The sequence below is a fragment of the Mus caroli genome, unplaced genomic scaffold, assembly GCF_978045245.1.
Source record: "Mus caroli unplaced genomic scaffold, Mus_caroli_1 scaffold_4, whole genome shotgun sequence".
Classification (NCBI taxonomy): Eukaryota; Metazoa; Chordata; class Mammalia; order Rodentia; family Muridae; genus Mus; species Mus caroli.
The window spans coordinates 123,969,065-124,113,243 of NW_028227259.1; the positions used below are offsets into that span (position 1 = coordinate 123,969,065).

At 47.8% G+C, this 144,179-nt stretch overlaps 1 protein-coding gene and 1 long non-coding RNA gene across 5 annotated transcripts; one reads left to right on the forward strand and one right to left on the reverse strand.

Annotated features, from left to right (window-relative positions):
• Window positions 1-12,068: 12,068 nt before the first annotated feature.
• On the forward strand, window positions 12,069-98,967 carry Tbx5 (T-box transcription factor 5). 4 transcript variants are annotated; one of them, XM_029478102.2, is made up of 9 exons: window positions 12,069-12,150; window positions 52,155-52,339; window positions 53,977-54,071; window positions 56,076-56,195; window positions 57,022-57,169; window positions 60,236-60,388; window positions 69,129-69,220; window positions 86,625-86,851; window positions 98,356-98,967. In XM_029478102.2, the coding sequence occupies exons 2-9, from the start codon at window positions 52,193-52,195 to the stop codon at window positions 98,928-98,930; spliced, it is 1,557 nt and encodes a 518-aa protein (XP_029333962.1). In that variant the 5' UTR covers window positions 12,069-12,150; window positions 52,155-52,192; the 3' UTR covers window positions 98,931-98,967. The 4 variants fall into 4 exon arrangements, with proteins under 4 accessions (XP_029333962.1, XP_029333959.1, XP_029333960.1 ...); XM_029478099.2 differs by lacking the exon at window positions 12,069-12,150 and adding an exon at window positions 47,382-47,536; XM_029478100.2 differs by lacking the exon at window positions 12,069-12,150 and adding an exon at window positions 48,075-48,179.
• On the reverse strand, window positions 41,445-47,218 carry LOC110294928 (uncharacterized). Its single transcript, XR_015046857.1, has 4 exons — window positions 46,991-47,218; window positions 44,466-44,539; window positions 43,661-43,750; window positions 41,445-43,152 (listed from the first exon to the last, which is right to left on the reverse strand). It is a non-coding gene; the product is annotated as an uncharacterized LOC110294928 (long non-coding RNA).
• Window positions 98,968-144,179: the final 45,212 nt, after the last annotated feature.

The window sequence follows — 144,179 nt, forward strand, 5'->3', positions numbered from 1 at the left end:
CTACAGTGTACTCACATACATGAAATAAATAAGTCTTTTTTAGGGGCTGGAGAGATGGCTCAGCTATAGTGTATTTACATATAACAGTAAATAAATCTTTTTAAAAAATCTTTCCCAACAATTATCAGTTGTCTATTGCTCCTTGGCTAGGGCTGGGTCTTCAGGCCTACCTCATCTCTCTGTACTGGAATTTGGTCTAGATTTGGCTCAAACAGGCCTTGTGCCTGCTGTCACAATGGCTTTGAGTTCCTCTGTGCAGCTGCCCTGTATATACCACACTCTCTGTGTCCAGAAGACACGGTTTCCAGTAGCCACCTAGCACCTTGGGTGCCTACACTTTTTCTGCTTCCTCTTCTGCTGTGACCCTTGAGACTTAGGAGAATGGGATGAGATGGATGCCACACAGACATCCTGATTAGGACTGAATGTTCTGCAATCTCCTATTCTCTGCAGCTGAGAATCTCTGTGCCAATCGCTACCAAGTGGGATTGGAAACTTCTCTGATGAGGACTGAGCCTTGGTCTGCGGTTGTAATGATAAATCGCTAGAAGTTCGATGAACACTACGGAGAAACAGATTTCTTCATTCTTATTTTATGTGCAAGTGCTTGCATGTATGTCTGTGCAACATGTGAGTGCAGTGCCCCCCAGAGGCCAGAAGAGGGCATCGGATCCCCTAGAACTGGAGTTGCAGATGTTTGCAAGCCACCACATGGGTGCTGAGAAGGGAACCTGGGTTTTCTGGAAGAGCAGCCATTGCTCTTCCACGCTGAGGCATCTCTCCATCCCCAAGACAATTGGGATTTTTAAAGGACAACCCAAGAGACAGACACAGTGGATGTTGGGAACTGGGTCCCCTGAATCAGATCATGAGACCAAGCTCCAGAATGAACATTTTAACTGAGCGGTCATGCCAGGGATTTCAGGAAATGCAGGGGAAGAGAGGGAGGCTGGCAGAGAGAGTAGAGGGTTGTGGGGAGCAGAGTGGGTGCATCTGTGAGTTTTGGCAGCTGAGACCCATAGGGAATGGGGGACAACAGACCCACAAGAACGCACAGAGACCTGTCCCATTGATACAAAAGTTGTGGGATTTATCATAGTGTTCCACTGGCCATTAACCTAGGCCTGCCTTCTGGGTGGAGGGACCACATTCAATTCTTTATCTGGATAAGAACTTTACTGGTGCCTAGGTAATGCTCCCAGATAAGGAAACTCTAGAAATTTGGCCACGCTGCTGAGAAAGGAGACATGGACAGGTACAGACACACAGGGCCTCACTTCTAGAACAGACCACCTTGGACACACCAAGATCATCAATAGTGCTGACTTACCAGTGCAGAGCAAGCCATGCTTTTGGTGTGGTTTGCCCACTATGCCAGAGGATATCTCTGGTTCAATCCTCAGAAAAAACTTACAAGATCACAGACACAGGCTGCTTTGTCATCGAGTCAGGGACAAAGAGTCCAGGAGGGGTTTCACTCAATGTCTGGAGGTGTCCGTCCTGAGATGATGATCTCCAGTCTTGTGACCTTGACAGTGCTGGAACTTGGGGTCTGTCTGCAGGGAGAACTGGAGAGAGTGGCAGTAAACCTCAGAGATGCATCCCCCTGCATCCTGGGCCAGGAGCCTCTCTGTGCTCTGTCTGGGTCTTTATGCATCTGGAAACTTCCTTCCTGGTTTTCAGATGCCCATAAACCTCTATTTTATTATTGTCTTCCATGCTCTCCCCCCCACACCCCTGCGCGCCCTTGGTCCATCTCAAATGACTGCTTTGGAGATAGAGAACGCACACAAAGGAATCAGTGCCACTGAGGCTGAGGAAGAGAAAGCTGTCATCTTCCTTCCATGTGAAGCATCTATAAAAGAACCCTTTTATGTTCGTTTCTGAAACAGCAGAAAGTGCGGGCAGCCAGGAGGAAGTTGCATAAAGCACTCAGGACAACACCCACAGACAGCGAAGCCTATGCCAGTCTCTTTAAATATCCTTTTCCCAGGAGGAGCCTGGCTCTCCCATTGTACATTGATAATCTCAGGGCTTTGTAAGTCAGGTTTCCAAAGTATACACGAATGTGTACGTGGAGGGCACTCTATCCCCCACCTTTTGTCCCAACAGCTCAGCTTCCCAGCCCTAGGCAGCCACCATCATCTCATACTTGGGGCACTGAGTCCTTTTCCTGTGAACCTAGGCACACAAGACCGGGCACATGCCAGTCCCACAATGAAGGGTCTTAACTGTCCCTTAGCAATGGATGCCAGGGTCCTCTCTCTCTCCCTCCCTCCCTCTTCCCTCTCTTCCCCTCTTCTCCCTCCCCTCTTTCCCTCTCCCTCTCTCCACCTCTTTCCCCTCTGTTCTCTCTCCCCCTCTCCCTCTCTCCCCTCCCCTCCCTCTCTCTCCCCCTCTCCCTCTCTCTTCTCTCTCCCTCCCCTTCTCTCCCCCTCTCCTTCCCCTTCTCTCCCCCTCCTTCCCCTTCTCTCCTCCTCTCCCTCCCCCTCTTCCCCTCCTCCCCTTCACTTCACCCCTCCCCCTCTTCACCTCTTTCCCCTTAGCTCTCTCCCCTCCCCCTCTTCTTCTCCCCCTCCTCTTCTCCCTCTCTCCCCTCTCCCTCTCTCCCCTTCCCTCTCTCCCCCTCTCTCCCCCTCTCTCCCCCTCTCTCCCCATCTACCTCTATCTCCCCTCCCCCTCCCTCCCCCTCCCTCCCCCTCCCTCCCCCCTCTTCCTGTTAATGGCTGTGTAATATTCTGTGAACCAGATTCCAATGGCTAGGCTTTTAAAGGTTTTCAGTCTTTCCCTATTTCAAATGTTACAAAAATTACCCCGTGGACACCCCATATGCAAACCTTTGTCATTACACATTTGGCTGAGCCATTGGGTAAGGGCTCTGTGTCAGACATGGGTGTATGGGTGAGGGCTCTTGCTATTTGAATGTCCTACCTGGGTTTGATTTTTTTTTTTAATTTTTTATTACATGTATTTCTTGATTGTGCATCTATGTGTGTGTACATAATGCAGTGTGTGTATGGAGGTCACGGGACAAATTTTCAGGCATCTGTCCACTCTTTCCACCAGGTGGGGCCCAGGAATTGAACTCAGGTCATCAGATTTGGCAGCAAGCACCTTTACCCTCTGAGGCATCTTGAAGGCCCCAACTGGGTATTTTGAAGAAATGCAACTATGGTAGTTAATCTTGATAGCAGGCTTGATGATATTCAGTATTGCCATAGAAGCAAGCATGTGCATATGATTGAGAGATTCTAGCTTTGGGCTGATTAACGAAGGACAACCCATATGGGTGACATCTTCCCACAGGCTCTGACCTGGAATGAACTGCATAGAAAGAAGAGGCAAGCTAAGCACCCGGGTCCTCCCCTTTCTGCTTCCTGATGGCAGATCTGATGTGACCTCGTGCCCTGTGCTGTGCCCTCCCTGAGTGATGGACTGCACCCTCAAACTGTGAGCCAGGACAAACCTTTCCGCCCTTAAATGGCTTTGGCCACTTTGGCCACAACGTCAAGACTGTGACTGGCTCAGCACAACCAAGTTTAGCTTTTTATCACATTACTTAGTGATCACGGGGGAGGGGCGCTGCAAAGGAATTTTCAATCCCAGGATCAGATGTGAAATATAACAACGTTGGTTAAAAACAACACCTGCTTAAGTCCCGAAGAACAGAGAAAGATGGTGGAGAAACCCAGGTCTAGAGAGGTCGAGTTTTCTTTTCCAATCCCCCTCCCCCCCTGAGCTGTTTTTGCCCCCACAGACTCGGTGTCTGAACTCATCGTTGGCAAATAAATGGCTTAAAAATTGCATTCCTCTGTTTTAAACTAAACACCGCTCCTCCAGAAATTTAGATAAATAAAATGTCGTCTATTTATCAAACGGACCCTCAAAGCCTAAAACGCCCCCCCCAAGATAGAGTTGAAGAATTGTTATCTAACAGTTGGGTCAAAAGTCCAAGGGTCCAGACGTATTAGTCTGTGAGCCTGGCCAGGACATTGATTAGCCTGTGGAGGGGAGGCAGAGCAGAGGCGGGCAGCTCACTTCCAGAGGTTTCCTGCTCACTCAGATGGCTTTGTCCCTCTCCATACTCCCAGCCTCAGCTCCCACGTCTAAGAGAGTCTGTGCTGCACTCAGATGAACAGCTCAGGGTAAGACTGAAGTGCATACTAGACTTGTCAGCTCTGAAGTCATCAGAGTCTCGATCGAGAACCCACCCTACAGTCCCAGTAGAGTCTGTTTTCTCTGGAGGACCACTGTCCCCTTGCTCAACAATCTGTGGAGATGTCCCTGCTTACACTTAGCAGCAATGTGACACCTCCGCATCCTCATTTTTAAAAAAAAAAAGTATTTATTTTTATTCTTGTGTATGAGTGTTTTGCCTACAAGTTCTTATGTGCATGTTGTGTGTGCAGTGCCCACAGAGGCCAGAAGAGGGTGTCAGACTTCCTGGAACTGGAGTTACAGGCTGTGTGCAACAATGTTGGTATTAAGAGTTAAGAGAATCCTCTGCAATAACAATTGGTGCTTCTAACCTCTGAGTCATCTCTCCAGGTCCTCTTAAGATTTTTCTTTTTCTTTTTTTTTAACAATGAAGATTTGGGGGCTAGAGAGATGACTCATAGTTAAGAGCACTGGCTGCTCTTCCAGAGGATGCATGCTTGACTTCTGGCACTCACATGATGGCTCACAGTCATCTGTAGCTCCAGTTCCAGGGGACCCAATGCCCTTTTCTGGCTTCCTCAGGCACCAGGTATAAATGTGGTGCACGGATCCACAAGCAAGCCAACAGATACAATACCATACACGTACAATACAATCTTTAAAATAAAATAAATTAAAAGAGTAGGGTGGGTAGCATCTGTATAACCTGAAGCCCCCCCACACACATACATATGCATATGTACAAGTAATGTACACATACATGCACAATACATATGCACACACTCACACATATGCACACATGTGCACATATACATAAGCACACACTCACACATATGCACACTAGGGCACACACACATATGCATGCACATGCACACACATACATATGCATACATACACACACATACACATGAACACATATGCACACACAGGCACATGCACACATACATGAGTACACACATATGCAGATGCACAAGTAATGTACACACACATGAACACATACATTTGCACACATTCACACATATGCACACACATGTATACATACATATGCATACACATATGCATGCATAGGCACATACGCACATACATGTGAACACACCCACATACTCACTTGAGATCATTCATACACATCATATACCTGTGAGTGCACATATGAGGGTTTGAGTGACAAAAATATCTGGCTGGGTCAGGCTGGTGGTCAGGCTCTGACCGTAGCTGGAAAGTGGCCCCAGCCTGCGTCACTGTCTTGAGTGTTTAGGAGGAATGGCTCTTGATTCCCATTCCCATCTATAAAATGAGGGCGGTTCTGATGTTTAGAGGCTCCCAGTGTGCTGTAGACTGGGTACACTGATCATTAGCATCCAGGAAACCCAGGCTTCAAACTCCAGCACAGCAAGAACAGGGTGGTACTGCACAGGTGTCATCTGTGCTTCGGAGGTAGTCAGTCGGATCAGGAGTTCCCTACTTAGTGAGTCTGAGGCTAGCCCAGACTATTTGAGACCCTGTCAGGTCACTCAGCACTGACAAGAATAAAATCAAAATATTGATCAGTTCTGAAAAACATGAGAGATGTCCTATGGATTGCATTATCCAGTATTTAGCTTAATTCAATTCTCTATTTTAAGGTAAATGAGCTGGGCGTGGTAGTGCACACCTTTAATCCCAGCAGAGGCAGGCGGATTTCTGAGTTCGAGGCCAGCCTGGTCTACAAAGTGAGCTCCAGGACAGCCAGAGCTATACAGAGAAACCCTGTCTTGAAAATCCAAAAAAAAGAAAAAAAAAAAAAAGGTAAATGAATACATGTCATCAATATGCAATTTTTCTTCAATTGATAAGTGGTTATGTGTGTGTATATGAAAGAGTTACTTTAAAATAAACTCATTTACGACTTATTCTCAGCAAAATAAATGTGACAGTTATCTTGTCAAATTCTGAAGTATGAGTCTTTAAAAGTAGGAGGTGGTGTGTTTTGAATATGCAGGTCCCCTAAAGCCTCAAGGGAGAAAGAAGAAGGAGCTCTGAACTTTCAGGTGATGAGCTTTCAAGAAGTGACTGGATCCTGAGTGCTGCGATCTACCTGGGGCTTAGCCCCAAGGTGGGTTGCTAATCTGATGGGAGGAGGGAGATGGGAGGAGGGAGGATGAGGGATGAGGGATGAGGGAAGTGGGAGGTGAGAGGAGGGAGGAGGGAAGTGGGAGGGAGAAGGGAGGAGGGAAGTGGGAGGAGGGAGGAAGGAAGAGGAAGGAGGGAGGTGGAATCTAGCTGACACAGGTATGTCACTGGGTAACATCCTTGGGGCTACATCTCCTCTTGAGCCCTGTCCTCTCTCCCCTCATCTCTGTTTCTTGTCTGTCAGTAAGTAGAGGGCAGACCCAGTGCCATGACATTCTGCTCAAGCTGATAGAACCAAACAGTATTGGACAGAGCAGTTTGAAGCTGTGAGTTCAAATCCTTCCTCCTCTGAGCGTCTCTGCCAGGCATCTTATTGCAACCACAAGAAGTGTAACAAATGCACATGGATTAAATAAAATGTTTGAAGATTCTTGCTCAGCACACAGAATTCAGAGCCCGGGATACTCTCAGCAATTACATCTGCCCTGGCTGTGGTTTCTATCCAGCTCCTGTGGAGGGGACACGCTCACTGCAGCATGTCATTGCTCACGTGGTTAAATGAGATGCATTGCTCGCATGGTTAAATGAGATAGTACATACATAATTTGTTTCCTGCTGTGATGTGTAGTAGCCTGGAATGAATAAATACATTGGCTGGTGGTGCCTTCAGCCCCTCTACCTCAGGACTCAGCCTCCCTGTGGGAAGGCTTCCAGGCTTCTGTAATTACTTAGCCTAGGGCCCTTGGGCTTTTCTCCACTGAAACACCCAACTTGGCCATTTTCCCACTGCAGCTGGATTCGTTCGTTTGTAATAGCAACCAAATGTCCCCCGGGCCCAAAGACCCTTTCCAAAGGGCGATAAACTTTTCTTAACTCCTGGCCTCTTGCATAGCTTCTTGCTGCCAAAGCTCACCCCCAAATGTTGGTGCTGGGCAGACAGCACCCTGTTTCTCTGTCAGAGCTCCTGTCAGGTTAGTGGTACAGAACCAAGGGCCTTTGCCACACGGCTGCTTTGATGCCACACTACATAGCAAACAAATGGGGCTCTGTCTTTATCATGAGCCCACATTTATACTAAAAAATAAAAGAGCAAACAACAAAACCTAGAGAGCTGTGTCACTTGTTGCTATGGTTTGAATGTAAGAGGTCCTCAAGGGGCTCCTGTATGAACCTTGGAGCCTTTCACAGGTGGGGCCTGAGCTTTCTATCTGCCTCTGCTCTCTGTTTCTGTGTCTCTGACTCTGTCTCTCTGTGTCTGCCTCTGTTTCTCTGTCTGTCTCTCTCTGTGTGTCTCTGCTTCTCTCTTTCTCTCTTTCTCTCTCTCTCTTTCTCTCTCCCTGACACTCTATCTCTCTGCTTCTCTGTCTGTCTGTCTCTCTGTGTCTGTCTCTGTCTATCTCTGTTTCTCTGTCTGTCTGTCTCTCTCTCTCTGTGTCTCTGCTTCTCTCTCTCTCTCTCTCTCTCTCTCTCTCTCTCTCTCTCTCTCTCTCTCTCTCTCTCTCTCTCCCTCTCTCCCTGACTCTCTAATCTCTCTGCTTCTCTGTCTGACTGACTCTTGGTCTGTCTCTCTCTCTCTCTCTGTCTGTCTGTCTCTGTCTCTCTACCTCTGTTCTATCTCTCTGCATCTCTGTCTGTCTTTCTATCTCTGTCAGCCTGCTGTTTCTCCCTGTCTATCTCTGTTCTCTGTCTCTCTGCATCTGTCTCTGTCTTTCTGTTTGTTTCTCTGTCTCTGTCTATCTCTCTGTCTCTGTCAGTCTGTCTGTCTGTTTCTTCCTGTCTATCTATGCTCTCTGTCTCTCTGCATCTCTCTGTCTCTGTCTTTCTGTCTGTCTGTCTTTGTCTGTCTCTGTCTCTCTACCTCTGCTCTCTCTCTCTATCTCGGTCCATCTCTCTCTCTACATATATATACATAGTCTGTATGTATGTCTCTTTTCCTCTCTCTCCCTGTCTCAACTCTGGGCCCAAACCTCCCAAACTCTCTCCCATTCTATTTCTCAGCATTGGCATCCTGCATATTTTAGCATCTTGATTTATCCACTATCATGTTAATGTGTATGTGCCACAAACTCATGTACACACACACATACAAACACACACACACACACACTTTCAACAGAAGGAATCCCCAAACTACATACTCTCTCTCACTGATTTTTCTCATGGAAGATGGAAGACTGGACTTTTGGTGGCTGCATAGTATTCCATCTCTACACAGACTATAATTGTACCCGCCTCTTATTTTGAGGCCTCTAAGTACCTAGCTTTTTTTGTTATTAGATGCCTTGGTGGTGCGAACATTCTTGTAGATAAAATATTTGCCTGTGGTTCTGATTATTTCTTTAGAAAACTCTTCTAGACATGAAACAGGCATGCATGGACCTCTAATATAAACTGCAAAATGCCAGGGGTGGGATGGCTTCAATTTGCACTCTGCCCCCCTCCTGTTGTCAACGGAACTTGCTGTCTCTGTTGAGGGCCCTTTCCCAAAATCCTTTGAATTGGGAGGCCCCAGAGACTTGGCATGCATTTCTCATTATAATTTTCCCTCCCCAAAATAACAGAGATCTAAAGAGAGAGGGGGGAAAGGGAGGGATGGGGAAGGGGGAGGGGGCTATAGAGGGCAGAGGGATAAAGTGGGAAATGAGAGAGAGACAGACAGAAGAGAGACAGATGGACAGACAGAAGAGAGACAGATGGACAGACAGACAGAGGGAGGGAGGGAGGGAGGGAAGGGGGACAGAAGAAGGCAGAAAGAAATGCAGGTGATCTGCATGATGGGAAATGGGCAATCAAAGAGACACCAGAACACTGAGGGGAGTTGTTCTTCCTGCTGGAATCTGGGTTTCTCAAGGTCATAGTGGCTTCCTCCTCCTTGAACCCACAGGCTTTGCCATTCTGTTCCATCCACTCCAATTGCTCCACAGTGATTCTGAAGTTCCCCTGAAAAGCCCACAAGCCACCTGCACAGCCCGGGGTGGAGTGGGGGGAGCTTCTACCTGGTACCTGGAGCATCCCAGATTTAAGAAAACATCCTGTTTAGCATTTGAGAAAAAATAAATTCTCCACCATTGTTGGAAGTAAAACACCTCAGAGGGAACCACTCAGAACTGTGAAGTCACAAGGTGTGGGGGGCAAGGAGGGACGTGCACTGGGGTGAGGCACGCTCTCTCCCAACACCCTCCTGTATCCTGGCAAAGGAGCACACACAAGGACCAAAATAGGCAAGGCTGTCTGTGTCCTGTCCTGCTGTTCAGGGCCCAAAGGCTTTCCTGCCCCTCCATGCTAAACTCACAGTGAATTTGGCTCTGCCCCTCACCGAGGGAGACCATTTAAGGCTTTAAAAGTGTGCCCTGAAATACAAGCTGGTGTCACCCGTGCCAAGAGAAGATGAGCCACTCTGTCCCTGGAACATCCGCTATCTCCCATAGGAATGCGACAGATGTCTGGGTTCTCTGATATCTCTGCGCCTCTCTCCCTCTTTCTCTCCCTCTCTCTCTCCCCCTCTCTCTCCCACCCTCCTCCCCTCCTTCCTCCCCTCCCTCCCTCCTTGCTGTTCTCACCTTCTGTTGCTAAGCCCCTACTATGTGTAAAACTTGCCCCCCTCCCCGCACTGTCCCCAGCAAAACAGCTTTACCAAGCCCCTTGCTTCTCTGTACATTTGCAAAAAACACCTATCCTGCCGAGTGTCTGAAATAATAATGCAAAGAACAGGGTTCCTCCTGGGTTCCTTTGTAAATGAGAAGAACACAGACTCACAAACCCCATACATTGTTGGTTATGGGGACTTGTGAGGGCAGTAGAGATTGGGGGTCACTGCATCTTCCTTTGCCTGTTCCATCTCTCCTGTTTTGGGGGACAGGGCTTCTGCCTGTAGCCCAAGCTGGCCTTAGAGTAGTGACTCCCTGGGGTTCCAGGCCTATACCACCTTGCTTAGCTTTCTGGGTTTTGTTTGTTCAATTGTTTTTTTTTTTTTCAACCGATCATGTACATTAAAATTTTGTTTTCAATCCGATTATAGTATTGTTTTAAAAGCCTGGTGGATCTGGGCCAGAACTCACTTTACCATAACCAGCTCCAAAGGTATAGATATTTGACTTTAGCCGTGCTTAGTCTTAAAAGGAGGATGCCAAATGATTGCCCCTTCCCTGGACTTTGCAAAGAAGGGGTGAATTCTTGCCTATAAAGCTCCCTAGCTTAGAACCTGACAACTGGTGTTAAAAAAGAATAACACCATCATCATTACCATCAGCAGCATCACCATAACCACCACCACCACCATCATCACTACAATCACCATAGTCACCTCTAACCACCCCCTCACCAGCATCAGCATCATCATTATTATCATCATCACCACCATCACCAACACCATCATCATCATTAGTGCGATTGTCTGTGGTTGTTATCATCTAAATAACCGGGCTGATTGCTTGTTTGTTTCCTGCAAGCCAGGAAGCCCTGAATGGCACCAACCCTCTGTGCTTTGAAGTCCGTCTGCCTGGCGACCTGGGGAGGGGGGCAGCCATGTGTTAGGGCCCTGAAGCATATAGATCTTCCCCTACGGATCATTAGGCTCACGTCTGTCACATTTATTTAAGGAAACTGGTAAGGAGAGGGTGGGTGAGGTTAATTGCTCTGAAGATCCTGGGCCCTGCTCTCCAGATGAGGGGAGGACCCACACAGCCTCCATGACCCCAGAGCCCGGCTCCAGCCCAGGGCTCCTGAGAGGAAAATAGACTCAGAGAGAGAGAGAGAGAGAGAGAGAGAGAGAGAGAGAGAGAGAGAGAGAGAGAGAGAGAGAGGAGAGGAACAAGGTGACCCCTCTGAGTCTCCAGGCCAGCAGAGAAATACAGTCTGATAGCAGTTACTGCAGAATATTTGGGTATCATCATAGCTAGAGCCTCCCTCCAGGGCCAGACAAGAAAATGCCTTTCCAGGGTTGCATTTGCAGTTCTTGCCTGGCACAAAGCGTGCCCCAAACACGGAGGAAATGAGACCATTTGAAGAGGGTCCAGTGTGTTACCCTCTGGGTGACAGACTACTTTCCAGGACAAGCTAGTGGGGGCTCCCCACCCTCTCTGATCAGGGTCAGACTTCTGCTCACCTTTTACCACAGACCCACCTTGAACCTGGGTGAAAATATAGAGTCCCACTTAAGACAAGTGTCGCACCAACTATTGACCAAGAACAGGACACAAATCTGTGACTATTTGTGTGCAATATAAGGCATCACCTCCAAAGACTTTGAAAAAAATGATTAAAACTCCCAGTTCTGAAGCTTTTAATGCAATGGATAAAACATTTCCAAACAGATGAAATTAACCTTTTTTCTTCCTCTTAATTACATCTAAGAGAGAAAAGCCCGTGTGGAAAATAATGAAAAACACAACCGTCCCCATTAATTGAGTAGAAAAATTAATTCCTGGTCGATAAGGGAGGGGCGGCGGACCTACTCAAGATTGGTGGGTGTTACCCCCACCCCACCGCCATCAAAAATATTCCTTTGTAGGGACCTGCCTGCTCGCTGCGGATTAACAACCTCGCCTTCACTCATCGCCCCCAAGCCCGACGAAGCTCCGCGGCCTGAGAAGGTGTGACTTCAGACTCTGGGTAAGGATGGGGTGGGGGCGGAATGCGGCGGTGTGTGAGGTGATTGTAACCAGAACGGCCTGGCCAGGCATCTCGTCGCTGTCCTGAGCACCGCTGGCAGGCAGCCGGCCCCCGGGAGCTCGGACCAACTGGCCCCAGCTGCCCAGGCAGGCCGCTGCCCTCCCCTCCTGCTTATCGGCCGAAGTCGGTCTGATGGAGGGGTTCGAGCCCCGGTGCGTGCTCGTCAACGCTTAAGCTCTGAGCGCAGTCAAGTGTTCATCAGGTCACCACCAGGTAAGTCACCAGGTGGGTGGGGAGCCTTGGGCAGCCCGGGTCAGTTTGTTCCTTTCTTACCCACGCTGGTAGGCACAAATCTATTATTTCAGGGACACCCACCCTAGGGCAGGGAGGAGGGAGTGGGAGCAACGACAGGTATACCCAGAATGGGTACCATCCCACAGGGGCTTCATAGGGTGGGAGGATGCTCTCTCCGTTTCAGAGAAGAGGGCACCGGCTTGTGCACTCTAAGTTGCAAGAAAGTAGAAACCGTATGAGATGCACACACCTCACCTGTCAGGAGCTCATGTGTCTGAGCCATCTGCTGACGTGGTGTGCACTCCTGTCTCACCGTGAAACTACAGTGTTTATCGGGGTGTCTCCTGTCCAAAGGGGTGCTCTTGTAAAGACCTGCTCTGGTGGTGCAGCAGTCCTGTGATAAGAGTTTTGAATCTAATGCCAGTGGATTGGGGTTCGTCGTGTCTCCTCCTAACTACTGGGTAGATTGCCTTAAGTCTCTGGTCCTAGCCTCCTCCACAGGGAGACTAGAATTTTCAGAGAAAATAGATTGTCATTAGTTTAATGTGATGCGAAATTGAGTGATCATTATGAAATAGAGCCTTCTTTTGGGTGACTAATTTATCTTTAAAGAAAGCGTTGATACTGTCTGGAGAGATTGAACAGAGTGCGTGTTTCCCTGGGAGGAATCCCAGGTAGGTTCCAACTGGTGAGGGACGCGGCTGGCTCAGGCTCTGAGCAGGTGTCCTGACACCCGGGGGGGGGGGGGGGGGAGACATTCAGGAAGCCGGAGCTTGTGGGTTCGCAGAAGTCCCTAAACGCTCCCCTCCCGCGAGGCCTTTCATAGTTTCAGCCTACTTGAGGCTCAAACGTCCAAGACCTCTACCAGGTCCCGCCAGAGAGTGGCCCGCACTGCATTCCCGTGCTTGAGCCCTGGGGTCTGCTTTCTGCTTTGCGTTGGGCCCCCGCACAGAGTTCACTGGGGGCAGAGGGACCCGGGAGCAGATGCGCAGACAGACAGACGCCACGGAGCCGGACAGTCTGTGCCCACAATCAAAGGGAACTCTCCTCTCTCGCCCTCTCACCCCGCTCTGCTCGCGGGGGAAACACCAGGCGGCCCTGACCAGTGTGACTGCCAAGACAGCCTCCTGGCTCGCTGGGGTCCTTTTCTGGGACACTCAGAGCCCAGAGTTTAAGCTCCGTCTGTTTGCTTTAAACGGGATGCCTTCACCTGCCCAGGACCTCCAGGTTGCTGCAAAAATCACCTTAGAATTTAAATTGTTTTTCAAGGAAAATCATTTAAAAAAAAAAAAGGCATCCACCCGATACAAAGAGGAATCATTATGGACAGTGTACAGGTCCCTGGGCACTCCAAGGCAGTCATCTGTGACAAGGACTTCATCTATGTGACCTTAAAACACATCCTTCCAAGAGTTTGCTGATGTCATCTCCCATGTTCCAAACGCTCCCACTCTGGGAGGGGGGGGCGGCTAATGCAGAAAGTTGGAGGCCACCGTGAACTCCTAAGATGACACCCGGTCTCCAAACAAAGGTCTGAAGGAAAATGAGTCCCTAAGAGATCCATCCAAGGGTTCAAGATCAGAAGGCCAGTCCCAGACTCAAAGTCACATCACGGCCCTTTGCTTCTTGAGTGGGTATCCCTGATAACCCTCTCAGGAGTCTAAAATGTGTCCAGAACTGGTTACAGAGAGCTCTAGAGTGCAGCACTGTAGTGTCAGACCCAGCTAAAAGGTCAAAAGCTTAGGTGAGCGTACACCCCTCTCCAAAGGTTTGGGTCAGCCAAAGGAACCAATTTTACATTTTGCTCCATTAGTGGGCTCCATGGGAAACTGTGGATTTTGTCTACAGAAAAAATTTGTGCACATAGTGTGTCTACACCCACCCTCCATTTGGCCCAAAGATCATAGTCAGTTGTGGGGGAGGGGATATCAATCCCTGGCTTCCGGACATTGAAGAGGCTTGTCCACTGGTACACACACACACACACACACACACACACACACACACACACACCATCGACAGTCCCACACAGCACATTTTGGCTTAGTCCCTCCGACCTTTCCCTTGACTCTTGGCCCAGCCAAGCATAACCAAGAGAAAAGTTCAAACCCTCAGCAGGAATCTTGAACAGCACCCCAAAACCAAGCCCTCCGAGCCACTAAGTTCCTTCCCTTCCTTGACTCATTCCCACCCCCACATTTAGAAGGTCAGCTATAAAAATAAACCATTTTTCCTTGTTAATAAATCTCTGCACTGTGCCCTCTTTAAAGACCCCCCTCCAGAAAAAAAATCACTACCCCCAGAGCAATCGAGCAGGGAGATTAATCTGGAAGCAGGATTTATGTGGCTCAGACCCCCTCAAACAATTGCAGTTCTGATGCGAAATGAGTTGGAGAAGGGGTGGGGGAGGGGAAGGGTCCCCGGGAACCACAAACACTTTTGTGTAGCTAAACAATGTGGAAACTCTTAAAGACCCTTTTCCAATGACTCTTGCAGCCCTGATGCTTCCCTGTCAGCCTTAGGGAAAGGGAGAGAGATATATTAACTGAAGACAGGATCTAAAATTACTTAGGGGTTTTAAACAGGCATGCAGCGAGGGCTGGGGGTGCAGATAAACTGTCCTGTTTCCTCCTCTTGGTGTATTATTTCCAAGATATTTTACCCTCACCCCAAGTTCTTTCTTTACACCCCCTCTTCTTTTCTCTCTCTATTTGTTATACATTGACTGGTGGTGTAGTGGCCAAAGGCTGGCGGGGAACCAGATATCACCCTTCCAAGATCCAAGTTTGCAGCCTAACCAAGGGCAATTGTCTCTCTGTAATGACACCAAAGCTATGACTTGTCTGGCATGGTTTCTGCCTCTGGTGTGGCCTTTCTTTGGTGTTTTTACATCTCACCTAACTTCTTAGTGATGCTAAGGTCTTAAGTAGGATCACAAGCAAATCCCTTTCCCCCAGGTCCCAGAGTAAACTGACATGGGTGTGGGATGCCCCAGTGGGTGCCAATTACCTGCTTGGGTGCAAATATTCCTATTGGTCTAGCTTTAGATTCCTGACTAGGGAGGAGATGAGGGGACGAAGGTAACTTCTTCCGGCTGTTGGGAGAACTCAGATCTTGGTGAAATTGGGGCCTTGCATGCAGCAGGCATCCTGCCCCACAACAGCTCCAGCCAGGCAGTCACATTCAGCCCACCCCAGCATGCACTAGTGCAGTTCCCAAAGCCATATCTGTAAAACGGGTGGGTGGGGGCTGGTACAATGTCAAGCTCAGGAACCTAAGGCTTTCGGAGATGTTAGATGTCTCCTGGTTATCATTTAGGGCTGAGTTGAGACACCTGGCAGGTACTGAGAGATTGGCCTGGCTGGCCAGGAAAGCAAGCATCGCTAAAGACGAATTCTTTGGTTGTAAAGTTTCAGGTCCCTCCAGGGGCCCTGCAGACCCAGGAGTGACTGGGACAACTCTCTACTACCGGGAGTCCCCGTCCCCAGGATTGGTGGGAGAGACCCCTGGTGACTCTTCCTGCCAGATTCTTGATTCTCGCCTGCGCAGTTCTTTAACATGTCTGTGGTCACAGCTGCAGGCTGGCTCCTGTCCCCAGGAGTCACACAAACTGCTGTTGGGAAGAAAAGCAAAAACAAGGCCAAGCAGGGAGGGGTAGGGGTGGGGGGCTCTGGGGCCAGTCTCTCAGCTTCGCCAAGGCTGCTGTCGCCATCATGGGGAGGGCGCTCAGAAAAACATTTCTGAAGGTGTCTGGGCCTGACTCGGAGTGTGTGAGGCATTCCCTGCGGCCCACGTTGCCGGGCGGACCCCTTGATGGAGTGGGCAGCTTTCATCAGCGCCACTTACGTCACCTTGCAGGGTGCTTACCGCCCCATTTGCACTCCCCAGACCCTCTCCCTTCCACTGTGGGGACCCCGCTGAACACCCAGGGATTTGCTTCTGGGGACTTGGCTGAGACGAGGGACCACCAGCACCCACTGGAAATTCCATCTTAAACTCACCGCATTTTTTGAATTAAAACAAAAGGAAAAATCCAACTTCTTTAGAATCAACTCCTTTAGCATGGCATGAACTGGCCTCAAGGGCAGGATGGTTTCCCCCTCAGGTATCACTTGAACTCCCTGACTGAATTTGTCAATTTAGCCAATTATCTATAAGTAACGAGGAATTTTCTAAATATTCTGGATTTGCCCCATAGTCAAAATCTGATCTTATGGAAACCCGGGTCTAGATTCTGTTAAGTATCTCCTTTCTTCAAGACCTCAAAAGTTCCACTCTCTCTTGAAATTTCCAGTTACTTTTTGGTCCTCTGCTCTTCCATCCCAACCCTGGAGCTGGAATGAAGCAGAGATGGGAGGGGAGAAGAGGTAGAATGGTGGTAGTGGTGGTGGTGAGCATGAAGGTCCTCGGTCACCTTGGTCTCTTCTCAGAACTCTGCAGGATTCAGGGTCCTTTGGTGGCCTGGGGTAGAGACTCTAAGATCACCTAGCGAGAGTTCCCAAGTGGAATTGCCCACGATAGCCCCCAAGATCCAGAGGCTGATCTGTAAATTAAGCTTGGTCCACCCCAACTAAGCCAGGAGGCCTAGGATGATGGAGTGAAGAACCTTCTTGGGTGACACCCTTGCCATCCTCTGATGACAAGTCTAATGCATACTTTTTCCTCTGGAAAAGCCACACACACAAAAAAAAGTTCCTTAAAGAAAAAATAAAAGAAAGGTTTAAAAAGATTAAAGGAAGAAGAAATCTCTTCACCCATACTTAGCCATTGTAGGAACCCCAGGCCCAGCTTGACAAAGTTGCAAGAGCTGAACAAGGGACTGTGGGGATGGGGTTGTTCATTCCTCCCAGTTGAGGGTAGGATTGGATGTTTTTTTATCTCCAGAGATGCGATTTGTAACCTTTGGGGCGGGGTTATTATTTTTATATTTTTATATTATTTTTATTTTTTTCTCTTGGACTTTTGGGTCTATGGTACACTTGTGACTCAGACACAAAGTACATTTGTTTGGGGAGTTGCCCCACAAATTGGATACATGGACAGAAAATCTTCAAGCGTCCAGTATAAGGGCTGAAAATAACCTCCCAGGGCTGAGCACTGGTTCTGCTCCCTGTTTTCCTCTGTAAGCCTCTTTTTGGAAATGGGAGAGCTGGGGGGAAGGTTCCAAATCCCCCCCTGAAACCACTGGGAAAGTTTGAGGTTGGTGGGTTTCATAGGGCATCCTCTGAGGGCAACCGTGACCCCTGGCTTCTGCAGCTGAAGAGCTGATTAAACAAGAGTCCTGAGGTAGCATCTGAGGGTACCACCCTCTGCCTCCTTTAAGATATACAAAGATGGGATGAGGTCAGGAGAGAGGTGAAGGACCCAGTCCTGGGCTCTGTAGCTGTTACAGTTGGGAACCTGGAATACAGTCCAAGTGGCACAAGCTGCATTTGTTTGCATGAGCCCTTCTCCTTGGGAAAAGAGATACAGGGCTTTATTGCATCCCAAGGATGCTCCTAACTTTCCAAAGTTGAGTCCCTTATCTAGAACCTGTTGCTCAGACATGGATCAAACCTTAGAATTCCTAACTAATCAGATCGGGGCTCTGGAGTCTGAATGTTGGATCTGAACCCTTTGCTTGTTGAGTGACTTTGGGTAAATAATTTAACCCAGTGGTTCTCAGACTGTGGGTCTCAACCCTGTGGGGGGAGGTTTCGAACGACCCTTTCACAGGGTTCACCTAAGACTGTCGGAAAACGCAGATATTTACGATTCTAACAGTAGCAAAATTACAGTTATGAAGTACCAATGAAAATAATTTTATGGAGGGGGTGCTGGTCACCACAGCGTGAGAGACTGTATTCAGGGGGCGCAGCCTTAGGAAGGCTGAGAGCCACTGCTTTAACCTCTCTGTTCCTATCCAGTGAAGGTGACTTTTAGGAGAAGCTGTTGGGGAGGGCAGGAGGAGTGGAAGGCAGGAGACCAGTTGAATCTTTTCCCTGAGAGCTGGAGATCGGTCCAGGCTGATTTCCCAGCCAGACAGTTGTAGAATGCCGGCTGGCTCTCTCTCTCTTCAACCAGATGGTGAGAATGTAATAAAATAAATCTATATTGCAAGGCGATTCCAGAGACTGCGGTGTGTGGTACAGGGATATATTCCCCTCTGGGCTGCGTGGGTGGACACCTCCCTTTAATTCGTAGGCTAGTCTCTAGGCTATGAGTTCCAATCCAAGTTATGCCCCATGTTCCTTGCTGGGCGACTTTAGGAAAGAGCCTCCCCATCTCTGTGCAAGGCTTAAGAAATGGATACTGCCGCTTGCTTGTTCTTTCGTTGTTAGACTTGAGGTCGAGTAAGCGCATAGGTGCGGGGCACATGGGCCAGGGAATGCTACATCGTCCCAGCACGTCGTAACAAACACATAAGCACACCCTAACACAACATACAAATCCTAAAGGAAGGTAAACGCGGTGCGTATAATACCCGATATTACGACGTGTTATATTGTATTATAATTCTGGGCGCACGTGCGCGCTGAGAGACCTGCGGTAGCCAGGATTTGCTTTGCCTCTGTAAGGCCACTCTCTTCCCCAGAGCCTGCGGACTGGAGTGCCCCAGCTTGAGGTTCCCCGCGGCCGAACTTTCTCTTTCACCGGGGGCGGTGGCTCTGCCTGCCTCAAGTCTGTTAAAGCCATCGAGGGGAGGTATTTGAAGGCTCTAAACTTTGGAGACGCCCGCCGGGTCCGGACAAGGAAGAAGGCCGTGCATCGTGTGGGAATAAGCTATTTAGCGCGGCTGGCTGACGCGGTGGCAGCCACAGTGTGTTGATCTTAACCAAAAGGAAGCTAGAAGGGGCAGAAGATGGGGACCTTAAAGCAACGCTCTTCCACCCTTCCCTTTTGGTTCCGCCGCGGAGGAACTGGGATGCCTTCCGCCCCGAAACTTCACAGAGGCTTTGTTTGTTCAGTAAGCGACCGGCAGCGAATAAAAGACTCAGAGCACTTTTCAACGCATCTACCCGTTTAGTGGCAGCGTGGGAGACGCGCGCCGCACCGAAGCCAGCGTATGCTGCAAGCAATTCGCCCGGAAGGTCGTGCTCACTGAGGGACTCGCAAACCCCGGAGCCTAGGGCGCACGAGCACGGGATCTTTCGCACGCAGATCACCTCTGGCGCGTGCTGTTTGTACTTTCCAGGCTGTGGATAATTCACACGTGATTGTCTGCGGACAGATCCTTGTTTGCGCGCGCACAGCGATCCGCATGGGTCTCGTCGCTTTCCTATGGGAAGCGCGGTAAAGGCGCCCTTGCGGTTAATGAGTCGGCACACACCCACTCGCGAGGATCTAGGCTGTGAAAAGCGTTGAGTCTCTACTCGGGAACGCTCTATAGTTTAAAAGTTCGCTTTTACTTTTTGCTGTTATTAGGAATTGGGATCTCTCTCTCTCTCTCTCTCTCTCTCTCTCTCTCACACACACACACACACACACACACTTTTTCTTGCTAGAAAAGAGAGCAGGGCCCCAAGGCAAGCAGCCCACCGTGTTTTGAGCCCTGGGTGTGCGCAGAGCACAGCAAGCGGATTTTCCGCGGTGCGGCATCCCGTTGTCCCTTGGCTCGGGAGGGACCGGTGACTGGGAAGGCAAGAATGTTGTGTTTGGTTTTTTATTCTTGGCGACTTTCCACGCAGTTATTTGTAGCAGATAAAGAACTTCGGGAGACCCGGAGCCTCGGGGGCATGAAGTGGGGGGTCCCTCTGCCAGACCCCATGGGTTTTACGGCCTAGGACCTCGGAGGGCCAAATCACAGGCAGAATCAAAAATGTGTAAATTACAGATTTGCCTTATAAAACAAACCCTATGTCCGGCGGCTAGAGAACTAGCAGCGGGCGTGGAGGGTTGGGGTTTGGAGCTGACGACCACGAGTTGGTATGCGGCTGGTTCCCCGGGCTTGGTAAGCTTCCGAACTATAGTGCAGGGAAGCCCAGGCCTGGGGCTCCGTCCCTGACCCGGTGGGCTTGGCGGCTAGACAAAAAGAGGACCTAGCCAAGCGTGTCGGCCTAAGACACCCGGACCCTTGGCCTCCAGCCTGCAGCCAAGCCGGCCTTTTAGCTCCGGCTGGCTAATTAAATTTAATCGAAAAATATTGTTTATAAGGATAGCCGGGAGCAAAAATGGTGTTTAAGAGGTCGGGTGTGCGCGCCTCCGATGCCGGGGTTCCCTGAGAAGAATTTAACCAACTGTTCGGAATGCTTTTCTGATTACCTCTCTTTAGCCTTTTGGGAGCCTCTGGCTTTCTTCTGCTGGTTTTGCTCCTGGATATTTCTCTCTTTCTCTTTTCTTTACCCCCCACCCCAGCCTCCGTTTTCTTTCTCACCCCCTTCCTTTCGTTTTTTTTTTCTCTCCCCCTTCCCACCCTGCTCAGTTCTTTCCCAGTCTGTGCTCGCTTTTATTTCTTTCTTGTACATACATATTTTAATTTAAACTTCTCCAGTACTGGGAATTAAACCCGAGGTCTCACAAATGCCAGGCATTTCTGGACTGTTGAGGTGGTATTCTCATTTTTTTTCTTTCTTTCCTTGCTCGTTGTTCGAAGGCACTTCCTCTGCCTCATTTTTTCTTGTCTCCCTTAGGATAGTTCACACTCCTTTTCATTTTCCCATTCAACTGTCTGGTCTTCATTTTCTGGCTCAGAATGTGCTGAAGTTGAGCTTAAACTTTGTTGGTTGTGGCAAACCAGACTAGAAGACAGATCCCATTGGCCTAGTGAAATTCAAAAAGAGGAGAAGGCTTTGAAAACTATATCAAGGAATCTTGTTTTGGGATTACTTCCATTCTCCCCAGGACAGGAAGTACAAGAGAAAAGAGGGGTACGAAAGTTGACTAAGCACGCTTCTCCCAACCCCCTTTCCCGCTCCCTGCTTTCCACAGTCATCTTGGTTGCCCACTTGAAGCCAGGGAAGCTGCCCTTATCAGCTTCGGTCCACCCCCGGAGTGTGCGTACCAGCATCCTCGGATACCATCTATCTGCTCCGAGTCCCGGGTTTTGCAGGAGCAGAAGTTTCAAGGCCAACAAGCCACTCAGGATTGAGCTCCTTCCTAGTTCCCTTCCTGGATGACAGATTTCTATAATTTTTTTTTCCTTTGAGTCCAGGGTCTCCCCTTCTCAACAGCTGTCCATCTATTGTCATATTTATTAGGCAAATATAAACCCATAAATACCCGTGAATGAAAAGCCCCGTGATCCGTAATGCGCTGCCGACATTCGTCTAACAGCCTCACTCCTTTAAATTTTGACAAAGAACGTGGGAATGCCACACGGTTGGCCTTTCCCTGTAAGTGATGAGAATATTAACATTTGACCACCGTGCCCCCCAGGAGTAGCCTCCGCCCCATCACCTTTCCTAACCTTCTCTCTTTACTGGACTCCTTTTCTTCCCAGGGCTCTAATCGCAGCCAGCCATTCAAATGATACTGGGAGAAAAATCTAGGCATATCTGTGGCACGGTGACCCTCCAAAGCACACTCACTGAGGGTGAACCTTAATGTGCAGAAGCTTCCTGGAGATCCTTAGGGTACTATGCTTTCATTTAGGGGGGAGGGGGTTGTGTTTCACCAGGTGCTCCTGTATATGACCATCCAGGGGTAAATTAAGGAGAGAATTCTTGGTAGCAGCCCCAAGGCTCGGTTTCAAGCTTCCAGGAAAGGCTTACAGCCACAAGCTACTGAGCCCTGTTTCAACCCATGGTCACCCAGTGCTTTTGAAGTATGCATCTGGTAAGAAGATTGGTGTAGAGGGTATTTGAAGTTCACATTCAGTGCTGTTGAGGGTGTAGAGGGAAGGGGGTTCTGGGTAATGGTTACAGCCACTATTGGGGGCAAGTAGGATCCAGCCATCCAGACTTTATCCTGCTGGTGTTTATCCTGCTGTGGCCTCTCATTTGTAAGTGACTCATGGGGCACTTTTGTGATCCAGAAAGTTTGGATTAACAGGAAACTGACTAAGCTAATTATGCAAACTAGGCAGTGGCATATTATTATGCAGATAGAAGAATACTTAAGAACATCTTCAATGTAAGGATGTGGCCAGAAAGAGTAAAAAATAATATTGGACTGAAGGCAAGGGAGCAGAATTGTTTGGATATCGTGAAGCAGTCAGTGTGTGTGTGTGTGTGTGTGTGTGTGTGTGTGTGTGTGTGTGTGTTGTGATGGAGACCTCCAAGAAGGTGTTCAAGACACACAGCTACCACTATGATCCCCCCCTCTAAATGATCTGGGAGGGAAGCTCATATTTGGAGGATTGCTTGCTTTGTTTCATGCTTGTCTTACCTACACTGTAAATAATTGTGTGTGTATGTGGGTGTGTATATATGCATCCATACATACACATATATAATAGCAGCAAGTTGTTGCTGCTGCCCTCTTGGCCTTTCCTTGGCCTTCCGTATCTCTACCTTCCATCCCTTTTCCTCTCCCTTTCAAAATAATAGCCACAGACTCAGGGACACTCGTCATGAGCCCAGGCTGTATCAATCACTTTAAAGACAATTCATCCATCCTCATACGGGCACATGCAAGCAAGATGTCCTTAACCCCATCTTACAGGTGTGCACACGGAGGCCCTTTGGGCAAGTCTCCTGACCATGTTCACGTACTTAGTACAGATGTTTTAAAACTCAAATTATGTGTTCAAACCAAATAATTACAAGCGAAGTCTCCTCGTGTTCCCCATTGCTTCTTTTCCACCCACTGCTCCAACTCCTCCGCCAGCCGTTAATCTCCACCCCATCTCCCGCCACTCATAACTGAAGCAACGGAAGAAAATTCTGGAAACAGAAAAGCCAAGCCCAGATCGATGTGGGCTAACGGCCCCTCTAGAAAGCCAAAGGCAAAAAGTGCGGAGACACACGGTGGATTGAAAGGTGGGATTGATGGAGTCAAACACATCCGTCCCTCCATTGTTCACAGGAAGCCCTCCTGTGGACCCCACGAGTTCCCAGTCCTGTCTCTTTCTCCAGTTTCCCTAACAGTTCCCATAAATCCTGGCGGGTCTTCCTTCTCAGCTCAGCCAGCGCTAAATCTTGATTGGGGTGAGAGAGTTTGGCTTTGGAAAACTTCTTGCTTAAGACCCGGGTGTGGAGCCAAGATTCCTGCAGGGAGCCCTGAGGCACGGGCTCGCAGCTCTCACCAAATTTCCTCTTATCTCAGGATTTCGCTTCTGTAGGTGATACCTCCAAACTTCAAATGCATTCCTTTGCTGCCTCACCAACACCCCAGGAAAATGCTAGCAATCTTGTTTTTTTTATTTTGCAGAGGGAACCCTAGTAACCCATGGCGCTGAGCATCCGGGGTACCCAGTGTTAGTTTCCTATGCATTTCTTTATTGCCAAATTAAAATTATTTTCTAAAGCTCTGTTCCATGAACTCATCTCTAGCCCAGCTCCCCGCCCCCAACCCCCAGTTTACTTCTTCGCGACAGCTCCGTTGGGGTGTGTTTTCCGGATCTGATCAGGGGTAACCTCATCTTCTTTGAACCCCGAGCCTTCAGCTTCATTGTGCAGTCATGGCAGTGTGAGTACCAACAGCCAGTCCCCAACCCCGCACCCATCCCTCTAGTTTAGTTCTATGATCCTGGTGAGAACTTCAACCTTTCTGCCTTAGTTTTTTTTTTTGGGGGGGGGTTGGGTTTTTGTTGTTGTTGTTGTTGTTGTTGTTTCTGTAAAATGGGCTTTCTTTCTTAAAGAAAAAAAAAGGTGTTTCTTACGCACCTTAAAGTTTTACTTTGAAGATTGTCAAGCAAGCAGGGTTTTACCTAGCCCAGAAAAGGACACTCGATGACCCTTAGCTGCTTTAAGAGTCTAGTCTCTGTATGTTGCTTTTCAGCCTCCTTGATATAAAGTAGGTACCAGTACTACTGAAAATTAACCAAAGAAGCAGGCTTCCTTTATCAGCAGAGGTGTCTCAGAGTGTGCAGGGTTGGAAAACTGGTTAGGCTTCTGCTCTCTCACCCTACCTCCCCACAAACAGAAAAGTTGGGGGTGGCACTGTGCTGGACTATAGACCTCAAATCGCTGTGAGTGCTCCATTCTGTTTGTGTCACCTGAGCGGCTAGAAGAAGTATCCGAACCTGACTACCTTGTGTGCTGTGTGCGGGTAAACTTCAGTAAAGAAGGAGAGGCTGCAGAGACAACTCAGTGGCCCAGGGTACCCACTGCCTTCGCAGTATTCATTTTCCAGGACCCACATGACAGATCCCAACTGCCTGTAATTCCAGTTCTAGGGGGTTCCATACCTCCTTCTGGCCTCCCTGGTGCCAGGCACTCACACATTAAAAAAAATACATATTTTACATTTTTTTTAAAAAAAAGATATGAAGTTTATATTAAGCTCGAGAATGTGTGTGGTCACATTTAAAAAGTTGACGATATTCATCTGCAAATGTAATGCTGCCCGTGGACTATAATCAATTGACATCTTAAATGAGTATTTGGACATAGAAGTGTCTTCCCAGGGAGTCTGGAGAGATGGCTTAGCAGTTAAGAGCACTAGGTGCTTTTCCAAAGGACCAGAGTTCAATTCCCAGCACCCACATAGCAGCTTACAACTGTCTATAACTCCGGTTCCAGGGGATCTGACACCCTTGCACAGATACACATAGGGCAAAACATCAATTTATAAAAATAAATCATTAGAGATGGAAGTAGTGTGTTCACTTTTTTCTAGCACCATGTACTTAGCTAGATTTTGTTAACACTGCATACAACAAAGATAAGGCCATTGAGTGATAAGCCTTCCTGGAATTCTTCCCTGATCTGGTTGGTGTGTTCTCCTGGCTGACTCCCTTGGTCTGCAGGGTGGGGTGAGGCTCCTCTTTCCAGGTAGACCAGATGGACAGAGCAAATGACTAAGTAGTTCTTTGTAAGTCACCACACAGTTGGATGGTACATAACGCTCTTTTGTATGTGATAATTAGCAGCTAAAATTGCTCCTTCCTCTAAAATTAAGAAATGAAGAGACCACAAGTATGCCTCTCGTAGCAACATTAACACAAACTCTGTGGACTCTTTTTTTTTTATTGCCAAAAAAATGTTTAAATACAGAAAAGTGTGTGTGTGTGGAGAGAGGGGGGAGGGGAGGGGGAGGGAGAGGGAGAGACACACACACACACAGAGAGAGAGAGAGAGAGAGAGAGAGAGAGAGAGAGCGAGCATGTGTATGGAGGTCAAAGGAGAACTCAAAGAAATCTGGTCTCTCTCTACCACGTAGGTCCCAGGGATTGAACTCAGAATGTCAGGGTTGGTGACAAGCATGCTTACTGGCTGAACGTTCCCTGTATTTCCAATGCCAGTATTGGCATGTGTTCACTTGAGCAGCCCCCACCTTGCTGGGTCTCAGTGTTTTCCCCTACAGAATGGGAGCAGTCGGGGTTAAGCTGGTAATGACCAAAATAGAGGGAGGAGGCTTCCCTTCACCCTGAGAGATTCCATGGAGTACAGAGAGAGACCATTTCTGGCGCTTTATGCTGGGACACCATGAACTGGCCTTAGTCAATGGTAACACACCCCAGCCTTTTGTACTGAGAGGAGTGACTCTTGGCTATTGTCCCATTTCTCAGACTCAAATCCAGCAATGGGCCCTTTGGTTATTTCTCCTATCGAAGCCCCAGTCAGCTCAGAAGAGACAAAAAAGAACAGAGACTTGAATGGCATGACTGGCCTGTTCTGGAGTTGATATGGCAGCTGGCTACAGGTGCCTCAGAAGTTTTGGCTATCTCAGGAAATCCTAAAGGAAAAATATCAATAGTTCCTGCCTTGCAAAAGCAGTCTGTAAGGAAAAAATACACAGGGCATAGGTGGAGGCCAGAGTCTGGGTGAATCCCTCTCAAATTACTTAAAAGACAAGACCTTGGGGCCAATGGCTGGTGGTGTAGTTCAGTGGTCAAGCCCATACCCCACGTGCACGTAGCCCTGGATTCGATCCCTAGTGGGCGCGCACGCACGCACGCACGCACGCACGCACACACTACGCACGCACGTACGCACGCACGCACACACTAAAAAAATAATGATTTATAGTTTAAAAAAATAAAATAAAATTCCAGTTTCAAGGCATTGTTTTCGAATGTTTAATTTCCCCAGACATGCAGTCGCTATTTTCCTGTCACAGATGTACCCAAAGCAGCTTAGAGGGCTTTATCTTAACTTTCCAAACCAGTTTACTTAATTTGGGGGCGGGGGACATACTCTGCTCCTGTTAATGGGATTTTATTCCTTGCTGTGCCAACTTCTTGGGGGTGCGAAGCCCTGAAAATTTCAGGGCTTTGTTCCCGTCTATAAACGGATGTGGTTCGAAGAAAGAAAGAAACGAAGAAAAGAAACACTATGCAGACAGTTGTTTTCGCAAACAGCTGGCTCCAACCTCCGAAGCAATTAGCTGTTTTCTGAATAATTCGCTCCGACTGGCTTCTGTGTCTTTCTTTGTCTATTGGCCACTAAGGCTGAGATAGTAAAACCCCAACTAGCTGTGTTTAAAGTTTCTTTAATCAGTTATCAGCGTCTTTTTATGTCAAAAATAGCTTGCTTGGTAGCTCCAGTCAAGCCAACTGGCTTCTCTTCAAACTGGTTTGTCTGAGGCTGGGGTTCCACAGGAAATGCTTGGCTCTTACTCCTAGATGGGACCCCATTGATGTCAGCTGGAGTCCGGCCATTTCCTTGGGCTAATAAAGCCCCCAGAATCCATGCTGAAGACCTGATGAAAGATGCTGGCTGCTTTTCGGTGGCAATGGAACAATTCAACATGTCCTGGGTGTGTGTGTGTGTGTGGGTGGGATGGGGAGAGGGCTAGTGATTCAAACCTGCTTCCAGACAAGCCCTAAGGGTATAATGGGTGGTTTGCATTTCCAGAGCTGTAGGGATGGGGTGATGGGGGCAGGGGAGGGACAAATGAGAAAATCTGGGGAATGATAAAGGCAGGATGAATGGGTATATTTTTCACTATAAATGATAGAAGTATACTTTGGGTAGAAGTGTGACTTTTTTTTTTTTTTTTTTTTTGAGATGGAATTTCTCTATGTAACAGCCCTGGCTGTCTCAGAGCTGGCTCCATAGACCATGCTGACCTCGAACTCACAGAGATCGTGGGCATTTCTATGTCAGAGAAACCACTGTTATTCAGAACCCCATCAATGTTTTTTGGGGTTTTTTGTTTTTTTTGTTTGTTTGTTTGTTTTGTTTTGTTTTGTTTTGTTTTTGTTGTTGTTATTGATAGGACCTCTTTTAGCCCAGAGATCTGCCTCTGCCTCTGAGTGCTGGGCTGAAAGGCTTGCACCTAGCTGTTCATGTCTCTTTTACCTTTTTTAAATTCTTTCGGCGTGCAAGGGACAGTCTTCCTGCCTCGGCCTTCTGAGTGCTAGGATTGCAGAGGGATACCACCACCATACCTGGTTCTATTACTGACTTTATTGAGGTGAGGATTAAGTAAAGGGGGAAACTCAGGAGCTGGCTCAGTGGTGAAGAGCACTCTTGCTCCTTTTGCTGAGAATCTGTGTTTGGTTCCCAGCACCTACATGGGATGGCTCATGTCTTTCTATAACTCCAGCCCCAGGAGATCCACTCCCTCTTCTGGCCTCCAAGGGCACTGCAAGCACGTGGTGCACAGACATACAGTCAGGCACACAGCCATATACAGATAAAATACAGTGATGGGTACTCTGAAGCCAAGGTGTCCCAAGACAAACTGTGATGGTTTCCTTGAGCATTCGTGGGCATTTCTATGTCAGAGAAACCACTGTTCTTCAGAACCCCATCAACGGTTCTTTTTTTTTTTTTTTTTTTTGATAGGACCTCTTTTAGCCCAGGCTAACTTTGAGCTTTGTATGTAGCCTAGGTTAACCTTGAACTCTTGCTTCTACTTCCTAAGTGCTGAAGTGGCGATGTTACAGGTGTGTGTCAGGACACCTACACCTCACTCTGTCTTAGTTTTTATTCTTTCTTTTTTTCTGAAACTGAGCATCTACTTGGGACTCTTCTGAGGCCATGTTTCACTTGGCAACTCAATGCCCCTGCCACCGTGCTTGTGTGTATAATTTAATATATATATATTATACATTATATATGTATAATGTATAATATACATACACACATATATAATTTCTAATGAAATAGATACAAAGTAAATATTCTGTTAACATCTTCTCTGAACAGTTATCTGATTATTGCTGAAATCCTATATGACCACCTGAAGGCCATGATTTAAAAGCACAGGGCTGACTCTGATGAGACCTGACTGAAACCTTGGTCTCCATAACAACAGTGTGACTGTCTCCAGGTGATCTCATTAACCTGTGTGAGCTTTAGAAAGTGGGGTTGCTACCTCCGAGATGGAACTGTAAGATTTAAAAGAAGTCTGGCCATGTCAAGATCTGTAAGGTCCCTGGAAGGTAAGGAATGCTTCTGGGCTGGGTGTTGGGTGGCTCAGCTATAGAGAGTCTGCCTGGAATCCCCCCAGTGAGGGGCTGGGAGCACAGGCTCAGTGTGAGCAAAGCCCTGGTCTCTATCCCCAGTGCTTCTAATGATAAATAAACAGACCCTGAGGGTTGTAAGAAAACACGTAGGGTGAGCATCCCCGGGAGGGCCTGACCCGGCACATGTACATGGTGGTCAGCCCCATACACATAAGGGGTCAGTGTGAACTTAGATCTAAGTTTCAGACTGTGACAGAGACCATGGAGGTGACAGCAGGGCCTGAGCAGGAGCAGCGCCAGGGTCATACGGGTGAGCTTACAGAAATTCTGTCACCCAGGACTATGAACACACCTCCCACCGTCATTGCGCTAGCCCTCAGCCCACATGCAGTCAGATTTTCATAAAACGAAAAGTGTTCTAAGGAGTTTCTGGCCCGTGTTCATGGGGCAAGATGTGGTGGATGCTGTCAGACGGTTCTAATGAGAATCGAGTGCTCATCTATGAATCTGTTCTCAGCCACTCTCTCTTGGAAAATGTCATTATTCCCCCACATGGCCATCGAGTGCCCACCCACAACTTTCATTATGTCGCTAGGAGGCTATTTATAAGGTTGAATGAGACCCATGCACACGTCTCAATGATCATCATTTCACAGCAGCCTTTGCACACAGCTCCCCCCAGAGTGATGGAGGCTGCCGACAGGGTACGGGAGATGGAGCCACTCTGTGTTCTTTGTGTCAGAAGATGAATAACTGTCCTTTTACTGTGGAAACGTCACTTCCTAGTAGCCATGATGCTACCACTCCCCAAGGGAGGGGAGTTTGCAGAGGCTGGGAAGACAGGCAACTTTAGAGCCAGAGAGCCTGGTCTTATGTTAGTGGGATCATCAAGGGGACCAGGCTTTACTGATCTTTGCACACCGACTTCCTGAAGCAAGTAGTGGTCGTTTGGTATCACACTGGCGGCATTCAGCAAGACTCTGCTTCGTTCAGCTCTCAGAACTCCAACTGGTTTACATTTTAAAAGGGCAACATATTGGGGCAGGGCTTGTAGTTCAGTGGGTAGAGCACCTGCCTGGTATGAGCAAAACCCAGAGAGATATAAACTGGGTGTTGGGGAGCACGCCTGTGATTCCTGCACTGAGGAGTCAGAGGAAGGGGGATCAGGAGTTCAAGGTCACTCTTGGCTATGTAGTGAGTCCAAAGTCAGCCTAGAGTACATGGGAACTTGCCTGAATAAAAAGGAGAGAGAGAGAAAGAGAGACAGACAGAGATACACAGAGACACAGAGAGAGAGACAGACCAGACACACACACACACACACACACACACACACACGGGGGGGGAGGGAGGGAGAGAGAGAGACAGAGAGACAGAGAGAGAGAGAGACAGAGAGAGAGAGAGCGCCAGGTGCTGGTTCAGTTGGTAAAAGCAGGGGGCTCACACTTCTCACTGCCTGAGTTCAGTTTCTAGAACTAGCATGGAGAAGAAGATAATGGAGTCCTAAGGGTTGTCCAAATGCTAGCTAAGACACAAGGACACACACACACACACACTACACAATAATAATAAAATTAAAATTAAAAAAGAAAAAGAAAGACAATGAATTAAAGAGAAGCCCCCATCAGATCATGAAATTGAGGAATCTTACAAGGTGCTGGCTTCAGGCATATTTAGAGTCAAAGATACTTAACAATGCATCTATACAGCACACTATAAGATTTATGTAATAGATCAACACAGAAGCTGATGCTGTACCTCGGTGAGTGCTGTCTGAAGGCATAAGCCTAAAAACCTGAGTTCAATCCTTAGAACCCACTTAAACATGGATGGTGAGGACCAAAGCCGTCTTCTGGCCCACGAATGGCACCACGGAACTTTCCCCCTCCCTCCATATTATATGCACACACAGTAATAACAAGGAAAAAATTAAGTGATACCTATAGGGTGCTTATAATTTTTCAAGTTTGTTTTTATTTATGTGTACGTTTAGCTATGTGTGAGTGTAGTGCTGGCAGAGGCCAGAAGAGGGAGCTAGTTATCTGGAGCTGGAGTTAGCGATGGTTGCAAGCTGCCCATGTGGATGCTGGGAATTTAATTGGAAAGAGCAGCCAGGGCTCTTATCTGCTGAGCCAGCCCTTCAGGACCATATGTACTGTTCTTAAATGGAGCACATAAACTAAAGACATTGTCTCTCTCCTCTCTGATGAGAGGGCTGCTGTTTACGGAGAATTAGGATGGTATATTCCTAACTCTGAGCACAGTCACCTGGTCAGACATCTTCCTGTCTTCTGCCTTTTACAGAAACCAGTTTGCATTTCCTTACTGTGGATTGTCCCATGTACAGCTTGTCAGCTTTGTCTTTCTGTGCTGGTGGAAGGCAGTCTCCTTGGCTTTGGCAATTTGGAAGAATACAGTTTAACTGTTCTGTAAAATATCTACAGACTTGAGTTTGTACAATGTTACTATGTGAATTTGTATTTATTTATGTTTGTTTACATATTTAGTTATCTATGTATCTATCTATGTATCTATGTATCTATATATGTATCTATTTATCTGTGTATTAATCTATCTATCTATCTATCTATCTATCTATCTATCTATCTATCTACCAATCTACTGAGACAGAATCACCTTATATAGCCACCTCAGTCTGGTCTCCCATCCATGTGATCCTCCTGCCTCCGCAGGGTGAACTGGTAGGGTTCATGTGAGTTCTCTCCAGTCAGGTGTATTTCCACGTGTCTGCTTCCAGATTTGGGTCACTTGAAAGGTCGTGTTCAGGAAGGTAGCCTTCCTGCAGAAGCAGAGATGTGCTGGTCTCCCTTCATCGCTTTATGTGCAGCACATGTCTAGTATCCCAGAGTGGGACTGGTTTAAAGATATGTCATATACCGCCTGACTTTTCACTCACAAGTGCCTTTCCCCACACTGTGCGGTGGAGCTCTGAAGGAATTGTTTATTGAGCTGAGAGCACGCTGCTCTTCCAGAGGCCCCACGTCGGGTGGCTCACAAGCACCTGTACCTCCAGCTTTAGGGGATCTGACGTCTCTGGTCTCAAAGGGCTCCTGTAATCATATACACAAGCACATGGATGTTCACATAAATAAAAAATAATGATAGAACATCTAAAAAATATTATGAAGCCAGTTTTATCTGCTGAGCCTCCAGCATTTCCAGACAATAACAGGTTGCAGTGAATTTAAATTTGAGTTAAAGTGAGGTAGAATTTTGGAAAAGGGCCTGCCAGAACCCTGAAGGGTCTGTATCTCAAGTGTGCTTTTGTACATATATTTTGTACATGTATACACTCGAATGTACACACAAGTGTATATCCTTTTTTCCCTCTTTTCTCTTTCTTTTCTTCTCTTCTCCTCCTCTTCCTCCTCCTTCTTCCTCTTCCTTCTCCTTCTCCTCCTTCTCCTCCTCTTCCTCCTCCTCTTCCTTCTCCTTCTCCTCCTCTTCCTCCTCCTCCTCTTCCTCCTCCTCCTCCTCCTCTTCCTCCTCCTCCTCTTCCTCTTCCTCCTCTTCCTCCTCCTCCTTTTGAGATAGGGTTTCTCTGTGTAGCCCTGGCTGTCCTTAAATTCACTCTGTGGATCAGGCTGGTTTCAACCTCAGAGATCTGCTGCCTCCCAAGTGCTGAGATTAAATAATGCACCCCCACCACCTGGTTACACATATGTACTCTTGATCCCACACAGCCCGCTCCCACTTTATAATATAAGCTGCTTTTAATTTGCTTTTCTTTTGGTCCATGCTGAGGACTGAACACAGAGCCTCACACATGTTGAATGTGGACTCAGAGAGGAGCTGCTCCCAGAAAATGGAAGACGTGTGAGGCGAGGCAGAACCTTCATTTGCTTCTGTCTCTGCTCTAACTTCAGTATCACTAGGTCCAGCCACACTGTGGTCAATATTGAACTGAACCATGTATCCCTGCTTGGTAGCCTGGAGGCTGATTTTTAGACTAAGATGAGATCAGAGAATTAAATTAATTCCATGTATATAGTTCCGATCCACATCTGCTAAATTTCTTGTGCATGTGTGTGTGCATGAGTGCATGGGTGCACATGTATATGTGTGCATGTATGTGCATTCATGTGTATGCGTGAATGTGTGTGCATGTACATGTTTGCACTTGTGTGCATGTGTATATCAGTGTGCATATATATGTGTGTATGTATGTGTGTGCACATGTGTGCTTGTATATGTGTATGTGCATGTATGTGTATGTGCATGTATGTGTGTGTATACATGGTGCTGTTCATTTCCTCTTTTACTGAAATGGGATCTTTCTCACTGGTCTGGAGCTCACTGAGTCATCAAGGCTGGGCAGCTAGCGAGTCCCAGGGATCCACCTGTCTCCACCTTCTCAGCACTAGAACTACCAGCATGTCCTGTGCTGCTCTTAAGTTCAGGGGTGTTAAATTTAGGTTCTCCTGCTCATGCAGCAAGCACTTGGCTGACCAAGCCCAGCCGTCTCTGTAGTCTGCCGCTCCTGCTCAATTTCCTTCTTAAACACAGAGAGTGGGCATGAGCTAAGGACCCATTTGTGCTGAGGAGGGTGCTAGGGGATGGTATGAACTAAGCTGAGCACACCAGGCTTTTCCTCTTGTGACATAGTGAGCCGTCATGTCTACTGAGTGGGCTCCTCCAAGGTGCCAATCTGTCAGAAACCCTTCCTGTACGTGATGGGTCTTCACAGCTTCATGCTTTCTGATACAGTTGCAGACACTCACTAGACCAGCTGTGTCAGGTTGGTGTTTTTCCTCTCTGCCTGAAGATTCTTCTCCTATCAGATAATTTTCTTAGTTTGCTCATGGGTCACTTCTGCCAGGGGTGTATTGAGTGTTACACATGAGCTCGTATGAATGGACCCTCATCTACTCAACCCCACATTTTCAGGCCTTACATGTACCAAGGTGAAAGCTACTTCATAGATGCCCCAAGCCTTTGGCTTGGACCAAGCTTGAATTCCCTCCATTGCTCAGAAGAAGAGGATGAGGTCCTCTTTGAATAGCTCCAACCGCTGTCATTGTTTCATAGTCTGGATACATAGTATCCTTGCTTGGTTTGGTTCTCTTCTTAAAGGCTTGGGGAAGGAAGAAGGATTTTGACATAAATGAGCAGAGATGGGAGGGGCTGGATTTTGGGGTCCACTTGATGGGAATCTTCCTTGCATGTGAATGCTCAAGAGATGAGTATCTATTCACTGTGGCTTGGTCAACATCCAGGCATGGCTTCTCCATGACCTGTGGGATGGGGAGAAACCCAACTGGGAAGGTCAGCTAACTTGTTGTCAGATACTCCCTAAGCCACCTCCTTGTGTTTAGCCAGAAAGCCTCCCTTGGAAGTTTTGAACTGACAAAACCATATTCTAGTTGGAGCTTCATTCTCAGCCATGGCACTGGCCGGACTTGGAAACACAACACTGCTCAAGCTGGTGTCTAGGTGGGAAATTTCCTTTCTCCAGGAAATGTTTTCCCAGGGCTTGCAGATTTGGGTGAAAATTATCTATGGCGAATAAATGCAAGTGATTTATCATGACCCTGCTTTGAAGACCAACACTCAAGTGAAGCCATACCTTGTTAGGCTTTAAAACTGAGATGAGAGGCCGGGCAGTGGTGGCACATACCTTTAATCCCAGCACTTGGGAGGCAGAGACAGGGGAATTTTTGAGTTCAAGGCCAGCCTGGTCTACAGAGTGAGTTCCAGGACATCCAGGGTTACATAGAAAAACCCTGTCTTAAATAATAAAATAAAATAAAATAAAATTGAGATGAGAGGACTAGAGAGATGCCCCAGAGGTTAATAGAACTTACTGCTCTTCTGAATTAACTGAGTTTGATTCCTGCACCCACATCAGGCAGCTCACAACTACCTGTTACTCCAGCTTCAGGAGATCTGATGCCCCTGGTCTCCCAAGGCACCTGTACTCACATGCCCAGAAGCACGCTCACATGCGCGTGTATACACACACACACACACACACACACACACACACACAATTTAAACTAATATTTTTAAATTGGTGTTAAAGAGTTGAGCATGTGCCCATAGTTGTCAGCACTTGGGAGAAAGGGTATGGTGAGTTCAAGGTGAGCCTTAGCTCTATAACAAGACTCTGTCTCACAAAACAAGGCAATTAGAATAATAATAAAAACGATATCCAAAGGAAAACTAAAGAGGGGTCTTGAGTAATATTCATGGGATGCTTATCAAGCTCGAGGCACCCTGCTTGTCACCTGAATACATCCCCAACAGACAGAGAAGCCTGTAATTATTATGGCTTTAGAGAGAAAACCAAAGCCCAAGGTGCTTGTACACCAAGACCACAGGCTATGCAGTTATCAGTCTTAGAATTCGAACCCAGGACCCTGGGGATTGCCCACTCTATCTTACTCATGACCAGGTACTCATGTCTCCCTTGCCTGACTTCATTTAGTTGTATGTTTAAAAAAAAACATGGGTGCATGTGACAGAGTGTGTGTGTGCAAGCATGTGAGTTCATGTGGTGCAAGAGTGTGAGAAAGTGAGTGTATCTTGTGTGAGTGCGTATGGTATGTGCATATATAGGTGAATGTGTATGGTATGTGTGAGGGTGCATATGTGTGTATGAGTATGTATGGTATGCATGAGTGTGTGTGTGTGTGTGTGTGTATGTGTGTGTGTACATGTGGTATGTGTGGTGTGTGTGTGTGTACATGTGGTATGTGTGGTGTGTGTGTGAGTGAGTATATGTGATATGAGTGAATGTGTATATGTGCGTGAGAATATATGTGGTATGCATGAGTATGTGTGTGTGTGTGTGGTGTGTGTGTGTGTATAGGTCAGAAAGCTGCTCTAGGGGAGCTGGTTCCTTCTTACACCTTGTTGGATCAGGGCATAGAATTCAGGTCATCAGACCTACATGAGAGCACCTCTACCTACTTCACTCTGAACTCTTGAAACCCACCTCCGTCTCTCACTAAGCTGAGAGACAGCTGGCTCTCCAATAGTCGGGAAGAGAAAAGAATGGCCCAGGTTGGGAGCATCAGTTACCTGAAGAATTCTACCATGAGGGCTAATACAGTAGCTCTGTTGGTAGAGGACTTATCTGTTCTGCACAAAACCCTGGCTTGATCCCCAGCACCACAGGACACTAACCATGGTGTGGTGGTACACCCATACAATCCCGGCACCCACACAAGGAGGCAGGAAGATGGAAGGCTGGCTGCACATTGAGTTCAAGGCCAGCTTGGGCTATATGAGATCCTGTCTTTCCTATCAGCTTCACCATTGTGAGGTTCCTTTGGCCCATGGCTGTGGATGTCAACTATCCCGATCTTGGAAATGGGCCCGCATGTCTGGATACTTTCCGTAAGCCAGTGTGTAATGACAGGACCCTCTTGTTGGGGATTGAATACATCACCGCCCAAATTCATCTGCTGGAATGTGACCTCATGGGGGGAATACTGGCTTTATAGACGCAATTAAACTAAAATGAAGTCATTAGGGTGGTCCCGCCTCCTTGCCCTCCCCACCCCCATTAGACTGGCACCCTCGTAAAAGAGCAAATGTTCACCTAGGCACATGGGAGAATCCATAGCCTTGTGGAAGCAGAGATGAGAGTCATGCATCCGCTGGATACAGAATGCAATACGGGTTGCTGGGAGTGGTTGTCATTGCCTGGTAAAGAGGAAAGGTCAGCTCCTCGCTACACAGAAAGAACTGACCAGCTGAAGCTGCGAGGAAACATTTCTGTCACTTAAGTTACTCAGCCATACCAGCCCCAGGAAATCCAGACAATCCTGAAGGAGAGACGTGGGCTGGGGAGGGTGTTCTGTGTGGGTGACCACCAGCAGGGAGTTTGGGGTGGTCCTTCCAAATCTATTTAGCACACCACAGGGAATGTGCTCTTTGGGAGAGCAGCCCTTGCTAGTGCTAGTCACCACAGAGTCATGGATGGTGTCTAGTGTCTTTGATTTGGGGCTAGTCGGGGCTGGGTTCACCCCAGGCCTTACATTTGCTGTCTTGGGTGTGATGATACCCCTAACAAGTAACCATCTCAGGCTGAGTTTTGCTTATGAGTCTGTGGGTGGCTGCACGGATCTGACCATTGGACTCACCGGGTGTCTATGACAAGCTGCCAGTCAGGGGCAATGAACCTGATTGGATGGCTTTGTTGGTGTTAGCTGGGCATCTGTAGGATGGGGAGGGTCACCCAGTATACTCAATCTCTCACAGCCCGCGTGGTTTTCTTTGTGTTTCCCCGATGGGGAGTAACCAGGAAGGGAGAGGCAAGAAGAGACAGCAGGAACTGACCTCACTAGGCTCAGAGGTTGGTGTCTCAGTGACACTGGATCCCCAGGACAGTAGGTCTGAGGTCTTGCCCAAGGCCATCTTGTTTGTTTTGTTTGTGCTTTGTCTATTTGCTGTCGAGACAGCTCTCAGACCTTATTAGCCCAGGCTGGCTTAACATTCACTGTGTAGCCTGAACTAGCCTCAAACTCCTGGTAATCCTCCTGCCTCAGCCTCTTGAGTGCCAGGATTGCACGTGAGTCATTGGCTCTCGTTATGTCTTCTTCCGTCTTTTCTCCCTCTCTACCTCCCTTCTTCAGTGCTGGGGGCTGGAAGCCAAGGCCCCCAGCATGCTAAGCAACCACTTTACCATGCAGCACACACACCCCAGAGTCTGCCATAAACATCTGATAATTTAAGATCCAGGGAGCAGATTCAGAGTCCCTGCCTCCGAAGGTCTGTCCCCATAGGAAGAGGACCTGAGTCAGTGGTTAGTTGTGGCTGTTAAGTGCTGATTGGGATAGAGGCAAAGGCTGCAGCAGAGGGTAGCTGGGGCCCTGATAACAAAGTAGCAAAGATCAGTTATCCCCCCACCACCACCACTTTGGAGCTGGGGCCAGGGTGTCTGGGGCCTTAAGCAACTCTGGCCTTCTCCTTCTGCTCTCAATAGCATCTCCTTCTCTAGAAGCCTCCGTCAGAGGACTGGCAACTTCTTGCCAATTTTAGTTAGTGGCACTCGTTTCTTCCTCAGGGGACCAGGGGCACACTGGCCTGTGGAATTCTCCTTTCACCTCCATTTTGCCTCTGAGGTTCTGAGGTCTTTGACAACATGTTTTCAGAGCCCTGATTATGCACAAGTCTTACTCTTTTTTGGGGGGGGGTGGCTGTTTTTGTTTGTTTGTTTTCTCTCCTTTTACAACTGCCCATTGAGGAGTGAGAATCATTGCACAGAGCAAGAAACAAACGGAAAAGCTGGGCATACACAACGGGGGAACTGGCAGAGTAGAAGTTTGAACCTACAGCCACATCCAAGAGCTTCATTCTGCAACCTGGCTTCCCACCCCAGTAACCTCTCTCCATACCCAGGCCCACTGTGCCTTAGAGAGAGCGAGACAGGCTACAGTTGAGCTGAGCCCAGGAAAAAACCCTCTTTGCTCTCCAGCTTTTAAATCTCTGTGCTCAGCAAGATCCCGGCTCTCCTTCCCTACTCCCTCCACTGCTTCAAGCCCCCACCCAGTGAGACCAAAAGGTCAGAGCGTGGGTGATGTGAAGGGCCCGGCCAGCAAAAGCAGCTAGAAGCTCAATATTTTCTACCAGCTATGGGGCAACACCCTGGATGTATAAATGCTTGATTTTATTTTATTGTTATTATGGCTCAGGGTCCAGTATGGGCCATAAATGAATTTAAGAGACTTCGGAGTACAGAATTTAATATAGCTGGTGTCATTAAAGAAAAATGGTACAGAGAACCTGTGGGGACAGGCAGACCCCCACCCCCATCCCTGTCTCTCCCTCGCCATCTCCTGTCATCTGCCACCTTTCGGGAGTGAAGGAAGGTTGGGGGTAGGGTAAGTCCTCCATGGGGGGAGCAGGAGGGGACTGAGCCAAAGTGAGCTGGGGACTCCCAGGGAGGGGGCAGGGTGGGGGTGGGCGTCACCCTTCCCAGGATGCCTGCTGCTTCAGTGAGTAAATAGTCAAGTAGGGACACTTAGGGGGCGGGCATGAGACAGAACTTTCTAGATAAGGAGGGGGCTTATCAGTCTATAAAAATACCACTTTCACCTATCAGCTGCCTTCTTCTCCTGAGAAGAGACAGAGGGTGGAAGAAAGGAGCCAGGGATGAGGGATGGAAGGGAGAAAAATGAAGGACTGGTGAGGGCCACACAGAGAAACAAAGAGAGGGATCTTTGGGTGTTCCCTCCTCCATATATATATGTAAAGAACCTTTTTCTTTTGCTCCAAGCTTCCCATCATTCTGACTGCTGTTTTGTTTTGTTTATTGTAAGGAAGGAGAGAGTGTTACAACCCCGCACATTACTGATTCGTTCATTATATCTGATCTGAGAGCATCTCACATTCCCTGGTCTGAGTCTATCTGCCATATCGGCATGATATATTTGATTGCAAGTGTATTTTTACCTTATGTGAAAAGTACAGTAAATAAATAAACAAACTCAAATGGCAGGAACAGAAGCAATGAACAACAGAACAGTTGCCAGGCAGAGAGAAAGGACAGAGGCACCACCTGTGTAAAGTCTTGCGGGAAGGAACAGAAGGTGCAGGGATGGGGAACAGAAAGGGGGCTGGGTGGGAGGTGAGAGCAACAGACAGGAGCCAGCACAAACTTCAGGATGTGTGGAGGTGGAATTTCATGGAAGACCTTCAGATGCCTTTTGGAGGGCCATATGCAGGGACATGACAATCATATGGCATCTCTTGATTGTACCTAAACAGTCAGCTCAGAGATCCCTGGAGGAGCTGGCGGGGATGATGGGTGGAGGACCACAGTCAGGAGGTCCCTGAGGAGTCATTGTGGTGTGGCTTGCCCAGGGTTCAGAGGATGCTGGCCCCAGTCTCAGGTAGGCTCTTAAAACCAGGTCCTCTATATGCCTATTCCTCCTTGAGCAGAATCAAGGACTCCGTCTGACCTGTGTTTGCTGAGCCCACATGGTTCCTGGGGTCAAAATGGGTTGATTTGCTTTAAGGCCCTGTAGCTTCTGTGAGGCTGGCAGAAGGCAGGGAAAGGTGGGCTGAAAGTGGAGGTACCGATGGACTCATTCTGTCTGCTCCCGGTCCACATGTCCATCTTTCCTCCCCAATGGGTGGCTCTCAGGCTGGACAAGATCTATTGAGTCAACAGATTCTCTTAAGATGGATTTACCAAACCTGCCTGTGAGCCTCAAGGGAGAGTGTCTGGATAAGGGAAGGGATTAGGCCCATGTGTGGCAGATGTAGATGTATAAATCATGAATGAATGGGTATGAACGGGATTCAAGGTGTGCGTGCGCTTACGTGTGGGGTGTGCTAACTGTTGACTGTTGTGCCCCCTTGCACACTGCATTGTAGATATTTAATATGGCTGGTGGCTGATTGGTGTCCCTCCTGGTTGTGCAGTGTGCTGGACCCCAAGGCGGGGGGCGGGCAACCAGGTGTGAGGTCGGGCAAGGAGAAGTTCCTCCTGAGTGTGTACGTGTCCGAATCGCCTCTGTCCAAAAAGTCTCAGGTTTGCATCTGTGGCTGGCTAGGACTGATCATGGGCATTGCTACATTGCCCTGCATTATGATGTGTTCATGAGACATGCTAAGCTACATGTACCGCATGCGCTCTAAGTGACAGTGTCCTTGGCATTTTGTTGCTTGATTCCCTTGCTGAGGAAGTCCAAGCTGGTGGCAACCAGGGGTGGGGGTGGGGTCCTGGCTACTGGAAGCCAGTGAGACAGCTTTCTTCTAACACCACTGAGCAGAGGAGGATAAGACCAGAGACATCTTGAAACAGTGGTTTGCCACCAGCATCTACTGGCTCCTGAGAGGTCCCTGAGCATTGTCGCTGGGAACAAGGCTGCCTGGAGCTGAGCACTGGAGGTAGCCAGGAGGAAGCTTGGGAAGCTATGGAAGATCGGGATTCTGTGTGTCCGTCTAGAGAGGATGTCACTCTGTCCCCCAATTGCAGCCACTGTGTGCTTTAACTGTTGGCATCATACACCTGTGTGCACCTAACACCTGGTCCTGCTAGCCTGGGAGTTGAGGGCTTCCCACATGTTTGGGGGACAGGAAGAGGCACACTCAGCCATACATACTCGCTCCTTTTTTTTCTCAGGCACCTTTTGCCCAGTTCCCAGGAAGTGGCTGTGGACTTTGTTTCCAAATATAGACAGGGGTGGCCCCTGGCTGTCTGTAGACATCCCTTCTGGCCTCTAGAATGCTGTGCCTCAAGAGAACTGAGTTCCAGAGGCCAGCTTCTGCCCCACACCTGGAATGGCTGGTGGCACACTAATCATAAAGGTAGAAGATTAAAATGGAGAGATGGGAGGAGTCAAGGGGTAAAGGGGCTTGCTGCTAAGTCTGGTGATCTAAGTTCAATCCCCAAGACCCACATGGTGAAGGAAGAGACATGACTCCTTCAAGTTGACCTCTGATACTCACATGCATACGTCACACACCACACTCACATCCCACCCCACTTACACACACACACACACACACACACACACACACACACACACATGCATATACATACATGGCCCTTCCAAGATGAAAGACACATACATGATTATCCTATACCACCCGTGCCCCATGCCCCTGTACACAATAGCTCACACATGTTTTCATACAATGAGGTACATGGAAAATAATAAGTATATACTCAAATGTATGTGTACATATTATAGGCGGATGTATGGTTTAATACTCCAAGGAAGCTTACATGATGATATAGCTACACAACTCCAAATTGACACCTATTTAAATGTATATATTTAAATACCTCAAGAGCCCACACAATGGCGCAGACTCCCTTGCCAAATGACATGCAATCATAAATAATGTTCAACGATAGGCTGGGCAAGGTGGTGATTCACACATTTAATCCCAGCACTTGTGAGGCAGAGGCAGACAGATCTCTGAGTGTGAGGCCAGCCTGGTCTACAGAGTGAGGCCCTGTGTCATAAAAAACAACAACAAAAACAACAACAGCAAAAACAAAAAAATTAAAAAACGCCAAAAAACCAAGCACAACAGCAGAGGCTGGAAATGAGGCTTGGTCAGTAGAAAGCTTGCTTATCATGAATAAAACCCTAGGGTTCCACCCCCCAGCTCAGCATACAAGGGCTGTGTGGACAATGTTTATAGAAGGAGACTTGGAGGCCCCAATCCTGGAGATTTAGAAGTCTTCCCAGGGAGACATTCCCTGTAGGGTGGTAAGGCAGCCTAGGTGCAGGGAATAGAGGGACAGGACCTGACAGTGGGGACCCTAGAGTCTCCATTTCAGGCACTGAGCTGGACTAAACTCTCAATCCCCTTTCTAAGGAAGTAAATTTGCTTTTGGACTCAGGCAGCCTTGAGCACAGGGTACAGATCTGAGCATGGCCTGGGACCCTTCTATGACCCTCTACCTGGGCCCCAGGATATCAGCACAGAGGAGAGGCTAATGGCGACCTGCCTTTTCTCCTGGAAATAGAGTGATTTGGAGGGGAACTTAAGGACAGTCAAGCCTTGTGATCCTCATAGCCCTATCCCACAGGCTCACTCAGCAGGCTAGCCCACAACTGGGCAGCATGAGGGGGTAAGGGTAGGTGGGGGGAAATTCCCCTACACAGGGGGCTCCCATTCAACTCCTACCTGGGGTGCCAGGGACTAAGATGTGGATGTGAGGTTTAACTGCTGGGTCTGTCTTCCTGTTCCCTACACCTGAGTATAGCCCTTCCTCCTGCCTCCAGGGCAGTGTGTGCTGGCCTCAAGGCTTTGATAGAGGCTGGGATATGGGCACACAACCATTAGGTTTGTAAAGCAAGATTTCATTCATCATTCATCCTGGAACCCAGTTGCTAAGGGCCAGAAAACCAGGGTCCTCTACCCACTTCGCTGGCTGTCAATGGGAGAGGAAGAGAGAAATCGGGTACCCAAAGAAGTCTGAACTTTTCTCATGGAGGCCAACTCTTTGGCAAGTACCTAGCCCAACAGATCTGCTTGAAAGCCTTCCCCAGGTCCAACGATGAAGAGGCCAATGATGAAGGTGCTGGGGGTGGGATGGGGGTGGTGGGACTCTGTAGTCAGAGAGCCTGACCGGGACCCAGGTCAGTGACCCCCCCAGCACCCCCCTCCCGAGAAACTGCTTCCACAAGGCAAGGGACACATGTGACTGTTTCACTCTGGCAGAACTGTATGGAGCTGAATGAGCCAGGGGGACTCACATCAAGGCAACCCTGGCGTGCTGCAAAAGTTCATTAGTCTTGAACCTCAAGTGTTGGCAGATTCATGAGCCTAAAATATCTGCATGCGTGTGTGTGTGTGTGTGTGTGTGTGTGTGTGTGTGCGCATGTGTGTACAGACACAAGTCTTGAGAAGACAAGAATACAGAAATACCGAGAATGGGAGTTGGGAGTTGGGAACGTCGAGTGCTTAGTGTTCTGTTCTCAGCAACAACCGACCCCCTCATGCTTGTAATCTCAGCCCTGGAGAGGTAGACGCTGGAGGAACAGACATTCAAGGCCATCCTGGGCAAACACGGGGAATTGAGCCAGCCTGGTCTACATGAGACCCATCTTCAAAAAAAAAAAAAATAACAAACAAACAAACAACAGAACAGAACAGAACAGAAAAGAAAAGAAAAGAAACAGATGAGACTTGGAGACATAGAAGATGCTGCAGTCGCCCCCCCACCCCTACCTGCCTCACCAGGCTGAGACTAGAGAAGCTGGGTAGGCCCCACAGATGGCTAGGAGATTCACTGAGGTTAGACGTCCATTCAGAGTGATTATTTACCCTCCCTGGCCAGTTCTGAGAGAGTTGGGGTACATCCACAGCATGCAACAAAGCTACCATCCTGCAGCTCCAAGGCCTTGATTGGCAGCAGTGGGTCTGGACCTATCTCCCTACGGCCCTCCTGTCTCTCTGGGTTTCTTATTACCAAGCTGGGCTGTCAATGGTGGAAGAGCACTATCTCATTCTTTCCCAAAGCTTGTTCCTTCTCACAGGGACTCAACAAGACATTTAGCCTGGATTGTCCACTGGCCACCGCATCCCCCAGAGAAGAACACTCTCTCTCCTCACCCTGAAAATTTAAGGAAGAGCTCAACCAGAATATTCCTTTAATGTTTTCTCTGTCACATCCAACACCAAACTCTTCTTGGCCTGTTGTTCCTAAACGAGAGAGGCCGATGTCAGTTTCCATTAATGTCAAATGTTCTCCTTTCTGACTTCCTCCTCCGGAGAAGAGGTGGCTCCAGGCCATCGAAGGAAGGGTTAAGGTGGAACATCTAAAGTCCCAGACCTGGCTGGTTCCACCAAGGGTTACCACTCAAAAGGGTCCCCAGTCAGGCTGATACTAAATATCATTTTTTTTCCGGCTGATACTAAGTAGCAATTTTCTCAAAGCCAAGGGTACCAGTGGAAGCACTCTCAGGCTTCCATACTTCAGTGTCCACATCTAGACACAGAGGGATACAAGGCTGGACTGCCCCTCCGTCTCCACTGTTGACAGTATTATAGGTGGCTCTTGGTCACTACAGTGACCAGGAAACCCAGAGTCCTTCATGAAACACAGCTCTCCCACCCAAAGCAGTCCAGTCTACTTCCTAACAAGGGTTCTTCCTGTTGTGATTGGGACAGAGGGACAAGCTGTCTCTGCTTCCAGAGCCTTCTATCAGGGCTGGGTGAGGCAGGAAGGGATTGACTGGGGGGGGGTGGCGGGGGGCAGCTAGCAGCTGATGGGGAAGAAAAATTAGAGGTCTCGACCAAGCAATTGTCTTGGTGACTGATCCTTCCACTTTGGGGTTTGGCTACCCCCCTCCTCACCCTCGCCCGCACCCCCACCTCCCTTCACCCCTCTAAAGTCATTACCAGAGTTTTCACTTACAGCTCCAGGCAGGAGTGTCAGCTCTCTTTTCTTCCTACCTCCTCAGTGGGCCCCAGCTGAGAACCTTGTACTCCCTGAGGAGAGGAAAGAAAGCTAATCGAAGGCCACCCATATTATCCTCAAGGATCAGGGTGCCTGCATGCGTGTGGATAAACTGATGTTTCTTGAACACATGTGTAGGCCCAAGTTTAAAAGTCTGATGTGACCTTGGTAATTTCCTAAACCTGAAGCTACCACCTCGACCTGGTATACAGAAGTAACCATTCCCAACTTCTCCTTTGTTTCCCCGGCCCAGGTGAGGTTCCTCTCCCCTCCCTACCCCACCCCTGCATCTATGCACGGACCTTTATGAAACTCACTTCTTCAGGGCAGGCTGGCTGGAAAGGGCCCCCGGAGGCCTCCAGCATTGGACAGAGGTGCAGTGTCATCTCTGGTTTTGAATCTGGCCCTTTGAGCAAGCCCAACACACACGTGTGGATTTAATTTTCCTTTCTTTCTTGCTTTCTTTCTCCCCCCCTCAAAGGGAACAAGAAAAATCGTCTTTCGTGTCGACAGCGCGACACCATTCCTTCTGCCAAAGAAAATTTGTCTTTTCCAGAGCCCCAGAGAATAGTGCACTCCTAACTTTCCTTAGCACCCTTCTGTCAGGGTATGGGGGGATCCAGACAGGTTCCTTTTCATTCAAGGGGGACCCCAGCCCTAGAGTTATTAGCCTAGGTCTCTGGCAATAAGGTCACCACATACACACATTTTGAGGCCCCTGATGGTGTAGAAGCAGCGTCTACATCCGCAGAACTTTCATCGACTTTGGGATTGCAGGTAGGATTCAAATTCCCCCGGTTCAGTGCAGCCCCCGCAGCCCGAGGAGGCTCCATGCCATTTCACTTCAGACCCTCACCCTTTGGGACTGGTGACCACCCAAATTAAGGGGGGTGGGTGTTGGACAGCGTGTCCTTTACCACTGAGTTCTACAGTCACCTAACTGCTACTTTGAGGGAGTGAGGACTCTTCGAACAGCTTGTTGTCTTGAGAAACATTTCCATGTCTTATCTCCTTGATTTGAAATACAAAACAACCTGTCCACCCACTCGGTTAAGAGCAATAATCATAACCAGTGGGATATTAGAAGGGTATATTGAATATTGGATAGTTACGAACCTAGCCAACACTTTCCCTGAAGGCCCAAAGCTAAGAGGCTGGAAGCTGAGTAAAACATTGGAAAGAACCTTCCTGAAGTCCTGGGAAAAAAAAACCCCACATAATAAAGTCAGATTTCACTGGGCAAGAGGGAAAGTGACCTCCTGAGGGGGGAAAAAACCCCCAAAAACCAAAAAACCAAAAAACATTCCCACCCTCCAAGGAGTCTTCCTTCTTCAATCTAAGTTGGCCAAAGTTTAGTTTTCTCGTCATTTCTATTGTCGTTAGAATTCTTATTAGCTTTCCCAGGCCTGTGTGCTCTCCTCTCTACTTTCTGACCCCAGAGGAGACCCAAAGGAGGCAGGGACGGGGCCATTGGGGAGGGATACTGAACTGAGTCTGTGTTCCCGCGTGCTCTCTTTGCTTTACTCTAAAATTAAAGGGGGGAAATGTAAGGAATAGCAATAATACGAATACTAACAATAGTAGTAGTAATAATAATACAAATAACAGCAATGGCTCCTTACGTTTTGTTTTAATAGAATTCCGGGTCTTCCTATCTTTTGAGGTATTTAATATCGAGGCTGAAATTTTGCAAAAGGGGGCAAGGAAGTATGCCGAAGGGAGAAAAAACAGCGGGGAGCGGGGTTGGGAAAGCGCAACTCTTGGAAAGAAGGAAGGTGCGTGGTGTGTGTGTTGCTGCCCTCTCGAGAATTTCCGCACAGAGGATGAGGGTGAAGCGGACAAGGAGACGCTGAGATCCGTTCTGAGGCTGCAGTGTTTTCCCGTGGCGGTTGCTTTCTCCAGAGCACGGGGCCAGTCTCTGAAGCTGGGCTTGGCCCAGGTAGTTGCACCCGAAATTGCCGAGCAAAAGGGGAAAGTGAAAGGAACTCGGCCCACTCGCGGGGCACCCTCGGTCTGGGTTTCCTGCCCCCACCTCGCTTTTCCTGGTCACCCTACTCGAATAGGGGGACAAGGATTCTGGATTGCATTCTTGGGTGAAAACGTGAATTTGGGGGTCAGAGTCGTTCGCCTGGGAAACGAAAGCAAAGCTGGAGCACCAGGCCGGGCAGCCTGGACTCTTGGGGAAGAGAACAGGGATGCACGCTGGTGTCCTGCATCCATGCTGCAGGCTGCTGCCCCGCTGTCCCTTGGGGCCTGACCTTGGCTCTACCGCTGCAGGGCCGCCCGTGTCACTGCCGCTCCAATCCTCAGTGGACCGCGACCAGAACCGGGTCGTGCTTCTGGGAATCCTAAAGTTTCAGGGATCGCAAAACCCCAGGATAAACACGCGAAGCTGGGGACAAGTTCAGATGGAATGTCTGGCTCTCCTGGGGCCCCCGCAACGCGGGGGTTGTGGGGGCAGGGGGGGGGGAGGAGAAACTTACCCTCGGGAAGGCCTGACGCTCGCTTGCTCCGTGTAGGGCAGGCCTAGCTTATTGCCCGGAGCCGCTGGGGTGGGAGAAAGTCTGCGCGGTTTCGTAACTCAAAACCCAATGGGTTTCCAAATGCGCGTAGAAGCTTACGCAGACCCACCCGACCTCTCAGAAATTCTGTCCATTGATCCAACTAGAAATAATTGCCGATTTCCACAAAACAAAATAGAGCGCCTCGACCTTCTGCAGGATCCGGCACTGAAAAAAAAAAATCCCTCTGCACAGTGCACTCGTCTCTACCCCTTCTCCTACCCCGCCCCACCACACACTCGCACCCCGCCCCCGTCTGGCCACTCTGGGACCCATTGCATCCCCGGATCTCACTGAAGGAGCGGCAGACCGAATGGCCTTTCTCTCTACAAGGAACCTTGGCAGACATCTAAGATATCTAATATCCACTAAGATAGCAACCAGTACTTATTTCAGTACTGGGCATGAGATATGGCACCCCAAATGTAACCAGCTAAAAGGGCCTCCTCTACAGAAAAATAAAACTGTGTAAGTAAGAAACCTTTACCTTTTGCTACGAACCTTGGGAAACCTTGGTTTCCTTACAAATGGGGGCTAAAGTGGGCTCGGTCCTCACTTCTCTTGATCTTTCTAAGAGAATCGATTTTGCTTCTATTTGTGTCTCCTGTTCACACTCTCTACTCGGGGGGGGGGGGGCCACTGGGTTTATTTATTTCTTTATTTCCCCCAAGGTCCAGGCATGCTGGAGTTGTGTCTTCCAGTAGACCTTGATAAACGGAAGATGGGGAGAGAACCCAGCCTCCCGCCACTGCCCGCCACTGCCCCCCAGTCCAGCGTGACAAGGCGCGGGCTGGTTGCGTGACTTGTGACGTCTCCACGCCCAATAGGACCAGCGGCTGGTGAGATAGTCGCTATCGCCTGGTTGCCTCTTTATTTTATTGGGGTATGCCTGGCAATAAACAGTAATATTTAATTTGTCGGAGACCACAAACCAACGGCAAGCTGGGAGGTACTTGCTTTTCTTGACAGATCCTGGAAGAAGTCTTCGTTTTAAAAGGGGGGTGTCTTTGCGGGAGGGGGGATGTCTTTTCAAAACTCATTGTGAGCTACCTCGCCTCAGTGAGCAAACCCTTTTGGCTTCTTGGCTGAAGAAAGAGTGAGGTTATTGGAGGTGAGTCTTGTTGGGGGGAAAACTAAAGGGAGGGACAGATATCTATCTACAGGGCGGCCTTAATTTTCCCCAGAGCCTCTGCTTCCCACCCTACCTAAGCCTGGCTGAACCCCTTCCTGACTGGATTTTTATCTTCTATCACCTGGAAGACTGGATCTTATGTGCCAGGTTGTAAGCAAAATACAGAAAACAACATTGAGTGGTGGCTGGCTTCGTGCACCATCTAAGCCCAAGGAAGGAAGTGTTTCTGGCTGGGTTGTTGCTTGGGGAAGGCCAGCTTTTCCCTCTCGGGAAGGGCCTGCTGATTATTTATGGGGATTAATTTTATCCTCAAATCTCTGTGAATGTAAAAGGGATTGGCGAGGTCTGTCTGGATTTCCCCTATCCTTCAACCAGAGATGCAGGCTCTCAACCAGAGGTCAGATGGGCTTTCAGCTTTCAGTCCTGCACCCAAGGTTGAGGTTGCCTCTCTGTTCAACCCCAAAGGCTTCCTAGCTGATTTTTTGAAGCCCGAAGAAGGTGTTTGCACAAATAAATAGCTGGCCTTGGCCAGGGTCTGTGTGAAAACAGACCTGGAAACTAGAGAGTGGGGTTGCCCCTAGCTGCCCCCATGCTTACAACTGCAAAGTCCACTGGCTGAAGTTTTTGCAGGGGTGGCCTGCAAATTTTGCAGCCACAGAGGCTAAGATGTTGCCGGAGTCCTATGAGCTCTCTCTCTCTCTCTCTCTCTCTCTCTCTCTCTCTCTCTCCCTCCCTCCCTCCCTCCCTCCCTCCCTCCCTCCCTCCAGTCCTTGGCTCTAAGGATGTAATTTCTAATTAGAGTCCCAGAAAAGACTCCCCATACTTAGAGAATACAAGGAAGCTGAAGAGGGAAACAGAATGTGATTTGGGGCATTTGTTTCAAGCAACATTTTGTGCTTGTCCCAACCTGGTTCTGCTTACAGCAAGAGCTACTTCCAGTGCCTCTGCTGTGGGCTGCTTTTATTCACCCTCTGAACTGCAGACTTCAGAGAGGCTAAGGGCAGGCCAAGGAGCGCTGGCAGCTGAAACCCCCAGCCAGCCCTCAGTGACTGATTATTTTAATAAAACTGGGCACTGCTCTGTGTACACTCCAGTGTGTGTCTTGAGGAGGGGGCACACACAACAATTTCTTGGCATCTTTGATCTTGGTTCCCCCATCCTAAGGCACCTTCTCTCCCAAGTCCTAGAGATCTTGGAGTGGGGTAGGGTGGGGGACAATGAGTCTGAAGTGGAGGAGAGATGTCAAGGCAGCTAGTCCTGGCTCTGCAAGGGGCCAGGCAGGGTCACACCACTCTCTGTCTGAGGTCAGCATTGGAGACAGAAATCAAATCGGGGTGAGGCTGCAGAGGCCCATGGGTGTGTGCACACGCCTAATGCATCCAGACTTGGTTCTCTGCAGGGCTGGGCCATTGAAATTGCTGGGCTCCCAGAGTTCTGCCTTGATTACTGTAGCTTGCCTGCCTTCCTTCCTTCCTTCCTTCCTTCCTTCCTTCCTTCCTTCCTTCCTTCCTTCCTTCTTTCTCTCTTTTTCTTTCCTCCCTGCAACCACTGGCTCAGAGCAGTCAACGGAGATGGAAGGAGGGTAAAGAGGATGGGAAGTGGAAAGGGAGTGGGGGTGGGGAATCAGCAGGTCCTATAGTGGTTCAAGAGTTTGGGGTATATCTAGTGAAAAAGTGAGAAAGGTGGTGGGAGGAGGGAGGAAGGGGAGGAGAGGAAACACACACACACACACACACACACACACACAGAGAGAGAGAGAGAGAGAGAGAGAGAGAGAGAGAGAGAGAGAGGAGCCAGTTGGAGAAGCAATTTCTATACTTTGTGAGCACCCCAGCTGAGTTAGATTGTCAGAGAGAGAGAGAGAGAGAGAGAGAGAGAGAGAGAGAGAGAGAGAGAGAGAGAGAGAGAGAGAGAGAGAGTCATACTTCAAATTCTGGAACTTTAACCCCTGAAAGCATCTCTCTGAAAACAGCTGGCTGATTCCCAAGTCTCTCTCAAGTCTCCCAGTTTTTCTTCTCTAGGGGTGCAAGAGCAGAGCAGGACACTGAGATCGTAGGGTTTAGGGATGCTCTCAGATCTGCTATTTAGTCTCGTGTTCCTCTAAGCCGTTCTGGAGCCCGACAACTTAAAAGTATTTGGGGCTAGCGAACAGCCAGCGAGCAGTGGAGGAGGTGTGTGCTGGAGGTGGGCAGTCGCTGGGAGGCTCTAGTGGTGGGTACTTCTTTGTAGCAACAGTAGCAGCTAGCTTGGGCAAGCAATCCCCAGCACAAACTCCAGAGACACCATGCCTGCACCCCCACCTGGCCTCCGGCTTTCCTGCTAAGAGGAAGAGGGGCGGTGGCGAATGCCTCCCGCTGTACAGAGCGAGGTAACCGTACTACCAGATGGCCGGGGAGGCTTGGGCGGGAGCAGGCAGCCACATTCGGCCGGGGAAACAGAGAATGGCGGACTCCAGCCCTGTCTTGCATTCTGCAGAGTCTGGCTTGCAGAGATTTTACCCGAGCCTTTCAAGGCAAGAGGGAGCCGCCGGGAGGCTGCCGCGACTCGGGGAGCAGCGTTGAGGCTTGCAAGGCACACGGCCTGGTTCTGTCAAACCACATCTTGCTCGTCTCCTCCGGCCTCTGAGCTTCCCGGATCCTGGCAAGGGTTCCGGTGGGTTTCTCCCTATGGCTGGCCGCGAATGGAAGAGGGGGCTCCAGCCCTGTTTTTCTTTGTTATGAGAAGATCATGGGGGTTCCCATGGCAGTCTTCCCCAAGCTCCTAAGGCCAGAGGAAGAAAGAATTGGGCCTCAGAAACGATCTGTGGCGGTTTAGGTCTCAGGCCGCTTCAAACCAGGCTGGTATGCAGGCTTTTTTTTTTTTTTTTTTGCCTAAGAAGCTGCTAAAACTGTGGGAAGCCATCTCTTACGTGAGGTCTGCTGGTGTTTTGAGGTAGAGGCAGTGGTAGAAATCCTCCTTTGAGGAAGGGGGTTGAACGAAGAACTTCAACTGCTTGCTTCATCTTCTGTTGAACACTCGGGGCTGCCCTACCAATCTACCTCCTTCCCCTAGCAGTCCACTGAATGTCTGCAGCCCAGAATTTATCTGGGACTGATTTTAGGCTGTCCGACTGGGAGCCAGGCTGGCAGTTTGAGTTAGCCAGCCCTGTTGAAGCTCAAAGACATTCCCTTTAGCTTGCTTACTCTACGAAAACGCCTGCACCACCGCCCCCCCCCCCCCTCTCCCGCAGCCAGCCGATCTGAAAAAGATCCGTGAGGGTACAGCCGGCCACCGGCAGTGAAGAGCCAGCCACCGAGTCGTAGGCCCCTCTCTGATCTGGATCTACCTCCTGCTCTCCCTGGCTATTTTTATTTATTTATTTATTTATTTATTTATTTATTTTCAATTGGTATTGCTTAGGGTTGGGGAGAGGCTGTTTCATTTTAATGCCTGTAACGGATGATGAGAGCGTTATTACCCTCTATCCTCCGGGTATATCTCTTTCTCCCCTGTTTTTTATTTTTGCAAGACGCGGGTTACTCTGGGCCTTTTGTCTATTGTAGAAAAATAATGTCTCTTAGGAGGTTTCATTTAAAAAAATTGCTGGCATGGTCTCTTGGATTTGACAAAGACCATTTCTCAAAGGGGCACAAGGTTTTTGTTTTCTGTTTTGTTTTGGGTTTCTACCCGATGGCTTCCAAAAATACCGACGCCTTATCTTTATTGGCTCTTCCAGGAGTTCAGACAAATTTGACAGACAGCTCTCTTATCACCCAGAGCCTGTGCAGGGGAGATGTGGGGGGCCTTGCCGCCTCCTCCCTGTCTGAAGCGGGTCTTTCGCAAGCAGTGGTGCGTGGTCGGAAAGTATAACAATAAAAAAAGATTTTCCGAAGCCTCCTTCAGCTTGGAGTGAAGGGTCAAACAGCTTGTCCCCTATGTCGCTAGACACTCTCCAACTCCCTCTCTTGTCCTCAGAATAGAACCTCGCGCGGGCACAGGAACCCGGGCGCACCATGGCCGATACAGATGAGGGCTTTGGCCTGGCGCGCACGCCTCTGGAGCCTGATTCCAAAGACAGGTCTTGCGATTCGAAACCTGAGAGTGCTCTGGGGGCTCCCAGCAAGTCTCCATCATCCCCGCAGGCCGCCTTCACCCAGCAGGTAAGAAAAGCCGGCCCATCGGCAGGGGCGTAGACCGAGGCCTGAGCCCAGCTCTCTGTTAATAGTGCAGGGGGGGTGGGCAGGGCCAGTTATTCCCTCTATTTCCTGGCTAGTCTCACCAAATCTCCCCCAATTCCACTCTATCGCAATCCACTTTATCGAGGCGTTTATCTTTATGGCCTGCGTATTTTAGAAACCTATTTACATTATTGGAGATCTCTCAATTATCCGACTATTTGGGGTCAGCTAACAACGGGCCAGATAATACTCTCCCAGCTGCCCTGGGTATGCCTTATTAAGGGTCGGGTCAGCGGCCGCTTCAGGCCGGCATGAGCGATGACTTGACCCTCCTTAGATCTTTCTTAGCCTTCGCCTCGGCTCGCCTGCTCTGCGCAACCCGCCTCGCCCCTCATAAAGTACCATTTATCTTGCTCCGGGGCCTGGAGGAGCTCCCTGACCCGCCGAGGAGAGCACACAGGGGCTGGGACCAAGGCACCCGGAGCCCGGCTGACTGGAAGTTGGTCCGGAGTGGAGGGAGAGGTCTTGTGGTCTGTTATTTGAATGCCCATCGTTTTGGGGGGGGGCGCTAAGTAGGCTTAAAACTAGGTGTCACTGGGAAGGCTTGACCAGAGAGATGGGTTTGATCTCTAAATCTTTTCCAATAGATGTGTGTATAACTTTTAATAAAAGCAAAGAGGCTTAAGAATAGTTGGGGGAAATTTACATAATATTTTGAAAAGGGAAAACAAGTTCACTTTTTAGTCGGTTGATAATTGTTTCACAATTAAGATTTGTGTCTGATTGTTTTGGTATTGGTTTTTAGAAATAATTTCCAGTGGAAAGAGAAAATGTTAAAAGGCTTCATTGGTTGCCCCAAGTCAAAGAAAGGCTGGGCGGTGGTGCTAGATAAGGCGAGAGTCTGGAAAGATTGTTAATATAGACACTGAGGAAAAAAATTACTTTTTTTGGTCCTTGAGAAGAAAAACGATTTTAAAACTGAAAATTTCTACATAGTGGCTCACATGTGTTGGAATCTTAACACTTAGGAGGGTGAGGCAGGAGGATTGCCAAGAGTTTGATACCACTTTTATGCACGGCATAGCGAATTCCAGGCCTGTCTGGGCTGCAGAGCAAGACTTTGTCTCCAATATTAATAACAACAATAATACTGAAAATTCTTGTATGTTCATATTCAGACCCAGTGATGACGGACAGCGATGTATTTGCATAGCTGTGTGTTTTGCATCTGGGCGACAATAAAAAAATATCCTAGTGGGGTTTTCTAGATGGATCCCCTCCCAATCATGTTTCAGCTAAAAATGGATCCAAATTAGATGGCCTGGTCCTCTAGGGGGGAGCTCTGTGGAGGGGAATAATTCCCAGGCCTCAATCTGGTGGAAGAGACAGCAGGTACTGAGGACTGAGATGCTGCTGGACACAAGCTGCAGCTCACCTAGGGAGCTGTAGGCAAATGCCACCGGTTGCCCTAGACTTTCCATCACTCCCCAGAAGTCAGAGCCCTCTTTCTTTAACCGCACAGGCTTTGGCAGGTACTTGGCCTCTGTATATAGGGGGGAGTTTGAGAAAGGATTCCCCGCTAAGACCTATCACTGAAAATTTTCTCTTTGTCTATCAAGGGCATGGAAGGAATCAAAGTGTTTCTTCATGAACGTGAACTGTGGCTGAAGTTCCACGAAGTGGGCACAGAGATGATCATCACCAAGGCAGGGAGGTGAGCCAGCTCCTCGCACAGAAGGAGGGCAGTCATTGGAGGGAATTTAAAAAACAAACAAACAAAACCCAAACAAACAAACAAACAAACAAAAAAAAAAACGGAAGAAGAGTCTTGGGAGAAAAAAATTAGAATAGAGCCAATATTCAATCAGAGGTCATTCAAGCTAAAGAGCCCTCAGCAGGATGGAGACCTAACCCCTAATGCTTACCTCTGGATAGGATGTTCCTTCCCGATTTTATAGGAGGATTAAAGAGAAAAAGGTGGGGGCGGGGAGAAAAGGTGAAAAACTGGGAGACTGTAGAAGGACTTTGAGTCCTTAGACTTGGACTTGCTCCCTGGCCTCCACCCCTATTCCCACCTTCTCTGACCTTGGAATAGTTCCAGGGTCCCCACCCGATGATTGCCAAACCCGGGATTGTTGAATGTATTCGCTACCTCTTTCATTGTTTATAGAGAGAGGGTGAAGTCTTTGAAAGCGAGGGGCGGGGGGTGGGGGGAGCTCTTCGGAGCTCTGTACACAGACAGGAATAAACACAGCCGATCAGCTATTGCGCGGGGCCCAAAACTGCTCTTCAAGGCCGGCAGGAGTTTCAGCTAGAGAGGCTAGGCTAGGTCTGGGGTTGGAGGGTAACAGAAGAGTTCAAATTCTGGGTCTTCGGTGTGCATTTGTGTGTGCCGGCCTGGGGAACGGCCTCATTTCCCCAGCGGCCTGAGCTACGTGTGTCCCCACCATATAAGAGGCCACCAGTCTGCCCAGTGCAGGGGTGCGGAAGAGACAGAGGCCAGGGCAGTAGGCCCAAGCTGCCGGGTGCGTAAAGGGTGGAGTTGATTTTTTCAGATTCCGCGGGTTCTCCAGCCCAAGCCGCCCTCAATAAACTGACAACGGTGACGTTTATTATTTCTTGAAATTAAACAATGTCGGCTCCCTCGCTCAGCCCGAGGCCCTTAGTGAACCAGAAGGCGGTGGGTCTGTTTATATCAGACATCTGAGGTTCCCTTTCCCATCCTGCCCAGGAGGGAAAGTCCCAGCCGGCTGCCTTGTGGTCCTCGCTGGAGCCGAGAGGATTTAACTATAAAAGGCCTGCACTGTCTCTGGTGCCTCTTGCTGGGGCAGATAAACAGGAGGAGGTCCGGGCTCCGGCCAGCGATGGAGAGGCCTTCTCTCACCTCTTCCCACGCTGCACCAACCTAAGTCCAACGACTTATCCTGGTGCGCAAATCCAGCCGGATCCCTTGCTTCCTGGAGCGCAGTCCTCACCAGACGTTAAGGAAAAAATATTCTAGTGGGGCCGAGGTATGGGGGAGCCTTAGGAATCCGAGCTCTGTACCAGTTGTGTGCCTTCAGCTTTCTAGTTCCGGCTTCGGCTCGCTCTAAAAACCGATCCGTGGAAGGGTTTGGAATTTCTTTCCTGAGTGCCTTGGAGTTTAAGCTCCCCAGGGAAACCTGCCAAGCGCGTGGAGAAGTTGCAGACCATTTATGAGTGACCGCACGTTGGCCATACGGGGCTGGTCACTAACCCAGAGAACTTGGGAACCGCGTTCTGGTAGCCACGGTTAACCTGCGCCTCTGAGGGCAGAGGACTAAAGTTAGTTAGTATTCAAGGTGATGTGTCCCTAGGGTGCCACCTTGGATGGCAGCCTCTAGCTTGAATGAACAAGTGGCTATCTTCGTATTGAATGAACCTCCCTCTCACCCTGATACTAGATTATCCAGTTGAAATGTAGTCTCTTTAAACTTGAAAATCTAGAGGCAACAATCCCTGGGCCACACTTTCTTCCGAGGTTCCTGCAGTTGCTATGGCTGCCTCCCTTCTCTCTGCGCCTTCTTCTCCTCCCGGTAACTTCATGGGAAACCCGGCCTGGATCTCACGGAGGATGGAGTGGGGCCAGTGGAAAATAGCTGAAGATCAGGGACCCTCTCTTCTGAGTATCGGCACGAATCTCCCCCCTTCTTTCTCTCTGCCTGTTCCTCCCTTCATCTCCCTCTTTCTCTGTCCTCAGGCGAATGTTTCCTAGTTACAAAGTGAAGGTGACTGGCCTTAATCCCAAAACGAAGTATATTCTTCTCATGGATATTGTTCCCGCAGATGACCACAGATATAAATTTGCTGATAACAAATGGTAGGTTCCAGGGTTCCAAAGGGCAGGGAGGGCTGGGAGGAAACTATGTTGCCTAGCTCACACCCAGCAACCCAAACAGAAAATTTGTTATTATATTATTATTATTATTATTTTCCAACTAAAGCTCAAGGCTTTGTGCCTATCCTGTTGTATAATAAAAGGACCACAGCCATTAGCTCCCATTTCATAGACCTAAAAACTGAGGCTGTGGGAAGTAAGAGGACCCTGTGTACTTCAATACTCACATGGGCTGTACTTCTTTTTAAATTCTTTTTCTTTTAAGGGAATTTTTAAAACCAAGTACTGGATATATTTCTGGGGGGCATAGAATCATTTACAGTTTTTTTTTTTATGAGTTACCTGCTTTGAACATGACTTTTTATATGAAACTGCAAAACTGGCCAGTGGCTTTACTGGTAAGAAACGGCAGAGGAGACTCATGCCTGGGCTCCATTGCTCCTCAGGCAGTGGGCAGTCCACAGCTCAGAGGCTGCAAGAGGCTGCTGGCTCCTTTTAAAAAGCATTTGCGTTTTCAAGAGTTTTGCACGTGCATATTTTCAGATACCACCAATAATTTGCGGGCAGCCGAGACTTGGAGGCCCCACACACTCTGGCACTAGGCTGGGGGTGGGGGAGCAGGCAGGCATGAAAGGCGGGAAGAAGAAAGAGCCAGGCCAGGGGTTTTCTTGGACATAGCGTGGGCTGTAAATGTCTGAAGGAGACCGGAATGTACCCAGAACTTTGCCTTCAGAAGCAGCTCTCTTCTGACCAGCTACCTCCAGGCAGGCCGTGGAAAACCCCTGCAACTCTTGTCTCCTTCATGTAGGTCCGTAACTGGCAAAGCCGAGCCTGCCATGCCGGGGCGCCTTTACGTGCACCCGGACTCCCCAGCAACCGGAGCCCACTGGATGCGACAACTTGTCTCCTTCCAGAAGCTCAAGCTCACCAACAACCATCTGGACCCGTTTGGACACGTAAGTACTCTGTCTCCCATCAGTGTGTGACACACGCTCCCCGTTACTTCTCCCCAGGTCTCTATCTTCTGCCTCTTTTTCTGCTGCTCCACAGCCCTGGAGCTCTCTCCAGCAGCCAATTACTTAGCCCCAAGCTGTTCCCCAGCTAATTGGGACCCACCCTCAAGGCTGAAGTTGTCAGCTCTTTTATCACTCTAATCGGGACTTTATCCCATCTCATCTTTTTGCCTCCCCATCGTCCGCTCCTCTCTCTGTCGCTCAGCACCCGACCTTCTCGTCCCCCTCCTAACCATTTCTTTGCTCTCTACAGTTCTCAGACTGAGAGGACACTCTCTCCTCTGCCTGTCCTGTGTTCTATCCCAGCTTCTCCACCTGTTAAAGCTTCTCTTTGTCACTGATCTTTCCTGGTCTCATGCCTCCTCTTTTACTGGTGGCAAGTGACCTCTGGCTCCCTTGCCCCCTTGAAGCTCAGTGCTTTTAGACTTTACCCAACTCTGCAGTCTCTTTTCTCCTTTCCGTGCAGAGAGGGCAAACCTAGACCAGGATCCTGAAAGCTAGCACCACTTTGGATCTACAAGAGGGGTCCAGGGAGTCCCCCAAACTATGTGAGGGTATAGTGAATGTGTGCATCCCCTCTCCCAGGTGATGTGTGTAGCTGTTTCAGTCTGGCTTCATTCTCCTTTCCCCCAAAGTACAACAAAACACAGGCTTTTGGGAGAAATAGTCCCAGATCTCCTGGTTACTTTGGGCTTTTGAATTCTCCATTCAGAGCCCTTTGTTAGATGACCATGCTCATCCTTGGACATCTGATACTCAAGGATGCTCTTGCAAAGGGGAGTCCGGGGGTGGGAGAGAGGTTAGAAGATATGCCCAAGTTCATACCATTTGCTTGGGGGTAGGGATTTTACCAGGGGGGCTCATAGTCTCCAATTTAGGGAGATGAGGGTCTGGGTAGGTTGGACTTGGGAATAAGTTCAAATGAGAACTCTGCTCTTTCTAGGTGATAGTGACAGAGACCAGGCCAACTGGGACCTAGGGAGGGAAGAGGGTCTCAAGAATGGTCCACTGAGGGGTTCTACATGTGGGAAAGGGAGAAGGCTGGATTGTTGGTAGAACATTTTTATCTATCCTGATTACTTCTTATGGATCACTGAATTCATAGTGATCCCAGTGCAGAAACGTCCTGGGGTTCTTCTGCTCCAGGGTTAGAAGGCTTGGGGTATTCCTCTGGTTACTGATCAGAAAGTAGGTTCAAGGTCCTGAGGGTGGGGGACTCCCTGCCTGCTTCCTTCCTCGGGCTCCCTCCTCAGGGACCCTTAGTAGGAGTTTCCATGGACTCTCCAGCTGGCAACTGAGTCTGTCTCACAGTCTCCTTTCAGCTTCAAGTTGCACCTCTATTTTTTGGACAGTACTTTTTGGGGCCATTCTGGGGTAGACTTCCAGGAAAGGTCCTTGGCCCTATCAACAGATAGGAGCCACTTAGCTGTCCCCCACTCCCCGAGTTTCCTCTCAGCAACTCATGGACAAAGAGTGAGGTACTCTACACCGCTTTGAATCTAGAGTCACCCTGATGGAATTAGGGGCCATTAGATCACCCTCATTCTGAAGTCTCCACACTGTCCCCAGCTGTCAAAGCAATTTGGTTAAGCCGAGAGGACGGCTGTGCTGGCCCAGGGGCTGTGGCAGTCAAGCTGGGGGCCCCAGTGCGTCTCTCTGTCGCCAGCCATACCACTGGTCAGCCAGCGTCATTATAAGCCCGGGAGGTGGAGAGGGTGTGTGTGTGTGTGTGTGTGTGTGTGTGTGTGTGTGTGTGTGTATGTTTAGAGCTGGACACCACCAAGCAGGAGCTAAGAGGTCATATCTTACATCTTGAGGGCCTTGCTTCAGGATTGATTGAGCCAGGAATTCTGCAAGCCAGGGTCAGCAATGCAAACAATCGGAGACACGGGAGCTGAATCCAGCTGCAGTTAGGGCTCCAGATCCTGTAGGAAAAGCAGGGTTGGGGAATGGGTAAAGGTAGCCTGTTGCATTAAAGAGTTTTGGGTGACTTTTAACAGCCAGCTCAGCATCAAAATATGGGCATCATCTGGACAACAAACCCGGCTTTATTGCTGTGAATGCATATGCAGGAGTCCCGCCTCCTTGCTCCCCTCCTCCCTCTCCTCAGTCCAATAATAATAACGACAACAACAACAACAATAACAATAATAATAATAATAATAAATGTTGTAGCAACAACCAACAGCAGCTGGAGTAAGCCCTACTCGGAGTAGCTCAAATAGGGAGAAGAACAAAACCACTTTTCCAGTAGATATAGAGATCCATCCCTGAGTCCCAAATATTGATACTCAGAGAAAGAAAACCTGCAGGTCAGCCTGTCCCTGCCACAGAGGGGCTCTCCCCTCACTCCACGGTCTTAGGAAGACAGACCAGACTCTCCTATGACCTCCCTTCCCCCCTTACTACTCCATTTTCATGTTTCAAAACAAAGGACCCCGGTTTGAGTTCTATTAAGAGCCACCAATCCTCAAAAAACTAAAACTGCTATGCTCAGTTGGCAGGGTCAGCCCTTGACCCTCCTCAGAAGGTGTTTGAGGAAGGGATGTGCTGTGACTATTTGTACATATGCACATAGGTTCTTCCTGTCCCTCACCGCCACACACTGCTGGTCAGTTCTCCCAGCCCCCGCCGGTTCCTGCTTCTAGACTTGCCAGGCTCCCGTTGGGGGCGGGAAGTGCCCTTATACACAGAGTTAATTTATTAAGCAAACTTTATTAAGAATTCTGATTTACTGCCCTGTGTGCTTTGGGTAGGTTCCTGGAATATTACCTTGACTTTCTAATGTGGAAATTGTCATTTTTGAAATGTTTCTTTTAAATGAAATCACTGGCCCTTTTTCAAAACAGAAGAGGGGGAAAAAGACTATTTTTTTTTCTTTCCGAGAGCCCATATAATAAAGCTAATTGGCAGTGTAGATGGGGGAGGAGCAAGGATCTTGCTGGAAACAAAGGGAGTTTTGATTATTTTTTTTCCTTCTGACAATCTCATTTTCTCTGTTATTTTTAGATTATCCTGAACTCCATGCACAAATACCAGCCCCGATTACACATCGTGAAAGCAGACGAAAATAATGGGTTCGGTTCAAAGAACACTGCGTTTTGCACCCACGTCTTCCCGGAGACAGCTTTTATCGCTGTGACTTCGTACCAGAATCACAAGGTAAGCCCGAGAGAGTCTCCACCCGCCTGCACCGCCGCGGGGCCGCCTGCTGCTTTATGTGGACGCATGCGCTGTGTCCTCACAGGAACGCAGCCCTTTTCGACGGAGGGGTGGGTCCACAGTCCTACAGCCTCTGCTGCTATTGTCCTCCAGGGGGCTGGGCAGGGGCCAAGTTGGAGCTGTTTGCGTTGTATTCATGGTGAGAAAGGATCTCTCTCACCTATGCTTTCTAGTTAGAACCAAACTAGTTATCCACTTACGCACAATTGGAGTCTACAGAAAGGGGGAGAGGGAAGGTGACATTGTGCTGCTATGGGTGGCTAGTGCCACCTTTGGCGAGGATTGGCTTTTCTGTTGAGAACAGGATCGGTTGTGGTTTTTAGAGGCACCTCAAGTGGCAATGGGGAAGGTGGCACAGTCCAGGCTAATTGGGGACGGGAGAGCCCCCCCCACCCAACACGTAAGCTCAGTGGAGCTTGTCCCACCCACCCTGCCCCCTCCATCTGGGTGGAGTTAGCTGTAAAGGTTCAAAGGCTGACAGGGAAGGCAAGAGAAGGGTCACAGGCAGGTTTCCTTCTGGGTCATCCAGTGCAGGTTATCCTGGTTCTGGCTGGGTGGTAGACGACGATCCCTCCACCCATCCTCTGTTAGAGCCCACTGTGGGCAGTCTCTGAATTCGGATGGAAGGTGTCTGAAGTGTGATGGACGATCCCTTCCAGATGTACAGAGAGCTTCCTTCTTTGCCTCAGAAGAAATCCCTGCCCTCTCCTTAACACGATGCGGCCCCCCTCCCCGCCTTTTTTTTTTTTTTTAAAGGGAAGGAATAGAGCTGACCCCAGCAAGGGCAAAATGGCGAGGTCAGTTGCTGTGATTTAGTGAAACTGTATGTCATGCGCCAAGAAATTGGGCTTCCTCACAGGCTCTGTAAGCCCTGGTTTAGCTGTGGCCTTAAAGGCTTCCAGAGCTGACACAAGAGCCATGAATACCTCATCTCCCTCCCCCCTCAGGCAAGCCCAGGTTCATAGAGGATGTGTGGTGGTGGTGGTGTCATACAAAATGACCTTTAAAAATGTGGGTCTGTGGATGCTTGGCATGTTCTGAGTTCTATGTCATGGTAATGTATGACACATGCATAGTGGACATTCACTGTTCCTGTCCCTCCTGTCATTTTGTTTTTAGATTTATACAGTTTGTTCTTTGCCACTTATTTGGTTTTTTGAGCATGTTTGGGTTTGAACTCGAAGCTTCAAATATTGCTAAGAATACATCCTGCCACCGAGCTGCATTTCTGGCCCCTTAAAGACTGACTGCTATGTCAAGTGTGACATATGGCCATACCCCTGACACTGTCATATCTCTGTGTGTATGTGGGCTGTGTGTGTGTGGCGGGGGGACCATACGTTGTGCTAGAGTGTGCTTGTTGAGTTTAGATGACAACTCGTGGAAGTTGGTTCTTCCCTTCTACCTTTTTGTGAATTCTGGGAATTGAACTTGGGTCCCCAGGCTTGGTGGCAAGCACCCTTATCTTCTGAGCCCTTTTGCTGAGCCTTGTATGAGTTTTGAGCACAGTCTAAAGGTCTCACAGGTCTGTCAGTGTGGGTCTCCAGCCACACAATTGGGTGTGTGTTCAATGATTGCACTGAAGCGCCACAGGAATTGCTTTCTGTATTAGTGGGGACTGGGTCTCTAGTTGAAGTGCATATGAAGGCCTTTTTAGCCAAGTGGGCAGGCAGATTCTGTACATGCACATCAGGAGACAAGTTTCTGCCACTCCATCTTCCACAGGATCTTCCTTATTTCTTACCTGTCGAGCCCCGAAGTCATTAATTTTCTGTTCGAAGAGCCCAAAGAGATACATTTCCCAGTCACGCTCAAGACCCTTGAAAATATTCCTCAAGTGGATGTAGGACCTGTGACCTAATTATATGGGCTCATGGGTTCTTATGATCTGTGGACAGCATCTCTGCCTTCATTGTCCCAGCTGGAGTGGGTGGTGAGTCAGCTGAGGATGTAGGTAATCCCGCTGAGATGCTAACACCATGTGGATTAAGGGCTGTACCCCATCTGGGGATGAGTGCTCAGATTCAAAGGCAGGATCTAACTCAGTTTCCCATCTGTAAAATGGGAAGTATACATCACCACCACCACCACCATCATCATCACCATCATCATAATGATAATAATAGCATCCACTTCATAAATAAGAATTACCCCCAGATAATCCCTGGAGCCGTCATAGATCGATAGGGCAATGACCTGGATCTAGCCACTGGTCAGTTTGCTCACACAGGTCAGCTCTGTTCAGAATTGTGATGTTCTGGAGGAAACTCTTAGCTTGTTCAGTACCACTCCTTGTGCCTACTGAAATCCGCACGACCAACATTCTAAAAATAGGTCTTATTATTGCGGTTGAAAAAATTACAACAAATACTGGTCTTTGTGGTTCCCTTGGTTCCTTGTCAATCAAGAACGAACTTGTTTTGTCTTGGATGAATGAGTTTGGGGAAAATATTCCGGGTAAGTGCACAGCCAGTAATACCTGGGGGATGCAAGGCCCTGTTTGGGAAGGGGTTCACAGAGCTCAGTGCACCCAGGATGTTTTCCGCATGCTAGGCAGGTGCCAGGTAGGGTGGGTCTGGTGGCAACGGTCCTTTCTTAGACGATAAAGCATGTACCTTCCAACACAGGACCCTTAATGGCGAGCTGTATTTTCTCAGCCCAGCTGTGACCCTAAGCTGGATTTGGGAGTTATTTCCCCAGATGTTTGACAGCCTAGGGGGAAAAAGATATTTAAAAAACTGGAATCTTCCCCCAGCTCCGACGTTCACTCGGGAAACACGTCTTTGTTTGGGTTTTTACAGTTGTCAGCAGCTCCAAGCACACCGCCTAGAAATATGTAGGTGTTAAACGCAAGTCACTCGGGGCATTTCATTTCCCGGTTCTTACTACAATGGCTGTGTATGCAAGCATGCGTGTCCCTCAACGATAGCTGCCTTTTCCATCGCAAGGAGCTTTGCCCCAGCTTAAGTCCCTGTATATGGAGTCCATATTTATGAGGTACAAGCTTTCTGGTTGGGACCAGGAAATGAAGCCCCTAATACAGAGACATAATTAAGATTTTTGGCCCTCATGAGTTGTGTTTTTTTTCCCCCTCCGAAAGCAAGAATTTGCGACAATTATTTTCATTAAGTTTTACAACCGCTGTCTCACCAGTTGAAGCTGGCATTTATGTTTGCTTACCCCACTCCTCTACTCTCTCCCTTCCCCGGATATCCGGTTTTATGCTGATTTTGGAAGGGAATGCATTTGTATGGTAAATATAAGGAGGTTTCCCTGGAGATTTTAGGTAGCTATAGGCTTCCAGGTGTGCAGATTTGGGGGGCTTATAAATTGACACGCAGCCTACGGGGGAGGGAGGTTGTTACAGAGTGGCTTATAGTGTAAGGGATTGTGTGCAAAATAAAATGTGTTTCAGCAACAGAGGAGCCTGTCTAGAAGGATTTCTGAAGGATGATTTTGGGGGGTGTGTGTGTGTGCATGCCTGTGGTGTGTATATGTATGTGTATGTGTGTATATGTGTGGTGTGTATGTGTGTGGCATGTGTATGTGTGCATATCTATGTGTGAGTATGTGTGCACATGTGTGTGTGTGTGTGTGTTTGTGATATGTGTGTATACACACGTATATGCCTGTGTGTGCCTTGTGGGGTGTATATGTGTGTGTGTGATGTGTGTATGTGTACATATGTATGTGTGTGTATGTATGTACATATATGTATGTATGTCTTTATGGTATGTGTACACATGTATATGCCTCTGTGTGCCTGTGTGGGGTGTGTACGTGTGTGTGTGCATGTGTGGGATGTGTGTATGTGTACAGATGTGTGTGTGTTTGTGGTATATGTGTATACATATGTATATGCCTGTGTGTGCCTGTGTGGAGTGTGTATGTGTGTGCATGTGTGGGGTGTATGTGTGTACATATGTATGTGAGCATACACATATGTGTGTGTTTGTGGTATGTGTGTATACACACGTACATGCCTGTGTGTGCCTGTGTGGAGTGTGTATGTGTGTGCATGTGTGGGGTGTATGTGTGCACATATGTATGTGAGCATGCACATATGTGTGTGTTTGTGGTATGTGTGTATACACACGTACATGCCTCTGTGTGTGTGTGTGTGTGTGTACTTTCATACCATACCCACAAGTAGAAGTCAGATGACAACTCAAGGGAGCCAGTTATCACCTTCCCTCCTATTGGTCTTGGGGATGGAGCACAGGTGTTCAGGCTTCATGGCAAACACCATCACCAGCTGTACCATCTCACTGGCTCTGCCTCACTTTTGAGACAGCATCTCTCACTGAACCCAGAGCTCTCCAACTGGCTAGACTGGCTAGCCCGTGAGTTTCTGGGAATCCTCCTGTCTCTGAACCCCCAGAACCAGCATTCAGTGGGATCTGAGCTCAGGTCTTCATGCCTTTGTTAGGGGCACTTTACCCCCTGACCCATCACCTGACCCATCACCTCCGCCCTCCCCAACAACGCTTTATGTTTATATCCTGGAGGGGATCTATGCGGTCCCTGAAAGAAGTGAGGTGGGTGTGGCCTTGGAGCAGTGTGTGCAAAGTCCTGGTTTCTCTTTCCAGCACTGCCTAAAAGGAGACATATTTAAAAATCAATGTTTAAGTGTATCTATAACTAATTATTTTTTATTCTATGCAATGAGTTTTTGCTTTGTTTCATTTCCTGAGACAGAGGATCAGTAGGGGACTTCAGTCCCTTGGTTCTGCTGCCCCGGGAGTATGGTGGGATTACAGGATGAGCCACCACACCTGCCTGACATCACAGCTTTGTATGAATTAAGCAATGATGAGCTTATGAGTGACCTCAAAAGACATAGAAACAATCACTGTGAGAAAACAAAAACTTGTTTGAGTGTTTTGTCTGCATGTATGTCCGTGCATTTATGTATGTTCATGCATGTATGTCCGTGCATATGTGTTTGCCCGGTGCCCATTGAGGTTCAGAGCAAGGCAACTGATCCCCTGGAACAGGAGTTACAGACAACTGTGAGCCACCATGTGGATGCTGGAAACTAAACCTGGGTCCTCTGGGAGAGCAGCCACTGCTTGTAATTGCTGAGCCATTTTTTTTTCCAGTCTAGCAAAAAGGTCTCCCCCAGCCCCCGACAAAATAAAGCCCATGTTTTTCAATTTTTTTCCTTGGACCAATTTTGGGTCCTAAGTTCTTAAAGGGACAGTGATGTTCTGGGCTGGGCCCTGGATTCACAGCCTCATCTGTCCTCAGTATTTATTGCAAGGACTGGTAGGGATCCACTTTAGTGGCTGGGATGGGGGAGGGGATGAGGGACAAGGGACTGGTTCCATCCTGTTGAAATGATCTAGCAATTATTGTGTTTCTCTATAATAGGGTCTCATGCAGCCCTGGCTGGCTTTCAACTCAGTATATAGTCAATGACCTTGAACTTTTTAATCCTTCTGCCTCCGCTGCCTGAGTTCTAGGATCACAGGTGTCTGCCACCATGTCTCATTTATGCCTTGCTTCTGCAATTGAACCCAGGACATCTCTGTATGCCAGGCAGGCACTCTGTCAACTGAGCTGCATACCCAGTCCAAATTATTTACTACTACTACTACTACTACTACTACTACTACTACTACTACTACACTATGGGGTCTTGCAATATAGCCCAGACTGATCCCAAACTCTTGATTCTCCTGCTTCAGCTTTCAGAATGCTGAGATTACAGGCATACCTGATCTCCAGCATACATGATAGTATACACAATCTCCAGCATAATGATTTATAGCATACATGATCTCCAGTATACAGGATCTCCAGCACACATGATCTACAGCATGCATGATCTACAGCATACATGATCTCCAGCATACACAATCTCCAGCATACATGATCTTCAGCATACACAATCTCCAGCATAATGATCTGTAGCCTACATGATCTCCAGAATAATGACTATAGCATACATGATCTCCAGCATACATGATCTCCAGCACACATGATCTATAGCACACATGATCTACAGCATACATGATCTATAGCATACACACCAGCTTGATGTGATCTAGCGATACAGTCAATTTTTGAAAATTAATTTTTTACAAGATGATCTTCCATTGGATTGTGCCTTTTGACAGAATCTCAGGAGGACGTGGTGCACATTTCAAAGATAGCTTTCAGAAATGATTTACAGACTCCGATTTATACAAACAGTCCAGACACAATCAGAAAGCAACAGGCATGGCCAGGCAGGCCTTTGATGTCAGAACAGCATCCGGGATGCTGAGGCAGGTGGATCAAGAGTTAGAAGCTAGGGTCCAGGAAAATCCAGGCCTGTCAGAAACACCTGTTACTAAAAAAAAAAAAAAAAAAAAAAAAAAAAGAATGAAGGAAGACAAACTCTCTTTTGATATCCATAGGAAGTTCTGAAACCAAAGCCCACCTTCTCGTTGGAAAGAGGAGGTAGGTGCTGTTAGAGAAGGTTCTAGCACAAACTTGACCAGAACAAAAACTCCATCATAGAAAACTAGAAAGTTCGTCGATGGTATCGATCAGGTGGGACAGAAGAGTAAAGGAGCTTTCATAATGGACCTCATTAGTAAGGAAAAAGGTAGGGGGATGTGTGCACACATATTTAAAATATTTTAAAATAACCACTTAAAAAAAAAGGATCTACCCCACTTTAAATTAATGTGTATTTGCATGTGTCCATGTGTGGCTGTAGGTGCCCACAGAGGCCACTGGATCTCTGGGAATAAAGTTACAGGTAGCTGTAAGGGGCTGGGAACCAAACTGGGGTACCCTGCAAGAGCAATATGTTCTCTTAAGACCAGGACACCTGTTTATTATTGTCATTAATGTGTGTGTGTGTGTGTGTGTGTGTGTGTGTGTGTTGGGTGTCACATGTCCCAGGGCAGAGGACATCTTGTGGGAGTCAGTTCTCTCCTCCTACCCATATGGGGCCTGGGGGTTGAACTTGGCTTCTCAGGTTTGAGGCAAAGCTCATTTCCTGAAGTGGGCGGACTACTGCTGGATGGACACATGATGAATAAGATGCAACGACGGAGAGAAACTCAGCTGGATCCATGAACCCTCTGGTTTTCCATCAGAGAGTTTTAGCTCAGGAATAGCTTGTTCTAGAACCTTCTCTGGCAGCATCACACCAACTTTCTCCTTCCAACCAGAAGGCAGGCTCAGAACTTCCCATGGATACCAAAACAAAAGAGAGTTTGTCATCATTTCTTGAATACCAGGTGACTCTGGCACACTTGGATTCTACTTTGGTCATATAGAGTCGTGAACAATATTTAGGGTTAAAATAATTTTGAATAAAAAGGGGGAGTTGATTTAAATAAGACTTGAAGCTCATGTGTGTGTGGGGGGGAGGCTCACACCTGTAACTCTTGCAGTTAGAATGACCTCTGCTGGAGGCCAGCCTGGGCTACACAGTGAGATCCTGTCTCAGAAGACCGAAAGTGGGGGTGTGGCTGTCTCAGCAGAGGTTCAGAGTTTGGATCACTGACACCCACATAAATGCTGAGCAACCGTGGCTGGGGTCCCTGTAATCACATTCCTCTGGAGGTGGAGACCAGTGTATCAGGGAAGGTGGATAGCTAGGCTAGTTGAATCTGCAAGTTCACGAGAGAGATCCTGCCACAGCATGTAAGGTGGAGGGACCCAGGAAGATACCTAGTGTCAACTCTGGGCCTCCACAAGCATGCTCCTAAACATGTGAGCATGCATGCACACGGGATAGCATACATACACACATATACACATAAGGCAAAACAAAATAGACCGCAATGAAAGCCAAGCAGCATTCAAACCCTCTTAGAAGAGCCAGAGGCTCTGAAGGGAAGAAGTCATGTGGTGCTTGTCATGTGATTCTATACGTGACAGTTCAACTCACACACAACTTTTAGGACACATGTCTAGCAAATTCCACATGGGTGCAGCCCAACACCTGGATCTGCTATTACATTCAAGCTAATATAATACGTGTTGATGGCTTAAATTAGAGCGTTGGGCCTTGAACCAAAACAAGAAGAAACACACAGTTCTGCTGCAGGGTTGTGACACAGAGTTTAAAGACAGAATTCCCACCTCCTTGCCTAGAAAACCACAGAGGGTCGGTGCCACAGGGTGGCTACCATCTGTGGGAACCTCAGACGTTGCTGGCGTTTATTGTACTGGGCAATGTTTTACACCTGGGCCAGTCAATGCTGTCTGCAAAATGGTGAATTGGGGGCATGGCTGGACCTTTGAAAGCTTCGATCAAGATGTGTTCTCTGCTATCGGGAGATTACCACATTGTGTGGGATATGCAGTCGCTATGTCAACACTCACAGCTTCCTAAGGAAGAGGGGCCAAATGTTGAGGCTTCCATTTCCCTTTGAAATGCAAAATGCCTAACACACACACAATACACACAGAGAGATGATAATGTAGAATATGACTTCAATTAATAAGTAAACCAAATCCAGGTTTCCCCATCCTTTCAACATCGATCTGATCCAAGACATTTTCAAAGCCTCAGCTACGGTGGTGTGTGTCCTGTCACTCTGATGGCTGCGTTGTGTTCCCTGGGTTGTCCTGGGGTCTCTTTCTCCATGACATTTACTCTGCACGTTTGTCCCAAGGCCCTCTTTGGGCAATCAAGTGTGAACCAACTTGTTCTCCCTCCTTCTCCTCTCAGATCACACAGCTGAAAATTGAGAACAACCCCTTCGCCAAAGGCTTTCGGGGCAGTGATGACCTGGAGTTACACAGGATGTCTCGGATGCAAAGGTAAGAAATCGGGGCAGAATGCACCCCCACAAATTCCCCTACCAGCATCCCCGCCATCCAACAGAGAAAGATCTCTCATTCTCATCTCGGTCTCTTGTTTCTATATCTCTGTGTCTTTGTGCCAGTTTGTCTGTCTGTCTGTCTGTCTCTCTCTGTGTGTGTGTGTGTGTGTGTGTAGGTCAAAGGTCAACACAGGTACCTCCCTCAATCACTTCTCCACCTTATTCTTGAGACATAGAGTCTCTCACTGAACCTGGGTTCTCTGATTCAGCCAGGATGGCTGACCATTGATTGAGCAACAGGGATACTCCGGTGTCCACCTCCCTACAACTGGTATTGCAAGCAAGTCTCACCATGCCCGGATTTGCCACGGGTGCTTGGGATTTGAACTCATGTCTTCATGTACACGCAGCTGGCATTTTATGGAATGAGCTGTCTTCCTAGCCCCAAGCCCCTCTTCTCATAACTCTTAGGATCTGGAAAGATGATTTTTGAGCAGCCTGTAGTATGAACGTCTGGGTAGGAGTCTGTGGAGTCTAGCTTGCCGGGGACCCATAGCTTCATGCCTCCTCTTCCTTTATTGTATCCCATCACCCCTCCTCCTCCTCCTGAGACCTTTCTCCTCTTCTTCTTCCCATCCATCTCAGCTGATGAAGGCTGTTCTTTCGGCAACATCGCTCCATAAACGAAAGAGAAGTTAACAACTCCATTTCCTGGGGGTGAAACACAGACCAACTTGATACCAGGTGGTGTCCACGGCACCCTGGGGCTGGGGCTGGGGTTGCAAGTTGGGAGCCAGTGCTAAAAGTCATTTGCTAGTTTGACATATCCTGTGGTTGCAGCTGCTGATTTGACAAATAAAAGGGGGGTTGGAAGAGAGACTTGGGTCTGACTGAGAGGACTGAACAAGTTCAGTCGGGTTGTCAGTTGCTCTCTCAACTCCCAGTGTGACCCACTACATGGCAAGAGAATTGGAAATCACATCTCCATCCCCTTGGCCAAATGTGCACGTGCGCAGACACACACACACACACACACACACACACACACACACACACACACACACAGGTACATACACAGGTACACATCACACATACACAAAAGTACACACACACAGATACACACACATGCACACACACACAGAGGCACAGACACAGGTACACACAGATACACATAGATACACACACATGCACACAGACACACATATGCATGCACAGAGAATACACACACATGCACACAGGCACACACACAGAGGCATACACATGCACACACATGCACACAGGCCCACACACACACATAGAGACACACATAGGCACACATAGGTGCACACACAGGCACGCACAGGCACACAAGTACACACATGCACAAAGGTATGCACACAGATATATACAGATACACATGAGCACACAGAGGCTCTCTCTCTCTCTCTCTCTCTTTCTCTCTCTCTCTCTTTGTGTTTGTGTCTCTTTTTTCCCTCTTTCTGGGTTTAAAGATTCAAAATCAAACCAAATCATTGATGATGTTCTGGAAGACAGGAAAAGGGAGAGTCAGTCAGATACAGGACACAGTCATCAAAGAAAGGTAAAAGACCACACAAGAGAAAGGGATGGAGACCCATGGTCTCGGGGTCTAAACACTGCGCTGAGAACTGTGTGTTGTGAAATTAATTTAATTAAACATATTCTTCTATCGGGCAGTGGTGATGCACTCTTTTAATCCCAGCACTTGGGAGGAAGAGGCAGGCAGATTTCTGAATTCGAGGCCAACCTGGGTCTACAGAGTGAGTTCCAGGACAGCCATGGCTACACAGAGAAACCCTGTCTTAAAAAACTAATATATGCGATATATTGGAACTGGAGTTATAAATGATTGTGAGTCCCCATGTGGGTGCTGTCAATCTAGTCCAGGTCCTCTCGAAAGAGCAACGAGTGCTCTTCACTGCCGAGCTTCTCTCCAGTCCCAGGACTATTTAAACTCAGTATTTTCAAAATGCATCTGGAAATTGCCAGTTGCTATAGCTCTAGAGTCAGAGGAGTCAATGCCCGCAAAAATCCTGTCTAATTAGAGACAGATACAACTGTTTGAGGTCCCCCGAGAGCCAAGTTCAGGGTCACATTCCACAGTAATGGTGACTTTGCTGCAGAGGTAGCCCCAGCCATTGCTGAAGCTTTGTCTGAAAACTATAGGTGAAGGTCCAAACTGGGATAATTTATAGAAGCACAGGTCACCAAAGGGTTTAGCATCTCCCACTAGCTCCATCCTTCTTACAGAGGCATGGTGGGCTGAAGAGGTCAGGAGACACCTTCCTCTCCAGCTTCACCAGGTCTACTGAGTGTATCTTTTTTTGTGCTAAGGACAGGACTCAGGGTCTCAGACATGATAAAGGCCAGTTCTACTGGCGAGTTCCCCTTCCAGTCAGATTCTTCCTACTGCATCCTCCTTGACAGCAGGAGCTCCTTGACTTAATGCAGCCTCCTTCTCCTCTGGAGTCTTCTCCAGGCAACCTCACTGAGATGCTTGGAAAACACAAGCACACAAGATCGCTGTACACTTGGGAACTCTCCAGATTCATATCACTGTGGATGGAGGTTCAGACTACTCACCGTGACCGTCCACACCCTTCCTATCAGGCTCTGCTCCCCGCTGTCTCTGTCTGCTCTAAATCTGTTTGCTTTTTCTTGTTTGTAGCCCTGGGACCTGTGTTCAGTTTGTGTCTGATCTTTCCCCTCCCTCCCCTGGACAGCACTCAACATCAGTGGGTTTCTTGGGGCTCTTCCTCTCTTTAAGGAACTTCCCCTGCTGGCCCCTGCTCTTTGGAAGCTCACAGGAACAGGTGTCAGCCGGGAAGGGAGACTGGTGGTGGAAAGGGCAGGCATTTGAGAGCTAGGACACATCGATATACTAACCAGTCCTCATCACCACTCCTATTCCTGTTTGACTGGGTCTCAGTCTGTCCAGGTGTCATGTGGAAAAGGGGGAGAGAGAGGGGGTGAGAAGAGAAAGGGAGGGGGCAAGGAAAGAAAGGGAGGGGCTGGTCACCACTGCTTAGCCTGTTGGAACCAGTCTCTCAGCCTAAGAGACACAGGTCTTTGTGGCCACATGAGGAGTTGTGTTGGGAAACTGAGAGAAGGCTAGACCTTTCTGGGGGGATTAGATAGGGTGTTTTTTGCAGGTGGCCTTAGGGACTGTGAAGGAGAAAGCAAAATGGCTGAAGTGACAGTTTCAAGGTCAATCAAACCAAGGGGTTATCCCTGGCCCCGTGTCAGTCATTGTGCGACTCTGAGGAAGCAAGCTAACCTTCCAGAGACTCGATGTTCCCACCTGTGAAATGGGCACAAAGAACCTGCAAGTTTTAAGGGTCTTGCAAAAATTACTTGAGAAAATGCAGGCAAGGAATCTGGATCCTAGTCTATTCTCAGGACCCTTTCCCTGATCCAGGGGGAAATCTCCCTGGGACTATCAGTTCTAAGTTTGTTCAGAATTTATTTTGGGCTGTTGTTCCAGTCCCCGGGTTGCAGTAGGTAGTGACAAGCAAGGACTGTGGCTCTTGGAGTCAACTGTGATAAAGGGCGGCTCACTGTAATCTTGTAATTCTGTTTCCTGTCCTCCACACACCCGGTGACAGCTGACTCAGAGGAGGAGGAGGGATGAAATCTGGAAGAAGGGAGAGAGAGGCAAGGCTCTGGAGGGCTGCACAGCTCTTCCACAAAACTCTCTTCTGGACTGGCTCATCCAAGGCCTGGACAGTCTTCTCTCTCTCTCTCTCTCTTCTGATTCTGTGTTCGGAAAAACACGACAGTGATTTAGCTGTTCCTCAGTATTCATTTATGGTGTCCAGTGACAGGTGCCATCACCACTTAAGGACTTAAGGGAAGACTAGGAATATATATATATATATATATATATATATATATATATATATATATCATATCACTGTGGATATATATATATATATCCACTTATACTGCCTGTTTCCAGCTTTCTGTGACAATGCGCACGACACCCAGGTGGTCCAGAAAGGGGTGGCGCCTGCAGTAAAACAAAAACAAATACAAAATTAAAAACAAACAGCTTCTCGCAGTCAGTGTTCAAGTCCTAAGAAGTGAGCGACTGGGGAGCTGATCTTAGAGGGTGCACGGACTCACCCCGAGTGTTGGTGCTGTGATCTCAGAGATGTTGCTGGGGTGCTGGAGAATGAGATTAAGTTAATAGGAGGGGGGGAAGGAAAGGGAAGAGGAGGGAAGGAAAGGAAGGAAGGAAGGAAGGAAGGAAGGAAGGAAGGAAGGAAGGAAGGAAGGAAGGAAGGAAGGAAGGAAGCAGGAAGGCTGGTTAACTCCTAGGTGACTGAAGGGAAAAGATTGACACATAGCAGATGGGTGGGCCTCCGGAAGAAGTGACTCGGTGATAATAACACACAGACAGCAGATATTCTGCGCCTGCGCCTGCGCCTGCGCCTGCCAGCTCAGCCTCTAGAAGGGTTAGGACTCTGTTGCTGCCAGAGACAACCCTAAGCCCTGCTTTTTGCTGCAGTTCCAGCCTTGAACTTGGCCTCTGTGACCATGGTCTGTTCAGACAGTTTGAGAACTTCTGGGACTTGAAGGGTCCAGGGCTGCGATCACAGGAGTCGGGGAAGGTTTTATGGAGGGGGCCACAGTAGCTTCCGGAAGGACAGGGGTTGAATGTGTTGAGAAGAGAAGCGGTAGGCAGGGTCTTGAAGAGTAGGGTGTAGATTCTGAAGGTCTTGAGCGGAGGGAGCATAGGCAGTGACTTCGTGAGAACTGCTCCTGGAGCCTGGATAGTGACATGGAAGAGACAGCTGGAGACAGCTTCTAGTCCATGCCCACCCCCATTGCAAAAGAGGAAACTGAGGTCCAGGGACTCTTTCTGGAAAGGTTTTGATCTGTTCTTTAATTCATCTTCCGCCTTTATTAAATGCTTACTGTATGCACTGGACAATGCAAAGATGAGCCAACATAGAGGAATTGGGGCTCAAGTACAGACGACAGGCACTGAAACTGGAGGAGCCCTGGGTAGTTCTAGCTCACGGTATATCTGTCTTGACTTAGAAAAGGAGGATATTTTCAGATGACCAGGGCCCAGTGCAACAGTGAAATGTTGTAACTCAGCTTTGTGGTATTGCAACAAAACACCTTAGGAAGGAGAAAATTTATTTCGAGTCACAGTTTCAGACCTGTCAATCCACAGTCAGTTAAGGAACTCCCTTTGGGCCTGTGGCAAGGCAGAATCCCCCGCAGTGTCTCACCTTATAGCAAGTGGAAAAGGGTGGTGGTGATGTGTGTATGTGGCGGGGAGCAAAGGGGGGATTCCCAAGATCCCAGTGAAGGGTGGACCTTTGAAACCCAGGTTCCACTTGTTGTTTTTTTTTTTTTTTTTTTTTTAGAAACATTTATTATATCTTATTTTGTGTGTATGAGGATTTGCCTGCATGCATATCTACAGAGCTCGCAGAAGCCAGACAAGGGCACCAGAACTGAAGTTGCAGATAGTCGTGAGCTGCCACGTGGGTGCTAGGAATGGAACCCGGGTCCCCTGGAAGAGCAGCCAATGCTCTTAGCTGCAGAGCCACCTCTCCAGCTCCCGGTCTCTCCCAAGTCTCTGATCCATGGGTCTTTGGTTAGAGACTTTCCTAAATTAGTAATTCCTGCTGTCAAACAAATGAATCCCAAACTGCCCCAGACTGGCCAGGCAGTCCTGTTCTTGGTTTATCTTATTCGTTCTTTGTATGTTAACAACCCAAGCCAGCTAAAGGGGAACACAGGGTCACCCCCATTTCCTGAAATGCATTTGTAGGCTTGATAAAGGAGAAAAGGGTGCAGGGTTACCCCAGTTCTCTCACTGAGGACTCCACGGCTGTTGAAGAACCCCCAGTGCCAGTTCAGGGAAACCCATGGGATGTTCCATATGTGCAATGTATAGTGGCAAGAGCAAGCATTGCCTGGGAGTCTTAGGTCAGGACTGGGCGGGGCCTGACGTTGAAGCATGTGACTGAAGGAAGGAAGAGCAGGCTCCCAGCGTGTATGCACTCTTTTGAGGATCTGCCTGCCAGCTTTCTGCAGGTTCCGGACTGCCTATACCTGCATGCAGCTTCTCCAACACGGGTTCTGTCTATACTGGAAGATACTTAACATCCTTCACTGGCCTAGATGGAAAGACAGCATAGCATAGAACTACAGTGATGTCCCAGGTTTACTGTACTGGGTGATGAGACAGTGTTTACCTTAGTGTGGCCTCTTTGCAGGTGCAGCTGTTAGGGTGACAGAAATGACTGAGAGGCAGAGTCCTCACTGTGACCAAGGATTCCCCCAGGGGAGACCCCTTATACAGGGTGACAGAGGTGGAGAGGAATTCCCTTGCACACACACACACACACACACACACACCACCCCTGTGCTTCTTGCTTCTCTTCTATAGAATGGCCTTGAGCACTGGTGGCCTTTCTGCCACAGAGGTCTAGATTGAATATCCCTCACCCAAAATGTTTGAGCCCAGAAGCCTTTTGGGACTTGGAAGTTTTGTGCATTTTGGATTACTGCATACGTTTAAGAGATTTCAACTCCATTCCTAAGATTCATTTGTGTCTCAATGCCTTGTACACATAGCCTGAAGAGAATATTTACACAGTATTTTCATAGTGCCTATGGGTTCTTTGGATTACTTAATGCACATACTTAATTATGTAACTGGTCTTGTTTGTTTCCCAGGGACTGACCCCAGGGCCTTTGCACATGCTAAGCGAGTGTCTATCATTGAGACACATCCCGAGCAGTACCTACTTTAAAACATTATAATAATAATAATTAGTGTGTGTGTGCACATGCGTGTGAGCATGGGGACAACTTCGTGAAGCCAGTGGTTCTTTATGTGGGACCCAGGGATGGAACTCATGTTTCGAGGCTCAACAGGCACCTTTACCTGCTAAGCCATCTTGCTGGCCTCGTAGCTTGTACATTTGATTGCAACAAGTGTGTGACTTTCCACTCAGGTTGTCATCTTGTCAGCTCTCAGAAGGCTTCAGGCTGTGGAGCATTTTGGATTTGGGAGTTCAGGACCCCCAGCTCGTATTGACGGAGTCTTATCAGGAGCTAGCCAATTGCTCTTTTAATAGGAAGTAATTCCCAAGGTTGACATTTGAAGATTTTTGAGCTGTCCTTAGTCAGACAGAGTGGGGAAGTTTTGAGCTTAGGATTCGGTAGCCAGATGAGAACCTTCTCCATACCACCCCAGGGACAGTCTTGGGGTGCCTGGTCACATTATATGTCACCATTGTCTTCCACCTCTGCTTGGTCATGTGTCAGCCTTTCCATGGTGTCCCTCCCTCTTCTTAAAGTCCAATGAAAGTGGACCTTTAATCCCAGCACTTGGGAGGTAGAAGCAGGCAAATCTCTGAGTTTGAGGCCAGCCTGGTCTACATAGCAAGTTCCAGGATAGCAAAAGCTACATAGGGAAACCTTGTCTCAAACACACACACACACACACACACACACACACACACACACACACACACACACACTAAATCAAATGAAACCAAGAAAGATCTGAAAAACTAGCAGTATATACATAGAGGGAAAAATCCAACAATTTTAAAGGATGCACGGGGCTGGGCCCTTCCAAATTTCATTGCTTCTGTTGGAGAGTTCTTGCCTCTGTTGTAAGTCAATTTTCAGCCTCTGACCACACATGCCTGGCTTTTCACATGGAAGGCTCAATGCCCTTGCTTTCTCTGGCTTGTGGCTAGAGGCCAACCGAGTGCCCGGTTACAGAGAGGTGACCTGAGACTGTTTTTGTGTGTGTGTGTGTGTGTGTGTGTGTGTGTGGCAGTCCAGACTCCTCCACCCTCCTGTGATTCTGGCTGCCCCAGGGGAAACACGTTTATCTCAAACAAGAGTGAGGTTGTGAATGGAAAGCTGAGCAATGAGCTATGTTGTAAAACTGAGGTTGTCTGCAGAGAATCCATCTGGGATGTTGGGGAGCAGGTGAGAGGCTTGGATAGCTCCCCTCTTTCTTACTTGCAGTTTCACCCCTCCTGTCTCCCTACCTTTGGGCACTTGCCTTTGAGAGGGGGCGCTGTGAGCTGCTCATTCGTTCATCTATGATTTTACCATCTCTACTGAGGCGTGATGGATAAGATGTTCATATATAGAGTCGTGTAACACAAAACTTTGATGCATAGAACGTGAAACAGGCCAATAAGACAATCGACACATAGCCTGGGATAACTACTGTTTTCTTCTCTCTTTTTCTCTTCCCCCTCACCTTCTGTCTCTTACCTTTCCCCTCATCTCTCTGCCCCTTTCCCCTCCCATTCCTTCCCCCCTTTCCCTCCCCTCCCAGCTCTTCCCTCCCCTAGGAACACCTAGTTCTTATCCTCTGCGTATCTATATTACCCTGGGCAGCCCCCACCGACTCTATATCATGCTACTCTGTCTCTTTCTAGAGCTCATTTCTCTTGCATGTCCAGAATGCTTTATTCATTGACCAATGTCTCCCCACGCCTTTTCCTCCAGCCCATGGCAGCCACCAGTCTGCTCTTCCTACTGGAAGTTGGACCATTTTAGACTACACCTAGGAAGTGAGGTCTTACAGCCTATCTTCCTATGTCTGGCTTCTTTCCCCTTAGCACAACACCCTCCAGGTTCTTTTATGCTGTCTCAAATGAGAGGATTTCTTCTTTTTGAAGGGTGAATAGTACTCCATGATACACACACTACACATTCTCTTTATCCATTCACCCGCAGGCTAAGGTCATTTCAATTTCTTGGCTCTGGTGACCAGGACAGCAATGGGCATAGTCACCAATTCCATTCTTTTTGGATACAGATCCAGCAAGGGACTGCTGGACCACACAGTGCTTCTATTTTTAGCTTTCGAAGGAACTCTGCGATGTTTCCCAGGGTGACTGTGCCAAACCATATCCCCACCAGCAGCAGAGAGGGTTCCCCTTTCTCCACCTCCTCGCCAACACCTGTTATCTCATGTCATTGCGATAGCGGCCATCCTAGCAGGTGTGAGGTGACAGCCCCCGGGGGTGCAATTGCCTTGCATTTCCCCAGAAAGTGAAGTTTATTCTTTCCTCGTGGACCTGCTGACTGTTTGTGTGTCTTCTTGGGAGAAATCTCTGCTTAGATCCTTCATGGAATTTATATTTTTATTTAGCCAATTATTTTGGAATGCTGCTGTTGGTTGATCTCAATGCTTTGATCTCACCAAGTTTGTGCCTTACTACTGATATATACTGATAATATATGTGTGTATATATACATATATATGTGTATGTATGTATGTATGTATGTATGCATGTGTATATATGTATGTGTGTATATATGTGTATATATGTATGTGTGTGTATATATGTATGTATGTATATGTATATATGTGTGTGTGTGTATGTATATATTTATATACACTCAGGTGTCCATATTTTTATCACCATCATCACCACCACCACCACCATCATCATGGAGCTCCCTATCTACTTTTCAGCAGTATTTATCATATTTATAAGGGAGCTTGTTAGAAAGCAGATTTCTACATGTCCCCAACAGTCTGTTGTTCTAGGAAGGGACAAAAGCTTCCTTGGGACAAGTTCTTTCAAATGACCAAGGGAGGGATTCATTGGCCAGCCCTGCTTTATTCCTTGGCCTTAAGTAATGAGCAGATAGGTAGATGTGTAACCCTGATTTCTGAAGACCGAATCCCTGTGTGGGTTTTCTATAGGAAAGATGCCCCTCTTTCTCTGTTTTGTGCTCAGATCTGGCTGAGTAAGCATCAAAGTCACCCACAAGCCCTGTGCAGCATTTTATCATCAAACACTTAAGATGTGAAGAAAACACAGAATTAGACCAAAATGTCTGCCTGTAAGTCTGCTCGGTCACACACGTGTTCATCTGTCGGTCTGGTCTGTCTGTCCATTATTCCAGGCCATGTAGCCATCATCCTTCTTACTGTAACAGATGAAATTTAATCTACGTCACAGAAATAAGCCATTTCAGCCTAAACTGTTCAGTGCGTGCACCATCAATCAAGATTCAACATTTTTGTTCACGTTTCTTCCCTTTAGCTAAGATTTCCAGAGTGAGAGGCACACATCATAAGTTTACCTTTTTCTTCTTGACAAATGTACGCACTTGTGAAACCTAAATCTCTGTCAAAATCCAGAAGCTTCCATAAAATCCGCTTATTCCTCTTATTGGCACATATAGGTGTATGTATGTGTGTGTGTGTCTGTGTGTGTCTGTGTATGTATGTGTGTGTATCTGTGTATTGTGTGTATGTATGAATATGTGTGTTTATGCGTGTGCATATATGTGTATTTGTGTGTATGTGTATGTTTGTATGTGTGTATGTGTGTATGTATGTATATGTATATGTATATATGTATATGTGTGTTTATGTGTGTGCATATATGTGTATTTGTGTATGTTTGTATGTGTGTATGTATGTGTGTGTGTACATGTGTATCTATGTATATGTGTGTGTTTATGTGTGAGAGTATATGTGTATTTGTGTGTATATGTATGTTTGTATGTGTATGTATGTGCATGTGTATGCATGTGTATGTGTGTGCATATATGTGTTTGAGTGTGTGTATGTGCATGTGTATGTGTGTATATGTGAATGTGTGTGTGTGTGTGTAGGCTCAAGGTTAAAGCCAAGTGTCTTTCTCAACCACTCACCACCTTATATATTGATGAGGGGGTACCTTGCTTGAACTCAGAGCCCATTGGCTCAGCCAGTCTAGGCACCCAGTTTGTTCCTGGGATCCCCTGTGTCTGCCCCTCTTACACTGGGGTCACAGATGGGATGCCACATCCTCTCAGCATTACGTGGATGCTGGGAATCCAAAGTCTGGTCCTCAGGCTTGTTCAGTGAGTGGGTTGCCCACAGAATCATCTCTTCCTGCCGGCAAGCTTGTCGGGTTTGAGAACTGACTGTAAGTCTGTTCTGTGTAGTGCAGTGTGTCAGATGGAAGGGAAGACTGTTTGGGGGACAGCCAGCCAGAGCTCACTAAGGCTGAGCCACATTCACACCTCACGTTGATGCTCTCCATAGAGTTGCTTCCATTTGACTCCCAGATGTCCTGCAGGGTGGGCCTCCTTCCTCCAGTCCTGTAAATGGAAGAAATACAGCAGAGGACCAAGAGACAAGGGAAGCTATCCTGTGAGGGCCCAGGTTCCCCATGATTTGGAGCTGTTTCAGTAGCATTTGCTAAGACCTCTTTTGGACCATTGGATCTCTTTCAGATAGTGGACATGAGTGCACACCTCTCCCTAGAAAACTGGCAAGCCCAGACTGCTCGATCTCTGAGATGGGGCTGCAGCTCAGAGCCCTTTCAGAGCCTGCTCGATGCAAAGCTCTGCTTCCACATGTGCTATCCAGGATGGAGTGATGCACACCCATCCTCCTAACTCTCAGAAGGCTGAGACAGGAGGATCGGAAGTTGGAAGCCAACTTGGCTATATAATGAGATGCCCTAACCTACTGCACCCCCCCGCAAAGTGAGACTTGGGGTGTAGTTCAGTTGGTAGAGTACTTGCATAGGATTCAGAAAGCCCTGGCTTCCATGCCCAGCACTACATTAGCCAGGCCTTCTGAGCATGTCTATCATCCTAGAACTTAGACGCAGAGGAAGGAGTATCAGGAGATGGAGGTTTCAGGGAGGGTTGGCTTAGCCGCTAAGAGCACCTGCTGCTCAATTGGAGGACCTGGGTTTAGGCCCTAGCACCTACATATCTGCTTACAACTGTCTGTAACTCCAGTTCCAGGGGATCTGGTGCCCTCTTCCGAACTCCTTGCACACCAGGAACACATGTGGTACACACACACACACACACACACACACACACACAAGAAGAGCTTCTACACACACAAAATAAATAGATCTAATTGTTAAATATAAATTTAAAATATGGAATGGGGCTGGAGAGACAGCTCAGTGATTAAGAGCACTTGCTGCTCTCTCAGGAGACCTGGGTTTAATTCCCAGAACCAACATAGTCCGGTCCCTAGGGGATCCAATGCTCTTTTCTGGCCTCCATAGAGATCACACACACACACACACACACACACACACACACACACACACACACACACACACACGGTACACAGACAGTCATGCAAAACACCCATACACATTCAAAACCAAACCAAAACTAAAACAAATGTTGAGGGTAATCCTTGGCTATCTATTGAGTTTGAGGACAGCCTGGGCTTCCCTTCTCCTCTCTTCTCCTTTACTGAGCTCTGTGTCCCCATGTGTGATAAGTCTGCCCATCTACCAACCATCTCAGAATTCCTAGAGGCCACTGCCATTATGATCCCATTTTACAGAAGGAGACAGAAGCAAGCAAGGAGGAAAGAGAAACCAAGAAGCCACCCACCATGTCTGTGGCTGGGTACTTGATTACAGAGCATCCACTCAAACAGGCTAGCATCAGGACCAGAAACCGGTTGCTGCTACTCTTCATAGAGATGTATAGCCCCACGGTCCCAGAGCTGCAAAGCAAGGGCTATTAGCAGAGAGGGAAGTCCTTCAGAGAGTCTTGACCCCTCCCTCTCAACCACACAGCCCCAGTGGGAAATGTATGTAAACTATTTGTGCCTATTTTCCACAGTGAGACGATTTCCTGCCCTTCTATCATGAGAAATGAGAACCAAATGGATTTGTTAGCTGCACTGAGCTTCGTGTCACCCCGGGTGTGCCCTCCTGGTTCCCGCGGTGCCCACGTATGTCAGATCAAAATAACTTCCCCCGGTGGTTGAACATACCAGGAAAGTTCCCTGGGGGAATGAATTTGCCCGGCCCTGGCCCGTTTTAATTTAGGTCTCAGAGGAAAATGCAGAGCCAATGAAAGAGGGATTTACCGCACAAGAACGGGGCTTTAACAGCTCTCACCCCACTTTGGTTGTTTTAAAAATGCTGCCAGAAATTGGGTAAAGCATCTGCCGGGAGAAAACAAAAGCGTCTCCGCCAACACCAGCTCCCTGCCACCTGCTTTCGTGAAAAGGCCGATTCAGCCCGCTGCAGTGTAGAGGGAAGGTTCATTAGATGCCAGGCGGCGGCTGATGGTGCAGTTTGGCCCTCGGTTTCAATATTCCCTTGTAACGTTTTACAACCCAGACCCGTGGACAATGGCGTCATTCAGTACACTCCCGTGCTCGCTCGCAGGGAACAGAATGTCAGGGAGCCTGAGTCAGGGAGGGGTCTGGTTTGTGGGTTATGGCACCCAGGGAGAGTCAAGGAACTCAAGATCTGGCTTGTGTCTGGTGCCTCGGATCAGCTTGATTGGTGGGGTGGGGGCTGGAAATGGTGGACCAATGGACGGAGGGATTGAAGGCAAAAGCAGCAGACTGTCGTGAGCAGTGCGTCTTGTCCAGTGCCCCCTGGCCCTGCCCTCTTGTAGCCTATCCACAGTTCTGTCTTTTCAGCCCAGCCCCTTCATTCGTGAGTTTTCTTATCTGTATGGTAATTCTTACATAGTCACGTGAAACGAGGGACGATCTGGGCTCAAGAGAGGGAAGACATTGAAGGCAGTCAGTATGGTGGCTGGAACACGGATCGTGGAGGTGATGGTGGGAATGGGAGTGCTGCTGCTGCTGAAGGTGGTGATCGTGGTGGATGATGAAGGTGGTGCTGCTGATGTTTGATGAAGGCGGTTGTGATGCTGATGATGGTGCTGGTGGTGATTATTATAGTGATGGTGGTGGTGGTAATTAGGGTGAAAACCTGTGTGTGTGCGCGCACACACACACACACTTTTCAACCGTCACTATAGTTCTACAATGCTTTGGTTTCTTTGTGGACATTTTTAAGCTGCAGGTGAAAACAACCCAAGGCACCATGGTGATGCCACCAGACAGGGGCTAACAGTCTCTCTGACTGATCTATCCTTTGATTAGTCCACGAGGAGCTCCATGGGGACCACCCTGCTGTGGTGTACTTCCCACATCTCTCTCTCTCTCTCTCTCTCTCTCTCTGTCTGTCTGTGTGTGTTTCTCTCTCTCTCTCTCATCTCACTGGATGGAGGAGGCAGGCCGACTTCCCTCGCCCACAGCCTGACACCTGTCAGATGGCCTCAGGACACAGCATCTCAGGCACTAAACGAGATGTTCTTAATACATGCTGGGGATGATGTTTGAAGCTCCTTAGAGAGAAACAAGCTGTGAGGGACATGTGGTTATTGGGGATAATATCACTTTTCCACTTCTGGAAGTGTTTATAAAACAGGGTTTGGCCTTTCTTGGGGTGAGTAATTCTGCAGTTTGGCAAGGCTGGATGGGAGAATTCCACAGAGCACGCTGGTCCGCTCCCTTGTAAATTCCCTCCGCCAATATTTTTGGAGGCTTATTTTCTTTAATTAAAAAAAATAACCATCGCCGTTAAACATATAAAACCCCAAATGATTTCTCCCTTCCTCCTGGAGTGCTGATGGGCCAGCATTTGACCTCAGCAGACTCAGGCTGAGTTGCCGGTGAGATCTGATGGCTTTGGTACCGTTTTATTATTGTGCTTTTTTTCTTTTATTCTTCTTGGTTTTTCCATTACATGGTTTGAACCACAAAGCCAGTGCTCTTAAGCTAATGCCATTTCACTTAGCCTCCTGGCTGACTGGTGGCTGTGTGGCTCACATCCCAGACGGGATCCAAGATGGCATAGGCCCCCAGGGGAAGCGTAGCTGAGAGACTCTTGGGTGTCATGAGTGGTGGATATGAGTGTCACGGAAATTTGGCAGCTCCTGAGTGTCCCTTGCCTGGCTACAGTGATATGTTTCCTCATAACAGAAGCAGAGGCAGAGAGTAGAGGAGGGTATATCCCTGGTGTATAGAAAGGGGTTTTCATTCCAGGCCTCTCTGCTTTAGACATTAGAAGGAGTGTTTACATAATAGGTGAACTTGAATTCTTCTGGTTGCATCTTGACCAGTTCTGGATCTTTGGGCAAGTTGACTAATCTCTGGGGTTCAGTTTCCTAATCTGTACAATGGGCACAGCAACCATAACCTCATCACAGCATCATGGGAAGGGTGCCATGGGCTCTTGCTGGTGGCTGTGCATATGGGACTTGTGTCCCTGTATGCTTTGTATTTTATTCTATTTGTTGGCATTCAGGTATTAAAACTCGGGGCCTTGTATGTCCCACGGGAATACTCTACTACTGAGATACACCCCTAGCCTGTTATTAACTAGCTAACAAATTGAGGCACCAGGAATTGAACCCAGATCCTTAAGCTTGCCAGGCTACTGAGTCACATCCATACCTATCTATCTATCTATCTATCTATCTATCTATCTATCTATCTATCTAACTATCCTCTCTCTCCCTCCCCTTCCTTCTCTTCCCCGCCCCTCTGTGCTGGAAACCGAACCCAGAGCCTCATGCATGCTAGGTGAGTGCTCTACCTCTGAGCTACACCTCCACTCCCAGTTGCACACTTCAATTTCCACAAGTAAACATCTATTTTAGTTGCACAAGAGGAGCTGAGTGAATACCTCAAGCACCTCGTCTTACGCATGTGATCGCTCAGAGTGAGACTAAAACTATTTGGATCAAAAAATCACTGTCGGGTGGGGGAGCGTGTGGGGGAGCGTGTGGGGGACTTTCGGGATAGCATTGGAAATGTAAATGAAATAAATACCCAATAAAAAAAATAACCGTAAAAATGTCCCAAAAGATATTTGATTCCAGGTCATGAGTAAACAAATAAATAATACATGAACAAACTCTGACATTTGGAGTTTCCTGATCCCAATGTGCCTTGGGTCAGAATATGTCCCTAGGGGGCCTCTGGCTGAGCATTGAAACCTATACATTTCTCAGAATACTGTGATTAAATTCATGAAGCACATACTCTAGGTAGGAGACTAATAGTTTTGAAATGGTTATCAAATTATTGTCATAGTTATTATTATTTTGGGCTCCTGATCCTCCTGCCTCTGCCTCCCAAGTGTTGGGATTAGATGTGTGATCCACCACGCCAGGCTTATCTGGTGCTGGGGATCAAATGCTGGCCATCATGCATACTAGAACACTCTACTGGACGGTTACATTCTCAGCTACATCATCAGAGGGACCAGATTCTGAGAATCCAGTAGGATGGAGGCTCAGTGGGCTATGTGAGCAATGCATTTGGATCTGTGGCTTCCATCTTCTTTCCCCTCCCTTTCCCCTCCCCTTCCCTGTTTCTCTTCTTCCTATTTAATACAATGGCAGCAGCAACGATGGCAGGCTCCTGCCAATCTCCTCACTCACTCACTCGCTCAACATTATGGTCTCTTGAAAATTATCTAATTTTTAAATTTCATTTTTAATTATGTGTATGTGTGTAGGGAGGGGATTGTGTGCACATGAATACAGATACTTACAAACTCCACAAGACGACGGTGTCGGCTGCCCGGGAGCTGGAGTTATCGTTGGTTGTGATGCGGGTGCTGGGAACCAAATTTAACTCCTGAGCCATCTCTCCAACCCCTGAGGATTCCTTCCTTTTATTGTTGTTCTTGTGATGATGATGATGATGATGATGAGGAGGAGGAGGAGGAGGAGGATTCGTGTATGTGTGACTGTAAATGTGATATGTATGTGGGGGATGCTAGTACCATGGTGTGCATGTGTAGGTCAGGGCAGCACAACTTTGTGGAGTTGGTTCTTTCCTTTCACCATTATGTGGGTTCCAGGGATTAAACTCATTATGTGGGTCTCCAAGTTTGTGCAGCAAGCCCCTTTACCCACTAAGCCATCTTGCCTGCTCATGAACTAGAGATGTTTATTTCCCTCAACTCACAGAAGGGAGAAACCAAGCCATAGACTAGTTAGATATCTCAACGTGACAAGGACATCAACTTAAAAGGAAGTAGAGGTTACAATCAGGGATGTGTCTGGATTAGAATGACCTAAGGCTGCACCTGACCAGAGCAGTCTTTTACTTGGGCAAAGATACAGCCTTAAAAAAAAAAAAAAAAAAAAAAAAAAAAAAAAAAAAAAAAAAAAAAAAAAAAAAAAACGTGGTCAGAGGTCAGAGGTTAAGTCTAAGTATCTAGGCAGTGCATCCGGCTTTGAACTTAGATAGTTCAAAGATAATGCAGATGAGGGGAAATAATTTCATGTGTGGCAGTGGTGGGCAGGGATTCTGAGGCGCCTTTGCTTTCCTGACTGTAATAAGTCTGTTTTCAGACCTACTCGCCTGATGTACAAGACGTGAGAAGTGAGTGTTGGACATACATTCATGGCATGGGATGCCAGGGGTCAATGGCTCTGGATTATCAAAGACTCTCTAGTTTCTTATTTTGTTGACTTTTCTGTTGGACTCGTTGACACGACGCTCAGCAGGGAGGTGAAGTTCCATCAAAGCACTGGGGAACTTATTTTTCTCTTTGTCTTCTTCCTTTCAGTAAAGAGTATCCTGTGGTTCCCAGGAGCACAGTGAGGCACAAAGTCACCTCCAACCATAGCCCCTTCAGCAGCGAGACCCGAGCTCTCTCCACCTCATCCAATTTAGGGTCCCAGTACCAGTGTGAGAATGGTGTCTCTGGCCCCTCCCAGGACCTTCTGCCCCCGCCTAACCCATACCCACTGGCCCAGGAGCACAGCCAAATTTACCACTGTACCAAGAGGAAAGGTGAGTGTGGCAGGCTTGCTGGGGCTCTGCTGCCCTTACTGCTTGCTGCCATGGCGGTGCAGGGGTGCTTGCCACCATGGGGGGGGGGAGACACAGAGCGACATCTGTTTGCTTATTATTTATTTATTTAAAAGTAAGTGACACAGAAATATAGAGGTAATAGGAAATTCAAACCATGTAGTTAAAATTAAGAGGTTCATTTAGTATGTCTCTCAGTTCAGCCTCTCCCTGGATAGGATATAAAATGTCCAGATTGGCTTTATTCATTTATAAAGCATGCATGTATATAGCATATGTACACATATATACACACATACATATACATACATACATGCACACATTCCTATACACAAACATATTCATATATATATACATTTACAGACATACATATACACATAATATACACAAACATATACATATACATACATATACATATGCATGCATACATGCACACATATATACACATGTACACATATATACACACATAACACATACTTTATACACATATATATACATTCATGCATGCACATACATAACACACATATATACACATATGTACACACATACATAACACATATATACATACATACATAACACACACATATACACACATATATGCACACATACATACACACATACATATGCATACACACAGAGACATACATCACACACATCACACATGAATAACACACACATACATACACATGTACATATACATATACACAGAGACACAAACATCACACACATTACACATGCATAACACACATATACATACACACATAAATAGACACATACATATACAGACACACAGAGACACACACATCACACACATTACACATGCATAACACACACACACACCATACATACAGCACACACTCCTTTATCAAATGAGAAATCAATGATTTTCCCTAAGCTGTCTGAGCCAAAGGGTCTGTGTCAGGAGAAGAAATGTCTGCCAGCCCCTTTTTGGGAGCCAGAACCACCATAGTTAGTATGTACGGTGTGGTTGAGTTTAGCTTATCTGAACATTTGCTTGTGTTTGTGTGTTTTGACAGAAGATCTTTCTGTAGATCAGGTCAACCTCCCTTGCAATCCTTCTGCCTCAGACTCCCGAGTGAGTGCTTATCTTCCCTGGGTTTCTCCCTTTGTAAATGGGGACAGGTTGTCTCGGAGCACATGATGCCCATTTACACCCAGCAGGTTGACACTATCCCAAATTGATGGCATGTAGTCACTGTGAATACTGAGTCCCTGGAAGATACGAAGAAACAGTTATTGTGAGGCACTTCCAAGGTGGAGATAGCTTTCACACCACGACCTTCAGGGTCAGACAGCAGTGGTGCAGCTCACCTTTGGGAGTTGGGAGCTTTCTTTCTGAATATGGGCTCGTTATTTAACCTCTGTCTTCTCTGTTTTAAATGAGACTGCAGTTCAAGCTCAGGGTGGGAAATGTCTTGTGGCTTGATTTGATGGTGCAGGCCCATGCATATGCTGTGTGCTTGTCTGGTGTGGGTTCAGTCAGTGGCCACTGTGTTATTCTCAAACACCTAAGTCATAGTCTGGCCTGTTGCCCCTCACTCCCCAAGCACCAGTTCTGTGCCTTCAGAAGTCCACTGGACTTTTGGTTAAGCTCTTCACCAGCAGGCGACACCAGCAAAACTGTTGTAGTAGAAATCTCAGGAGCCGGGCTTCCCAGAGGAAGGAAGCCAGGTCTGACTGACTAACACAAATGCCCCATCCTTGTGTTTGGAAGGAGAGACACTCTGGCATTGGTCCTTGCCTGGGGATGATGTCTGACTTCCAGATGGACCCAAACCCATTCAAACTCCTTGGATCTCCAAGGCCTGAACAATGTCACCCCAATAAGCCCCCAGCCGGGCTCCCCCCAACATCCGCCCTGGGGTGGGCTGGATACCAGATGCGGCAAGCTCGTCTGTTCCCTCAACTCTCAGAGAGGGAAAGAGTATCCAAGGAGGAGTTCCTGTTCAGATATCCTGCCTAGTGTGACAGCTAAAAGGGTTGGTCTCTGAGAAAGTCTTCTCCCATTGTAGGCATTCTGACAGGTGGTAAACTGAGACACAGCAGTAAAGGGCTCGTGAGTTTTTCCTTCTAAGACAGGGTCTTACCATTAATCTCAGACGGGCATCAGACTTTCTATGTAGCCCAGGCTGGTCTGAAACTTGTTGTGTAGCTCAGGCTGACCTCAGACTCCCTGTATAGCCTGGGCTGGTTTTGAATTCCAGTCGTCTGCCTGAACTTCCCAAGGACTGAGGTTGCAGGCTCACAACACCATATCCATTCGGCCGGTGGTTCGAGAAGGTGGAATTAGTAGGCAAAAGCTCTGTCTGCGCACTCTGTACCCTGCATTGCTCACTGCCACACTTTCTTGTCTGCAACACCGTCACTACATTCAACATGTCATCTCCTGCAGGGAATCGTGGCAGGGATGGGTCCTACATGGTCATAAAGAGCTCAGCAGGTTTGCATTAGGGAGCTCTGTCGATTAAATTAATGCCAGACTCAGGGGGGGAGAGAGAGAGAGAGAGAGAGAGAGAGAGAGAGAGAGAGAGAGAGAGAGAGAGAGAGAGAGAGAGTTTTGAAAAGAACCAAACCCATTTTGGGTCAGTAGTCACAGCACTGTCCTCAGCCACACCCTCTGTACAGATGTGGTGGGACGGCCACAAATACCAATCAAGGCAAACCTCCTTGGTTAGCTGACCTTCAGACTCCTAGGTGAATTTAGAATCAGCACAGCAGGGCTGGAGAAAGGGTCCGCCCGCCTGTGACCCCTGGCTGCTTGCAGTCCAGTGACCCTGGGAAATTGCCTCACCTTTCTGGGTCTTGAGTACTTCTGATACAGGTCAAGGATAACTGTAAGCCTTACCTGTTGCATTGAGGATGAGGGGAGGAGAGACTACATGGGAAGTACCTGGTCTGCTACTGGGTATGGCTGAACAGCCCCAACATATCTGTGATCACCTCCCTATCCTTTACAGAGGACCTGCTGTCCCAAGTAGCCTGCTGTCCCAAGCAGGCTGAGCATTGTGTAAGTGATGATAGAACTGTGTAGTTAAAACTGGAACAGCAAATGTTCTCCTTACAAGCCTGAGTCCCCCAGAACCCATGTATAAAAGAAGCCAGGTGTATGGGCACCCATTTATAAGCCCAGGGTTAGAGAGGACAAGGTTCGCTGGTCAGCTAGCCTTGCCTAGTTAGCAAGTTTCAGGTTCATGAGGGACCCTGTCTTATAAACCAAGATGGATAGTACCTGAGGAGTGACAGCTCAGGCTGTCCCCTGATCTCCATGGACAAGACACATGCAAACATGAACACACACACACACACACACACACACACACACAGAGAGAGAGAGAGAGAGAGAGAGAGAGAGAGAGAGAGAGAGAGAGAGAGAGAGAGAGAGCCGCAAATTGCTAATGAGTATCAAATTGTAAGAACAGACTGGGTTGGAGTCATAAAAATGGGAGGCAGCTAGGAGAAGGATAAGAGACAGATGGGTATGTACCCTTTCTGGGGAAGGGTTAGCATGTGGGTGCCCAGATCAGAGGGCAAAAGGTGGAGATAGAAGACTGGAGAGAAAGGTGGGGCCAGCTGGACGCCCCCTAAGCCATTTCCATTAGAGCCTCCAGTGTTATCTGAACAGCGATGGGAGACCATCAGGGGGTCAGCAGCCTGCAAGTATCACTGCTAGCAGTTGCTAGCGCCACTTTGCTGTGATAGGAGGGGACAGAAATGACACCAGACACCTGTTGAGAGGGAGAGGGCAACCTAGGTTGTAAGGCCTGCCACGGTGGCTCAGAGCTGCAGAAGTGAGAGGAACCAGGATTTGGGGACAGGCTGGAGATAAGAATGTGAAAAAAAAATGTTCCCCTCTGTCCTTTCAGATTGGATGCTAGAACTCAGACAGATGGAGGTATTTCCCCAAAGTCCCTTAGCAACTGAGTGGCCTGGCTCGAGATCTTCAGTGAAGTCAGTGGACTTGGGGTGTGTGTGTGTGTGTGTGTGTGTGTGTGCTCTGAAGAAAACCTCTCCTCTTCCCAGAAACCTCTGCCTTCCTCACCACTTTCCACACTTCCACCCCCCAAGGGGAGCTTGGATGACAGAGAAGCCAATGGGGTCACAAGGCAATTCATCATTAGTCCCCACGGTGTGAGGAGATAACAAATCAGGAGGCTTCCTTCCAGTTTGGGACTCGCTAGGAGTGATAACTCTGTGGGTGGTTTCCCCCCCTGGCCCCAGCCTGGCCCTGCTATCTGACTTCCTCTCATTGTCTGTCTGCCTTCCAGCCAGCCTAGGAGCCAGGCCCCATGCAATGTCAAAGGGCCTAGCAGGCCAATGGCCTCCTCTCCTGTTTGGAATAGGCTGTCTCCAGCCTATCTCTCCCTCTGGATGGAGTCAAAAAAGCTGGGCAAGTCTTTTATCAATGCCACTCAATCAAACCCAGGATCCGAGGACTGGGAGGGAGCACTTGTCTGCCTTTCCTCCGACTACCCTGACTCTCTCACCATGCTTTCATTAGCAAACAAACTGACCCAAATAAAGATGTAGCAAAGACATTACAGCGCTGGCTATCAAAGGGAGGTCAGCGATGGAGAGGGGAGGGGGGGAACTGGAAATGGTTCCACAGTGAGCTTTTCTCCACAGGCTGTGAGGTTTGTTTCTAGTACTTTATATGTAGTGTGTGCATGTGCGTGTGTGTGTGTGCATGTGTGCACGTGCACATATTTCATGGTAAAGCTAAGCCCGCAGAGTTCAAGGGACAACTGGCAGGAGGGGATCCAAGCCTTCCGCTGTGAAGGTCTCCGAGATGGAACTCGGGTTGCTTGGCTTGTCAGCAGTGTCTTTACTGACCTGACCCGGTGCTGTGTATTTACCTGACCCGGTGCTGTGTGTTTTAAAAGCAACCTCAGGGTCTTCCCTTACTGAATTATTCAGGGCAGCTTGAGTTGGAGAATGCCCACTCCTCAGCCTGCAGGGGACAAAGAGTGTACTACGCACTAATATCAGATCCTAAGGTTAGAGTGATGACTGACAGAGCCGTGTGAAGTCATCAAACCCTAAGAGGACTTATACCTCGGGCCCTGTAAGGAGAACGCAAGCAGGAGAGAGACCTGCTCTTATGAAACATGCATTCTCATGGGGGAAGCAAGTCTGAGAGCAGCAGATAAACTCTCAGTGGCCGTGGGGTCTGAGCCAGGGTGCTTTCATTTTAACTCCCCATGATGGCATTCCAGTGTCTCCATTTTAACCCAAGTTTTGAGAGTTTGGAGTGAATATGTTCAAAATCTATCATCCATTCATTTATCTCTCTATCCAACCATCCATCTGTCCAAGCATCCATCTATTTATTTGTTCATCCATTCACCTACCCATCCATCCATCCATCCATCCATCCATCCATCCATCCATCCATCCATCCACTCACCCATCCATCCATTTGTCTGTCTATCCATTTATACATGCATCCACCTATTTATCCACCCACCAACCTCTTTATTCTTTTTTTTTTAAAATTTTTTATTGGGTATTTATTTCATCAACCTCTTTATTCTTTCATTCACCAAACTATCCTATCCATCCACCAATCCATCCACTCACCCATTTATCCATCCATTCACCTATCCATTCACTTCTCCATTTATCTACCTGCCCATCCATTTATGTATCCATCCACCCTTTTATCCATCTATCCATCCATCCATCCATCCATCCATCCATCCATCCATCCATCCATCTGTGTCAAGTGTTACAACCCTCCATGTTGGTTGAGCCTGTTGAGTTACAGTAACAGCAGAAAGTCCAGCGCCACCTGTCCTTGCTGTTTTGTGACTCGGTAGGTCTGAATTACAGCCATCTCCTGACTTCCTGCCGACCCCTTAGCTGAAAGAGAGCCCCATACCCTGACTTTCAGAGTCTCTTGTCCGTAGAAACACCACATTTCCCCATGTGAACTCAGCCGGCAAGGGATGTGACCCACTTGGTAACTGTGACCATATTTGCTCAATGGGATCAGTGACTTAAAAAGTGGCTCTGGGAAGCTTCCAGCTCTGGAATCCACCCAAATACCTCAGAGCGTTGGATGACCTTCAGAGAGCCATCTGCCTAGTCTGCCGAGGGAGAAAACTGCTGGGGAGAGGGAGTAGACATGGGTTATGCCGAGAGATAAGATTTGAAGAAAGAGATTCCAAGTGCTGGGCTGACTCACTGGGCATGGCAGGCATACTTGGTATTTCCTTAATTAAGCCTAAGGAGGAGTTTGGGGATTGTCCCCATGCGCAGTTAGGGACTGCGCTTGGAGCAGTTCAGGCCTTTAGCCTGATGCTGTGTGTCTTAAAGCTGTGTTCTGAGCTCATCACTAAATGATTTTTATCCAGAGTTAAAAAACAAAACAAAACAGACAACACACACATACTTCTAGAAGATTCCAAAGGAGCAGGTTTTTCTACAGGGATTGGGTGGCCAGACTCAGGAAGAACTTCCCTGTCACTCAAGAGACTTAGCAGAGTTGCAAGCATCGCCGACCACTTTTCCCACACACCCTACACACTCTCTGAAGCAGAATCGGCAGGTCCCTGGCTGGTCCCACTGGGACACTTGACACCCAGTTATGGCTCTTCGCACAACCAGAGAAGCTAAACCACACCCAGACTACTCAAAGACTAAGACCATATCTTCCCCCCAGACAAACTCAAAGATGACACGCTGTGCATTGATCGTGCCTGACCTGAAGTTTAGATCCTGAGATGAAGCCTGGGAAGGATCTGAGAGTCCTCAGGTTTATCGTTCAGCAGAAAACCAGCTTTGGAGTTTCCCTGCACACTCTGGGCCAGATATTTCTGGAATTACAGGCTGGAATGAATAATTTTACAGTTTTCTAAACTGCATTCTGACCTTTTTCTTATTATTCTCCCTACACCTCCTGTTTAAACGTGTAATGAATCTGGAAGGGATCAGAAACTAAAAAAAAAAAAAAAAAGTTTCCTTTTGTTTTTTTCTCCTGCCAAGGGTACCCTGCAGCTGTACTTTCTGTTGTTGAAAAGGGGAACGCCCTAGTTAATAATAATAAAAAGTTCAAAGCTGTGAGTCTAGCAGTAGTATAAGGGCATAAGGTCTAGTGGGCAGAAGGAAGATCGGAAGGAAGGAATCAAGGTGGCAGACGTGGACATAAGCTGAGAGTCGCACTATCAAGAGTCTAGAAACCCTAACTAGCTGTAAGGCGGCGAAGAAAAATATTTACACTGTAAAACACCTGGATGTCTTCAAACATCTGTATGGTTAGCACTGTGTGCACAGGACACCTGCAGGAATGACTGCAGTTTTCTTGGGCAGTGGTGTTTTGATTTATTTATTTTTTGGTATAAATGTTTGGGGGTACCCCATAGGGTTCCCAGATGTGTGTCAGAATGTCCGGCTAAAAACAAACGTTCAGAGTGTTAGACAGGTACAACCCATGCTGTGTGGGGAGGCATCTGAGCTGCCCACTGGTGTCACCCGGGGGACACGGTTACCCGTGTCACTGTGTGGCAGGAGCCAGGTCTACACTTATCTATCCAGTTGAGGGTCTGCTTTATGAACCGGCCCAAAGGCGTCACCAGTGTGTGAATGTTCACTCAAAGCCATATGTTCCAGTACTTTGTCTGAGTGACAAGATACTTAGCTTTCTTCACGTGCTGCTACAGATGGATGGAGTGGGGCTAGGGGCACACGGATCTGCCTGGCTCACAGCTCCATCCAAAGCACCTGGCACCCTGCCTAGCACTAGGCAGAACTCAGGGAATGCCAGTGGGGTAGCCAGGTGAGGGACATTGGCCAGTGGAAGGAAGGCTGGCACCATAGGCTCAGGAAGTTAGCTCCCACTTGGCTTCCCATCTCTGTCACTCTCTGAGGTTAACTCCCTGCTTCTGGGAAATGGGAACAGAGATAGACACTTTGAGGAGTTGCTGTAAGATCAAGTAGGGGTCACGCCCCATTTATTAAGTACTTCATTCCTCACGTGTGGTCCAACATCAAGTTTTGTGACTCCTGGCCATCCTTGAAAGGCACACAGGAGAGACAACTTCCTTTGTATTTATACTCCTCAAAGACAGCCATAGTTTCCTCCCATCCCCATCCTTCCTCTTCCCTTTCCCCTTCCCCTTGCTCCTTCCTCCCTCCTTTCTTCCTTTCCCTCCTCCCCTCCTTCTCTTCCTCCTTCCCTCTCTCCCTCTCTCCCCCCCTCCTTCCCTCCTTTCCTACTCTCCCTCCATCTTTCCTTTCTTCTCTTCCTCCTTACTTCCTTCCCTCCCTTGTTCTCCCTCCCTCCTCCATCCCCCCTCCTTCCCTTCCTCCCTCCTCTCCCTCCCTCTCTCCTTTCTTCTCTACCTCTCTCTCTCCTCTTCTTCCCTCCCTTTCTCCCCTCCTCTTTTCCTACTCCCTTCTTTTTAGGTCTTCTAAAGCAAAACAGTTGCCTTTCACTGAGCCCAGACAAGCACACAGCATACACACAGGCCTACACCTTCACATCAAGCTTGAACTACAGTCTCATTTAAAACAGTGAAGACCGAGGTTAAATAACCAGCCCATATTGACAAAGCTTCCAACTCCCAAAGGCCACCCCTGGAGTCTGACTCTGAAGGCTATGAGATGAAAGCTATCTCCACCCTGGGAGTGCCTCACAACAACAGTCTCTTCATATCGTCCAGGGACTCAGTATCCACAGTGACTACATGTCATCTATTTGGGAAAGCTGCAGCCTGCTGGGTGTTGACGAGCATCATGTGCTCTGAGACACCTGTTCCCATTTACAAAGTGAGAAACCCAGGGAGGATAAGCACTTGGAAGGCTGAGGCAGGGGGATTGCAAATTATAGGCCAGTTTGGCCTACTAAATGAGACCTTGCATCAAAACACACAGACACAAGCAAATGTTCAGATAAGCTAAACTCAACCACACTGTACAAGCTAACTATGGTGGTTCTGGCTCCCAAAGGGGGCTGGTGGGTGGTGGGTGTTTCTTTTCCTGACACAGATCCTTTGACTCCTCCTCACCTTTCTTTCCCTCCCTTTCTCATTTCTACACACACACACACACACACACACACACACACACACACACACACACGATCAAATCTAGAGTATATCCCCAGATGCAAATGTAATTTTTCTACATGTGTTGATTAGAAAGAGATCTGAAAATGAGAAAAGATGACCTTCAACCCCTGGGGAGGTCAAACTCCCTTTGAGGGATGGATGTGTCTGAGATGACGCCTTGGCAGACATATCCAAGTATGGCCTCCCTGAAGGAAGCAGCCAGCGATGGCAGTTAGAGACCAGGTCTTCCATGAGAACGATGGACCATGTTTTCCCAGCAATGAGAGATGTTCTGAAAGTTATCAGAGGACTTTCTGACACCAATCTTTCTTCTCTTTTTTCCTTCTTTACATGCATGCATGTGATGTGCTTTGACCAAATCTACTCCCTGACAATCTCCTGAATTTAATTTTATCATGGAATGATGTCCACATTGCTAACATGCATCCGTGGCTATGACTTGGGAGGGTGGATTCCTCACAGGCAACACACTAACAGAAGAATCAGATCCTTGTCCAAATGTCTCCAGAGCTCTTAGCCTGGGTGCTGGGTCTTAGGAAGTTTCTGCCCCTCCCCCACCCCCTTAGAGTGATAGAAAACTGTGTGTACATACTTTTCAAAACATCCCATTCTGGGGAATTAGTCTAGGAAATGGCCACCCACAGCACAGTGGTTAGCTCCCAAGAGGGCCAATGGCCCCAGAGCGCCTAAGGGAGACTCTCCTGGGGATGAAGTTATCTCTATTACGCTGTACCAGGACGAATGAATGGGCAGAGGAGCAGTGTAATCCAGTTCACAGGAAACAGTGACACAGGGGTTGGTATTGACTCAACAGCTAGTGAAGGGGATTTGCTCCAAATCCCATCCATCCACCTACCCATCCAGTCTACAACCATCCATCCACACATCCATCTGTCTGTTCATCTATCTCTCACCTCTCTATCCACTCATTACCCAACCACCATCCAACTACCCATCCAGCATCCACCCACCCACCCATCCATCCATTATCCAGCCTCCTATCTGTCATCCATCCATCCATTCATTCATGCAGTTATCCATATATCCATCTACTCATTCATGTATCCATCCACACATTTATTCATCTATCCCATCATTTATCCAGCCAGTCATCCATCATCCCACACACCCCACCCATCCATCTAACCATCCATCTATCCATATATCCATGAATATATCCCTCTATCCACCTATCCATACACCAATCCATCCATCCATCCATCCATCCATCCATCCATCCATCCATCTATCCATCCATCCATCCATCCATCAATCTATCCTTCCATCCATTCATCCATCCACCCATCAATCATCTATCTACCCACCTATAGACACTATCCCTCCACCCACCAACCCACCTATACATCCACCATTCATCTACCCACCCACTGCATGAGTATCTAATGCTGGCTTCATATATTGTGACATTGATGAGCAGACACTTCATAGTGAGACAGCTAGATTACCAGCCACACATCCACCATTATCAGCCACCATGGAGTCCCTGGGCAAGCTTCTTAACCTCTGTGTTCCTTTTCTCTCATGTATAAAATGGGACTAACCCACTTGGAACAGTTGCTTTGAGGACTGTTGGGTCACCTTGTGGGAACTGGTTAGAACACAGCCAGGTATCACCAGCTGTGTGTGTGTGTGTGTATTTTACTGTTGTTGCTGGTCTCTTATTGCTGCCTAAACGCCAGGTTTGGGAGGATAGATGGATGGATGGGGTAATGTATTACCAATCATTAATAATAACATTGGGATGTAGTTGCTTAGTAGAGTGCTTGCCTAGTATAGCCAAAAGTCCTGGGTTCAATTCCCAGAACCACATAAAACCAGGTATGGTGGTGAGTGCTTTTAATCCTGGCTCAGGGAAAGGGGAAGCAGAAAGTTAGATGATCAAGATCCTTCTCGGCTACATACGGACATTGAAGCTAGCTTGAGCTACATAAGAACATACTGATGATGGTGGTGGTAGTGGTGGTGGTGGTGATGATGGTGATTGTGTTGTTGTTGGTGGTGGTGATGGTGGTGGTGGTGGTGGTGGTAGTGGTGGTGCCAGTCATGATGATAAGATGTTTATAGCATTTTTTGATGCCAGACTCTGACTTAATTGATTATTGGACGTATTTTCCCATTTAATTTTCAATGTTTCCCTCTGTAGGAAGCACTGCAGAGGACTTTGTTACATTTTACAGATGGTGAAATTGAATTAATCAAAAGTCAAGACTGTGGCTTAAAACTCACAGCCCGAGGGTGTGCCCATGACACATTTTTGTTTTGTCTTGTTTTATCAGAATGAAGGTTGGAGCTGACAGCCTCTAGTCTCAGGCCTAGTGGCTATCTTCTGGTCCTATCTGTGGTATAGGGTGACTAATATCTTTCCTGTCTTTGCAGATGAGGAATGTTCCAGCACGGAGCACCCCTATAAGAAGCCGTACATGGAGACATCCCCCAGCGAGGAAGACACCTTCTATCGCTCGGGCTACCCCCAGCAGCAGGGCCTGAGTACCTCTTACAGGACAGAGTCGGCCCAGCGGCAGGCCTGCATGTATGCCAGCTCCGCTCCCCCCAGCGAGCCCGTGCCTAGCCTGGAGGACATCAGCTGTAACACATGGCCCAGCATGCCATCCTATAGCAGCTGTACAGTCACCACCGTGCAGCCCATGGACCGTCTTCCCTACCAGCACTTCTCCGCTCATTTCACCTCGGGGCCCCTGGTCCCTCGGCTGGCTGGCATGGCCAACCATGGTTCTCCCCAGCTCGGCGAAGGGATGTTCCAGCACCAGACCTCAGTGGCCCATCAGCCTGTGGTCAGGCAGTGCGGGCCTCAGACTGGCCTTCAGTCTCCGGGCGGCCTCCAGCCCCCAGAGTTTCTCTACACTCACGGCGTGCCCAGGACCCTGTCCCCCCATCAGTATCACTCAGTACACGGCGTCAGCATGGTGCCAGAGTGGAGTGAGAATAGCTAAAGGCCGACCTATGCCAGAGAAGGGGGAGAGAGAGGGGGGGGGGGAGAGAGAGAGAGAGAGAGAGAGAGAGAGAGAGAGAGAGAGAGAGAGAGAGAGAGAGAGAGAGAGAGAGAGAGAGAGAGGAGAGAAGTGAGGGACAGTAGTGATGAGAACCCCGCAGATGCGAAGCTCTAGATCACCCGTTGTAACCTCCGTATCTGGAGCTCCACAGCCACTGATGAGATCAGTGTCCCGAAGCCACCATTCCAAAATTGTGACTCGATGTCTCAGAACCGACAGGACAAACAGAAAGAGTGTCGAGTCCCATCCTACCCCACACCCACTCTCATCAAACCAGGAACACACACACAGCACCCCAGACATGTTCCCCGATTGTTTCTCTTGGCTTCTAGACCATATTGCCTCGCTGAGTGTTGGACCCCGACCGCACAGTGAGAGGCATTCTGTGTCTCAGTGCTAATGTTGACTGTGTTATATAATAAATAATAATATATTTTTTTTCCTTTGGAATTTTCTTACTGGGACCCAGTCCCTTGAATGGAGGGAGAGCAGAGACAGAGATGTCTCAAAACACGTACTTTCGGACTTTCGGGGCTTCCCTCCGATAAATGAGCTAAAATGTACACCGGCCACCCTCCTCTAACAAAAAAATACCTACCTCTGTCATGTGAGATGTCTACGAACGTCGCAGGGGTTACCTGCTAGTTTTTGGATTGGGTTTTGCCTTTTCTCCTTTTGGTTTGGTTCTGCCTTCCCCAGCGTTGTGGGATTCAAAGTTGCCTTCTACTGAGCGGATGGAGCTAGGATGTCGGGCTCAGTCTGACACCCTCACTCCTCAGCACCACATCGTCCCAGCTCCAGTCTCTCCAGCTGTCTGTGGCTAAAACGGGGCCTAGAACTCCTCAGGCTGGAAACCTTGCTTCGATAAACTGAAAGAGCCCTGGGTGACACAGGAACAGAACTGTGACACACAGCCGGGGCGCAAGCTCCCGGCTTACACGTTGTAGGGGAGAAGAAAGTGAAAATAAATATACTTTGTTTTAAAAAGAAAAAAAAATGAACAGTGACGTCAGTGTCAGCCCCAGGCTGGATCAAGCCTCCTCGGTGACCCCCGGATGCAGAGCAAAACAGCTCCAGGTGCCTCAGGAGAGGAGCTGTTACCTGTGCCTCAGTCTCCAAGAAATCCCCAACCCCACCCCCAGCGCCAATCACCTGGGACACAAAACCACACGCATCAAAAGCAGAAAAACAGTATTAAAAAAAAGTGTGTAAGTACGACATTATTGTAGGGTTTCTCAGATGTAATATTTTACTGGTACTATTTATTTATAAATAGGAATTCTAATTAAGTAGTAACATGAAACCCAGCCTGGGGGCTGACCAAGACCTTTTAATTTTATTTGGTACTCAAAACTGCGTTTGTGCTCGCTCTCTCTCTCTCTCTCTCTCTCTCTCTCTCTCTCTCTCTCTCTCTCTCTCTTTCCTTTCTTGATTTTTTTAAAAAAATTTTTGTGTTTCCTTTCTTTCTCCTTCCTTCCTTCCTTCCTTCCTTCCTCCTTCCCTTCTTTTTTTTTTTTTTTTAACTGACCCTAATAAACAGAACAGGGTAATCTATGTGGCTGAGAACGTGGAAGTCTGTGAGTGAGTGAGTGAGTGAGTGAGTGAGTGAGTGAGTGAGTGAGTTTGTGCATGAGCATTCTATGTGATCTTGTCTTTTTATGTTGTTAAAGGGGGGGGTGGGTGAAAAATCAATTACTCCTTTCTTACATTTGTGCACCCATTAACGCCTAATAAATACCATGTGCTTAAAAAAGTATACGAGACATGGATATCCTTTGTTTGCTTGTTTGTCTGTGTCTCTGGTTTTTGTTTTGTTTTGTTTTGTTTTGTTTTTCATGTCTTTTCTTTGCTGACTGGTTAGAGGGGATGGCTATAGGGAAGAGGAAACAAGGAGGCTTGTGGCTGACTTTTTCCTGCCATGAGTTCTGTGCTGCTGACCCTCAGGTATTTCAGACCCGCCACTCCCAAGCCAAGAGTGGAGCTGGAATGTGTTGTCCAAGATTAGAATCTTGGGACACAAAATCTTAGAACTGGATTTATGTGCGCATCAGGATCAAAGACCTTAAGGAAGGAAGGGTTTGATTTCCGTTCAGGGTTCTATCCATGCTTGCTTGCGCTCCCCCCCCCCCACCCCCCCATGCTGGAGCAGAATATAGCCGTGATGGGAGTCCGGGATAGAGAGGCTTCGTTCAGTTCATGGTGGACAGGAAGAGAGATGTGAGAGACCTGAGCACTGTTTAACCTTTCAAGGCTCTACTTCCTCCAGCTAGCCCCACCCCATTATCCTGTCCCATAGCCTCTCAGGATAGCAAGCCCACCAAAACAAGGGTTCAAAGGAAGCCTGTGAGTGACGTTTCATTCGTAACCAAACCACAACACAAGCTGGTCTAAAAGTGGGTTCTATCTCACTGTAGACACCGTCTTGGCCTGGATTCTCTGAGCTATGTAGACCAGGCTGGGCTTAAACTCACAGAGTTACTCTTGCCTCTCCCTCCTGACCACCACATCCGGATAGACCAGTATTTAAACAACAACAACAAAACCAAGAATTTAGTTGTATGCATCTGTCACACACACAAGATGGATGGAGCAGCAGATTAGCTAGGAAGCTGCCTGAATTGGGGTTTTAAGGCTGTGACAAGACATCGTGACCATGACAGCTCTTATAAAGGAAACCATTTAATTGAGGCTGACTTACAGTTTCAGAGGTCTGGTTCTGGTTCGTTGTCAGTACGACAGAAAGCATGGTAGCAGGGTGGCAGACAAGGTGCTGGAGAGGTAGGTAGCTGAGAGTTCTACACATGGATCATCAGGAAGAGAGTGAGACATAGGGCTTGGGTATCTGAAACCTCAAAGCTCAGCCCCAGCGACACACCCACTTCACCAAGGCCACACTCACCCCAGCAAGGCCACACTTCCTAATAGTACCACTCTTAATGGGTGCCATTGTCTTTCAAACCACTATAGAGGCTTAATGCTGGCAGGGGGCTGGGAGCTGCCTCAGTAGGGAAAGTGGCTGCTACAAATGTGAGGACCAGCCACCATCCCCAACCAGCATCTATATCAAAAGTCAAGACAGGAGGATGCTGGGAGCTGGCTGGCCAGCCCCACTGAATCAGTGACCTCCAGGTTCAGTGTGAGACCCTGCCTCAAGAAAGTATGGTGAAAATATCGAATGCTGACCTCTGGCCTCCACAGGCACATGTGTGCTTGCATGCCCCCAAACACAGGGACACGTGTGAACACGAACACACACACACACAAACAAAAGAAAGTGTTGCTCTTTTGTTTGTTTGTTTTTGATGCTGGGGTGGGGACCCAGGACCTCATAAATATTGGGCACATGTTCACAGTGGCAATGAGCCATGCCTCAAGCCTACTGCTGAAACAAGCAAGCAAGCAAGCAAGCAATAAATAAAAAAACAAGTTTTGATTCCCATACCCTTCAAATGACCACAAACATCCATGTGTGCCTCATCCACCCAGGAAAAAGGAGCAATTGTCATGCCAATTAGACATGATTCATTTGATCTGGTCTATCGGGTCTTTTACCTGAGCACAGAGTTCTTGAGAAGTGTGAACTAATCATGAAGAAACAACAAACAAAATCCCACTTTTCCCACCTACAATAGAGAAACCAGGTCCATGGCTTTCTTGGCCCCAAGGGTCTGAATCAGGAAGGTCACACAATTAATATTGACCGGCGATACATATTTAACCTTACGCATTAATTTGAAACAAAGCTTGCCTTTTGAAGAGATGAGCCCCAATTCATTCAACCAATCGGACCATCCAAACACAGGAGGAGCATTGTTTATCTGAAGTGCTTGGGACCATGTTTTGGGAATTTGGTTTTGGGGGCAGTTGCCTTTGCATAACAGGGTACTGCAGGCCTCTGTACCAGAGGCTTTCCACAGAGATCTCTAGCCCAGCCTGGTGCAAGAGTTCTGGCGAAGGGAAGCAAATGCCGGCAGGGAGAGGAAGTCACTTCCTCCGCTTCTGCTGCTACAGTTGGTTCCACCTCCATCTCTGCTGTGCCTTCCAGGTCACTTGGTTACTCCCGCATCACCTGCATCACCCGACACTGAGTCATGTCGGACTAGGCTGATGAGAGGCGGAGCAGCCAGTGAGGAGTGCTGTGGAGCTTCAGGCAGTGCTTTGGGAGAGCAGACCTCTTCCCAAGTATTACAGCTCTTAGAACAGAAGGCTCAGACGATGGAGAAGTTCTTGCACACCTTTAATCCTTCTGAATAGGATTCTTACATCCAGTTTTGGTGAGGGTCTGACACCAGGTCCTTCTCATTGGTTTGGCCTGAGAGCTTTGGAGGAAGCTTATTTGCATGTGGGAGGGCTTGGTGCTGTTCCTATGTGACTGATGGCCACACACCTCTCTGCAGGGGGCTGTGGGAGGCTGTCAGGACAGCAGCCAGGGACTCAGGAGGCGTGGCCAAACACCTGCTGTCCCATGCTCGACCAGGGACCAGGCTGTCTGTGCACAGCCCACTGCCCCACAGGGTACCTTGGGATGTCAGGGTGGGACCCAGGTGTAAACATGAAATTCATTCAAGCTTCATGTACGCTTTATGTACATAATGTGGAGGTAATTTTGTGTGTTGTTTTCAACATGTTTGTGCTCTGACTTTAAGCATTTCCTGAGCACATGAAGTAGAATCTGCTACTCAGGTTGGTGCTCCTGATGTGTCTTAGTTAGGGTTTTACTGCTGTGAACAGACACCATGACCAAGGCAAGTCTTATAAAGGACAACATTTAATTGGGGCTGGCTTATAGATTCAGAGGTTCAGTCCAGTATCATCAAGGTGGGAGCATGGCAGCATCCAGACAGGCATGGTGCAGGAGGAGCTGAGAGTTCTACATCTTCATCTGAACGCTGCTAGCAGAATATTGGCTTCCAGGCAGATAGGATGAGGGTCTTAAAGCCCACACCCACAGTGACACACCTTCTCCAACAGGGCCACACCTACTCCATCAGGGCCACACCCTCTAATAGTGCCACTCTCTGGACAGAGTCTACATAAACCATCACATGATGTTTTGGGTCTCGGAACATTTTGGGTGACAGACATTCAGGTTAGGGATGCCCATCGTGGAGAAATTTAATTCCCATCTCTACCCCTCAAACACTTGGTGACATCCTAAAATCATTAAGAATTTTAACTAAGAGCATATTCACAAGCTTTGTAAATCTAAAAAATTAAAATCTCTGTCTTTGTACATCCACGATGTACCATGGAGCTTTTCATCAAAGCAACAGATTTGTGAGATTTGGGGTAGGATACTCAGATTCCACATCTTCTCACTGTGTGGCTGCCAAGGGTACAACAGACATTGATAGATTCAAAATCTGCCTAGTGAGTTCTCGATCTAATCTGGACTCACCAGAAGTGTTGGGACCATTGGAACAAGTAAGGTGATAGGAACTCAGTGCTCCCCAGTGCTTATAACTTAGTGAAGTAAAGGGTTTTTAGTCTTGTGGTGGTTCACAGGGAATGGCACTACTTGAGAAGGATTAGGGGGTGTGGCCTTGTTGGAGGAAGTGTGTCACTGGGGGTGGGCTTTGGGATGTCGGAAGCTCTAGCCAGGTTCAGAGGCTCTTTCTTTTCCTGCTGCCTGCTGGTCCAGATGTAAAACTCTCAGTTATCTCTCCAGCTTCACTTCTGCCTGCATGCTGCCATGATTCCCACCACAGTGATATTGGATGAAGCCTCTGAACTGTAAACCAGCCCCCAATTAAATGCTTTCTGCTATAAGAGTTGCTGTGGTCATGGTGTTTCTTCACAGCAGTAGAAACGCTAAGAAAGATCAGTCTGCTTCGTGGATGGGCTGCAGTGCTGGGGAATTATGAAGACAGAGTTCACAAACCTGATCTGTGGTGATGTGTGTGCATGGGTGTGAGAAATTATGTGTATATGTGTGTGTGCATGTATGTGTTCATGTGTGTAATAAAGTGTATGTGCATATGTGTGAGAATGTGTGCGTGCATTGTGTGAGAAAGTGTGTGTGTGCATGTGTGTGAGTGTGTGTGCTTGTGTGTAATAAAGTGTGTGTGAGAATGTGTGTGCATATGTATGAGTGTGTGCATGTATGTGTGAATGTGAATGTATGTGTGGTGTATGCGTGAGAAAGTGTGTGTATGTGAGTTTGTATGCGTGAATTTGAGTGTGTATATGTGTGTGAATGACCATGTATGTGTATTATGTGTGTGGGGGGGCACTTGACCTGTGTCTAGTAATGAATGGGAACTAAGCAGGCAAACAATTGGCAGATGCTGGCGGGAGGCTGAGACCCGGGTGGACAGTGGGAGACAGTGACTGAGTTCATTTATCCCATCAACAGACCTGTGTCAAGACTGTGTCATGTGTGGCAGAGACGCTCACAGTGGCAGTGCTGTCCTGTCAGCAGCAGAGCTGAAGCCAACACCAGCTGTTAGTGTTCTGATTCAGAGACAGAGATGCCTGGATACTCGCGCACGTGTCTCAAATATCTGGGGCGACTGCTCAGTCCTCTTGGGTCAGAGAAGCTGTTGTCCTGGGCTGAGCTATATTTTCCTTGTTAAAACAATACTCACACTCTCTCACACAGAGACACCCCTCACACACACACTCACACATACTCACATCCCTTTACAAATGTTCACACATTCACACAAACTCACACACTCACACAAACTCACACATTCCTTCATACATGTTCAATTCATACACTCACATTAACACACATTCACATCTCTTCATAATGCTCTCACACACTCACATATTCACACGCTCATACTCACCCACTCACACACACGTTCACAGACACTCACATCCCTTCAAACACACACATTCACAAGTCACTCACACATACTCATACCCCTTCATACGTGCTTATACACTCATACTCACACAGTTGCACACTCACATATGCACACACTTACACATACTCTCTTACACACACACTCACATTCACACACATCTCTTCACATATGCTCACACTCTTACACACTCACACGCACTCACAATTGCACACGCCCCTTCACTCTCTCCCTTTGTATTGGGCACTTCCGTTTCTTTCGTGGCCTGTATTATTAAATTCACCCCACCCCTTTCTGCCTCTTGGGTAAGACACTTAACCTCTCTGACCTTCCAGCTGTTCACTCTTGGGATGGGCTGTCCCAAATATTTATCACAGACAGTGTTGGTTGTAGCGAGGAGTCAGTGAGACCATGAGCATGGATGGCTTGGCATAGAAGCCCAGCAAGAGGAAACGCCAGAGAGCCCTCAGTTGATAAAGAAGCAATAGGTTTCTGCTACTGTTGCTTCTTATTCTCCTCCTTCTCTTCCTCATCTTCTTTGTTCTCAGAAATTCACCCCACGATCTTCTACTAGCTTCATAGTAGATGTAAGTTTAGTGGGAGTGAGCAAAACATCATACTTGCTATCCATTACCACCAGTATTATCGATAGTGTCTTTGCCAGCACAATCACTATGACCACTACCATCACCATCATCGCTCTCGTCATCATTACCATCATCACTGTCACCATCAGCAGCACCATTGTCACTATCCCCATCATCACCATCTCTATCATCATCTTCTCCCTCATCACCACCATCACCAGGACCATCACAGCTACCACCATGATTCTCCAAGGCACTTTGGGGACCTTCTTTCCCTGGAAGCCCTTTCCTTGTCTAGAAATGCAGGTGTCTAGGGCCAGGAGAGCTGCGCGGGGGCAGGAACATTCCAGCTATTTGCTTTCACATTGGATGAGCTCCTCAGAGGTCACATTGCACCACTTGGGAAGGGTTCTGTCTGTCATAGGATTTATCTATTGTCATATGACTTCTGTGTGTTTGTATGTCTGTGTGCATGCATGTTTATGTGTGTGTGTGCATGCATTTACATGTGTGTGTACATGTGTGTGCATGCATTGTGTATGTGTGTGAGAGTGTGCACGAGTGTGTGCATGCATGTTTATGTGTGCACGTGTGTGTACATGAGTGTGTACATGCATGTGAATGCATGTGTGTACATGTGTATGTGAGTGTGCACGAGTGTGTGTGTATGAGTGTGCACAAGTGTGTGTGCATGTGCATGCGTATACAGGCATGTATGTTTATGTGTACATGTGTGTGCATGCATGTGTACATGTATGTGCACGTGTGTTCATGCGTGTGTGCATGTGTACATGCATGTGCATACATGTGTGTACATGTGTGTGCAAGTGTGCATGAGTGTGTGTAAACATGTCTACACACCAGATAGTGCACTCCCAGTAAGAATGATCCCATGCGTGTCTGGAACTACCCACAGAAACACGAATGACCCTAGTCATTATCTACCTATTATGAGGAGCTACAAGGCAAAGCCTGCCATACATATGTGAGGACTTGAGTTCAGGTTCCCATCACCCACATAACAGCCTAGTGTGGTGGCACATGCCTGTGACCTGGTGCTGGTGGCCAAGGCAGGCAGCTCTTAGAGGCTCATAGGATGGTCTTTTTTTTTTTTTTTTCCAGTGTCATTGTTTCCTTTGAGATGAACATCTGGAAGTCCAGCTGTGAGTCATACCCTCCTCCAACTTTCTCTGATGCCCACCTCTTTTCCTTGAATAAGAAAGAGGAGAAGAGAGGTACATAGGCATTGGGGGACAGTGCTCGAGGCAAGGTAGCAGCTCCTACTGTAGTCTAACTTCTGACATAGAGGCTGTTCTTGACAGGTAATTCCCCACCCCTATTCCACTCCGCTCTGCCCGTAATCCCTGGGGCATTAAGGGTAGAGAATCTCCTAGGAAACAATTTTTCAAGTCCTGCCTGATCAAAGATCCATGTAAAGGCTTTCCCCTCTTTTTTTGTGTGTGTCCTCTAAAGAAAAAGAAAGAAAACCCCAGCCCCCGCCAGAGCTGCAAATGAACCGGTGATACATTTGCAGACTGTCAGCTAAACCAGGGCCATCCCCATCACATCCTTCGCTGGTTCTGGATAGAACCAGAAGGAAGCAATTCTGTGCCCACTGAGCGTCCAAGCTGGGGGTATGTTAGTGATTAAGGGGATCTTGGCCTGGGGGAGGCAGAGAGATATGGCTCAGATTCACGAAAGCACCATAAATCTCCCGTTTTATTCAAAATGTGTGTTTTATAGTCATTTCCTGGCCAATGGCTGCCTTGGATAAATATATGACATATCTGGATTTAGCTTTTGGGCTCCAAGCTGGGGGCTTGAGTGGAAGGGCCAGGCATTCTGAGTATTTCCAAGAGCAGTGAAGGAGCCAATAACGAGGCTCTTTGTCTCCTGGAGTCACCCACATCCTACATCAAAAGCAGAAACAGAAGTCCGTGCCAATTAGACCAAGGGAGATAGAAGTCCACCTGCTCAGGAATCCACTCATCTCTGCCACCCTCACCATCCACAGCATCCATTTGTAAGGGATGACTCCCAGGATTTCAGCCTCTGCGTTCCATCGGCTGCATTTCGATAGATCTGCCAACTCCAACATTTGGCCTAAAGACCTTGGCTTGGAGGATCAAAGATTGGCAAAAATAGATTTTGAAAGGGAGGTGTGTGTGTGTGTGTGTGTGTGTGCGCGCGTGTGCATGTGTGCGTGTGTACACTGGGAATTAAACCCAGGAGCCTGTACAGGCCAGGCAAGTGCTCTACCATTGGGCAACACCTCCAACCCTCTCTCTACTTTTTAATTTTGAGACAGAGTCTTCCTATATAGCCAAGGTTAACCTCAAACTTGTGATTTTCCTGCCTTAGCCTCCTGAGTAGCTGGAGTTACAGGAGTCTAGCACCATACCTGGTTTATATGGTAGGGCTGGGATTTGAACCCAGGGCTTCACACATGCTAGGTAGGTTATTGACCAACTGAGCCATGTTCTCAGCCCCAGTTTCTTCATCCTTGATATGATGAGTTGTAGAGCCAAAGCCCACAGTCCTGTCCGTGGAGAGTTCTCAGTCCAGCATGGCATTGGGTATCATGTGCTTGGATGCCTGTCTCTTGCTTCAGGAATCCTAGATTGCTCACAAAAATACATGCAGCCACACCAGGTGTGCTGACACAATCCTTTAATCCTAGCACTGTTGGGGGTGGGGGGAACTTGAGGTCAAGGTCAGCTGGAGTCACAAGGGGGTAGTACCCTGTACAGAAAGACAACAGTATGAAGCATGGGGAAGCCGGTAGTAATTAGCACCTGTCAGTGACTCTGGTTTGTTGTCTGGTGACTCCGCACTTGGCCCAGAAGGCTCCAACCCTCTGCCAATCTTTTACACTTTCCCAGAGATTCCCTGGTGTGGGGTTCCATTGTTTCCTTGACTGTGCTGTTGGATGCAGAGACTTACTTCCCAAGTGTAGCTGAGCACCCAGCACCGAGGGATCAGCAGAAAGCACTTCCCATCGAGGTCACAGCCAGGAGATTAGCTAGATTATGAAGATGTGTTTTATTTATTTTTTTAAATGGAGGCTTCTTTTTAGTTTATTATTCTCTATGGAATGGACTAATGTATTTAAGCCATGATCTCTTTTATTCAAGATTTAATTTTATTTATATAGGTATGTGTATCTCTATTTGGGTATGTGCATCTGAGGACAGTTATCTGCAGAGGTCAGAAGAGACCACCAGACACCCCAGAGTTGATGTTACAGGCACACATGAGCCACTATGTGGGTGCTGGGAACTGAACTAGGGTCTTCTGCAAGAACAGCAAGCACTTTTGACCACTGAGCCATCTCTCCAGCACTGCCCCCCCCAAATGCTTGATACCCAGTCCCCCATGCTGGGATGCAGCATATCCCTGCCCTGTGAGTTGAGAGTTGAGCCCCCAGCCTAGTGCCAGCATCCTCCATTGGTCTCAGGAGCCATGATCTTCCACTTTGCTAAGGAACTTCTCCCAACATTTTGGCACCAAATCAAGCTGCCCATGTTCTGCTCTGTCCCCATCTAGACGCTGGAATCAAGGAGCATCATAAGTGGTGGTTTTATGGCTCTGCATTTTAGAAACACTGGCTTCTTAGTCCCCCTCTGTCTGGAACACCCTGTATAGGTGAGAGAAATCCATATGTCCAGAGCCTTCTGCCTAAAGAAGAGAGGTAGAGTTAGCTGAGAGTCTGCATGTTGACCAGAGATAGACAAATGGAGCAGTTTGCTAAAGGTCAGGGGTTGGTATCTCTTGGGTGTCTTGGAAAGATGATGTAGAGTCTTGTAGAGCTGGAGAGATGGCTCAGTGTTCAGAGCACTTACTGCTCTTTCAGAAGACCAGAGTTTGGTTCCCAGCCCTCACATCAGATAGCTTACATCAGCATATAACTCTAGTTCCAGGGGAATCTACACTGTTGTCTGGTCTCCCCACAGGCACCTGCACTCATAGGAAAATACTCCCACTCAGGTACACACAAGTACACTTAATTTAATATTCAGAAATAAACAAACAAAAGAGAAGTATCCATTTGTTTTATGAATTCTTTTTCAATGTCATTCTGCAGCCTAGGCTTCTGTCCAAACTTGCTGTCTTCTGGCCTTAGCTTTCCACGTGCAAGGATGAAAGGCACAAACACCCACACTTAGCCTTCTCACTCAGTTGATGACATCAGTGTGTTGAACCCAAAAACCAACACTGCAGTACAGTGTCTTCAGGGGCCCCTCATTGCAGGATAGTGTCTCCTAGGACCTCTCACTGTAGGATAGTGTCTCCTAGGACCCCTCACTGCAGGACAGTGTCTCCTAGGACCCCTCACTGCAGGACAGTGTCTCCTAGGACCCCTCACTGTAGGATAGTGTCTCCTAGGACCCCTCACTGCAGGACAGTGTCTCCTAGGACCCCTCACTGCAGGACAGTGTCTCCTAGGACCCCTCACTGTAGGACAGTGTCTCCTAGGACCCCTCACTGTAGGACAGTGTCTCCTAGGACCCCTCACTGTAGGACAGTGTCTCCTAGGACCCCTCACTGTAGGACAGTGCATCCTAGGGGTCCCCAATGCAGGACAGTGTCTTCAAGGACCCTCCACTGTACTAAAAAGACTGAAGTGAAAATCTAGAGATTTGAAACTCACATGCTGATGCTAAGCTACTGCAGACCTCACAGGTTTGGAGTGGTTCTAGGGAGACATTTCCCAGACACTACAGAAAGCAGTTTAGAGAGGTCCCAGTCCCCAGCACCCAGGGCAGAGCAGATGCAAGGTCCAGAGCTCATTATGGCATCAATAAATGACATATAGTTCCATGTCACTTAAAATTGATCCATGGGTAGCAGTGTGGCTCATTTGTTGAGGGCTTGCCTTGCAAGTGTGAGGATCTGAAATCAATCCCAGGACCCACTTGCTTTTTAAAAAAAGAGTATGATTATGGTAGTATGTGCTGGAAAGGCAGGCTGGGGGGTAGTTTGAGGTCACTGGTTAGTTGGTCTAGCTGAATTGGTGAGTCACAGGTTTCAGTGAGAGAGACTGGAATAAAAAAAAGCAACAATAAACACAGAGGATGGCTTCTGAAGAATGATAGCTGATGTTGTGCTCTGACCTAAAGACACACACACACACATGCACAAACACACACACACATGCTCAACCAGAAACATACAGACATATGCATGCACACACTCACACAGAAACATATAGACACATGCATGTGCACACACACACACAGAAACATAAAGACACGTGCATGCACACACTCACAGAGAAACATATAGACACATGCATGTACACACACACACACACACATGCTCAACCAGAAACATCCAAACATATGCATGCACACACTCACACAGAAACATATAGACACATGCATGTGCACACACACACACACACAGAAACATAAAGACACGTGCATGCACACACTCACAGAGAAACATATAGACACATGCATGCACACACACACTCACACAGAAACATACAGACACGTGAATGCACACACTCACACAGAAACATATAGACACATGCATGCACATACACAATGCTCACCCAGAAACATACAGACACGTGCATGCACACACTTACACAGAAACATATAGACACATGCATGCACACACACACACACACACACACACACACACTCACACAGAAACATACAGACACAGGCACACACACACACTCACACAGAAACATGCATGCACACACATACATATTCACACAGAAACATATGCAGACACATGCGCACACACTCACATAGAAACATACAGACACATGCATGCACACACACACATACACTTACACAGAAACATACAGACACACACATGTGCACACACAGAGGGAGGGAGAGAGGGGGGTGGAAATAGTTATGGTGCTTTAAAAGGCTAGTCTTGCAGGCTCTATTCAAGGTGGAAGCAAAAGTGATAGCCCAGGAAGCTTGGGATTGGTTCAGGCACTGGGGAATGACAGATCAAACCCACCTTTTCTGGGCTCAGTATGGGCTGGGGCAGGGGGCAGGTAATCAGCCCAGGGGTGGCAGCATCTATGGACAGACATGGCTAAAATGGAACCTGAAGGGCCACTGGACACACCCACCTGCCAGGATGCCTGCTGAAGGCTACCAGTGTCTGGACATCCCCCAGAGAAAAGGAAGGATCATAAGTGATGATTGGAGGGTGGGGATATGTAGACAGGTGAATGTCACTCATGGGACTTAGCAGGGAGAAGCTTCAGGAAGCCAACTCCAGTCTGGTGTAGGGCCTCATTTTATTAACTCAGCCCTTCTCCAGAGTGATCTCCCCCAAGAGATGTATTAAGGTCATCAGAAGTTCCTTCTGGCTTTGTGAAGTCTCCAGAACAGCTGTGTGACCCCGAACAAGTTACCTAACTTCTCTGAATCTCTACTTTGCTATTGCCGAGACAGGGAGAATAGCTTACCCACTTCACAGCAATAAAAATGGCCTCAGTGCTTGTTGGAAGATCTAGAGATCACTAGAGTGGCTGCCTGCACTGTAAAGTCCCTCTCCCTCACTTTCTCTTTCTGGGTCTCACCACTTCCCTCCCACTTGAGAGAAACAAGCTGCAGTTTCAAGTGCTTCCAGTTGCTTAGAAGGAGGTTTGGAGAAAGGCCTAGAAAAGTCTGCATCTCCAGCACCCAGCACCTAGCACCCAGGCCAGGAGGGCTGAGTGACCGGTATGGCCTTCTCAGCTTGGAAATCCCATTCTTTGGAGGAAGCTGGCTAGCCAGGACATTCTGCTTCTAAAGCTCCACTTCTCCCCTCCCCCAGGAGGAGACAGTCAGTCCTGCAGATAGTGTCAGGAAAGATGGATGGGGTGAGCTTATCTTGCTGAAAGAGATTTGGCTTTTCCCCTCTTCTGTCCCAGCCTGAGAATTGGGTTTTCCTAGAGGCTCACAGTGGTGTGTGTTCTTCACAATGCACCCTAGGGAGTCTCTTCGAGTCTGGCTGGGTGGCTTACCTGCCTTCCTCTCCGCTGTTCATAAAACAGACACCATCCTGACCTCAAAGAGACTGAGAGTCAATTCTGGAAACTTGAATAAAGAAGGAGGTGAGAGAGAAAACAAAGGGGAGGGGAGGGGACTAAGGGAGGAAGGAACAGGAAGAAGATAGAGAAGAGAAAGAGAAGGGGAAGTAGAAAAAGATGCTTTAAGGAGGAAAGAAGAGGAAGAAGAGGAGGAGGAAGAGGAAGAGGAAAAGGAGGATGGGGAAGAGGAAGGGGAGGAGAAAGAGGAAGAGGAAGAAGAGGAGGAAGGAAGAAGAGGAGAATGAGGAAGAAGAGGAGGGAGAGGAGGAGGAGGAGAAAGCAGAGGGGAGATGACAGCTCCTCTCCTTGCTGGCCAGCCCCTCCCTTCCACCACTGAGACAGCAACTCTAGACTCTAGAATTGCATTTCAGGGCAGGGCATCCTTCCTGAATTTGGGACAGGAGACAGTGGGGGAAGTGGAGGGACACTGAGAGTTTCAGACTGAATCCTAAATCCAGAGCCATGGGGACAAAGAGACAGAATGTTTCCCAACAGGACAAACCCTCTTATAAAATTCTTAATGGCTTTGATGTGTTAGAATGTTAGTAATGGTGACTTCCTAGGTGGATTGAGGGGACCAAGATGAGGTGGAGGTCTGTGGCTTTATCTATGAATCCAATTTTGACTTTCTTCCTTCCCTCCTTTCCTCCCTCTCTTCTTTTCTTCTGTCCTTTCTTCTTCCTCCAATGTCTCCCCCATTTCTCCTGTCTCCCTCCATGCCTATCTTCTTATTTGTATAACACTTGGGATAAAATTGTCAATGACAGTGTGAATGGGTGATGGATGACAGTGATTAATTAATTCAATGTCTACATTTGAAACAAAAAGCTAAGGTTCAGAGAAGGAAAGGAGCTGACTTGACCAAAACCACACAGCAAGTCCATGGCAGATGAAAAAGGCATCAGTTGCATTTGTGCTCCCAGGGGAGGGTAGCCACAAGTGACAGGCTTGCTCAGGGGCTGTGCACTGTTCCTCTACTCCCCTTCAACAGGAACATCATATGCATTACAGAAACAGCCAGAGCAATTGTGTGCCCAAAGCACACAACATGCCCAAGTGAGCTAAAGTGTGATAGCTAAAGTCTGCAGACTGGGGCCAGAGAGTCACATGGTGGGTGTCTGGAGGACAGTAGAAAGCAAGGAGGGAATTGCTGCCACCCATCAACCCATGTACTCATTTCCCATATTTCCATTCATCCATCTATCCATCCATCCATCATCCATCATTCCATCCATCCATCCATCCATCCATCCATCCATCCATCCATCCATCTATCCATTTGACCAGCCATCTGTCCATCCATCCATCCATCCATCCATCCATCCATCCATCCATCCATCCATCCTCCATTGACCTATCTGCCCATCCATTCCAATCTCTCATCCATTCATTTATCTACCATCAATTCACATATCCCTCATTAACTTGTCTACCCATCTACTCATCTATTTCTATCATTCATCTACCCATCCACCCATCCATCATTCATCCTTCCATCCATCTATCTGCCCATCCATCCATCCATCCATCCATCCATCCATCCATCTGTCCATTCATCTGTCCATCCATCCATCCACCCATCATCCATCATTCCATCAATCCGTCCATCTGTCCCTCCATTCATCCATCCATCCATCCATCCATCCATCCATCCATTCTTTGCTCACCTATCTACACACCCACCCTCCTACCAACCATTCAATCATTTATCCATCCACTCTTCAACACATCCAGGTATCCATCCATCCATTCACTCACCCATCCTATCCAAAGGCCAGGATCTGCCTGTTGGGAAGAATAAGGTCAAATAATCAGAACTAGTGGTTTATCCTCAAAAACAGAAAAAAGAATATATAAGTAGTGGCTAGGTCTGAATTTGGCTTCTCCAGGAAGTAGACCCTGAGTTAATTCGGCATTGAGAGGTTTATTAGAGGGTGTTCTTGGGATACATCTGGGGTACAAAAGAGAGAAAGAAGAAGGAAATGAAAGGAAGAGTGGCATGTGGCAAAACTTTCCTGGAGCAGGCCTCACAGTCAGCTCTGGGTGAGTTGTCTATCTCTGTACCTTGTTATAAATTTGGCATGTATTCATTGTCTTGCAGCTTGTGAGGGTCAGATGTCAAGATATCACCCTGTGATTCATGCTCCTATGCTTCAGGAACTCACAATTTTCAGATCCAAATGTGGGTCCCACATTAAGAATGAGCCGTGGAAAGGCACTCTTCTCAAACCGTAATGCTGTTGGGAAAATTAAGTTTCCTTCAGGCTACAGAACTATGGGCTACAGTTTCTTGTTGGCTGTTGCTGGAAGTCACACTTAGTTTCCTGTCCATGGGTGTCCCAACATGGTCACTGGCTTCATAAAAGTCAATAAGACACCCCAAGAAAGCTTGCTGTCCCAGTCTTATAAGACAATGCTAGAGTGACAGTTGTATTATTCTGTATTCTCTGTTTTAATTCATGTGTGCATGCACGCACGATGCATGTGGGAGCCAAAGCTGACCTTGATTCTCATCTCTCAGGCATCGTCCACCTTGGCTTTTTATTTGTTTGAGACAGGGTCTTTTGCTGGCCTGGAGCTCCAGTAGGCTCAGATGACTGGCAGGCGACCCCAGGGATCTTTGAGTCCTAGCCTCCCCAGCACTGGGATCACAAAAATGTGTCAGCATCTCTGGTTTGTTTGCTTACATGGCTCCTGGGCATCACTTCAGGCACTTTACTGACTGAGTTCTCTTCTAAGCCCCTCTTCTACATCCCAAGAGTAGTCATAGGTTCTGCCTACATTCACAAGAAGGGGAGCCTACAAAGGCACGAGAGAAAGAGCTCAGGGATAATGGGTGGGCCCCATGGGATCACTCCACCACCATCTTTGAGACTTGGGTGGCTATTCTAAGCTGATCCAGCGTTGGAGACAGGGCCAGAGTTGCCTTCGTATCTCCCCTTAAAACCATCACTGGATGTGAGCCACTGCATAAAAAGATGGTGGCCTTGGCAGAGGTGGCTTTCCACCAATGAGGCCATTTCCGACAGATGCACAGCTGAGGGCTACGAGCTGGCGATATTTTTAGTGGGCACTCATTCCTTCATTCCTCTTCCTGAAGGGGAAGTTCCCAAGCAACCCAGGCATAGTTACTCAGCACTATGCAGCTGGCATTAGACATGAAAGAAGCCAGCCCTCTGTGAGTGAGAAAGTGGAATGTGAAATCTCATCCATGTCCACAGGAGCGAGTGATTCAGTCACCTTCCCACCCAGGGTCCAGCACCCATGCTATGTCTATGTTCTCTGACTTCCCAGTGGGATTTAAAACTCTTGATGCAGTGAACAGGTGGCTTGATAAAACTGATTACAATTTATCTAGTTCATGAATAAATGGATGGGAGAATGAACAAATTCAAAGCATGGATGGAGAGGAAGATGGCTAGGTAGGTGAATGGATGGTTGGATAGATAGATGATAGATGGATAGATAACAAATGGATTACATGTATATAGAGGATTGATGGATAGATGATAGATACATAAATGATTGGATTGATAATAGAGAGATGATTAGGTGGGTGGATGGTTGGATAGATAGATAGGTAGGTAGGTAGGTAGGTAGATAGATAGATAGATAGATAGATAGATAGATAGATAGATAGATAGATAGATAGATAGACTATCTATAGAAGGTTAATGGCTAGATGATAGATAGATAGATAGATAGATAGATAGATAGATAGATAGATAGATAGATAGACAGACAGACAGAAGACAGACAGACAGACAGACAGACAGACAGACAGACAGATAGATAGATAGATAGATAGATAGATAGATAGATAGATAGATGACTAGATGAATGGAGTGGAGAGATAGATAGATGAGTAGATAAATGGGATGTGGAGGGGTGGGTGGATTCAGTGCATGACTGAGTTGAAAAAGTTCTTGCCAGCAGACAGACAGACAGACATGCTGCTCCTGACACTGCCATGACTCTATGAGTCACGATGGATTCTACGCACAGCACACAAAATCAGGTGGTAGTCTGTCTTCTCTTAGGGTGGGTGAGGTGGCATTAGACTGATGTCCCTAGAACTCAGGCATTTAAGCCTCTTGCTTTCATCACAGGCCAGCTAAAGTCAGGCAGTCCTGACTGGTAGTACCACACCAGGAGTAGAATAACCTAGACTTTTTCTATCCAGAGGACATAGTCCCCTGAGTGACCAGGGAAAGGTCACAGAGGTCATGGTCAATCTGTATCCCCATGCAAGGATGAAGTGGACCCCAGGGTTCCACTTTGGGGTCTACCTGTTAAGAACTGGTTTGTTTCAGGAGTGATGCTGCTGCCTGCTTCCCAATGAATTCCAGATTTATTTCTGCCACCAAAGCGTCCCACCAATACTACAGATGATAGCACACATGAAATGGCTCTCTGAAATGAATCTATCCACAGAAGGGTTAGACCCAATACTTTCACTACGTGCTCCTTTGGGGAGTTAGATTGTCCATGGGAAGTATGTGCTGTGGAGGCCAGGGGAATCAAATGTTGGTTGTGTTTATCAAGTTTTGGGGGTGGGCTAGCCTGATCATCTACAGTCCTAGAATCTGTTCAGTCACATCAGGAGATTTTTCTAAAGCTCACTGGGATTTGAAGAGTCTTGGCAGGGGGCAGGGCTGTGTTGGGTTTGAACCAAGAGATTCAGAGAGCGGACAGGATCTGGCTTTAAACCACTCCCAGACAGCAGGCTCTTAGCGCCTAAGCCTCGAGGGGCGAGATGCTCTTCGTGAGAGACATCGGAGCCAACACCTGGAAGAGATTGATTACAAGACAGCTAACGCGGCTGTGTGATTTATAAACTAGAGCTATTGTGACCAAGGTGTGCGGGCTGCTGGGGAGGAGCGGGTAAAGCTAGGGACTCACTCAGGGTTCCACTCTGGAAGGAGGGGAGGAGCCCACAGAGAGGAGTAGGAGCTGGCTCCAAGACTGTAGGAGCTCTTCTTTAGGGATCTGGGAGCCCACACCTCACATTCATCATGTAGATGATCTGTCTCCTGTGTGATGTCACGTGTCAGGAGGCCTCCAAGCTCGCCCCAGTTCATCCCTTTGGCCCCAGCAAATCTAGCTTCAAATCCATGCCAAAGGCTTAATTCACACATGCGCTGCTGAGAGATCATGACTCCCCAGACTCCCGGGCTTGGGGCTCTTTGCATCCCACACTCTTTTCCAAGTGCCTTTTGTTTTGTTTTGCTTTTTGTTTGCTTTTGTTTTTTTTTTCAGACAAGGTTTTGCTATTTAACTCAGGCTGGCCTTGGACCCAGGAGACTCTCTTGCTTTAATCTCCCAAGCGCAAGGATCATAGACATGAGCGGCCCAATTCTTTCGTGGGAACTTTGAAGATTTTTTTCAATCTTTGGGGCATGCTGGCAACTTTCGGTAAATTTCCTCTGTCTTTGAAGTCCCGTGTGCCGGAAGCCAGAAATAACTGAGGTCTTGGTCTCACAGGCCTTTCAACAATGAGAAGCATGACGTCTCGGGTCTCTAATCTGACACATGACAATCAAAACTAGAACAAGACTCTGCCTCACCAGGAAGTTTGTAAAAGTCTGAAGTCTGAGGGGATGTATCACGCCAAGGAACAGAGTCACCTTCCAGATGCAGCAGGACTGAGGCATGAACAGACTCACAGAGGCTGTGGTAACACACACAAGGCTGCACAGGTACAAGCCAGATGGGGGTCTCAGCACTGAGAGCAAGTAGTGGACATGAGGTAACCAAGAAGCTATCTGTATCTGACATCCATTGACAAGAGGAAAACTAGTTTTCTCCAATGGAGTCTCACTAGGTATACAAACCACTCTCAAGGGCAGGCGTGGTTGGTCAAGACAGAGGAGATTCGGTGGTATTTTTGTAAGCGATTTGCATTATTTGGGCACTTTTTTCTCTTATTAGTCTTTTGCTTGTGTGTTTTGGTTTCTATTTTTTTTTTTGTTTTTATGTATTTCTTGTTTGTTTTCTAGAGAGAGAAGGGGGTGGGGAGATGGGGAGGATCTGGGAGAACCTGAGAGAAGGGAAAAGCAGAACCAGAATACATCGTATGAAAAATTTCAATGAAAGAAAAGACAAAGAAAGAAAGGAAAGAAGGAAGGAAGAAATGTCATAGAAAATCTTTAATCTCAATCCCGGGTTTCTACCCTGCCTTCAATCATTCCATTCCCGAATAAAAGACACACCCAGTCTTTATATTTATAACAAGTCTTAATCAGCACTAATGCTGGGTAGATATCTACCCTCTATGCTATTAAAATCTATTTCCTATTGATAACTCTAAGATATCCTGTTGATGACTCTAAGATATTACTTAATATGATTCATCTGGACAGCTCTTAACTCCAACTGGCCAGCCCTCATGACCATGCCTTCTTGACTCCAAACCCATCCTCCTTCTTCCTCTTCTTCCTCTTCTTCTTCCTCTTCTTCCTCCTCTTCCTCCTCCTCCTCTTTCTTCTTCTTCTTCTTCTTCTTCTTCTTCTTCTTCTTCTTCTTCTTCTTCTTCTTCTTCTTCTTCTTCTTCTTCTTCTTCTTCTTCTTCTTCTTCTTCTCCTCCTCCTCCTCCTCCTCCTCCTCCTCCTTCTCCCCCTCCCCTCCCTCTCCCTCCTCATCTCCCTCTCCTTCTTCCTCTTTCCCTTCTCCCTCTCCCCCTTCTCCTTCTTCCCCTTCCCCCTTCTTCTTCTTCTTCTTCTTCTTCTTCTTCTTCTTCTTCTTCTTCTTCTTCTTCTTCTTCTTCTTCTTCTTCTTCTTCTTCTTCTTCTTCCTTCCCCATCTTCCCCTTTCCCTTCCCCCTCTCTCCCTCTCCCCTTCTTCTTCTTCCTCCTCCTCTTCTTTCTTCTCCTTCTTCCCCTTTCCCTTCCTCCTCCTCCTCCTCCTCCTCCTCCTCCTCCTCTTCTTCTTCTTCTTCTTCTTCTTCTTCTTCTTCTTCTTCTTCTTCTTCTTCTTCTTCTTCTTCTTCTTCTTCTTCTTCTTCTTCTTCTTCTCCTCCTCCTCCTCCTCCTCCTCCTCCTCCTCCTCCTCCTCCTTTTCTCTCCTCCTGGCCTCCTCTGACCCCAAGCCTGGGAACTCCAAACCCCACCTATGTCTCTTCTGCCCAGCTATTGGCTTGTTTGCACCTTTATTTAACCATCAGTTTTTAATGAAGGAGCAATGTCATATCATACATGTGGTTTCTCTCATTCCTGGGAGCAACCAGTCCTTGGGGGCCAGTACTTATCATTATAATACCTATCAAGAGATCAAATCTGGACAGAGAAAAGAAGAATCTGACTTTCCCTAGTAGGGATGGTTGTCAGGAAGAGAGTGAACAGGATGGTGCAGGAGAAAGAAGCCAATCACTGCTGGTGAGCGTGCAAATTAGCCCACACTCTGGAAATAATCACAGAATTCTCTAAAACAGAACAAAAACAAACAAACAAACAAAAAAAAAACCTAGCATGTGGTTCATCTGTCCTGCCCCTGAGCATACACCCAAATGGTGCTACATTGCCATTCCAGAAACACCTGCACATCTATGTACCATGTATCACTGTTTACAATAGCGCAGACACAGAACCAGCCCCAGGACCCATCAGTAGATGCTTGGGCAAAGCGAACTTGACACAGATGCACAACAGAATATTACTTAGCCCTAAAGAAGAACAACATCATGCAGTTTGATGGAAAGGGGTGGAGCTGCAGGCCAGGTTAAGTGAGATATGCCACATTCAGAAAGGCAAATGCTGCATGCTTTCTCTGGAGAGCAGGATCTAGGTTGGGAATCCTGAGAGAATAAATATTCTGATGTAGAAAACGATCAAGGGTCTTTGAACCCAAGAGATAGGGTCTGCATTCTGGCTGTGCAGCCTTGACCTCTCTGAGAGTCTCTTTTTAGTCATCCATGACATGAATGACAGCTCTGTGTTTAGTTCATAACAGATATGGTGAAAATGGTGATGGTACTTACCTCAAGGGGCAGTATGTCACAAGAACTTAATACAGGAGACATAAGAAAAAAAGAGAGAGAAATCTACCCATCCCAAGCCATTGCTACTACTGACTACATACTTATAGATCATGGATGTCTTAGTGTTTTATTGCTGTGAACAGACACAATGACCAAGGCAACTCTTATAAGAACAACATTTAATTGGACTGGCTTACAGGTTCAGAGGTTCAGTCCATTATCATCAAGGTGGGAAGCATGGCAGCATCCAGGCAGGCATGGTGCAGGAGGAGCTGAGAGTTCTACATCTTCATCTGAAGACTGCTAGGAGAAGACTGACTTCCAGGCAGCTTGGATGAGGGTCTTAAAGCCCACACCCACAGTGACATACCTACTCCAACAAGGCCACATCTCCTAGTAGTGCCACTCCCTAGGCCAAGCATATTCAAACCTCCACAATGGATATTTCCAGTAAAGAAAGAAGCTCTGTAATCCACTAGCTTATAAAACTGTGTTCACATGTATATAGATGTATGCATGCTATGCATGCTCTCACACATGTGTGGTGGCCACAGGAAGTCAACTGAGAGTCCTGCTCTATCCAACTTCATCTTATTCCCTAAAGACAGGGTCTCTTGTGGAACCTGGAGCTTGCCAACATTTCCTTGCCATGGTAATTGGTGGGTTTAGGCATGCTCCTGTGACTTCAAACCTAGCCAGTGACAGTCAGCATGGAAGCTTTTGTTGGTGCTGCTGAGAAAGGAAATCCTGACTCTATACAGGCCTCAGTTCTGAGTGAAGAAGGTCACATGATGACTCCCTGTGGCCTGTATCCTTGAAAACATCTTACAGAGCAGATGCTCAGAGTGCTTTCTATAAAAGGAGGTGTACAAGACAATGTGGGTACCATTGGTACTCAAGGTAGCCATTTACTATATGTGTGTAGTGTGTGCTTGTATGTGTGAACACGTGAAAGTCAGAGGATCCCAACAGGATGAATTTCCTCGACCTCTCTTCACTCTATCTATCTATCTATCTATCTATCTATCTATCTATCTATCTATCTATCTATATCTATCTATCTATCTATCTATCTATCTATCTGTCTGTCTGTCTGTCTATCTCTGTTTTGAGATATGTAGCCCCACTGTCCTGGAACTCACCATGTAGACCAAGCTGGCCTGGAACTCACAAAGACCCACTTGCCTCTGCCTCCTGGGTTCTAGGATGAAAGTTGAGAGCCACTGGGCCCCATTCCACCTTACTTTAACCCCAAGTCTGTCATCCAGCCTGCAAGCCCTAGGCACCCTCCTGTCTCCACCTCCCAGTTCTGGGGTTATAAGTATGCATCACCGTACTTGGCTTTTATGTGGGTGTTAAGGATAAGAACACAAGTCCTGAGAGCCTTGGTGTGGTTTTAATTTACATCTCCCTGGTGGAAATTCTTCATTTAAAAATTGTATTTAATCAGCAAACATGAAAAAATAAAACCCTCAAAGCCTCAAGCCATTTCCTTCTAAGATTTCAGATTTTTGTTTTATTTTGTTTTGGGTTGGTTTTGTTTTTGTTTTTTTTTAAGACAGGGTTTCTCTGTATAGCCCTGGCTGTCCTGGAACTCACTCTGTAGACCAGACTGGCCTTGAACTCAGAAATCTGCCTGTCTCTGCCTCCCAAGTGCTAGGATTAAAGGCGTGCACCACCACTGCCCGGCTAAGATTTCAGAATATTTTTTTCAGACATGAAAATATTTAATAAAAATAAATGGGCAGTATCAATGGTACTTTAAACAGTGAACCACATGGAAACACATTTAAAACATTAACATCACATGTCTACATATTAAACTACTCAGTAGTCATGCATTCAGGGCATGAAAGCATTTAGTGGAAGCTCTCCCACTAGTTTCTTTTCCAAGGCAGGATCTCATATGTAGCTCTGACTGGCCTGTAACTCATTATGTAGACCAGGCTGGCCTTAAACCCACAGAGATTCACCTGCCTCTGCTTCCTGAGAGCTGGGATTAAAGGTATGTGCCATTATGTCTGGCTTTTACCCATGATTGCAGTGACCCATCTGGATTTAGATTGCCCATGGCTGTCATATTTAATCTGCATTTGACTCTATGAAGGGAGGTCTAACCTGATCTCCATTTATCAACAAAGAAGCCAAGCTTTAGAAAGCGCATTCACATGGATATCACACTCAAGTAAGTGGGGCTTATATTCAGACCCTTGTGCTCCCAGCCTGTCCATGATTGGCTCTGTACTTGACTTGGGGACTTACAAAGAGCACACATGGCTGAGGAGATGGCTCAGTGGGTAAAGTGTTTGCTGTGCAAGCATGAGGACCTGAGCTTGGATCTCTAGAGTGCTGGGGAGGTAGAGTCAAAGGGCCAGCCAGGCTTACCAATCAATAAGCTCTGTTGGCCCATCCATTGCTCTGGCATCATCATCATTAGTGCCCTGGTGGAAGTAGGTGCTTCTCATCCATCTTCCACTCTCTCTATCTTTCATTTGTTGAATCAGTTCATTCAAAGGATCTAGTCTGTAAGTCTAGCTTGGCTCGGGACTCTGGAAACACAGGTGAAGGTAGGAGATAAGGATTATATCTAGTGCAGAATACACTGGGCACGAGCCACCAGAGGTCCAAACAAGTGGAGTCACCCTGATGGCACAGAGGAAATAAACGGGGAGAGGCGAATGATGGCGAATCCCCAGGTTGGTGATGGTTGAGTTCCTGGATTAGGTGACTCCAAGGAAAGCTTGAAGGAGATGCTGGCCAAACTGAGGTTGGTGGCTGTGAAGAAGGTCACCTAGGGAGCCTGCTGGCTTGAGCCAGCTCACTTGCCATGTCTTCTTTATAGAGGAGAAAGAAGAAAGAGCCCAGCTCATGAGGACTGGAGAGGCTCAGTAATATAACAAGAGCAGAGAAAGTGAACCAGATAGTTTTACCTTAACTCAACACAAGCTAGGGTCATCTGAAAGGAGGGAACCTCAATTGATGAAATGCCTCCAGAAGATACAGCTGTAGGGCATTTTCTTAATTAGCGATTGATCGGGGAGGGCCCAGCCCATTGTGGGTAGGGCCATCCCTGGGTTGGTGGTCTTGGAGTGTATAAGAATGCAGGCTGAGCAAGTCATGGGAGCAAGTCAGTAAGCAGCACTCCTCCATGGCTTTTGCCTCAGCTCCTGCCTCCAGGTTCTTGCCCTGCTTGAGTTCCTGTTCTGACTTCCTTCAGTGATGAACCATGACGTGGAATTGTGAGCCAAATAAACCAAGTTGCTTTTGGTCATGGCATTTCATCCCAGCAATGGTAACCTTAACAAAGACAGGACCCATCGTCCCAGGTCAGTTGCTGTGAAGAGGTGGGAGCCTCTTACTGGTGGGGACAGTTGGGGACCTTCAGATGGGTGCTTCAGACTTCCCCATTGCCTCTTCCAGAGGTCTGCTTGTGGAGCTTTCTAGGAGACAGTGAGGACAGGTCGTGGAACAAAGTTCAGGAGGCAGCCATACCCCTCTCCCTGGAGTTACAGAATTAAAGTAACAATTAGTTAGGAATTGGTTAGCAAGTCAGGCTGGGCATCCCAGCCTGCATCCCACGTGAGCAGAAATGAGGTATGACGGACTCCTTTTCTTTCTTTAAATTTAACTTACCCTGACTAGATTTTTTTCCCTCCCTTTGTCACTCCAGGCTTCTGGTCCCCATTGCTTGAACCATGCTAGCTAAACAGTCTTGCACTCAGAATAAGGAATCATTTCCAACCGCTTCCTTCACAGCACTAAGGATGTCTGAGCATGCAGTGAATAAGACTGCAGCATTGCGCTTTATTAGGACCTCTGAGTGGGAGTTCATGCAGCCCAGCTCTGTTGGTGAAGTGAGGGAGCCCAGGGCATCCTGATCCCAGCATCCCCTCATCCTGTCAAAGCGTTGGCTCCTTTGTCAGTAAATGAGGACAGTAGTAGCAGCCTCTTGAGGTACTGAAGGCTGAATTAAAGTTGGGCATGGTGGTACATGCTGGTCATGAGAGGTGCCAGGAGGCTGAGACAGGAAGATTATAACTTTGAGAACAGCCTGGGTAACTTAGTGAGACATTGTCTCAATTAAAAAAAAAAAAAGGCACTTGCCTAGGATGCTTGAGGGCCTGTGTTCCAATCTTCAATAAAAGGAGAAGGAGGGGAAGGAGGAGGGGGAGGAGGAGGAGGGGAGGGGGAAGATGAGGAGGGGGAGGAGGGGGGAGAAGAAAAGGGGGAGGAGGAGAGGGAGGAGGGAGAAGAGGAGGGGAGGAGGGACAGGAGGGGGAGGAGAAGGAGGAGGGGGAGAAGAAAGAGAAGGAGGAGGGGGAAGGAGGAGATGGAAGAGGGGGAGGGGGAAGGAGAGGGAGGAGGGGAGGGGGAAGGAGGAAAGGAAGGAGGGGAAAGAAGAGGGAGAAGAGAGGGAGGAGGAGGGGAGGAGGTGGAGGAAAAGGAGGGGAGGAGGGGGAAGAAGAGGGGGAGGAGCAGAGAGAGGAGGAGGGGAAGAAGGGGAGGAGGGAGAGGAGAAGGAAGGGAGGAGGAAAGGGAGGAGGGGGAAGAAGAAGGAGGAGGAGGGGGAGGAGGAGGAGTAGGAGGAGGAAGGGGAGGAGGAGGGGGAAGAGGGGGAAGAAAAGAAGGAGTGGGAGGAGGAGGGGAGGAGGAAGGCAATCATGATGAGGAGCTGTGGCTTTGTGTGGGTTCTGGGTTCTTGAACTATAAGTTCTTTACCCATCTTCTGAGCTGGACCCCTCAATGGCAGGTCTCTTTACCCATCCTCTGCCCCTCCTCCTTGCTCACAGGTGGATTTTCTTCTCCTTGTGTTAAATCTATCCAGCACACTGGGAGTTAGCTGGAGCCATCTGGCTCAGCACCAGCCTCTGCAGAGCCTGATCTGGCACGGCCCACCTCACGAAGGACTCAATGAGTATTTCCATTCAGCCTTCCCACAGCAGTGCCAGCCAGTTTGCAGATGTTGTCATTGAATGGGTTCCCGGTCCCTGTGATTTGAAGCAGCAGTTTCATCAAGCTGCTACAGAAAGACTTTTTTTTTTTTTAAAGCTAACAAAACTAAACCCATGGCTGTTCTTGAAGTGGACTCATTTGGAAATAAAATCTCTCCACAAAGTGAGCTTTGGCTGTACTTCTTGATTTTGGGTCCAAAAATGACTTTGTGCGAGCATGTTAGCAAAACTCTGGCAGACCCGAAGTCGGAGGAGGAGTTGCTCCATCTCTAGGGATGCAGGCTCATAGCCGGGCGAGCAAACACTTGCTTCTAATTCTGAGAGTGCAGGCATCTCATTAGACGATCCATCAGTCTCCACACAGGAAAAGGGACTTGGTTTCAGCGGCCCTGGCACTGCCTGAAGCTCAGCCCGGGCTCGTAGCCTCTAGTGATTTGGGTCAGAGCCAAGCTAGGCCTTCCAGTTAGCAGCAGACCTGGAGGATTTAGAGTTTGGGTGGGAGGCTGGGGAGGGGTTTTTGTCAGCCTGGCTATTGGCCTAGGCTGAATACTGTAAATGGGTCTTGTGGGCTCAGGTGGGTAGCTAGCTCTGTTGATAACAGACAAGCTATGCAAATTAGGAAGACCAGGAGAGTTTGATTTCCCCAGTATTCACATAAAACGCCACACACAGTGGGTATGCCTGTAACCCCAGCACTGTAGGGGAGACAGGTGGATGCCTGGGGATTGCTGGCCATCCAGTCTCAATAATCAATACTAGCCAAGTTCTAGCAACTGGGTCTCTATGTCAAAAAAACAAGATGGTCTATACCTGGACAATCACATCTAGGGCTAACTGCTGGTCTCCACAGATGCGCACATGCACACACACACACACACACACACACACACACACACACACACATGCATACATACCAGGGGGTGGCATAGACTTCCAGCCCTTAGTGCTTGGCTGGTGGTCTTGGGTTCAGTGGGGAACAAGCCAGTAAGCAGAACTCCTCTATGGCCTCGGTTCCTGCCTCCAGGTTCCTGCCCTGTTTGAGTTCTTGCTCTGACTTCCTTCGATGATGGATTACAATGTGGAAGTGTAAAGTCAAATAATGCCCTCTCCCTCCCACACCCCCCCAAGTTTCTTTGGTCATGGCGTTCCATCACAGCAACAGTAACCCTGACTAAGACAGGGAGTAACAGGGACATTCAAGGGCAGCCTCTCTAAGATGGCATTAGACATAAGACTCTGCGATGTGACTGGGCCATGCAGACAAACGTCATCGAGCAAACCGCAAACTCAGAGAATCCTGATACAGGACTGGGAAGGCACGAGGGCTATCGGGTTGGAGGGAAGAGCATCAGATGCCAAAGGAAGAGTAGATGCTAAGAGTCAAGGGCTGGATGGACCCCCATTGATTCGACAAAATGCTGGCACCTGTGGCACATGGTCCCAATCCCCAACCTGTCCCCTGTGTATAAGCACTGGTGGGAGCACAGCTCCTTAGGACTGCTTCCTTTCAAGCCCTTGTTTCTCTCATGTAGCATCCTGTGCAGGTGGATGGCGAGTGGCTGGCCCTGGAGATTTTCACCAAATTCTTCCCAAGAAGACACTACTCAGTCTGACCAATGGATGACGTCCAGTGACCCAAGTTGATCCCCACGGGTAGAGTTCTGTTTGCCTTCCAGGTTCACCCAGCAGAGTGCTTGCTTGATGTGTGCAAAGCCCTGGATTCAATCCTCATCCAGCTCTAGGTCAACCAGGCATGGCGGCACATGCCTCCTGTAAACCGTGTACCTGGGAGATGGAGGCAGGAGGGTCAGAAGTTAGGGTTATTCTTGCCAAATAGTGAGCCAAGGCCAGCCTGGGCTACATGAGACCTTATCTCCTCCCCCCCCCCCAAAAAAAAAAGAAAGAAAGAAAAAGGAGAGGAAGGAAGGAAGGAAGGAAGGAAGGAAGGAAGGAAGGAAGGAAGGAAGGAAGGAAGGAAGGAGGGAAAGGGAAGGAAGGAGGGAGAGAGGAAAGAACAGCCCAGTTTGCTTAAAAACAGGCAGATCTACCTGGATGAGCCTTTTGTATCTCAAGGATCTTTCTCATCCAGACACGTTTACTGGAGCCATTGGCTCATTTGTACCTCAGTCATCCAATTGTATCTGCTTGCTTTCAAAACCTGCACGGTGTTATTTGATACCAAAGAAACTGCACAATCCTTACACTCAGCCCCTGCCTGGGCTGGTGGGGTTTAGCCAGTTCTAACCAGGCTCCAGCAGGACTTGGAACCCAGCATGAAGAACCTCGTCCACAATGGTGGCTGTGTTCTTTATTTTTTATTTCATGTTCAGTCTCTGCTCTTCCAGTTTCAGTGACAGGGGTGATTGCTCATTCACTCATTAGGCAACTAAGTACTTCCTGTGTTCTGGGTGTTGCATTAAGTACTTCCTTGTTCTAGGTGCTGCACTAAGTGCTTCCTTGGTCTGGGTGCTGCACTAAGTACAGCAAGGGTATCACTTCTGGCTCTGCCCTTGGTGAAATCCTTCAGTGGAATGTGCAGCCTAGTGAGGAAGGGAGATCATCAACTGCAATGGTTCAAAGTCATTTAATCATCCATGAGATGGTTTTTAAGAAGGCAGCAAGTATTTAGTGAGCAACTATTTGATGCTATCCTGGAGATAGGACTTGGCTACAACAAAACTGATATGCCCAAACTGTATATTTATATTTCTTTGCATCGATTGGTTGAGTGAGTGTCAGGGGTGGATGCTATAGCACATGTGTGGGGGTAAGAGGACACCTTGGAGGAGTCGCAGGTCCTAGGGCTTGAACTCATATCCTCAGGCTTGGTAGCAAGCACCTATACCCACTAAGCCATCTTGCTGGCCCCCATATGAGATATTGATGGTATTGAGGTTGCAACAAGATACTGTCCCTCCAACCCTCAGCCCAGCCCTGTTATCATGACCTTACCCACTGCTGTTGTGAGCCTTCTATGGCTTCCCAGTGCATAAGAAGGTAAGTATCAGTACAAATGCCCAGGTATCGCCTCTTCACCAAACCAGCCTGGTCTTGCTATTGCCAGCTGTGTAACTATGGGGCACGGGTGCTTCCCTGAGCCTCAGTTTCCCCCGTAGAATGGAGACAACAACGGTTTATATCCCAGAGGAGTCTGATGAGTATTAATCATTACTTGTTGAGAGGCAGCCCCATTCCCTGAATGTCTGAATGGAGTCTCACTGTGTAGCTCAAGCTGGTCTTAAACTCATGATTCCCCCAGCCTCAGTCTCTTGAACATTGTGATGTCAGGCTCAACAGATGTCAGTAATGGAATGTTAAGCTTTATTCATAGCTACCAGCATAAAAATATATCCCCAGAATCCCTGTAACTATAGCCATGACATTTAAACAGAAGTGAGGTGTATCATTTTCTGTTTGTGCCTCTAAGGGGGACTGATGCACACACTACTTTTTTTTTCTTCCTTCCCTCTGTCTGGGATATAGACACAATGGCAGGATCTATAGCAGCCACCATGGATTATGAAGCAGAAGCTGTGTGTTGGCCATGGCAGAGCAACGACTGCTCTGTTGCCCTCTTCCCAGACCTCTGGGGTTTTAATAAATCAGGCACCTACTTTACCAGGGAGGGCTTGGGTTGGAAATCCAATGTGAAGACTCTGGCTCTTCCGTGGAGGAACTCAAGGTCATGGGGTTCCCTTCGGAAGCCTCGTGATCTGACTTTACCCTCTCATTCAACAATCATTAACTTAGCACTGACTGGTTGGATGCAAGGCAACTTTCTAAGTTCTCTGGATTCTAATGAGACCATCCACAATTCCCATAATTCCCTGGGACTCTCACACGTTCTCTTATATTTTGACTAACCACAGCCCTACAGTGTAGATATTACTATTTTTCTTATATTTATGATTTTTTTAAGTTATAGTTATCCGTGTGTGGTGTTTGTAGGGGAGCAGGCGTGCATGTGTCATGGCGTACTCTCAGAGGTCCGAGGACAATTTGGGAGAGTCAGTCCTTCACTTCCACCATGTGGATCCAGAGGATCAAAGCCATACTTTAAGGCTTGGCAGCAATGGTTTTTAACCACCGAGACATCTTGCCCTGCCTCCAATTTTTTGGTTGGCAATACATAATAGTGGGGTTCACGATGACATCTTCATAAATGTCAGTCACTACGCTTCAGCCACGTTGCCTGCCTCCGTGGCCTTCCCTGACCCTCCTCCCACTGCCCTCCCTCTCCCCAGGTAGCTGCCTACAATGTCTTCCTTCCCAGTTGCCTTTGCTTCCCGCCTCCCCTCAGGCTCCTTCCTCCCCCACACAGCCCCACTTCCGCTCTCCTGCGGACCTGAGCCCTACTGGAGCCCACATCCCCGTGTAGATCCTGCACGTGTGAGGAAGCACGTGACAATGGTCTTTCCGCGAGGAACTCCCCGGCTCTACCCACTTCCCTGCATCTAGCTCAGTTCCAGCCATCTTTTTACAGCTCAGCGGGAGTCCATTGTGTTTGTGTGCCACATTTTCTTCATCCGTTCGTCTGCTGTGGGCCCCTTGACTGGTTCCCTTTTGTGACTGTGAATAGAATCACAGTCAAGGTGGACGGGCAGGTGTCTCTGCCATGGGTCTTTGCATGTGTGCCTAGTGGTGTGGAGCAGGCTCAACTCTTCCCAGAGCTTTGGACTCTTGACAACCTGACTAGAGGCATCGGTGCAGGGCACTCAGATGAACGAATGATGACCCTCACCCCCCAGTCATGGTTTTCTTGGCATTTGTTTTTGCTGTTTTGGAGAAAGGGTCTCATGTAGCCCAGGCTGGCTTGGAACTCACGATGTTATTGAACATGTCCTCTAGCTTTGGATCCCCCTGCCTCCTGTGTACAGAGATTGCAGGTGTGCAGGGCCACACCTAGGGAAGTTCTCTGTCAATTGCGACACCCTCATTTAGTTTTGTTTTAAGGAAGGAGTTTGCACCTACCCTAGGAGACCTGTTTCTGGTAAGGACTACTCTAGAACATATCCTCTAAACGCCTCTCAGTAAATCCACGTGCTATTTCTATCTTTAGCCATTGACCCAATGGAAGCTCTAGTGAGACAGGTGAAGTCGCCTCAGTGGGGACCACTGAGCAGATGCTCCTGCCTGGGGGTTCAGGGTGAGACTTCCAGGCTGCACTCCAGCAGAGTTAGAGACCACAGTGGCAGTTGTTCCTGGCGGCATCTGTCTGGGACGTGACTGGCTCCCGAATCGCTCATCCATCCTAATTAGCCCCACCTCTCGTCATGCCAGGATTCTTGTGAGCTCTAGAGGTAGCCTGAGCTCTGGACATCATGAGGGGATGGTGGTGTTGGTCCCCTGTGAGTTCTGGGTAAGGCTGAATAGGTCAAGCTCAAGTCTACCACACTGAGGCTGGTTAGAGTTCGCAAGCTCTGAGTCTCCTCCGGAGTTGGTTCAAGTGTTTCTCTTCTCAGAGGCCTGCAGTGATTCTCCCAGATAGTAAACAGTGCTCACTTCCACGAGACATTAGGGGTACTGATTTTCTATGCGTGTGTATGGCCAGGCCCTCCTCTCCTGCCCTGAGAGTAACCCTGAGATCTGGCTCATAGCTCTTGGGCCCTTGCCTAATCCAGGCTAGCCTCATCTCCTCTGTTCTCTGATCTTTACAACGAACCCACATGTAACAGGAACAGCGGCCCGCTCTATGTAAACACCACGGGCCACGCAGCTGCAGCCGCAGCCACAAAACGCATCTCCTGTAGCAGGACCTAATTGAGGACTGCCTGAGAGGCCAAGAAATGCTGGTGCAGACAATGCCAGCCAATCGGGAACTTCTGTCTAGAAGAGACGCTTTCTTGGGACCAATGGGGGTGCGAGTGGCGGGTATTTAAGGAGCCTGCAGTACTGTTCAGATGAGCTTGCTGCAGCGTGTCTCACCTGCTCCCAGAGAAGCCTGTGAGGTTGACTCACCGCCACCTCACCTCCAACCCTCAAGGGCAGGTAGGGTTGGCAGCGAGCAGTCCAGTGCACAGGCAACACCCAGGTCTCTGTGTGTCCCTACAGGCTCTTATTGGCAAAAGAATGCCCGAGTTTTCTTAGAATGGAGGAATACTCATTCCAGGTCGGATCAGTAGGGACAGGCAGGAGTCCACACAAGCCATGGCAGTGTCTCTGAGGGTGACCTCCCAAGCTGGGACTGGTTTAGGTGGGTGTCTCTTAGTGAAGGTAAGCCACAATGACCCCAACCTGTCAACTTGTTCTCCCTGCGGTGCGTGGCCATCGGCCAAGTTGGAAAGCCTAGCTTCCTTCCCCCCCCCCCCCCGACTTGTATTTCACAGAGATGAGATTCCTGCTCACTTAACTGGGTTTAGAGTCTTGTAAAAAGCGTCTCTGCTGAAGTCACAAATCCTTCCCAGGCCATCCCGGTGCAGAGAGCATCATGGCTTGCTTTCAACGTGGGCCCTGGGTGGCCAGTAAATCAGATCCCCCATTCCCTCCACCAGAGCACCATAGCAGGGCCCAAGGCACTTACACTAGTATATTCACCCCATAGAAGAGGCGTGGCACATGGGGAGCATCCTGGGAAACTCACCAGACTCTATTTGGTTCAAGGATCCAGAGGGAGGGGTGTGACTCCGGTTCTCAAAAAAATTCAAAGGTGATAAGGAAATAAAGCAGGTTAGAATCTGCACCCCTGTGCCTCCCTGGCAGAGGGGGCATCTTCAGGGCTCAGAACAGCACAGATAAGGGGGTAGCTAAGGAACCTTGGGTCACTCCCCTGAAACAGATGTCATGTTTACATATTCATGAGTAATGCATGTTTTTCAAATCAAATATACATATATATTTACATGCACACAAACACCGAGGCAAGAAATCAAATGTGTCTGTTCATATTTTGTCTCCCACTGTCTAGTTGTAAGGATTAAAGGTATGTGCCACCATGGCTGGCTGTGTGGTTTTTAAAATAAATAAATAAATTAGGGTCTGGAGAGATGGCTCAGCAGTTGAGAGTGCTGGCTGCTCTTCCAGAGGTCCTGAGTGCAATTCCCAGCAACCACATGGTGGCTCACAACCATCTGTAATGGAATCCGTAATGGGATCCGATGCCCTCTTCTGGTGTGTCTGAAGACAGCTACAGTGTACTCACATACATAAAGTAAACACATCTATTTAAAAAATAATAAATTAGGTAAAATGTCTGGGTCTAAGGGAATGAACACTTTTAAGGATATAAAACACACACATTGTCCAAAATGCCTCTCTGAAAATGTATATCAATTAAATTTTCATGAAAAAAAAAGCCTTAAACTTTAGGACTGGAGACCTGGTTCAGTGGGTAGAGAGCCTGCCTAGGACACACGAAGACCCAGATCCCTACCCTGGGATCGTATTAATCCGGCATAGTGGCACATGGCTGTAATCTCAGCATTTCAGAAGTGAATGCAGGAAGATCAGGAGTTCAAGGTCACTCTTAGCTACATGGAAACTCTGAAGTTAACCTGAGTGTGTGTGTGTCACAGAGGGAGAAGTGGAAAACGCATGTGTGTACACACACACACACACACACACACACACACACACACAGAGGACCCTATGCCAAAACCTATTTTTAAGAAGAAAATGAGAACACAGAAATACAAAGTATTTTTAATCTAGTGACTGCACACATGGCCCTGATTACACTAAATCGGTCATAAAACAAAATGCAAAATCACGAACCTTTGAGATGGAGTGGTAGAGGTTGTGGGGCATTGATAGGAATAGGAGAAAGATAAAGAGAGAGGGAGGGAGAGAGGGAGGAGAGAGAGAGAGGTAGAGAGAGAGAAAGAGAGAGAGATTAATCAGAATCTGCATACACATGCCATTAAGCAATGAAATGAACAAGTAGAAAATAGTTTTAAAATATTTGTTTTTACTTTTACTTCCTGAGAAGTATGTATTTTTCCTTCTGTTTTATTTTATCTTCGCTACCATGCTGAAGTACCCGAAGCAGGATAATTTTATAAAGAAAAGAGGCTTGTTTTGGCGTGGAAGTCTAGAGAGTTGAGGTTGACTAATCATTATCTGGTGATCAGCATTAGACGCCAGAGAGCTTCTAATAAGAGGAAGGGTGTGTGTGTGTGTGTGTGTGTGTGTGTGTGTGTGTCTGTCTGTCTGTCTGTCTGTCTGTGTCTGTATGCGTCTCTGTATGTCTCTGTGTATGTATGTATGTATGTATGTATGTATGTATGTGTGTCTCTGGGTATATGTCTCTCTGTGTATATGTATGTATGTGTGTATGTGTCTCTGTGTGTCTGTGTCCTTGTGTGTGTCTGTGTGTGTATGTGTGTGTATGTGTGTCTCTGTGTGTCTGTATGTCTCTGTGTGTGTTTCTCTGTGTGTATATATATATATGTGTGTGTGTCTCTGTATGTGTGTATGTATGTATAGATGTATGTGTGTATGTGTCTCTTTGTGTGTCTGTGTGTCTGTTTGTCTGTGTGTCTATCTGTGTGTCTGTCTGTCTGTGTGTCTTTCTGTGTGTCTCTGTGTGTGTATGTGTCTGCATGTGTGTCTGTGTGTCTCTCTGTTTCTGTGTATGTCTGTGTATCTCTCTGTGTGTATGTCTGTGTGTCTCTGTGTATGTGTCTCTCTGTGTGTCTGTACATATGTGTGTATGTGTCTTTCTGTATGTGTGTATATGTATGTATGTGTGTGTGTCTCTGTGTATGTGTGTGTGTGTCTGTTTTCCACTTCTCCCTCTGTGACATAACCAGTAATTTTGGCTCCACTCTGATGTCCACATCCAATCCAAATCATTTTTCAGCTTTCCTCCCAATACCACAGCAGGGTCAAGTCTCCACCTTCTCAATGGCTCACAGTGGGGATGGAAGGCCAGGGTGAGTTATGGGGGTTCACACCACATTGATGATCTATTCCAGTTTCACCAGATCTCAACCCTGCAGACTCCCTTTTCCTTTCCACCAGACTAAGCTCTGGGGGCCAGTGTTCTCAGTATTGATTACTTGTTGAGGTTTGCATGCTGGTGCCTACTCCAGGGCCTGGCACACAGGAGTGTTCACAGTATCAGCTAGCCATGGCTGCATAACAAGCCCCACATTTGGTCAATAAAGCAATGAACATTGATGCACTCAATTGCTACAGGAAAGATCTGTGACTGACTTGACTGTGTGGCTCTGGCTTGGAGTCTCCTATGAGCTCACTGTCAGGGCTCTGGGGCAATGGTCTCATCTGAAGACTTGCCTGGCCAGAGGCCCCAACTCCTGATCTACAGGATTGCTAGAGTATTGTCATAGCATGGTAGCTGGTGTACCTAGGAGAAGCGACCCAAAGGAGAGAAAGGAATGGTAGCTATGGTCTCATTTGTGACACTGTCATTTCTTTTTTTTTTAAGATTTATTTTATGAAAAAAAAAGATTTATTTTATGTTATGTATATGAGTATACTGTAGCTTTACAGATGGTTGTGAGCCTTCATCTGGTTGTTGGGAATTGAATTTTTAGAACTTCTGCATGCTCCGGTCAACCCTGCTCACTCAGTCCCTGCTCGCTCTGGCCCAAAGATTTATTTATTATTATAATTAAGTACATTGTAGCTGTCTTCAGACACACCAGAAGAGGGCATCAGATCTCATTACAGATGGTTGTGAGCCACCATGTGGATGCTAGGAATTGAACACAGGACCTCTGGAAGAGCAGTCAGTGCTCTTACCCGCTGAGCCGTCTCTTCAGCTCCGACTCTGTTATATTTCTTTGGTATCTTGTTACATAAATCAGAAGCAGGGAAGGGTCCCATGCAGAGGCATTGATTCAGAGCTGGGCCTGAACTCCTTGCACTGAGGAGGTTGAAGCAGGAAGATCACAAGTTCAAGGCTAGCCTGGGCTGGGCTGTGTAGTAAGATGCTGCTTCAACCAAAGCACACAGAATAAAATGTAGCCATTGATTCTAGGCAGTGGGCTCAGCACAGGCCACCTGTAAGACTATGTGAATGGGCTCGATAAACAGTGGAGTGAAAAGCAACAGCCTGGGTCCAGAAGCTGCTAACGCTGCTTCCCGGGCCTTCTGAGCTGCTCTACGTAGAAAAGGGAGCCATTATCTGATAATTGAGTTTGGACTAAGCTGTGTGCTTGCTAGAGACGTTACCAGTTTGGGGTACTTTTGCCTTGAGTCAGAATGGGTGAGCAGGGCCTGCCAGCTCCCACAGGCATCTGGGAAGTTCCCAGGGAAGGTGCAGTCTTGTGGTTCAGATCGTACACCCAGAGCAAAGCTGTTTCTCACCATTCTCCAGAATGCTGGGTTGATGTGTCAATCAAGTCACCTTAGGTCACTGGGCCAAGGGAGGCCACTCTCATTATTGAGATGTGCAGTAGTTTATGACCTCCATAAAGCCATTAGCCCAGGGAGAGGATGGGAAAGTAACCGGCTCCCTGTGCCTCCCTCGGTCACAGGCTGAGGGTAACTGGCTTTATTATCAATCAATTAGCCACACCTGTCAGTAAGTTGCCAGCATCCCACAGGCCAGATACAGGAAAGCCACTCAGTGCCGTATCTGAGCCTCAGTTTCTCCAGCTGTAGAGTAAGAGGTTGGAAAAAAAGTTCAGAGGTTCCCAACATTTCTCACCAAAGCCAAGTTCTGTAAACTTTGGTCACCTTTCTCTTGTCATGTGTATGTCTTGTTTTGAATTTGAGGAAGACACTGACATTTACAGAGAACTCAACCTCCCCTATTTGCATCAGATATTCCCCTCATTAAACCTTGCAGAGATATCAGCTGAGTATTCTGGCTGTTGACAGTGACTGAACACTCCAAGGTATATATATATTGTTTGGATGCCTCACTACGTATCCCAATAACCATTCATGGAAGCCGTCAGGATCGTGCCCAAAAAACAGATGGGAAAACTGAGTCTCCGAGAAAGGATCACACTGGCTACGTTCTTGGAAGCTATAAGCTGTGAGCCAGCTGCAACCATCAACAGGCTCAGCATGACCTTGCTTGTAAGAGGTCAAACTCCGGCGCCAAGTTCACCAGCTATCTTAGCTGTGTGACCATGAGGAAATCACTTAACCACTGTGTTTGGTTTCTCCTCTCTAAAACAGGATTGGTACTAAGTGTGCACCACACAAAGGCAGATGCATACATGTAGTATTGTATAAATGGCCCCACCTCTTTGAGACAGGGCTTTATAACTCAAGTGGACCTAGCACAGTAATTAACTTGTGTTGTCCCTGAGAGGAGAGATCAGAGAAGGGGTATTAGAAGCTATTTTACAATCAGGGAGTCTGGTGTCTAAGTCTGACTCTTTCTATTTTTTCCCTTTTCTTTTGTCTCTCTCGAGTGGATTTTGACAGCCAAAGCCCAGAGCAGACAGTCCGAGAGTGCCAGACGCCATGTTGTGAAGCTCACCTCAGATGACAGAAAGGGATATCTGGGCAGAACAGCTCGTGCCTGGAGACACTCCAGCCCAGCTCTAGATCTGAGGTATGTCCTTATGGGAGCTTGGGTCAGAAACACGAGGCTGAAGACTTCTTCCATCCTGTCCCCTTCACTCAGCCCAGAAGATGTCATGTGAAATTCTAGACTCACCTCAATCTGCTCACTACCATCTGTCTTAGTCAGTGTTTCTATTCCTGCACAAAACATCATGACCAAGAAGTAAGTTTGGGAAGAATGGGTTTATTCAGCTTGCACTTCCACACTGCTGTTCATCACCAAAGGAAGTCAAGGCAGGAACTCAAGCAGGGCAGGAACTTGGAGGCAGGAGCTGATGCAGAGGTCATGGAGGGATTTTACTTACTGGCTTGCTTCCCCTGGCTTCTTGTAGAACCCAGGACTACCAGCCTAGGGATGACTCCACCCACAATGGGCCCTCCCACCCTTGATCACTAATTGAGAATATGCCTTACAGTTGGATCTCATGGAGACATTTCCTCAAGAGAGGCTCCTTTCTCTGTGATTACTCCAGCTTGTGTCAAGATGACATACAAAACCAGCCAGTACACCATCTTAAGCTTGGACTGGAAGCAAATATCTCCTCTTGGACAAGTACTGCCTATAAGGATGGGAGACAGATAAGAAAGGCTAGAGGTTCTGTGTTGGAAGTCATAGCTTTGTGGCTGTCTGAATATGCTTTTTCCAAACCCTTCTCTTCCGGCAGGTGGGCTGGGTAGTCCTAGCTCTCCATTGGATGGAAAACCAAGGTCACAAAGTTGCCTCTTGTGGACCAGTACTAAGTCTAGCTAACGCCTGTTCCTTCTGTCTCCACGAAACTGATGAGTTCGCTGAAGCCCAGAGAGGTGAAGACACGCACTGGAGGCCACACAGCTGTGAACAGCAAGGGGAGTGTGTGAGCCAATTACTCATGGCTGTAAGCGCCTATCCTTCATCCAATGCAGTGATGGTTCCAATTAACACATGAGATTCTATCCCATCCCCACCCCAAGTCCGATGACATAGCCATATGCCTTAGACCAGCGTGGCCTCCAGATTTTTCCACAAAAGTTTCCAGTTATAGGCATAGCAGCCCGAAGAATACCCTCCCATGTTTAGTCAGGCTAAACCATCATTTCTTACAGTTATGAATTATGGATCTGGTTCAGGGTGCAGCCGTGGGGGGGCATGCCAGTTATTGACAAAAGTAACTTAAGAAAGAACAACATTTGGGTTCACAGTTTAAGGCAGGAGAAAAAAGAGTAGAGGGGTAGGTGTGTTCAACAAAATGAAAGATTCATGGAAAAAGCCTTATACAAACTTGCCATTTAGTAAGCTAATTTCAAACTACAAATTAAAAACAAAAAGTTTATACAGAACTCTTATGCACGGGTGAGCATTGTCCTCACTGGCAGACATGAGTTATTAAATGACTATCACAATGCTCAGTGTTAGGAGGGTATGACACCTCCCTGCGACTTAGCCAGGGAGGCCCCAGAAGTCTCCAAAACAACACAGGCTGTTGTCATGGTCTTTGGATCTCCCCCGCCCCCACAACTACATGGCAAGGCCCTGCCTGCCGATGATGCTGTACACTTAGGCTGAAGGTCACAGAGAAGTTTCAAACTGACTGAGAAACTTCCTCCCTGCTAGCTACCTTCCATAGTGCTAGAAGGGGACATGCAAGCTGGTGAGAGACAAGGGCCACCAATGGACCCTGCAGGCTGCAGTGTAGATCTGCCAGGCAAGCTGTAGCCACTGGTTACAATGGATACATTGTATATATTGTCATTAGTGCTATGGTGTCACTGATTTCTGATTAGATTTGAAACCCAGGTAGCGTAATCCAGGCCAAAACCCCATGGTTGGGGGGGGGCGGTTACAGACCCTTCTGTTGTTATTTTTCTGCATGACCACACTGTTAAATGGTCTTCTAAGAACTTAGGTTTATGACCACAGACATACTCTCACTCTTGGTCAGAGAAACGTCTTCCTGAAGGGAGCAGCAGCCAGTGAGAGATGGAGAACTGGTCACAGTAATGAGAATAAGAGACAGCACTCAGTCAAAAGGGCACCACCAGCAAGGATCAGGGAACACCGTGGAAGACAGAGCAGAAGGAGGGGGCAAATGGGTTAGAGGAAGAGGAAGAGGAAGAGAGAGAAGAGACATACATAGGAGGGAGAAAGAGAGAGAGAGAGAGAGAGAGAGAGAGAGAGAGAGAGAGAGAGAGAGAGAGAGACAGAGAGAGAGAGAGAGAGAGAGAGAGAGAGAGAGAGAGAGAGACAGAGAGAGAGAGAGAGAGAGAGAGAGAGAGAGAGATTGAGAATGAACTCACTTTGAGTTGGTGGCATATGTCCCCCATCTTACTTCGTTTTGGGGTTTTTTGTTGTTGTTTGTTTATTTTGTCTATTTTAAAGATGTATTTATTTTATGTATACAAGTACACTGTCTTCAGACACACCAGAAGAGGGAGTCAGATCCCATTACAGATGGTTGTGAGCTACCTGTGGTTGCTGGGAATTGAACTCAGGACCTCTGGAAAAGCAGTCAGTGCTCCTAACCACTGAGCCATCTCTCCAGCCCCCACCCTCATCTTACTTAGCTTAAACTGTCAACTTGAACACAGCCTAGAATCACCTAGAAATTGAGGCATTTACTAGATTAGATTGACCTGTGGGCATATCTATGGGGAAATCTTGTTTATTAACGTAGAAGAACTCCTCCCACTGTGGGCAGCACCATTCCCTAAGCCATACAAGAAAGCTAGGTGTGCATGATCCCAGAAACAAGCCAGTAAACAGAGTTCTTCCTCTGTGATCTCTGCTTCTTGTTCCTGTCTGATTTCCTGCCCTGTCTCCCCTCAGTGATGGACTGTGACCTCAGAGTGTCAAAGCCTTCAGTATACAAGTCAACCCTTCTCTCTTCCAGTTGCTTTTGGTCACGGCATTTCTCACAGAGAAAGAAAAATTACACAGAGCCCTTTCTTTGCCAGAGACTCTTCCTGACCCTCCCCCCTCCCCCAAGGAAGCTATTACCCCAACCTTTTCATTTGTTTTGTCTGAGACAGTCTCTCTATGTACCCCAAGCTGGCCTGGAACTTATGATCCTCTTGCCTCAGGCTCGAGTGCTGGATCTCTCTCACTTGCTACATCCAGACATGGCTCCAACTTCAAATAGCAGAAAGTATTTTGATTGGATTTTAAATTTATGTCTGAGAGTAGCCCGCGTGGAGAATGAGAGTGGTCCTTCATCTGTGCCACAGCATTCTACCCTGCAGATAGGCCCTGGGTCTTCATCCATTCCAGGACTGTGTGAGAGGCATGGTTTACTGATCATGCATCCATCGTTATTGTAAATGTTTGAGCATCTATCCTACACATGTGGGTACACACACATATTGTGTATGCTCACCATTGAAACAGTAGACACAATTCATATGTTATAAAATACACAAAGAGAAGCCTGGCATGATGGCTCACAACTGTGACCCCAGCACTCAGGATCAGGCCCCTGCTACTGGCTTGGGAAACAGAATGCTTATGAACACACATGTCTTATCTAGAGGCCATGTGGTATTGGGACAACTATGACCATGGAAGTCAGACAGACACGGCTTTGTCTCTGTGTTCCAGAAGTATGTGAGCCTAAGGATATGATGCATATAGACAGATTGACAGACAGGCAGGCAGGCAGGCAGATAGACAAACACACACACAGACAGATAGATATACCAATAGACAGATAGACAGATAGATACACAGATAGACTGATAGGCAGTTAGAGAGACTGACAGATAGCAAGACAGAATAGGCAAGCTAGCAGAATGCAGAGTTCAGCTCTCTGTTTCCCATCCATGGATGAGATGATGAACCAGCCAATTCAAGCTTGTGATGTCACTGTGTCTCCATCACGATGGACAGCAGCCCTGAACTACAAACCTGGACAAATGCTTTTTCTCCTGAGTTGCTTTAGGTGGAACATTTTATAGTAACAGGAAAAGGAAAGAGAAGCCTGGCGTGATGGCTCACAACTGTGACCCCAGCACTCAGGATCAGGCCCCTGATTCTGACTTGGGAAACAGAATGCTTATGAACACACATAATATAAGCACCCACTGTGTGCCAGGCCTGGTACTAGGCTCTGGGAATATGGCCCAGTTGGGTAAGTTCTCACATAGCGTGAATTCCATCCCTAGGACCACCATGTACTTGGTGTGTGGTGCATGTCTGTAACTCCATCATGCAGGGGATTTAAGCAGGAGGATCAGAAGTTCAAGGCCATCCTTGACTGTGTAACAAGTTCGAGGCCAGCCTGAACTACATGAGACCCTGTCTTAAAAAATAAAATGGAGCCAATGACCACTGAGTCTCTGTTGCATGGGCCCAGGTGGTTGTGACTAGCCCTGTAGGGCCCTGTATTGGATGCAAGACAGCACAGAGATGTCCTTCAGATCATATCCCCTGCTCTGGCCCATGTCACTGGACATTGCTCCCCCAGGGTGCCCCCAAAGTACTCCCCAAGGCTCTCTTCTCTATGTGGTGGTGGTTGGTAAGATGTCTGTTGACATCCTCAGGGAGGACGTGAGAAGAGATGAACAAGGTAGGAATGGAGGGCAGAGGGTAGAGATTTCTGAGGGTGAGGTTTTCCTGTCAGCTCCCTCCTCGGCATGCCCACACCAAAAGCGCCTGGTCCTCCTTCCCCAGGTTATCTAGACAGAGCGTCTAATTGAAATAGAAGTCCTGTTTGCCTGCTGCCTGCTCGGTCTGATGGAGAATGTGGGTTTACCACAAAATCTATGCCTTGGCTTTATGTTCCCAGAAACCTGACAAAGTGAGTAATGCCCTACATGGCTCTGCCTTCTGAGGGCTGTAGCTAGGCTCTGGGTGAAGCCCTGCCTTTGAACTTGGTCCAGGAACCATCCATACTAACCAAGCCATGAAGTCCACAGGAACCCGCTGCCTGCACTGCCCAGAGGCACACCCTGAGGCTGGCATTTCAGCTTGGATGGGTGCTAGAAGTGTGCTTGGCAGGGCTTTAGGAGTCTCTACCTGGCTGTGGAACCAGAAAGAGAAATGGCGTGTGCTCACAACACACTGGCTGCATAGAGCACCCACATCTGAGTAACAGTATGGGTGCCAGTCAGCCAAGAACAGTCTCAAAAGAGAAAAGCCTCCTTTGCCATCCCCAATCCCTTGGAAAATTTTGCAAAAAGGCATAGGACTTCTGAACAGGATGGACACACACACACACACCATGAAATTTGCATGTTATTTAAAATATGATGATGATGAACCCCTAGGGCTATACAAATGTCCTGAGTTCTTGAGTTGACCTACTTAATTCTTGGTAAAGCTTTGCAAGGCAGACATTGCTCACATTATTACTGACCAAGACCCAACAGACCTTAGTCAGGGGACTTAGCTGGAATGGCCATAAACCCAGAAGACTGAGACTGTCTTTGTCCCTAACCACTGCCCCACACTGCCTGTGGTCACTCTAACGGCAGTGACCCAATTGCTGTGGACCTTGGTGGCAGGTAACACTTGGGTCAAAGTTTGAACACTCCAGCTCAGGGGATGACTTGTTGGTCCAGGCTGCTTGATATCCTTCCTTTGGAGACCCTCCCCCACCCCAACTCCACCTTTTCAATTCCTCTCAGTAGTTAAAAATGCAGAGCTCTGGCCTCTGTTTCTGTCCTGGATGTGGTTGATAAGCGTCTCAAGTCCCTGGCCGTAAGGATGGGTCTCTGGGAAGGATGTGATCCAGGATGGACCAGTTTCTGCATGGAGAGTTAACACAGCTGCTTGTGTTGGAGTTTGAGATGAGAAGTGGGAGATTTCAGAGGAAGACCTGTTCACATGTTGAAGTCATACGAGGGAGATACTTTCTGGAAAATAGAGGCTCAGAGGAAACAGTTGGAAATCAGACTCTCCCTGCCTTGGTTGCCTTGATCCCTGGTGCCTGTTTTCCTCTCAGATGATGTATTAATTCAGGTTTCTCTAGAGCGGGGATTCTCAACCTGTGAGTCTTGACCCCTTTGGGAGTCGCATATCAGATATTTATGATTGGTAACAGTAGCAACATTACTGTTATAAAGTAGCAACAAAATAATGTTTACCGTTGTTGGGGAGGGGGTGGTCACTGCAACATGAGAAACTGTATTAAAGTGTTGCACCATTGGGAGGGTTGAGAATGAATGCTCTAAAGGAACAGACCAGACAGAATGAATCTATATTAAAGGGGAGCTTATTTCATTGGCTTATGCACTACGGTTTGGGTAGTCTAACAACAGCTGCCTCACACTAAGGAGGATGAGAACCCGGTAGCCATCTCTGTAGTCCCTGGCTGGCACTGAAGGCCTGAGGGGATCCTAGAGAAGTACCTGCCTTTAG

What these genes read in the sequence shown, in the direction of transcription:
- Tbx5 (XM_029478102.2), top strand. Translation starts at nt 52,193, where the DNA reads ATGGCCGATACAGATGAGGGCTTTGGCCTGGCGCGCACGCCTCTGGAG. An exon ending in AAATTTGCTGATAACAAATG is followed by an intron (nt 56,196 to 57,021) that starts GTAGGTTCCAGG and finishes TCCTTCATGTAG; the next exon opens with GTCCGTAACTGGCAAAGCCG. An exon ending in CCACTGTACCAAGAGGAAAG is followed by an intron (nt 86,852 to 98,355) that starts GTGAGTGTGGCA and finishes CTGTCTTTGCAG; the next exon opens with ATGAGGAATGTTCCAGCACG.